The 143,075-nt window shown below is 45.6% G+C and overlaps 2 protein-coding genes across 3 annotated transcripts; one reads left to right on the top strand and one right to left on the bottom strand.

Annotated features, from left to right (window-relative positions):
- The first annotated feature begins 4,694 nt into the window (after positions 1–4,694).
- CCDC85C (coiled-coil domain containing 85C) lies at positions 4,695–116,839 on the top strand. The gene is made up of 6 exons (XM_059819873.1): positions 4,695–5,406; positions 73,305–73,381; positions 90,067–90,171; positions 105,933–106,028; positions 115,007–115,105; positions 116,750–116,839. Exons 1-6 carry the CDS (start codon positions 4,695–4,697, stop codon positions 116,837–116,839), a joined length of 1,179 nt encoding a protein of 392 aa, XP_059675856.1.
- Positions 116,840–120,558: 3,719 nt separating this feature from the next.
- On the bottom strand, positions 120,559–138,400 carry CCNK (cyclin K). 2 transcript variants are annotated; one of them, XM_059819728.1, is made up of 11 exons: positions 138,343–138,400; positions 136,382–136,646; positions 135,233–135,314; positions 134,497–134,628; positions 133,556–133,661; positions 133,357–133,414; positions 131,121–131,290; positions 129,174–129,463; positions 125,256–125,289; positions 124,079–124,153; positions 120,559–121,887 (listed from the first exon to the last, which is right to left on the bottom strand). In XM_059819728.1, the coding sequence occupies exons 2-11, from the start codon at positions 136,576–136,578 to the stop codon at positions 121,265–121,267; spliced, it is 1,767 nt and encodes a 588-aa protein (XP_059675711.1). In that variant the 5' UTR covers positions 136,579–136,646; positions 138,343–138,400; the 3' UTR covers positions 120,559–121,264. The 2 variants fall into 2 exon arrangements, with proteins under 2 accessions (XP_059675711.1, XP_059675710.1); XM_059819727.1 differs by having other exon boundaries at positions 138,315–138,400.
- Between the last annotated feature and the right edge of the window lie 4,675 nt (positions 138,401–143,075).

The raw sequence follows: 143,075 nt of genomic DNA on the forward strand, positions 1-143,075 counted from the left end.
AATGATTCATGGAGTACATGTTTTACGAGATGTATTCTCAGCGCATGTAAACTGGAGCACGGCCTTGATGCGTATGCAGCAGCGTGTACTTCCTAGGCTGCCTTGGAAACGCAATGTCCTGGGAGAGTCCCACTGGGATTCCTCCTGCCCCTCCGTCCACTCCCACACCTGATGCGTGGGCTTTGGGAGAGTCACCCCTCTCGGCGGGGGAGGGAAGCAGCAGCCCGGACCTGGGCTGTGACGGTGCCTTCTGTAATACTCACGCAGCCCTGTAGAGGGAATGCTTTGGTAAGACTTCAATGAGGCTAAGTGTCGCTGCGTTATGTCAGGGACCGAATTCATTCTTTGTGTCACCCGCTGAGTTCAGGAGTTAATATCAAGAGCAATTTTACCCAGTAGGTTGTTTGGTTTTTTCCTAAAATTCTTATCATCCTGTAATTCGTTTTCAGATTTCATCCCTGACTGAAGAGGGTGGAAGTGTCCATTTGATTCAATACAAGGGAGAGGCTGTGATGCTGTCTTACATGGGCATCAAAAGCTTAAGATGACATGCATATTAAAAGTGCTTTTCAGCGGCAGTTTGCAGAAGGCCCCATGGCTGGATGTAACAAAAGGGAATCCGTAGCGTGTTGTTTACTGACTTCTCCTACGCTTTATCTTAAATTGGCACAGGGAAATCGTAATGCCTTCTGAACAACACTAGGAAAAAAGTATTTTTCACTAAACCTAAAAAGCACAAACCCATCAAAAATACTCTGACATTATGCATTATTTGTGTTGAATAAAAATCTGCTTACAACACCGGGTTTGCTATTGATCATTAAACTGTGCACTAACCTAGTCCTTTCCCTCCAAGGTATCAAAGCACTTTAAAAACCTACCTCATCCCAGCCCTCGGATCCACTGCGCCCATAGATCATCTGGGCCACAGACGCTTTCTGATACCACCAAGCTTCACCCCTCTGCTCTAGCACTGCTGCCTTGCCTTTCCAAGCTAAAGGGATTTTCCTCTCCTGCAACGCAACGTCCGCCTTGAAGGGAAGACGAGGGAGCACAACAGGCGACAACGCACGTATCCATCCAATTCAGGTCTTGCTCACTCAGACATGCTGATCCCATCCTTCTCTCTTCGTTGCTAATGGAGGAGTGTTTCACTGGGTGTTCATCAGGACCAGACACCATCTGGGTACCCAGCAGCTTCAATGCCACCTCCAGAGCATACAGGACTCCGGCTGCCCAAGCACAGCAGGTCACCATGCTTCAATGGGCACCTGGGCACCAGAATGACAGCAAAACCCTTGTTAGATGGCGGCAGGGTGGATCTGTGCTGCTAACTTTTCCAAAAGCACTGACATACCCACTGAGTACTGAAAGCAAGTCTTAATCATCACACTGACTTCCTCTGTGGATATTAATAATCTCCTCGCTTCCTCTGAGGAGCCCCCCTGTCTGCTGGGCTCAGTCTCTGCAGAGGCATCAATAAAGCTCAAACTTTGCAAGGTTTCATCTAGAAAAAAACAGCCTTTCTTGGAAAAAAAGTGAAGCAAACATTAGTGAGGCCCAGTAATACACTGCCTGGGCTGGGCACCGCCACAGCGTAGCTGCACCTGTGTTTGTGGTGCAGCTGCTGGAGACTTCTCCTCCCCTGTTGACTTTGGCCAGTGAGGAACAATTTCTCTGCAGGGTCCCCCTGCTCTGCTCCTCCTTCCCCCAGCCACCGGCTGTGGATCTGCTAGTCAGATCACTGCTTGGGAGGGTCTGGGAGAAGCACTTTCCGCTTCCTGTGGGGAAGGATGTGATTAAAGCCTTGTAAATAAAAGGCTTGGCTTGGAAAATGCCTGGGTGCCTTCAAGACACAATGTAGCCACGAGCAGTGGCAGCGTGTCCCATTACAGAGGGTGCTACCTTCTGGTGACCTGGCTCAGAGTGGTGAGAAGCAGGAGATGAGGCACAGTCTGATCACGCACTGCGCTGGCCATGCCCCATCTGGGACCTGTCAGAGGGGTCCCAGCACCCAGGATGGTTTCCATGTCCTAAGGGCTGACTCAGGAGGGGCTGACCGGTGCGGGGGGGGGGGGGGGGGGCACAGCCTGGCCACAGCCAGTACCGTGCCTTCTGGAGAGCTGCCACCAAGGTGGGCACCCAGGTCAGAGCACAGCTGGTCCCAGGTGGCCTCTTCTACCTGCTCGGAGAGATTCCCCCTGAAGGGAGCAAACAGGCATCACTGCTGGCTTGCACAACGTGATTCCCTCCTCTCTAGGGAACTACCCTGGTGTGGGTACGAGCTAGGGGAGAATTGTCCTCTTCACATCTTCATGTCTGTGCGGCATGTTACCAAGGATCCATCACCTGCGTATCCCACATGAAGTGAACTAGTGTCCGTGCTCTATCCAAAGCTCCTCTTACCTTTTTAATAATAAAGAGATGAAAGTTACTTTGGGAGAAGAGAAGGGCCAACAACACCCATGGAGGGGATGAACTCCAGGGAGCAGGGAAGTCCTGCTGTTCTGCTTCAGTAGGGAACAGGCATTTGTCTTACTTTGCTAAGGGTATATCCCAGCTCAGAAACCAAGGAGCACAGACTTGTGCAGAAAAACATCCAAGAAACTGCAGCTTTACTGACTGAGTCTTAGGAAGACAACACCAAAAGGCAGAAGTTGCAATCCTCCATCCCTCTCTGTTCTGATGTTCCCTCCATGCACAGGCCATCTGCTCTGTATCCCATGCTCTGGCATCGGATTTGATGTTTTTTTATAGCTACAGGGTGTCTTGACCGGCTTTCCAGTGTGGTCAGAAATCTGAGGTTGCACTGGGTTAACCCTAGAGCCAAACCATTTACCGAGGTTCCTCAGGAACACAAAGCTGGCGATTCCCTGGGGCTTTTTAAGGATACCCATGTGGGAAATAGCTGGCAGCACTGCTCTGTCCTGGTGCATCTTCCGTTTTTACAATGCGGTACCGGCCAACAGCAGCCTACAGAGAGATAGCGTAGCCCAAGGAAAAGTGCATTAGACTAAAAGGCAGGGGATATGATGCAAGGATATAGGAAATCTGCCTACATGCTCCACTTCAGGAACTTTCTGTACCCTTTACCGGGTTCCGTCTGACATGCACAGAAGTGATGGTGGCATGCGTGCTCCTGACAGTAAGGACCATCAGGACCTGGGCAGATTTTACCGAGGAATAAGCGGTACCCGCGTCTTCAGGGCAGTTTCCTCCCACATCACTGCGCGGGGCCGAGGTCTGACGGATCCGCCGGCCCAGGAGCACTGAGGCGGCAGGGACGCTGGAGCCGGCTCCTTCAACCTGCGGGCTCTGGCCGAGGCAGGAGGGACCCGGGGACAAAGGCGGCCGCCCCCGGGGGAAGGCGGGCAGCCGGGCAGAGCGGAGCGGGGCCGGGCCCCGGTGACAAAGCCCGTGGCGGGAGGGGGGCGGCAGCGGAGATGCCCCACGAAACCGCGCTCCACTCCCGGCCCGAGCCGGCCGCCCACGGCTCCGAGTCCCTCCCCGCGCTTGGCGGAGCGGGGCCGGGGCCGCTCCGGCGCCGCTTCCCCGGCGGGCGCGTTTTCCTGCCTGTCCAACCCCACCCTTCCCCGGGCTGGTGCTCCCTCCGGTAGTTTTTCTTCAAAATAAAAGAGAAAAAAACCCCACAAAAAAAGGGCAATAAGGGGGTGGAAGACCCGGGGGGGGGGCAGCGGTGAGCCGGCCGCGGCGGGCAGGGCAGGGCAGGGCGGGCAGGGGGAGGGAGCGGCCCCGTCCCTTTGTACCTGCCGTTTGAAGGCGCCAGGCGGCCCCGCATTGGCTGCGGCGGCCGCGGCTCCGGTAACACGAGCCGGCGGCGGGGCGCGGCGCACCGGAGCCCGGCCAGCGCCCAGCCCGGCAGCCAAGGGGGCCGTGGGGGAGGGCGGGGCTCGGCTCGGCTCGGCTCGGCTCGGCTCGGCTCGGCTCGGCCGCCAGCAGCCGGCTCTCCTTCTACGCCGCTCGGCTCGGCTGGGGCAGGGCCGCGCCTCCCTGCCCGGCAGGAGGTGGGACCAGCCCCAGCGCTGCCGCCTGCCTCCTCCCTCCCTCTCTCCCTCCCGAGGGCTGAGCATTCCGGGAAGGCGCCGGCTCCCCCACCGCTCCTCGGCAGCGCCGCACCGGCATCGGCCGCCACCGCGCCGGGCTCGGCCCCACGTCGCCGCGGGGCTGCGAGCGAGCTGCGGCGGAGCGGGCAGCGGCCGCGGCGGCGGGTGCGCGGTGCCCGGTCTCCCGTGGCGGGGAGCGGCGGGCGGCGGGGGGGCGGGAGGACAAGTGGACGGAGCGCCCGGGAACGGGGCGGGGGGGGGCGGCCGCCGCGTAGTTGTTTTGCCCGGGGTAAGTTGGCCGATCCCCTGCGGAGGCTTCGGTTGGAGGGGGGGCAGCGCTTGGCTCCCGGCTCCCTGCCGCCCCCAGCCCCCTTTCGGGGGGGCGCCTTTTTTTTCCTCCCCCTCCCCCCCGGGTTGGTGGGGTTTTTTATTATTATGGGGTCTGTGGGGGAGCAGATCTTCCAGTCCGGCGTTGCTCTTCTTCCTTGTCCAACGCTCTGCGGAGAACTATAATATTTCTTCCCCGAGATGCTGCAGTGAATTTTAGTCCCAGAAAATCAGGAGAACAAAATAATCCGAATACCCCGAACCGTTTGTTACCGTGTGAGAGCAAACGCTGTCTAGGCACAGATGATGGCAAAAAATTCCCTGGAAGGGTCTAAAGAAGACCTGAGCAAAATTTCGGAAGAGGAGATGCTGAGGTGGAGCAAGGAAGAGCTGGTGAAAAGACTGAGGAAAGTGGAGAATGAAAAGATGAACTTAATGGTGGAACACGGCAACTTAATGAAGGACGTGAACCGGCGGCTGCAGCTCCACCTGCACGAGATCCGTGGGCTGAAGGAGGTGAACCAGAAGTTGCAGGACGACAACCAAGAGCTGAGGGAGCTCTGCTGCTTCTTGGATGACGACCGGCAGAAAGGCAAGAAGCTGTCGAGGGAATGGCAGCGCTTCGGGAGGCACACGGCCAGCGTGATGTGGAAGGAGGTGGGCATGTACCAGCAGAAGCTGAAGGACCTGGAGGCAAGGCAGGAGACCCTCCTGCGGGAGAACGTGGAGCTGAAGGAGATGGTGCTCATGCTGGACGAGGAGCGGAGCGGGGCCGGCTCGCGGAGCTCCATCGACAGCCAGGCCAGCCTGACCAACCTCAACGGCGGCTCGGCCACCAGGGACGTGGGGGACGGCAGCAGCACCTCCAGCACGGGTAGCGCGGGCAGCCCCGACCACCATCACCACCACCTCCACCACCACAAGGCTGGCGACAGCAAGGCCGGGGCCATGCGGAGGTCTATGGACGACCTCTCCGCGCCCCTTCACCACCGGAGCATCCCCAACGGCCTCAATGGTGAGCCTCTCCCCCCTCCTAGCCTCGCTGGCAGCAGGTGCCGCCGGCCTTGCCCTGCACCACCCCCCCATGGCAGGTCCGGCCCCCCTTGGCCATGGGGTGAGGGATGCCAGGGGAGGGGAGTCCTTGCCATCCCCACCCCAGCCCATCCTTGCTGATCTCTTCGGAAGAGCAGCCCCGGGGGCCGGGGAGGGGCTCCCGTGTGCAGGGGGGGGTGGGATGGTGGTGCTCCTTGGCTGTGTTATCGATGTCTGGGGCTGAGGGTTGGAGCCTTCTTTATCTGGAGGGCTGGTGTTGTGTTTTGTTTGTTTGTTTTGGTTTTTTTTGACAAAAACCAGCCTTAGTTTTCAGGGTTAAATAAACACTGGTTTTTCCATCTCTTCCTCCTCCTCTCTCTCTCTCTCTCTCTCTCTCTCCCCCTTTAAATATTTTGGTTTATGTTTGGCTTGCTTGTTGGCTAGTTTGATAAGATTGTTAAAGAGCCTGGATGAGATTTTGGAAGTATCTGATGAAAGGTGCAGGTCTGCCCCACAGAGCATCACCTGTTAGCTCCGTGGGTTCTCAGGGCAGGCTGACTCTGGCACGCTCAGTCGTTTTGGAGAGGTGCAACTCGGCTTCCCCCCCACTCCTGTTCCCCTGCTGCCCTTCAGAAACGGGAGTTTTGTTTGTAAAGAAGAGATTGCTCTCGAAGGGACGCCGTACTCGCAATTTTGATCAGCCTAGTCATTAAAGTTAGAAACAAGCTCCACTGTGAAATCGTGCCAAGTCTCCTCTGACAGTTTGTATTCAAACAACGTTTCTCCTGATGTCTAATAGTGATCAGGCATTAAAATAGTAATACCGGAATGTCTTTAAAATGGAGATTTTTTTTCTCTTTTGAAACCAACAAGACCACATACTTGACTTCTAGAAGGAGTAGTTTGGCCAAGAGGGTTCAATAGGAACCAAAGCAGGCACCAATTAGTTGTTGTATATAAGACTCCTTTTCAAGTTCTTAATCCTCTTTTCCAACCAGAGAGGGCTATTTTTCTGGTTGGGGTACCCTTTCCCCTCCTCCAAGCACAGACATGGGGCTGGACCCCCAGAGGCTGGCTCCGACTGGTGTCAGCAGTGGATGTGTTTACCAGATAACCGTGCTTTCAGCTCCAAGAGCTTTTGGTGGTCCTGGTGGGACCAGGGAGTGCTGGTCCTTTTCTTTAGTGATTTATGGCAAGTCCTTATGACCCAAGAGGTCTGAGGGCACGCAGAACCGATCAGCCCTGTTCTCAAGGTCATGAATTTGCCATGCATGGTCCTGTTGTCACAGCTGTGTGTCTCCACTCACAGCTGGAGGTGTTCCGGCCACCTCACCCAGCACACAGGGATTGTTGGTTTCAAGGGTGATCCAGTCACCAGGTGTTGCAGGGTACAGCAAGCATCTTTAAATGTTTGTTGTTTTTTCTCTCTCTTTCTCTTAGTGTTGTGTAAATTAGAAGTATCTGGTTTGTAAATCTGCAGATAGCTTCTGTTCCTGATGTGACTTGACTTTATTTTCTTAAAGCATTGATTGCTCTGCACAGGGGCCTGGAGAGCACTTGGCAGGTATTGAATGTACCGTTTCTGTTTTGGGACAGAAGGGCTTTGCAGTGCTGGTTTGTGAACCTTAGACCACTTCCCTTTCAGGTATTGACAGCTGACGAGGACAAAGCCAGTTGAATTCATTCTTGTTAACCCAGGGCTCTTGTGCATATGGGACACCACCACGGCCTCAGAGCTGTCCCTTAAACCCAGTGTTTAAGGGAGGCACTGTAGAATTCTTCGCATGGGATTCAAGTCATCCCCGTCTGCATGAAGAGGAAAGTCTCTTCTTGCAGAGCTCTGTCCTCATTGCCCTCCTCAAACGCTGTGTGTGGGACGGTGCCCAGCAGCATCATTCGGAGGGGACTGAGAGCTGAGTCTCTTGTCTTGTCCTATGTAGGGTAAGTGTAGGGAGGAGTGGTAGAGCATCTGCACGTGCATATGTTTCCATGCGCGCCTCTGCACCCTTTCTCCTGCTCCTGAATAGAAAGGAGGAGTATGGGCTCAAGCATTTCAGTCGTCACCTTAGGTTTTAGTGACTTCTGGTTTTGGGGTGTCTGTGGAAGACGGTCTCTGCGGGAAGCACTGAAGCTAGCTCTTTGCTGCTAACCTGTGCAGCTTCATTTCTGAGGGTGGGACAGATATGATCAGCACTTTTAAAGCTAATAATCCTTGTAAAGATGCAAACAAGCCTGATCTCTCCACGTAGGTAGTGAAGCTGTAAAATGACTTGAATAGTTGTCATTCTCAGATAGCATCGGTATTCTGCAAGGCCATTTCCCTGACTGTGCCTTTGGAAATGCCTCTCAATACATATGCAAATGCAAAGCTTATCGGGCCCCTTTTTTGACTGACAGCAAGAAGTCTGGGAAGGGGGGGCTTGCCTGGGACCAAGCGGGAATTCTGTTAAGCCTGTGATGATGTGGAAGAGCAGGGCAGGTGAATGTGAAAAACAAACCCAGGAGTCAAGTGGGTAGTGGAGCTGTCACGGAGCAGCCCTGGCAGCGAGCATCCTTCCACGTCTCCTGGTGCCGTCTCTGCCTTCCGTGCATGTGGCTTAGATCTCAGCCTTTTTATACTATTTTCCTGATGATTTCCCCCCCCCCCCCCCCCGGGATGAAATGGAAGGGAGGAAGAGGATAAAGTGTGGCCTTTCATTTTTAGGTTGCAAACTTCAGTCTGGTTTGCTGTTGTCTCATGTCTTTAAAACACTGCATAACTAACCGGTGGATAAAGCAGAAACTGCCCGGTCAGCTCAACTAATAGGGCAATGAACAGCCCTCGTATACTTTCATACAGAGGGTGGAGGGGGATCTCAAATGGATGCAGGGCAGAATTTAGCATCTGTAGTAAGAACACAGCAGAAGCCTTGGACAACTGCTGGGGGCAAGGCATGATGAGCTGTTTGCTAGAGCACTTTTGCATATGGAAAAGCTGGAAGGTCCTGAAATGTGCCGCCCTTGCTAGAGGTATCAGTGGGGCTTCGTGTGGTGCTCTGCTTTTCTAGGTATGTATTAAGCAGGACTGCTTCACTTGTTTAGTGCTTTTGTAAAGGAGTCAAGAGTATGGTGGCTGTTAAACGCTCCTAGGGAGGTAGCTTTTTAATGAAGTCTTAGCAAGCAAAGGTGAATTAAATATTTCTTATTTTCTCTCTAGCAATCCTTTGGAAGTGAATTGGTAAACCAGGCCTTGATTTATTGGCCCCAGTGACCCACCCCAATGTGAGGTGAACTCTAGTTTTGTAACATGAATTCAGTATAAATGGTAGAAATTTAAAAAAAACCAAAAAACTAAACCAACCTGTGATCCACCTTCCCTTCACTCTTCTGAAGTCTGCTTTTATAAACTGGGTTTTTGGAAGCTGATACCTGGAACCTGAAGATTAATTATCCACTCATGGAAGATAAGGTAGTAAGTGTAACTGATAGTGTGAAAATGGCTAATATTTGATCACACATGTAATCTGATGCAGCTCTGGATATTCTGCTGAGAGCCGAGAGGAAGTATGCTTGGTCTGAAAGTAAATGGTGTTTCCATTCTCCATGTATGAGCTGGTACCTGAGCTGCGGGACAGGGGCATTTCCAAGCTACGTGATGGGAACTGGCCAGTGTCTGGCATCCGTGTTGAGTGATATGCCACAGTTCCTGTAAATCTACCCACAGATCCAAGACAAAAATCGAGGCACAGTCGCTGTGTTATGCTTGTGAGTGCTTTGGCTTTCCTTTGTATGCACAGCGGGAGTCTCTGTGTGCATACGTAGTCTTTCTGCCTGTCCAGCTTCAGGCAGCCCTGTTGGAGTGATGGCCATTGCTACTGCCTGGTTCCTGCCAGACTAAAGTTTCCAAAAAAAGCCTGAATAAAAAAAAAAAGACAGCCACATTGTGTGATATTAACAGGACCTGGGGGAAAGAAAAAGCCTTCAGGTACCATAGGATATGTCCCTGTACTGTGAGGTATGTGGGAACATTGGAAGGAGTGACTCAAAGCTCCCTGAGGCCAGGGCAACGGCTTCCACTGGTTTTAGCCTTATCTAGATCTGACTGGGACAACTGTTTATCCATCTGCAAGCCTGGAGGCATACAGCCTCACTAGCTGGTGATGTGCCTGGGACAAAATCCTGTGCATGCAGGCAAAGCTTTCAGGCTTTAATTTCTTTTCCCCCCATCAACTGAATGTTGTTATCACAACTTCTCCTTCACCTTCCACTGAAGCTCTTTGCTCTGGGTTCCCAAAATGGGCATTTGCTTTATTTCAGTTGGGTAAAATCTTAATGCATTTCTTTATCAATGCGAACAGTTTTGGTTTTGTTTGGGTTTTTTTGGTTTTTTTGTTTTTTTTTTTTAATTATTAAAAACATCAACACTTAAAAAGTGGTCAGAGAGGTCCAGAAGAAAGCTGTGGATATAGGAGATAGCCTGTAGTAGCAGAGATATTAATCTATGGCCTCTTGCTGTTGTCTGCTCCAACAGAAGAAGAATGGTCTCTCTGGGTGAGGGGGTGGGAAGATCTTTGCTTCTATTGATTCCCACTTGTAAATGTCCACATGTTTATCTAGAGGGTATGATATATTACAGTTAAAATGGTGGCAAAGAGAAATGGCTGTTCCCTGTGGATTGGTATTGATCGGACATGCAGCTACCCTGTACTTATTTCTCCTCTCTTTACACACCCTTTAGGCCAAAGTCCTTTGTTTTTATTAGCGTATTTATAATCAATATACATATTATTTACTATGACATATTAATGAGGCCTTCGAGATGAGAAGATGCAGGGGCAGAAGCAAAGGGTGAAGTTCATCCCATTTAATTTGAGATAACTCCAATATATACTTTAACATCTGCATCCCCTTGGGCTTCCTTTATGGGCCATGTGGAGAAAGGCACTTTGGTGTCATGATTTATGTCAACTATGTCTGCTTTAGTGGGAGAAGAGTTGTACTCCAATCATGCTTTTTCTCTCTGCTGATGGGAAGGCAGCCTGGAGGGCTAGTTCATATGCAACCATCTAAAGTCAGGTGAGATCAGTCCTGTTCCAGGTGTTGTGGTGACCATTGTCCGCTCTTCCAGTGCAGCTGTGCTAGCCTTGGTGAAAGAGAGGAAATCGCCTTTCTCAGGAGCAGTCAGATGTCACCCCTTGCAGTCCCTACACCGCCTGGGCACAGCAGCCTGTCTCAGAGAAAGCCCTGTTCTCTGCGATGGAGACCTCTCAGAGCTCAGTGGCCCCTGCCACGCTTAAGCAGAGGTTTGGCTGCTTGACCAGTTAATACCTTTCTTATATCAAGAGCACTTCTCATCCTCTGAACGTTGCTTTAACTTTTTTTTTTTTTGATACTGCCGTATTTAACCTGTCAGTGTTTTTGGTGATGTAGGCTGCTATGTACAGGTTCGTTGTGATTAAGCCAGGATATCTGCCCTGGGCTGGTTCACTAGATGTAAGATCTTTATAGAAACACCTGTTTCCATCTTTTCTGTAAGTTCAATGAGTTCTGCTAATAGGCTTGTCAGTGCTGAGGTCTCGGGCACTAAGGGTACAGCTTGAGCCTCTTGCAGCCAGTAGTTGTTGGCCACTCGTCCGAGGGGCTTCAGTGGCGTGCTCCACCTGAGGGATCTTTGTCGCTGCCCGCTCCTGCCTTCCTGCTGGGGCTCTGCCTGTGTGCCAGCCTGCTAGGCTCCCAGACTTCAGGGTCGCTGGTGTCCCTGAAACCAAGGCTCAAGACACTTAAACTAGGTACTAAAATTGGGCCATATCTGGAAACATATTCTCCATAGTAATGCATTCAAATTTGTTTTCCTCTTTCAATTTTCTATAGACATATCTTGTTCTCAGCTGTCCTGTTGAAGGAAAAAACTTGTATTGATTAAAAGGCAATTTTCTATGGGCCTTTGATGGAATTATCCACTTACACTTGTCAAAAGCAATCAAAATAAGGGGAATAAACTGTGTTGGTTACATGTAAATGATTTGGTCCTCTGGAGGCATTTCATCAAATAAAGCTGAGGATCGAATTAAATGGTGATCTAATTAAGTGGCAGGCATGGGAACCCAAAATGCAGCCTTGGCAGGTGTTACACACGGTGTGTGTGTGGAGATGAGGGCCATGAACACTAACAGAAGCGTTGCATCTGAAAGCTCGAGGGTTAATGCTTTTGTGGGGACAAGGCTGACCACATCCATGCAACCTGGGTGATACTGGAGGCCCACCCTGCGAGGCACTGGGCTTTTTATCTGCCCCAGCATGGCTGTGGCCTTGCTTGCATCTCTCAGTCATATCCATGGCAGGGCCTGCTGATGTTGTCCCCTTAGGCTGGCTCTGCGGCATCCTTCTGTATTGAGGCTGCCCTTTGGATATGCTCTGGGAGCAGAAAGATGGACAATGGCTGATCTCACTGGTAGGTGAGGTCAAGCTGAGGTGCCTAAACTGGCAAAAATGTCTGGTATATGTCAGAAGGTGTCGAGTGAGGCAAATGAAAAAATGTGTAAGTCCATTTAACATACACTTAGAACACTTGGCCCCAGGAAGGCTAAAGTCCTTTCCGTGGTTGCAGTCAGGCCTTAATGCATCCTGCTGCAAAACACACGACGTTGCTCGCGTGGAAGAGGGAAGGTTTGGGGGCTGCACATCCAGTTTTCCTGCGAATTAGCAGCGACTGGATGGGTTTGCTTCTGCATTCTGTGTTTTTAACCTGACTTTTTGTCTGCCAGCCAGAATTCATCCTGCCCTGTCGCCAAATGTCATCATCCCCTTGTGGTTAACTTGCTGCAATTCATGAAACACTTGGCTGCCATAAATAGTTATGTGCAGAGGTTCCTCCGCACACAGAGCAGGCAGAAATTCGCAGGCAGCGCTGCTAGGCACTCGCACACTAACATGTCCACCAAGAGAAAGTTGACCCACTTCTGCAAATAGATAACTCCTGGCAGAAAAAGTAGCACTGTCTCAGAGAATCTGTCTTTCCCATGCCTACTGAATTGTGAAGCAAAAAGCAAGCCAGCTCCATCTTCTGAATTAACAGCGATGTGAGCACAGTACTCCCCATTGAACCGAGAGTGTGTAAATTAGCCCTTGATCTGAGGAGGGCTTAAAATGGCCACAATTCGTTTGTAATTTTTTTTTTTAATATAATGAGCGCTTTTGTTAGTGAATGAGGTGTATGGAGTTCAGGACTCAGCTGCTCTTAGGCATTAGGAAGCGTTTGTCACCATGGCAATTGAAAGCTGCTGTACAGGTTATTTTGAACACTTTTCTAGTGACTCATGTCTGGGCCAAGACCATTTATGCCAGGTTACTTTGGTCTCTGTGCATACAGGTATGTGTATACTCTTCCCTCTCTTAATTTGCTTCTTGCCTTGCTATTTGCCCCTCTCAGGAAGCTCATTGCTTGTACTGACTTCTTACATCTCTGAGCAGTGGTGGTGCCAAACGTTCACCTTGCTCAGGGACTCTACTCAAAGGGTCTTTGTGAAAGATTGTCCTTGTGAAGTAGATTACAGGTTATTTATCAGTTGGATTTGACACTGGGGCACTCTAAAGCACTATGTTAAGTGCTGTCAGTATTGCGACTGTGTTGCCTGGTTTAGCAAGTGGCTGTAGACCCTCCACTTCCAGGGATCTTGTGGTGAGATTGAAGCAATCCTAGATTTGATGTGAATTATCTCATCATCTGCATGGGCTTCTCCTACAGGCTTGTAGGATGGGATGTCTCCTGTTTGCCTAGGGTGGCTGTGGAGGGAGAGGGCTGTGCTGTCTGTAGCAGAGGGAGCACTGGCGGCGAGCGCTGGGCTTATGGCATCAGGGCTTTGGCCAGCTGTAAGCTGCAGTCGCAGGGGTGACACGCTAGCTGTCTTGTGCGGTTGTGTCAACCTCGGCTTGCTGGCAGAATTAGTTCAATCAAAGCTGGCGTGCTTTGAAAAGCCCTTCAGAGGTTGCTCCATCCCCCAGCTCCGTGCAGTGACACTCAAGACTGCATGCTGCTGCCTTTGCCCCATTTCATCCCCAAACTCCTCTGCTGCTGAGGTTTCATTCGCATGCAGGGGGGGTCAGCGGCATTTGGATATTTGTGGGAGATGGAGGATGTAGTGTGTAGAGCAAATAGATGGAACAGGGCTCAGGCTGGGATGCAAAAGGAGATACTTTACCGCTCTTTCAAACCGCCTCCAGGGCAGTAGGATGCTCCAGGGCTGCCTGTGCCTGGGGGTTTGGCATCTCTGACCACCCCTGCCTTCCCGGGACAACCGAACACGGCCATGTGGTGCGGAGACCCCCGCTGCGGTGCAGTGGGGAGAGCTGCGCAGCGGGTGCTGCTCTGTCACCTCGCTGCAGAAGACCCATGGAGAGGAAAGGAGCAGGCAAAGGGACCACCCAAAGTGGAGCAGTAAAACAAAACCATTATTTCAGAAGAGAAGAAAAAGTAAGCCTTACAGCATTTCCAGTCCCCAAAGCTTAATATTTCTATGGAAACCAATGCAGCAGGAGACTTGCTGTCAGTCTCTGATCTAGTGGGGTTGAGTAGATTTAAAAAATGTTTGTCCTTCCCTACATCTTCGGTCCTGGATCATCTGAAGACAGGTTGCTATGTATCACAAATGCAAGGTTAAAACCTGCATTCCTGGTTTCCGACTCTCCATTAAGTGCTAAGCAGTCTCTGGAGGGTTGGCATCCATCTTTCAGCTGCAGTTTTTTACTTGCTAAAGTACATTTCATTCACTCTATGACACTTATTGGTAATGTCTTGGCCTATAAATGCCACTCCTGTGACACCCTGCTCCTTGAAGGGTGGCTGTGACTTTGTATCAGGCCATGGACTCATTAGTATTGTGGTACATCTCAGTGCCCAGTGAAGTTATGGCAGGGACACCGTTTGACTTGAATGGAGTTAAGAGTTGGCCTCTTTACATTTGCTTTGGTCTTTTATGCGAAGGAGATTCATAATGTCTTGAATCTCTACAAAAGGACATAATCTGGCCTATTTACGTAACAGTCTGCTTATTTTTTGTGTAGCCAGAGGACTACCGCTGGTTATATATGTGCAGCTTTTTACCATTTTCATGTTGATGTTTTCACTGGTTTCCCCCCATTTTTGTTTTCAGTAGGTTCTACTAGAAATGGCTTCAGGACAACCTACATAAAAGTCCACTGTTTTATGCTGGAGTAGCATCGTCAGATGCTAGCAGAGTATCAATAATAAAAAATAACTCATTTTGGTTGATGCTGAATCTTTTTCAGCTCCTAACAAAGGTGTTAAGAAAATCTTTCTTTTATGTACAGTCTTAAAGGACTTTTGTGATGCACAGTATTCTTTTGTCTTCCTGCTTTCCTGTTCTAATATCCCTTACTGGGGTTTGCAGTCTCATATTTATATATTTCCCAGCAGCTGAATATAACTTTGATCTATGCTTTGGATCTGCAGAGCTTTTAATCCCTTTCCACCGAGTGAAAAGCTTGTTTGCTGTTGAATGTGATATGTGGTTAAAGGTTATATGATCTTCAACAGCAGCTCGTGCATTGCACAAAGATGGCATATTGTGAAAAACTCTGATAAAATGTCCCCTTGTTCATTTTCCTGATTGCAACTCAAACCCAGCATGGGAGTGAGTCAGTGGTTTGCTCCTGTGCAGACTGCTGATACACCTGTCCTTTGCTGTTACGTATACCTATGTATTTGCTTGCTTTATTTCAGTTATTCATTCATTTCTTTGTGATGTTTATTTTTGAGGCTACAAACCAGATGAGTATTTCAGCCAGTGCAGCAGGATTTCTGTCTTCCAATTCTGATAACATTTGCGGTGTTTTCCCTTTTTATTCTCTTAACTGCTTGTTACAACTCTTAAAAGATGGGTTTCAGTTTTTAAAGCCTGCGTGTTTATTCCTCTTTGATGTCCTGAAACATGATTATGTATGCCTTGTTTGTGGAGATCTTCTTTTCTGGAGTGGCTGCAGGTTCCACCTCAGGAAAAATAATGATTTCTGCAGCTCTCAGTCCTCCAGGCCACGTTGATGTAGTTGCATGTGTGTGACTGTATTCAACCATCTTCTGAAAGTTGTTCTTTTTGAGGTTTTGGTGTAGCAATTTGTTTTCTGGATTCTGAGCAATTTATTTGGAAGTGTCCCATGCTTGTCTCCTGGCCTCGTGTAAAAATATGGTCCTCTTTTTACGAGGTCAGTTAAGACTGTATTGTTTTAGGTTTAAGCTTTAAAATAACGGAAGAAGGATGGATGGTTTTGCGACTTAAAGCACTGGATCGGGATGCAGATTTGGTGCACTTTCTCAGCATGACTTTCTGATGTAGTCTTAGGTAAATTATGTGATCTGTGGTTCTCCTTTTATACAACCAGGATAATACATTTTCTTTGTTTTCTCCAAGTTCCTTGTGGTTCATTGGGTCATTTATAACCTGCTCATACAGTGCTCAGCAGAATGAGACCCTTACCTCAGATGGGGCCTCTAACCATTGCTATGATACCAGAGATAACAAACAACATAGGTTTTGAGTTATAATGAGCTAGCAAGGAAGGAGCAGCTTTTATAGTAACTGCAGACATTTCTAATTCCCAGTTTTGGAGTTGCTTCAAATCCTGTTACAACTTTACTGGGAGGTACACTTTATATGTACACAACACATTCTGTGTTGGGGTGCTTCTTTCTGTATTGTATATACTTCTTGGGATGATGACGTATGGACAGTGTCCAGCCAACTGTCAAAAATAGAGATTTGTCAAATAATAATTCTTCTCCCAAACGAGAAGACAAGGAGCAAAATAAGATAAAGAGCAGTGTTTGCCTCTCCACAGCCAGAGACAAGTGCAAAAGGATGCTGCTGCTGTCACAGCAACAGGTTACCTCGATATCTTTCAGGCAGTGGGGACAGCATTTGTTGTTATTTCAGCTCGTCATCCCATCTGCGTTGCCCAGTTGAGTATCGTATTATATATGTGTCTTTAAAACGCTGTTTATGTGGCAGCCTAGTGCAGTTTCGGCTGAGGTGAAGAACCGCAGCTGTGAAGCAGGCGGGTCCTTGTCATGTTGCTCCCCATGTCACTGCAAAGCAGCGGTGTCTTTGCCGTAATTGCTGAAGGCACCTTTCCTCTTTCCAATTAAATTCTTACCTGATCCCTTGATTACTGTATTTCTGATGCTGATAATTTTGTAACTTCTAACAAGCCCTGACTGAAAAGTCATCAGAGTCACTCTTGGGTGTGAACCCAATGTTTCTTAACCACCTTCGGCTTTTATTCCCATTTGCGGAGTAGAATTTGTAGGGAGGAACTATTTGTCAGCGTATCACCAAATCATTGGGAGGGTGACAAGACCGTAGTAACTCTTCCTAGGCAATTATGTATGAAAGGTTGTCAGTATGAGTAGTAAGGGAAGTTAAAAGCCTTAATTTTCATTTGGAATTGAAACCCTAATGACTTTCCACTCCCACAGCTCATAAAGACCTTGTTTCAGGCTCAAGTTGACCAAGAAAAAGGGGGGAGCTCTTTTATTGCAGACATTTTTGTGCAGGATTTTTATGAAAAAGCAGATTTATGAGTCACTGTTCTTTTATATAAAAGATAATTACTGGAGTATGAACCTCAGAAAAGTGACATTTTATGGCTTTGCCGCTAGCCACGCAGTGCGGAGCTTTTGCTTTCTCTCTTTTCAATTAGTTAAGTTAAACAACATCTTGGTTCAAAAGGACTAATTATATTCCTGTTTGTTGTTTGCCTTGTACACTAAATGTTTTCTATATGTGAAGCTAAGCAGCGGGGAGGGGAAGAGAAAGGATCGCCCCAAATGAATGCTGTTTAATTATTTAAAATGATGGGTCTAGATCCTGTGGGGTTAAGTGGATTGTTGTATTCAGTCACATCCATCGCTCGCATCTAGTAAGGAAGAGAAACTGGATCACGCAAATCCTTTTGTTAACCCTAGGAGCATAATTAAGTTCCTCTGGAAATTTATTCTTTAAAAGAACATTCCTCTAAACAGCAATGTTGTTTAATCTGTGCTTAGATGTGAAGCTATGTTTTTATCCACTTCTGTATGTTTTATTGTTTGGGGTTTTTTTAAGTAAAGGAAGTATTTTGTAACACAATGGCATCTGCTGCCCCATGCAAGTGAGAGCTGAGGTGGGTGTGTATGTAGAGGTGGCACGGGCAGGTCACAGTCCTGCTTTGGCCCTGCAGTGGCAGTTCAAGGGTTTGCACAACGGCAAGTGATCTGGAGCGTCTCCGTTTTTGGGGATCCACCTGGGATATCTGAAGGGCATCTTCTGTTCGAAGGACAGGTGCTCAGCATTTTCAGAGTATTATATACGCTGGACAAGGTTCAAACTTTGCTCTTGGAAGTATCTGAGGTGAATAACTAATTTTCTTAGCCATGGGGCTGCGTACTTGGGAAAGCGTCGCTGCAAAGCTGTCAATGCCCTCCGTCCGTGACAGCGTAGGTCCAACGGGCTTTCTGATCCCACAGCTGTGCAGACAAGTCTGCTTGGAGTCCTGCAAGATGAGCAACGGATCACATAAACAGCAGCTGATGCAGTTATTGGAGAGGCCTCTATTTTTCCATTCAGCCCGTTACAGCATCTTGGCCAGGTTGGACGGGGAAGGTTTCCGATGGAAAATCTGCTGTCCTGTCCTTTCATTCTGCCTTATTTGGATAAAAATGAGAGGGCTGTCTTTTTTTAATTTTTTTATTTGGCAGTTCAAAGTGAAGCAAATGCAATATTTTTGGGAAAGGCTTGGAACTACCCCTGTAAAAGGATTGTTATCTAAAGGGTAAAGCTCCCTGACTGTGTTACGCTTTGAGGATGGTGGTATTTGAATTTGACCTTTTCTTTTTAAATGAGAGATTTCATGTCTGGATTTAAACCACAACCGTATCAAACACAAAGGGACAGGGTTGTTCTGTTGAAAACAACATCTGTAGAGCTGGACGAAAGGGCTGGGCAATATGGAGTGCATGGCCTGGCTTAGGGAGCCGTGGAGGTGCCGACATCCTGGACCTGCTGCAGGAGGGTAGAGAGCAAGAGGGCAGTTGAGGGGCGAACTTCTGTCAAGCTGGGATGAAGGTCTCAAGCAGCCCTTGTGCTGAGCTGGGGGGGAGACGTCCTCACGGTGAGTGAGGAGCAGCAGCAAGAGTTGCCTGCCTAGCTCAAGATGGAGTTAGAGACCGCTGCAAAGCGGTGCGACAGCAGCCCAAAGGAAGAGGTGGAGTAAATGAGTCCAGAGATGTGGTTTGAGAGCTAGCTGGTATTTTTAACAGCCTATTTCATTGAACTGGATTGAACTCCCTCCAGCACAGCATTGATGATGGTGCCTGGAGCTATAAAGATTGTATTTTGATCAGCAAGTCAAAAGCAAGTCTACCGCTAGTTATGAATACATTTTCAGAATTGCAGGCAACGGAGATCCCAGAATAATAATGGGCAGAAAAAGTTGCCTGAAGGGACCAGTTTCCTTGATAAATGCTGGAAGAGGTGTAGACCTGAACTTTGCACTCCTTCCCATCTCAGCTTTTTTAAAATGTGCAAACAGATCTAGTACCTGTTCTGAACCTGTTGAAATCCTGAATAGACATAATGCAAGATGGCAGGAAAACCAATAATGATGGAGTTTTGAAAATATAAATGGTTCAGTTGAAGATGCGTGGGATAAATGAGGAAAAAAAGTGCCTGTGTGTCCTGTGCTGTACATTGTTGACCCAGTTGGTTATTCAATGCTGAAGTCTGATCTGTATGTTTGAAATGACAGATCTGGGTTCTGAAGTGCTTATGATTAGATTAAGACTGTGTAGTAAACCTTAATGGTGCATGAAAAGCTACTGCTGGATTTGCAGTATTACGTACTTTTCTGCCTTAGAACAGCATGAATAATACTTTATGGTTGTATAACTCCTTCCAGACAAGGAGTCTAGGAGGGCTTTGTAAACGCTAACGAGTTTGGCCTCATAGCATATTTATAAGCCTGAGAAGTAGCATTATTCCTCCCCTTTTTTATTGTTTGGATGTTGACTAGCCTAAGTATGCAAAGAGCAGGCAACAGAGCCTTCATCTTCCGACCCTCAGTCCTGGGCCTTATCTGCAGGACTCGGTAGGCTTTCTAAGCCTGTCTGAGGCATGCTCAGAAATATACTGCGGATTCAATCCAGCAAAAGGGTTGTTTTTTGCAAACCTCTGGGTATTCATTGTAAAGCAAAAAGGGTTGTAATTATTTGACGGTAATTTCTTGCTCGCCTTTTCCTTCTACAACAACAGAGATTGAAGCTAATCCTCTATTGGAATGAAATCAGTTTGGGCATTATGAATATCGTTTCCTTGCCCAGAACAAAGAGGCTAAGCTAATGTGAATGAAAACTCCTGTTATCTTTACATGGGAGTTGCAGGTGGGTAAGGAATGTGAGGTCAGCCGGGACTGGGAGCAGATAATTGCCTGTGTCAAAGGGCAGTGAGAGTGATGCTTGTGAAAAGCGCCCTGCAAAGTAGGTGGGATCAGGCACTGCAATGGGCACACACAGATTTTCCTCTGTTCATCCCAGAATGTCTTCACTATTTGTACAGATTTACGTAGCGGGATGTTCTGCAATGTGAGCATAGTGTGGATTGTAGATAAATTTTATAAATATTTTGCGTGTGAATTCAGTGTTTGGTGACAATTGCCAGAAAGACGGTTCTAGAGGGAGAAGTCCCTTTTTAGCTGTAGGATGAGCATACACAAGCAGGCATTTCACATACTGCTTTGGCATTCCTAACCTGAAAAGCTGCTTCCAGGTCTCAGTGCTTTCTCAAGGACTGGACACCAGTGAGGATCTCAACTGTAAAGCTCTAGCTGTCGAGGTGGTGATCTTCATGATGTGAATATACTTCTACTAGCAGAGTTGGTTGTTAGGATGAGCAGCATTTGTGGTCTCAGATATTCCCTCTTTGCCCAGGGTGGTCAAGCCAGGAGACTGAGGGGCTCCTGAAGCTGTTTTCGAGCTCCAAGTTGGGAGGGATGATGACCGTAGTGGAAGTTCGGTGGTGAGGATTGGAAACAGGAGAACATACCTGTATTTTCTACAGTAGTTTTATTAGAAAATATTTGGGGAGTTTCCTAGGAAGATTTGCATGTGGTTGATTATTATTTTGTTGGCACAATGGAAACTGCAATAATAAGCTAGTTGGCACTTGAAAAAAGGTACAGATTTTCTTTTTTTCAGAGGCAACTCCTTTGTTTACTCTCTGTCTTTACACATGTAGATCAAGCTCGTCTCAGATTTTGAGATGTTGCTGCACTGAAGAAGGCCATTTTTTGAGGCTTTTCCCATCCAGTTAGCTGAGTTATACCATGGGTGAATTTGGCTTGCGGTCTTGTGCTATGCAGGTTATGACCATGTGAACATGAAGAGGGTTGTTTAATTTCTGTCAAATTGATACTAAGCATATGAATGGCATCTGGGGTCATAAGCAGAAGGAAGGAAAGATCTGAAGTGTATGATAATGTACATTACCCGAATGATTTCGGGAAGACAATCTCTGGGATATCAGTATTCCCTTTTACTGTGACATCCACAGACCCAGAGGTATGAGAGATGTACTATACACCGTGTGTTCTGGCGCTGAGATTGTGTTCAGTGTATGGCTGCACTTCAGACGTGTGTCTCACTGAATTAAATGGCATTAAAGCTGTTGGCTGCTCCATGTGACTGGCCCATGTTTTTAGTCTGATTCTGGTCTCTTAAATGTTATATCGGCATGTGTCCTTTTTACTTATTTGGCTACTTCCGGAATGCAACCTAGCCTTAGCTCTTCAGCACAGAACAAAAGCTTTTCTGAAACACTGTTTGCTCATGACTACAAATAACAAACTTCAGGTGATTAGCAAGAGGTTTTGGCAAGTCATGCAGATACACAGGATATTTCAGTATGTGACGTGGCATTCTTGCAGAGCTGGGAGCTGGAGCATCCTATAGAGAGGCTCTTAGTTGACTCTGCAGGGCTTAAGCTTTCGAATATAGCCCATAATGTGTAGTGAAAGATCTAGATAATGCAAGAAAACAGTTATTTATCTGGGATTAGCCTACATAAAACGTGTATATTGAGCAGAAACTAGGCCAGAATACCATTCTTTTGTAAATGGTGATGATGAATTGCGACCTAATCCAAAGTCTTTTGAAATCAAAAGAGCCTTTGTAGTTCCTTCAGTGAGTGGACTTTGGACCCTAGACTTTGGCTTAGTGGACCCTTTGGACCCCTGGACTTTGACTTACTACTACAGTCTATGTCTACCAGTGTTCTTGTTGCAAAGAGGGAAGTCTTAGCTTAAAAAAGAAAAAAAAATCAACCCGAGCTCCCCCAAGCTCCCAACCGAGCATACCAAATAAGCAGAGTGCAATTAATATCATATTTGTAACAAACTCTCAGGTTGGCTAGTTATCAATGCCTCCTTATGAAAAATAGCCTGCCCGCTTTTCCAAATCCCTGCTCTGCTAGCGGTGCACAAGGCACTTTCCTGATGATTTATTATGGTAGGAGCTACAGAGTAATCCTTGGTAAATACATTTATACATGTGACATGCTACTAAATGGGAGATTTATACTTGGCTATTCCATTGCTGCTTATTACCATAGGATGTTTCATTGAATGTAATTATATGTCTGCCTCTACTCTTTAAAGGCTAGAAAGGTTTCACACTCTTACTATCTTCTGCTCAGCAGAGCCTCGCAAAGAGGCAATTTCCAACACGATGGATGGGGTTTGCAGGTGGCTTTGTCCCTGGTAGGCCTGGTTGTATGAAGGAAGCTGCGTTTTGGCTGTTAGCAAGACTCTTAGTACTGTTATGCTGAAGGTGGTATAGAAGTTGAGCTTAGCTTTGCCAGCTGCCTGAGCTCTCACAGAGTTTTGCACTGCAGAACTGACCTGGTCTCATAGGCTGTTAATTGGGAAGATCCTCGTAACTCTTATAGGTCTTATAGGACATGTAGGTCTTTCCTGTTGATGAATTTAGTTTAAAGTATTCATTACACCAGCTGAAGATCAGAACAGAGTGTTTTCTCTGACAGTAGGAGACTGACTTAGATTTTTATTAGCTGGTATTTTTCGCCTAGTTTCTTTGGCGCAATTCCTACTACTTACTGCTGCTATCTGCTACATTTTTAATCAGAAAACATTCTCCTTAAACTAAAATTATTTCTTTCCCCCTGTGGAAATCAATACAATGTAAAATCTTTTCAAAACAGTGGCATAAAGCAGTGGGATCTGCTAGGTATTTTACTTAGTATAAATATTTTGGGAGACACCCTGGCTGTGCTGAGGTCTGTGGCAAAACTTCACTTGACTTTGGAAGGACTAGGATTTCACTTCTTATTTCCAGTTTGCCCGTAACTTTGCGTTCCTGGCTAGTGCGTATTGCATCTTTAATGATTTCATTTCGATGTGGCTTTTAGAAACCGTGACCTTTTTTGTCCATGGTCAAGCCCTGTGTTGCTGCACCCTTGTACTCTGAGACCTCATTCATAAACATCTCTCCAAACGCGGTTCTTTATCCCGTGTCCAGGGATGCGAGAGAATCCCAAACAATAGCGAGGCTGAGACAAAAGCAGCCATTGTGGAGGGGGCACTGGGGCGGGAGCGTGGAGGGGCCCGGGAGCCTCAGCGGGCTGGGACCATTGTGCCCATAATTGGATTTCTGCTGGCGGTGGCCAGCCGGTGGGAGCGGGAGTGGGACCTGCCGGGGCAGGCATGCCCGCCGCAATAAACCTGGCAGTGATTGGAGGAAGCAGATGACCTTTAAAGCCCATGTTGTTGAGCAAGACCTAATACGGTACAAATGCACCAGGTTGCAACTTTATCAGTGATTAGACACAGATAAGCCTCAGCACATTGCCTAATCTGCAGAGCCTAATTCCAGGCACTGAAGCCAGGGATGCTGATGCAGACCGAGCGCCCATTCAAAGTGAGCTGGAGCGACTGCAGACAATATGATAGGGAGTTTCTGGATAACTTGGGTCTAGGGCAGATTCTGATGAGCCTCTGCTGTGGGCATGCTGCGGCAGGGAGGCAGGCACTGAAAGTGTGGAACTGGAGAGAGAGTCATACAATTGTTGTCTTCAAACCCAGCTTAACTTCTGTGATGGCTGATCAGAAGAGTATTCACAGTGAGCAAGGATTGGTCCTTCCTGACAAAAATAAGGTGAAGGCTACAGCCCGAAGCAGCTTATCAAGTGGAGTCTTTAAGGGGGAAACAAACTTCCATATTTCCATTTTTCCATCTGAGGCTGTTCCTGGGTGCTCTGGAGCTATTCTGAGTTCTTCTCATCTTCTTCTGGACAGGGTTCCCTTTCCTGCGGCCCAGGGTAAAAGCTTAGATGGGTTTGCCCCATAGTGATTGATCCATGCTGGATGGTTTAGGCTGTGGCTGAATCCTACTAATGTGTCTGTGTGAATGGTGGTGGAAAGTGTTAGAGATTGCAAGTAAAGATTAATTGCCGTAGGCCAAAGGTTAAGATTCTTCTTGACAGCACAGCAAGTATGATGCTGTGGTATGCTCTGTTACTGGATTTCCTCCAAGGATTGCTCTTTGAGGAGCTTTGGCCGCATGGCATGCTGCAGAGACCTGCTGCTTGGTGCCATCCTTTAAACATAATGTGGGAGCCTTCAGTTGGATTGTGTACAGATCTTGGTCTGTGTTACAAATATATGCAGTGAAATGTTTGGCAGATTAACTCTGCAAATCCAGACAAGCCCATGCAACCCTACCTTTTAAATCCATGGCTTGGAAATCTGCCTCTGAGAGCCACTGCAAACTTCCTTATCCTGGACTCTCTTGGGTGGCATCTACCTTGTCTTCAGACCCACCTAGACAACCACACAAATATGATCTAAGAAGCCAGCTTGCTAATAGCCATACCCTCTTAACTTTGTCAATGAGAGTTGCTCTTTTTAACTACCAGTGTGCCTCTGTAGTGACAGGGTGACCTTTTTTTTTTTTTTGAATCTTGTAAAATGATGTTGTTAAAGTTACTGCATCTCACTGCCTTTGCCCCTTGCCTCCAGGCAAAACCCATTTGGGATTCCTGCTTCTCTAGTTTTCTCTTAGCCCTTTGTAACTGTTGTGACTTGTATTTTGGAACACCTGGCAGTGTATTTGGGGGTGAAAAGGGGTGAGAAGTTTTATTTGGTGGAAGAGAAGAAGTATCACTAGGGTAACATTTACCCCCAAGAGGTGGCAGGCCACAGAAATTTCCTAGGAGAAACAAAAACCTTGTTCTTGTGATGTTAAATTCTCCAGTTTGTTAAGAGCTAATTTGGAGATGTTAAATTCTCCAGTGGTCTGTTCAGAACTGGGGAGTGACCTGGCCGAGCCCGAGCTGTAGGTGAGACCTTGGTAAGTCCCAGGTCAGGGCCCCTGTCCCTGGGAGAGCACCTCGTTGGGCTAATGTATCAACTTCCCTGCGGCTTTGCATTGTTTTCCCTTTTATCACCCAGCCAGGGCTTGTTGTCTGTCTCTCTTTTGCCTCCAGAGTTTTGGAGAGGAGCCACTGACTTCCCTTTCTGTTCAAGGAAGCTCTGCATTAACTAGTCCCCTCCTCTGGCTAAAAACGTGTGAATCTGAAGAGGAAGTTTCTGTTGCTTTGAGCAAATCTGGGACTGGGCCCGAGTTGTTGAGGTCAAAATCCGTGGACAGCAAACAACGATACAAACTGCATGTCTGGTGCCAGGTGACATGTCCAAGGCCATTGAGACATCTCCCCTGCAGGTGTAAAATGTGTACTATTCCACCAACCTTCTGTTTCATGCATCACCTTCCCTCAGGGTAGGATTAAACTTGGTTCTGGGGGTGCTTGGAGGAGGTGAAGCAGGAGTTGAAGTGCGGAGAGGTCGTTCAGCCCGCACCTCCATTGCTTGTCTGCAGTGGGTGGTACATGTAAAGGTTTCCTGGACTGATGCAAATTTTGGCTTTGCACATTTGCTGGTTTTGTTTTACGTTTGCATCTGATGCAGCCGGAGCGCACTTTGCTCCAGAGCAATGTTACTGCTGCAGTAGACACCTCCTGTGCCATACACTTCTGCTGGAGCTGGATAGAGTAGGGTTGGACCTAAAGCCTTAAGAGAAGCCTAAAGCCTTCTACAGCAGAAGAGGGGAACTCCCTGTTTGCTCTGTTGTCTTGGAAGGTGGTGGTGTGACTTCTTCCCACCCACTTCCTTGGCGGTAAGGACAGCACAAGCAACAGATACTTGAGGTAACTTGTATTCGCCTTGTGACAGAGCGTATGTGTCTTGGGAGGAGGCTTACTGAGCAGCATGCTCTTCACTGCCTGCTGGCATCTCCTTTCTCCTTCCGGCAACGCTGCCGTCCTCTGCTGCGCGGCCCCTTTCCCACCCGCGGCGATGGGGGCTCCTGGGGCGCGCCGCGGGGCCAGGGGAATACTGTGTTCACTAATCTCCAGAGAGCGTGGCCTTAGTTAAATAAATCCATGCCTATAGGCAGCTTTCTGGGGCTCATTATAATACTAATTCAGTTGAATTCCTAATTAGAGACCAGTGGTTTTGCGTGGGTATTGGGAGTCAGTGTAACTTTCTCAGGGTGGAGGAATCATCCATTGAAAGCTGCTTTGGGGACAGAGGCTGAAATGAGATCAGAATCTAGAAAAAGATGTCTGTAAAATAAAACAACTATTTTAAATGTGTTATAAGGCTGGTATATTGCTTCAGATTAGCCAGGGTTGACTTTTAGTCAACTTTTAGTTGATGTTTTGTGCAACATCAGCAAGAGAACTGTGTAAACACATCCATAGATGACGAGATATCTCTGCCTTGAAATACTAGGGAGGACAGTTTTCAAGCCCAAGTCCAGTGTTAATGATTTGTGTTAGGTGAGAGGGCTGCTTCAGATAATTTGAATTAAGATTAAATAAAGACAGCTTTCGAGAGAGAGAGAGAATCCAAAGCAAGCCCTGCCTGACCCCTGTGAAGAAATCCCAGCAATATCCCTCTTTGACCTTTCAAGGTTAGATATATCCAGAACAAGCAGATCTATGATTACAGCCCATGTATTTTAATTTTGTAAATTGGAAGAAGTAATCTGTCCACACTCTGCACTGTGTTCTGGCTTAGGCTGATGATCTCTTCTATTTATATTGCCTCTTCCATGCAAAGGGGCTACGTTGCAAGGCTTTAGTTCAGGGAGTGTTTGTGCATGTGTTTTTGTGTTGGTGTTGCACTCTATCATTGCTCTAATGGACCTCTGGAGGAATGTGATACAATAGTTAATGCCAGCTATGCTGTTAAATAATAGCTCTTTCATGAAGAAAGTGAAGAATAATTTATGTACAGGAAAACAGGGTAGGTATACAGAGAACAATAAAAATAGATAAGCTGTGATTTGACTGGTTGAGCCAGTTCCTATAGCAAAAAGTTGCTTGGGCTCTCTGATGCCTGCTGGTGCCCTCCTGTGTGCTGGCAGCATTGACAGCTCCGTGAGGATGGATGGCCGGGGCTCCAGGAGCTTGGGCAGTCAGGAGGACACGATGGGAAGCCGGTCAGAGCCCGGGGGTTGTTTGGTCAGTGCTGGGCACTGGCAAATCCACGCATCCAGCAGCCCAAATGCAATGTCCTTGCAGATGCACTGCAAAAATCCTGCACTTGTCAGACTTCCACGAGGGAGAGGGTGTTATCCCCTAAGTACAATTTTGGTGTGAGGGACACTGCTGGAGGTTGTTTAGACGGGGAATGGACTATAAACTGTGACCTGCCTTTTGATTGTACCAATACACTCGTTCTTGTCTAAATAGATTTGTGCATTAGTGTACTTAATTATCTGCTGGAGACTCTCAACTTTTGTTTGGATAGCCTTCCTTTTGTATTTAAATGTAAATAAATACTGATGGAGTAGATCGTGCTCCATCTGGGTTATAGGGCTGAACAGGAGGCTGTGCCTGGCTGTGCTCCTGTGAGCTCCTCAAATAAACAGAGACCTTCTCAAGGGCTACCGGGAGAACTCCCCCACCGCTGATTTTAAAAGTATCCTATAAATCAAAGCCTATCTCTCGCTTTCCTCCCTTTGGCATTCCACTTTTGAAGGAGGTTTACTTTTGCCGCGCACAGCTGCAATGTCAGCTTTTGATTACTCCTTGCCTTTAGTCATAGAGATGTATTATTTAAGTGTAAATACATTCACATCAGAAGTGGTATCCTGTGTCTAAGCTGTTAGGAAGTGATTGATCGCTGTTTATCTTGTCAAAGAAACTTCTTGCCCCTTCTGCAGGCTTCACCTGAAACCCCCTCTGAGCTCCAGCCCCTCTCTCTGCATTTCACGGGTGCAGTGGGACCCCCCCAAAGCCTCTCAAGCAGGGCAGACATGAAAGCAAAGAAATCCCAGCCGCATTCTTGTAAAGAATCAGACCACCTACGTGATGGGGCACCTGGGCACATAGGTCAGCAGTATATTTTGAGAAGGTGGATTACCTGTGATGGGGCCGCAGTTTACATTCCCGTACGGCATGGGACCAGGTAATGCTATATCTGGTACCTCTGGCTGCGGCACCGCTATCACTTTTCTACTAAAGTTCAGATGGTAATTTAAAACCATGGGAAAACATTTTTTCTCTTTGAAGAGCATTGTTAGTCACTTGAGGTCTCCTCCCTTGTTCCTTTGCTGAGTGCATCAGCCCTCGATCAGATTGCGGGGAGCCCACAATTCCGCAGGTGGCATGGGAGGGGGTTGCCCGCTACGGGGATGGATGCGCAGGGCCAAGGGGGCTGGCATCGTTTTTCTTCTGGGTTTGACTCATGTGGGCATGCTGGTCTGTGTTTGTGGGGGCAGGAATGCGACAGACGCATTTGAATTAATCTTGGATCAAATTAATCAACATTTTAGAAGAGGATTTTTGCAAATTCAAATTACAGTTATGTCAAGAAAATACTAATTGCCTGCAATTTTGCCTCTACCCCTTCTCACTTCCCAGTCTATCTGTGTTCCCTCACTGAATAATATTCCACATCTCTGGAAATGTAGTCAAATGCCTGCATGTATTTCAATGGAAATGTCATTACAGTGAAAATGCTTAGTTTCTTATGTACTGCCAGGTGTTACTGGCACAGAGGGGAAATCTGCACTTTAACAGATCCTTGGCTTAATAAAGAAGTGAAAATGATGCCTGGTATCTTAGGGTTGGTTCTTTTAAACGTTATTCCTGCTCTCCTAGGAACAATGCAAATTCACTCTCAAGTACGTGCATTTCAATAGCATTGTCTTTTTTTTTTCTCAAAATACTGGGATGAGGGAGATCTGATAATGCAGTCCAGGGTGGAAAAACCTTGGTAACGTGAGCTGTTAATATAAAACGAAGAACAACACATACTGTGTTGCATTAAAAGATAAGGCTACAAAGGTGTGGTGCTTTTTTTTGTGGGTTTTTCTTTCCTCGAGGCAAGAGTGTGTTTGGTCAGGACAAAGTCAGGGTGGAGGGGGGCCAAATTCATTGCTGGTTGAATTGCACCTGTGATGAATGCATGCTACCTGGCCACAGAACCTTTTATAGAAGTTATAAATATAAGGGCTCACCTAGAAGGTGATGAGTGATGGTAGGAAGCCACTCTTGAGATTAATGTAATATATTTTTGAAGCTTTCTGCCTTTTTTCTGAGTGCCTGGAAACTGTTTCTACCAAACCCCTTTCCAGTCCCAGGGAGGGTAAGGAAATCCCCGCCAGCAGCCTGGTGCGTGGCAGGCGTGCTGCTTGACCTTACGTTAAAAACAAACCCCCAAAACTCCAACAAAACTAGAGCTTGTCCTGCTTCAAACGAAAGGCAGGGCTGCAGGGAAGAGTATGCCGAGAATCTGACCCCGGGAGCGCAAAGCCAAAAGGGCAGCAGCGGGAGCAGGATTATGGCCATCCCGGCGCAGCAGCTTCCGAGCTGTTTATTCAGTTGTCATTTAATTAAAAGCTGGGGCGATTGCAGGCACATCATTATTTATTTATTTGTGCCAGTAGAAGCTCTTTTCTTTAGGACAGTTTATGTTTCTGAAAGAGATGTGGCTTGAGTGTTGGAGAAGCATGGTTGCCTTTCTGAAGAATAACTTGTGGCGTTGCTTGCTCTCCGAGGGCCTCAGTCCCATCTTCTTTGGTAGGCTCACTCCAGTAATAATCTTGCAGCTACAAAACCAAAAGTAATGTTGTTAAACTGGAATTAGTTATCGTAGAATCATAGAGTCATTCAGGTTGGAAAAGACCCTTAAGATCATCGAGTCCAACTGTAAATCTAACACTGCCAAGTCCACCACTAAACTATGTCCCCAAGAGCCACATCTACACGTCTTTTAAATACCTTCAGGGATGGTGACTCAACCACTTCCCTGGGCAGCCTGTTCCAGTGCTTGACAATCCTTTCAGTGAAGAAATTTTTCCTAAATACCCAATCTAAACCTCCCCTGGCGCAACTTGAGGCCATTTCCTCTTGTCCTAATTATGAGCATCTCCTTCTAATGGAAAATAGATACCCAGAAAATGCTCTTGCCTGGTGAGGGAATATTGGTTCATTTAGTTTGCTTTCCCTGGTACAGACCCCAGGTTGAAGCACACCCTCTGCCATTTGTGCCCCAGCCATATTACCACTGTTTCTGCTCCGGGCAGACCAAAGGACCAATCCAGATATCTGTGTGATCCAGTTAGATCTGGGTTTAAATGCACAGGCATTCCTGAAAATGTGATAAGCTGATAGATTTTTTTTGAAGGGGTAGAGTGCTGTCGATCCATTGATAACAGAGGATTTGTAGATATATTTTGCTTCTGCGCACCAAGCCCCACTATCTTGATGACATCCAGGACTTGATATTTCCGTGAGGTTTTCAGCAAGAATATTGAATTAAAATTCTGTGGCATTCTGCTGTCATTAATGATACCCAGGTGGAAAGTACAGGCAGGTAATTACACATAATTTTCACGTTTTTTTTCTAAGACAGACAACAATCTTCATATATATTAGGATGAACAGCACAGAACAATCTTGCATCGAGTGTGCCTTAATTAATACAAATGTTAACTTACAAATAAGTCACGTTTAAATGTCAAACACTTGTTATTCATTGCCTGTGAGTAATTTTTCTTGCTTGCATATGTGTGAATTAAGCGTATGTTTTGAAGTTGTGAAGCATCCAAGGTCATAACTAAAAATAGTGAGTGTGCATTGTTTGTTTGCCATCAAGAGTTAGAAGAAATTCTTCATCGCAGACAATTTCTTGCTGCGTGATGTTCAAAAGAGAGAGAAGAAGTACTCTGAAGCATTTGCGTGGTGCCACGGGACCTTCCTGAGTGCTGGAGTTTGTAGGTTAGGTTCCTTGTTTGTACAGTCTGCAGGGAAACCATCGCTGCATGGGTGTCCTTCCCAGGTGAAGAGCGGTGAATCCAGATATGTCACTTCAAAAAGGGTGGGAGACAAAGCAGGGTCCTTCTGTTTGCTTTCCCTTTGTATTCACCAGTGTATTTATCAGCAAAGAAAGGGTTACCAGCCTTTGCATTTAAATAACCCTTATATGGAAATAAGTGGCAGCAGTTTGCACCCTGCCAGGGCTGTGTTGGCTTGAACTTCTGTTTCCCCTGTAGCAGCACCAGTGTCACTGCAGCCAGGGGAGCCTGCCCTGCTGCAGGCTGACAGGGGCTTTCAGCTGTCAGGTTGCTGGATCTTGCAAAGGGCAGAGCAGGCAGAGCAGGTTGCCTGGTGGCCCAGACCGCTCCAGACCCTTGCTGCCGGTGGGGATGCTCAGAAAAGTCCTCGGTGGGGATGCTGGGCAAAGTCCTTGGTGAGGATGCTTGGAAAAGCCCTCGTGTAGCCAATCCTTGAAGCTATATCTGGAATGGGTGTTGTGGGCTTTTTTCTCATTCAGGAATACCTCAGTCACAGCTTTTGCTATTCTAGGAGGTAGAAAGTGAGGTTTTCCTGCGGTGAAGGAGGTGGAGAGGGAAGCTTTTCTACGAAGCCACAAGGCAACTGCCAAGATGCTGCTTTCCACTTGTGCTTTAAGGCTCCGTGCAGCTACTGCCGATGAGATGACTGGTTCATGAAAATGCTCCTGGAGCTATAATTCTCTCAGAGCAGCCATCTCATAAGCTTGCTCATGGGACTGTGCAATCACCCGAAGGAAAAGCAAGCTTGCTCTGCTACAGAGCCCATCCAGCACAGAAAGGTTGATTTGTAGAGCAAGCCAGGGAGTCCGATCTGCAGCGGTTGGACCTACAAAACCCCACATTGCTGCAAGCTGAGCTGAGTTGACTCTTGTCTGAGCTGGGTTTCCATGTCCTCCGTGGCCAGGCCATTGACGCTGTGCTGGATGAGATGGAGGTGCAGGGACTGAACACTGTCAGAGTTGGAAGCTGGAAATGATGTTCTGCATCCAGGCGTGCTACAGGGAAAAAGTATCCAAATTTTGGCCTCTCCTTCAAAACTTTTCATATCCATTTACACCTCTTTACTGTAGTGGAGTCCTTTCTGATTTTATTCTCCTTGTGGAAGAGACTGGGATGGGGCGAGGGAGAGCAGGTGAGGAATAGCAGCATGTGGAAGACTTTACTTGAGGTTTAAAGTATGCCCAGCTCACTCCCTACTCAACAAACGAAGCTATCACCCTCTTTGTGGCGTTGGAGGAAGGCTGCCAGAAACAAGGGGACCGGGGCCCTTGTTTTGGAGCAGAACTGCTCCCCAAAACCAGCCTGGTTTGGGGGGACACTGCCTGGCGAACCTCCTGCCCCACACCTCACCCCCGCCAGCCCTCTGCCTCCTCTGATGCTTGGTGCTGGGACCTGGGAAGAGGCCTCTGATTATTTTATTGCTGGGTTTAGGGCTGCTTCTGGAGCTGTCTTAAGCAATGTGGCTTTGGAGAGAGTTAGCCTGTGCTTTGATTAGGCAATCTCAGCTTTGAGCAATAAAGAGCCTTAATGCTGCTGCACCGAGGGTCTTGCAAGGCAGACATCAGAGCTGGAAAAACAGATATTTGAGTCAAAGGATTTGTCCTGGGCTGCTCAATTCCTCGGTGCTAGGTAGGAAAGAAGAATTTCAACTGGTGTTTCTAATCCCTTCCCATAGCATGGTCCTAGGTGACAACAGAAGAAAAAATGTTCAATACGTTTCTCCCCTGTAATGAAAGAAATGAAGAGTGACCCCCCCCAGACTGTCCGTAACCTCCAAGCTTGTCAGTGATGCTCTGGCAGATTCCCCTGCCAGCCTGGGTTCCTGCTTTGAAATGCCTCTGACTTTTATCTAATCTCTGCTAAAGCATCCTGAGTGATAAGGGATGTTTTTATTTTCTCCATTCCTCCTCATGCTTTCCGGGAGGCCGTAAGTATTTTATAAAAGCACAAAGCCGACGTTTTAGGCAGCAGTATGATTGTTAGCTACTTGAGTTGGGCGCCCTGTCTTCCTCCAGGTTTTGTGCAGGACTGATCCCGCTGGCAGCAATAAGTAACAGCAGTTCCCCATTGTGCAGATGGAGGCGTTTAAATGGTCCTTGCTTGGAGGTAGCGAGTTGGCCCAGGGGGTTACCCGCAGTTGGGTTTCCAATGGCTGCATTGAAATCTTTAGTGATATAGTTTGCATCATGTGGAGGTCGATGTATATCAGGGGTGGCCGTCAAGCTCTGAATTTCCATCCCATGAGGTGGGATCGTAAGCTGATCACCCTGCAGAGCTGCCAAAATGTGCCCGTGACCTGCTCCGGGATGGGTGGATGGATGGACTTTAGCACCTGCTGGGCTCTGAAGTTGTGCTTGCAGGGCCGGACTGGAGCTGCGCCCGTGGCCTGAGCCTTCCCCCGGAGCCAAGCCAGCGAAACGGGTTCAAACAGGCTGGTGCTGCTAATCTGCTCGATGTCTCTACACGCAATAACGCATCATCTGCTGCTGCTGGTGGGAAATGGGGCTGTTATCAGCGCTGGTTTCACGAGCCTGGTCATGGTGCTGAAATGGGTACAATTTAAGTCACAGAGCTGACCCTGGTCATTAAAAATTAGGTGCATTTATTTAGTTTTGGAGATGCTTTTGTTAAAAATAAGCCATTATTCCCTCAAAAGGGTTGAGCTGAACGGCCCCCCCCCCCAATCCACAGCCTTTAGCTTTGATGGCTTTGGCTTTCTTCTTGTGGCGTGTCCCTGCAGCTCGTTATAAGGGCTCCTCTCTGAAAGGAGAGCCAGGAGTGAGTACAACGCTGGGAAGGAGGAGGATCGCATGGAGCTAAACCTGCTCTGTTCTCACATGCTTGTCAGGGCTGGGAGGTGGAGAAAGGGGAGCCTCCCAAGGTGTGTCCGGGTGTGCTGCTGCAGCGGTACGTACCCGGCTGTGTGGGTTTGGTGCCTGCCTCTTGTGTTTGTTTGCCGTAACCTGTGTAGTTACTCCTGTCTCAGGCGTAGTTTTAGCTGCAGGAACATGCCGTGCGTCACTGTGGCTTGTTCTCGGTGGGAAGAGAGTGGTGGTGGTGGTGGACGCACGTGTATGCTGGCGTGATGGCATCAGAGCAGGGAGGGAAGAGGCTGTTCCTTCCTCGGCTGCACCAGTGGTATGGTGATGCAATTTACGTGTGTTCAGACAAGGCTTTGGGCAGAAAAGTGGCATTTTTGGAACTGGCTGGCCCGGTGGAAGAAGTTGCTGTTCTTGACAGTGTGGCACCAGCCCTTGCTGGTTAGCGGCTCCACTGATCTGCCAATGGAGCAGGTCCCTCATCAAGCAGAATCGGTCGGTCATGCTCACAGATTGCTTGGATGAACTCTTCGCCTAACTTGACTGGAGCCAAGCAATCAAACTGCTGGGGCAAGTGTCTGTATTTTGGTGTAAAGGGAGGAATGGGTATATTGTGATTGTGCTTGTTTAAATACCTGTGTTTGAAGTGAAAATCAATGCATGGCAAAGGCATGGTCAGACGTAGTTCCCCTTGAGCGCAGGGTGTGCGGGCCCTCTCTCGCAGGCAGCCCTGCCTGAGGATGCACTGCGGGATCCGTCTGCCTTGGAGGGAGCGGATGGTCTCCCAGATCAGGGTCTGGCCTCGTAACTCCCCTTGCATCAACAGGGATTTTGTCTGAGAAAGGACCGCTTGCTGAGTACTAAAAAAGAGAGCAGCAATATAGCTGCCATCTCTTCGGTGAAAGAGTAGAGACTTCAGTGGATTTTTTTTTTTTTTGGCCTGTGTTTGAACAAAAGGGGACACAAGCTTTTCCGAAGCTTCATGGTCTTTTCAAAGCCTACGGAAGATTTCTTTTTGCATGTTCCACCTATTTGAAAAGATGCGGGAAGGTAGGGAGTGATTCGCAGCACTCATCAATATGTACGTGAGCTCCTTATACAATAGCTAACGAGATGGCTCTCAAAACATAGTCAGTGATTTATTTGAGGGAGGCAGTTAGCATCAGGCTTATGGATTGCTCTGGGAATTGAATAAAGTTTATGTTTTTTAGGAAACGGCTCTCCAAGCCTTACTAAACAGTATTTCATTGTCAAAACAGAAGAATGTCCAACTCCCTCTTCCGAGGGCAGCATTTCAGCGTATCGCATCCTTATCTGTCTGTGACGTTCTGCTTCAATGCCTCTGTCTTGCCATGGGGTGAGAAGCTCCAGTATGAAAGCCCCAGGGCCTTAAAAAAGAAATCTCTTGTAATAAAACTATATTGCTTTCACGGAAATGTGGAACCTAAAGTAAACTTTTCCTTCTTAACAGCCATTTAGAACAAGATTTAATTTGATCTGGGAATAATTTTTTTTCTTTTTTTCTCCCCCCCCCTTTTTTTTTCCTTCTTTCTTTTTTCTTTTCTTTTTTTTTAAGAAATTATTTTATTTTTGCTTCAGCAGAAACCAACCTCTCTTTCTCAGCTGTGTGGGGTGAATTGTTGGCCGCTGTGCTCAGGCTGAGTTAAAGGTTTGCTGGGCCCACCCGAGGCTTTGGAGACCACCACGGTGAATGTATGCAGTCCCACCTGTCTCTGTGGGTGGGAACAGACCTTGGGCTCACTGCTTTTACAGTGCCTGAGGTAATGGGGCTGTAAACCCTTTAGGAGTCCTTAGGCGCTTCCAGAGGAGAAATAACAATTAGGTGTTATGCACAAATCCAGGAGAATATAGGCAGATCCCTGGTGTGTGTACGTGGGGAAGGTGGGATGGTTAATCACAGCCTGAGATGAGGATGATCTACCACGGTGGGTACCAGTGCAGGATCAGATGCACTTGGCGCAATTATCTTTGAGCAGAAATGGGGAGGCAGCCCTTGCAAGGCTCCTGCAGTTCCTTGTGTGTCCCTGCTTTAGCTGTGATGTCTCCAGTCAGTTGGGGATGAAAAACTTACATTTATTTTTGTGTCTGAACAACAGATCAGACAAGGCTTGTTGTCTGTGACTGGGCTTATAATGCAAATAACAACTACATAATAACAATATTTAAGCAAAAGGTTGGTAGCAGGATTAGGATTGTAGTCTGTTTTTTTTTTTATATTTTCTGGAGTTTTGTTGTTAAGTAAGTGCTCATCGGCTCTACCTGACTGCTTGTCATGCAGCATTTACAGAGAGAGATTCTTGTGCATTAGTAACATGTTTTTATAGAGGTTCATGAGATGAAACCATGCAGCTGTTTCACTTCAGAAATGCTCTGTTCAGTACTTCTGAGGGTTTTGTTTCCCACCGTTGTTCTGTCCCTGTAAGACTATAAGACTGGCATTTAATGTGATTTGGGCCAAAAGCTGGTCCTTGTTTATGACCATGCAGGTGGTTTTCTACACTTTGGGGGAGAAAGACGGAGTTTGAACCTTTTAAATTCAACAGATTTATTTATTTTGCTGAAGTCAGACTACCTGCCTCCCTGTAGAAGCAAGGTGCCAGATATGGAACTGGATTTGGGCAGGGGGCTAGGAAGCAGCCTAAGGTCCAGGCAGTGTTCCCAGCCCCTGGCCGTGTCCCCCAGCAGCAGGCGGTGGGTCCCTGTGGTACAAGGCTCTCTTCTTTCACCTGCTTCTGTTGCCGAAGAGGGTGGCCAGCGGGGAGCTGGCGCTAGTGATTTGGTCCAGGACAGGCAGAGGTGAGTGTCCCCTGCTCGGGGAGAGGAGTGGGGAAGCTGGTGGCTTGTGTTGATGCAGTTTTAGTCCCTTTGAGAGAAGGGGAAAAGCAGCGGTTGCCTGACTCTGGTTGTGTCCCTTGCTTTAGCCGCAATGGCCCTTTGCCCTGCTGCTTTCTGATGTTCTCTTACCCCCTCTTGTGCGAATGTAGAAATAACCCGGTTTTGGGAGAGTAGGTCTGTAGCTCAAATTCTCAGCAATGTCCAAGTGCCTTATACCCATTGAAGGAAAATTGAGTTGTGTACCTAAATGCTCTTTGAGAATGAGGTCCATTGCTTTGGTGTTTTGGGGAGTTACTTGCTATATTAGTTGAGCAATGTCCAGAGTTTCAGACATAAAGCAGGGACTGACCGTTGTGGCAGGAAAAACATTGTGCCTGCTCCAGAGCATTTAGAGATGAGAGACAACCGGCACCTACGGGGACACATTGTTACTACATGTTGTATCTCCTGGCCCTTACCAGTGTTTCTGTAATACCACTTTTGGGAGCGTAACCAGTAATTTTGCACTTGCATTGGGGTTTTTTGTGATCAGTTTCCCCCTAGCAATTCTCTGAAGTAAGGGATGCAGGAAACTGCATATCTGGCAATCCCAATCTTGGATCCTCTTGACCCTTTCAAAAATGGAACAAACATTGTCTGACGCTTTAACGCCTTCCCCCCGCAGGGCACTGTGGATGGGAAGCTGAGCGTGTTTAGTTCTTGCAGAGCTGAGCTCTTAAATTGATAGTGCCTGTAGTTATATGTAGCTCTTGTGAAGGAAAATAAGAGAAACATCTTAAATCTTTAAACCTCTCAAGGCCATCCTTTCTCTGCCATGCTGTGAGAAGTGTGTAACTCTATAATATCAGAAGAAATCCTACATGAATGTGGCCATGCCAAGATGTGCTTACAGATAAGAAGCCCTCTCGTACTGGGCATGAACCAGTGCCTGCCACGGTCACTCGTCGGGTCTTTCAAGGCTACTGTAAGCTGCTGTTAATGTACCTGGCTTTTGAAAGCATTGCATGTGTTTCAGAAAGCCACAGAGTGATGCTGTAGTTGCTCCCTTCACACCATGTACATATCGAGGATTATTAGCTTTTGTGCTGAAACAGTTTTCCTAAAATAACAGTGGATGGCATGTATGTCTGACCAGATCTGCTTTGAGTTCTGGAATGACTGTGGGTTGTGCTTTCATTTTATTTAGATTTGGTTTAACTAATGAGAAGCACAAGTAAATGTTCTTTGTTGCCTAAAGGGAGATCTTGAATGTGGATCATTAAGAAATGGGGTCAGATGAAGAAGAGAAAATATCCCTGTCCACAAACTGGAACTTGCAAACCCATGCATGGTGCAACGCCCCACGCAGCTGGAAATCTTCTGTCAGTGCTCATATGATTGCAATGGTCTGCAGTGCTGATAGCAGTGCCTGGCTTCAGGGTCTCTACTATCCCTACATGTCGCAACCACTGTGTTTCAGAAGGCTGGATTGCATTTCCTCCTGGAGAGTTTATCTGATTGCTCACAGCACATAACGATTTGAAAATGAGTTTGTTTTTAGTAATAAACCTATATGGCTCTTGCAAAGTGGGTGTCTCCAGACTGGCTGGGGCAGAGGAACATCTCCAGCTGACCTCTGGTTTGGGAAGACTGCCAGTCCACGTGGAGATAAGATGAGGTTGTCAGGACAAGGGGAAATAAAAGGTTTTTCTCCCACTTATTCTGAAAACCCACAGCTTGGCAAAATATACATTTCTTCAAAATTCTGAAAAAATATTGAATTAATGTAGCTGTAAGTTATGTGAAATGAAATCCAAAGGCATTAATTAGAATTCCGAACCATATGGTCATGCGAATCCGGAGACCCACACAACTGCATTTTCATATCTGATGTTGACACATTAAAATTCATCAGTCTGCAGCCAGAGTTGTCTTAGTTAATTTAACTAATACCATAATATTCCTGAGATGCATCATTACACCTCATCATGTAAATGTAAACCAGGATGATTAGGGGAGAACCACTTACTTCAAATAATTAATATAGCTGAAAAACTGCTTACAATTTAGAAGAATTAAAATAAGATGCTAAATATGTCTCCTTATGCCCCCTTGTTAAAGCCAGACCTTTATTAGTTTACACAGTACCTGATTTCTGAGGGCATATTTTAGCCAATGGCTTGTTTACACTTGTTTCTGTGTCACCGCGATGGTCGTGTGTTTGGGGCTGTGACGCAGGTTCTGAATGGGAGCTTGAAGGAGGAGGTTGTTCAGCTCGGTGGGCTGAATTGGCACCTTAGTTGCAGAAATGTCTATTCTCCAATATGAGCTGGCCCTTGCCATGCCTTGGAAGGAAGAAGTGATACCCTCAGGAAGAGGGATCTGGAAGGGAAGCCAACGTTTCAGCTGAAATGCTGACCTGACTGGGGGCACACCTGCGCTGTGGTGGGAAGCGAAGCCTGGCCCACCTCTATTGTCTTTCACTGGGAGCCTGGTTGGACCTTCTGTGTTTGTGTCTGATCTTTGGCATGGGGAGGTGGAAGAGGCTTGAGCCTCTTCTTGTGCATCAGTTTAACTGGAAACTGTCTGCTCTGAGGTGAATCTAAGGCAGATGCATGTCGCAAGAGAATTGGGTTCAAAAGGCTGATACATTCTTGATGTCTGCTTCGACACTGGGTTTTTTTCTCCCGATGGTTAACTGTCATGTTTTGTGTCTTAGTTATCTGTGCAGTGTATGCATGTACAAGGAGACAGAATACACCCCTTGTGATTACAACAGTCAGCTTCCAGACTTAGGTGGCTGGCAACAAAAATTTTTTCCTTCATTTGTGTGTAGAAGGTTGGGGCTGCATTGGTGACAAGCTGACTGGAGGGACACCAGTTCAGGAGAGCAATGGCTGCACTCCAGAGTTTTGCGTGATTCTCTGCCAGCTCCGCCTTAATTTGGAAATCTTGTCCTTGTGAGCAAGACCAGCTGCTCTGGACCTCCTCTGCTACATGGAAGCCAACATGCAAAGCAGATATGCTCTTGTGGTTGCCTGTTTTGTTGGTAGGAATTTGGGACCTACAGAGCAGTAGTCCCAGGTTGGACTCGATGATCTTACAGGTCTTTTCCAACCGTACTGATTCTGTGATTCTGTGATTCTGTGATTCTGTGACTGGGCTTAGCATGAAATTGTGGACGTCAAGAACGGGCCTCAAAGCAACCAATTGATTTGAAAATTGTGATATTGACTTGCGAACCACTGTTACTAATTGAGTAAGCGGCAATAGGACATGAAAGAGTCTTCCGGGGGTCATCTAGCCCAGCTTTCTGCCCGAAGGCAAGACCAGCTCGTATCTAAATAGCTATTTCTATAGGCTGGTCTTGAAAACCTCTGCAGATGGCAGTTCCATAAACTCACCAGGCAATGACTTCAAGTGTGGCACTGTCATTCCCAACTGGAAGGCTTTTCCTAACCTCTAACCTGAATCTTCATCATTGCAATTTAGGTTTGGTTTCGCCTTGTCCGATCTGCCATGGGAAAGGCGAACAGTTTATTCACTTCTTTTCAGCTACTTGTCATGTATTGTAGAGATAGTTATCATGTCTATCCTCAGTCTTCACTAGACTAAACAACCTAGTTCCTTCAGTCATTCTTTGTAGGTCATGTTTTCTAGGCTGCAGAGAAGTCTTGTTCCCCAGTGGACTGTCAAATCAATCTGCTTCGTTTTTTTGAAGTGTTATGCCCCAAACCAGCTGGCTGTGCGAGAGCGGTGCTAAGCAGAGAGGGAGGAGTTGGTACAGGCTGTCTGCTGGTCACCAGGAGCTCCGTGTGTCGGTCTTTATGGGGAATAACAAGCTCCTTGAGCGAGGCATCATAACTGGCACACATGCTTCATGGCCTGGCCTCAGAGAGGGAGAAACCTTCTTTGCTCAGGGGCCGGTGCCTCTGAGGTTACCATGTGTCTGAGTGGGTTGTTGGAGCTCCCGTGAAGTTTGCAGCCTGGGTGAGTTTGTTGGCAGGGCTACGGGGTCCCTGAAGTATCTATGAGCAGGTCCTTGCTTTTGTAGTCCTGACTTCCATTTTTATTGTTGCTATCTTTTCTATCAAGCAGAAATACATGAAAAAGAGGAGGCTGAGGGAAGGGAGCGGAGTACTTAATTTCTCCCCTTGGCTTGTGCAGCGAGTTACCTGAGTTTCCAGAGAGCCTCTCAAGCTTTGCCTCTTCAAAAACTTGGCGGGTTGCCATCACTTTAGAAATTAATTTTTTTTCTTTACTCCTAGTGTTTCAGCTGATTTCATAAGAAACTGTTGGAGTGTGGTGTGTGCAATGAAACCAAACCAGGGGACCATCCCTATTGTCTTAGTGTGACACAGGTTGAGGAACCTCCTCTGCCTTGAAATCACAGTTTATGCTTGGGCTCACAATAAACCTCACAGAAAGCGGTTGCATGGGGGGGGGCAGCTACCCAGCATGTTTTCTTCAGCGGCAAAACTGGTTGCTCACCAGCCTCTCCTTCCTTGCCACCAATATGCCGTAAGTTACCTTGTCCTCCTCTGCAATGACCAGGAATTCCAGCCTCGAAGTCAAGCCACATATGGTGTCACACGTATGGTAAAGGCACCTTAGCAAAGCAAGCTCCCAAAACATGGCCAACAGGTACCTCTCAGCCAAGCCGCTTGCCCAAAGCCGGGCATCAAGCCCATGTCCCAGCTGGCATTACCTGTGGCAAAGGAATGACTAAAGGAGCCCTCCAGCCTTTTTCCCAGAGCTCAGAATCACACCCCTGTGCATTTTTCTGTCTGCTCGTTGATGGATGCTGCTTCCATGCTTTCCCCTCCCCGAACACGTGGGCCATGTGCCAGCCCCTGGAGTTGTGCAAGTGCTCAGCCTTGCGAGGCTGTCAGGCACGGGGATGTCGCAAGAGAACTCAGGGCTGTTCTTGCAGCATTTTGAGGTGATAATCCTAATTTCCCATTTCTTCAGTACTGGCAACAGTTTTAAAGGATGGAATATAATTACCCTGTGAAATTGATTTGATTTCCTACCAGGTCTTTTGTCTCTGCCAGGTAGTCTTAAAACTTGAGGGTTTTCATAACACATGACTGATCATTCAACAGTTCACATGTGGATTTGACCTTGCAGTGTTTGTACAGACTTGGTGGAGCTGTTGAATACAAATGTTTTTTTTTTCTTCCTTGGTATTTGCTAAACATTTGAGGCTCGAACATCTGCTGACTTGCCTTTTCGAGCTGCACACGCCGACAAGCAAACTCTGCCGTTTGCACTGCTCGCTTCCCCCTGCCACACCGTGGGTTAAACAATAACCGAGTAGGGACATTCATTACTTGGGTGAAGCTTCTCTTGGAGCTTGAAACCAGGGCTCTGCTCCAATACACGGCAAGATTTATGGCCTGGCAGATAAATTGGATTTAGCAGAGCTGAAGCTATAATAAAATGATTGTATCGGATTGCAGCGTGTGTATGGGGGTGTGGATGCGGGGGTCAGGTGGGGCTCAGATACCTCCTGAAAATGTTGACTTTTCTTTTCCATCCTCCCTCTCCTTTAAAACCTTGCTAAAGCAGTGTGGAAAAACAAAGAAGATAGGTTTGGAAAGGATCACTTCTGGCTGGCTGACTTCAGAAGGATGGGTAATTTTAAAACAACAGCATTACTTCTTTGAGGTTGAACTGACTCAGACATTTCTTCTCCCCCTTCTTCCACCCCAACGGATGGATTTTATTTTATTGCAAGTACAGGTCCAGCCTGAGAAAAAAAAAAGTTTTTCTTTATTAAATGTTTTGGGGGGAATCCTCATGGAGAATTCAGCCTGTGTAATAATAAAATCTTTGAGAAATGGACGGTACCTTAGCAGCATCATTCTTTCTCTGCTCTTTCACTGTCCTGCCTTGAAACACCTGGTACCTAAACCAGGGAAAAAGCAGTGAGAGAATGCTGGCAATAGAAGGAAAGGAGGATGGAAGATCAACATGACCTGTCTACTGTATCCAACGCCCCACCGGGATTAATGCTTTGGCCTATGATTGTTTGTTGATTTTGGACAGAGGACGGACAGGATGTTGTTGATGAAGTGCTGGATGGAGGCGGACCAAAGCTGTGGAGCACGCCAGTGTAGGCACAGCCATTGATGCATCGGGAAAGGACAGGCCTGTACTTGGCTTCAAAACTTGCATTCAGGTTGTTGCTAGCCCTATCCGAGTAGGCTAGGATGGCTTTTGATAGGTATTTTGGGTTTAACCACCCATTATTAGTGTGCTGTCCCTGGCCGAGAAGGGTAGGCCAGCACCAAGTCTGTATAATGGTGGGAAGCTGGTCCTGTTTATTCCTGGGTCTCCTCAACACAGAAGAGATGTAGAAGGCTTCTTGGACATGGTTGTACGCTCCAGAGCTCCCTGGGAGGGGATGAGAGCCAGACATGTGCTGTAACATCCTTGGGATTAAGTGATCTCTTCCTGGAAAAAAAGGAAGGAGGGAGAGGAACGTATCAGGGCATCACAGAGAGGAGAGGTGACTTTTCCCGTCGGGAGCAAAGCAGCTCTCCTTCGCCATGCTTCAGAGCTCCACGTTGCCTCCAGGAGCCTCCAGCCATGCAGACTAACATGAATTACATTAATGTAGTCAATCCAAAGCTTAATTTTACGAAGGCTACAAAGTGAACTGGATTGGGGAGGCGGGTCAACTTTCTCCCTACAACTAGTTTTCATTAAAATGATTTGTAGGGTGTGCCGGTACCTTGTCATGGAGCGCAACGCAGGGACGGACAGATGCCTGTGGGAATATGAAGGCTGTAGCAGTGGATCCGGGTGTAACGTAACCTCCTCCGGGGAAAGTTGTGCGTCAGGACTTGTTCACTTGGCCGCAAAGCTATCCTGCTCTACTCGCTTGAGATCTGCCCGGCATTGCTTTTGGTTCTCCCTGCCACACCTTCTGCAGGGAGCAGATAAGCACTTTTGGGGGATGATGTAAGGTTTTCCATGTTCAAATGCTACAATGCTGATTTAAGGGCAACAAAGTGAAATTACATCTTACCTAATAATAAAGAGTGCTGCTCAGGTAGATTTGACCACTTAGTTTCAGATCTTGTGCAATCTGGAGAAACAGTTGATGTTCATGGAAAACAGGCGATCACAGAGCAATAGCAATACTGAGTGAGAGTGGTTGTCAGTTAGGGTGCACAGGAGATTTATTTGCATTTTATATATATGTATATATTTACAGAGGAAATAATACTAGCAAACCAAGTAATAGCAATAGTGGTTGCAGTCTGAGAGAAGTGTGTCTGGACATTTTGTGGATGCAGACATTTTTTGGCATTGAGGACTATAGTCAGTAGAAAGCCTGCTCATTCCATTAAAAATAATGTTCATAATTGGTCAGTTCAAAATTCACCAGTACAGATCATTGCTTTCCAGAAGCAGCATTTTATGCTTTTCATTGGACATTGCTTACAGCATCAGTGGACAGTGCAAGGAGAAAATGTGCTCATTAGATATGAACTTAATTGAGAGTGACATGGCTGGGTATTAATATTAGTCTTGCCGCAGGCTTTTCCTTTCCTTTTTTGCGTTTATAGTCATGCTAGTAGATACTGAGCATGTTATCCATTTACCAAATTTCACAACAGCACCGTCAATAAGAGGAATAGATTTCCCAGTGTCTTTCTAAATGGAGATGCAGCATTAGAGGTGCATCTCCTACAGATGTGGGAGCAAGAACAGCAAGTGCAGGAGGGCAGGGCTTTGCCTGGCTCCGAGCACCAGGTCACCCTTGCTACTGATGTGACCTTTTTTTGATGGCATTTCTGTTTGCAGGAATCTGCATTTATGGTGGCTACCGTGGCTTATGGAATTTCACTTGGCATTTGTTTTTCTGGGGAACCAGTTTGGTGACAAGAAGCTGATGCAGATTTCTTTGGGGTCCTGTCCCTGGGCACTCCTACCTCTTTCCCCTCCTCCCAAAATGTGCTTGGGAGTAGAAATAAATTAATCAGATGAAATGGAGGGGTCCGTTTTCACTGGCAACAAGAGAAGCATGCTGGGAAATGCGGGTGAGCGTGGGGCTCTGATTGGCGCGGGGGGAGGTGGTGGTTTGTATAAACAGTGGGATGCGCTCCTTTGTGCTTGAGAGGTTTCCCGTGTAAGGCAGAGCAAAGATGCTGGATTTGTTGCTGTCGTGACTAATTCAACTCTTTTTGGTACATAAGCTTTTTTTTTAGGGCACGCTTCTTTTCTTTCCAGCCTTTCCTCGCCCCTGCGCACTCTGTACGTAGACCTTCGAGGCAGGGGAAGGTGCAGATGCCCGTTGCAGGGTGGTTTGCGGCTGCATGGTCCCTGGCTCCATGCGCTCTCCTCCTGCTCACGGCCAGGACGAACAATTATCCAGAGCGGTTTGTCTCACAAGTCAGTGCCATCTGTGCAGGGCGCCTTGTTTGCAGAACAAAAGGATTTGGAGGGGCTGAGGGGCTATGGCTTTAAAAACCCCCAGTTGAATGGAAGAAAGGATGCTGTGACCTGCTTCTAACTGCACGCGGGAGCATTGTTCTCTCCCAAAACGTTCAGCATCACTTTTATTACCTGCAGCTGTGCCAGCACTTGGCAGCGCGGCATTTATTTGGGGACAGGGTAATAGATTCAGTCATTCTGCATGCTACTGATATGTTTTGTTTTGTTTATATATATTCTACAGGGTTCAGTCTGACAGTTTTGTCTCCTGGGTAATTAAGCTGAATTATTGAAGGCTCTGAGATTAACACTGTCATTTTTAATAATTAAAATAAATCTCAGCCTGTTTCATGAGTTGGGTTACTTCCTCTTCCTGATTTTGAAGGTGCATGTGAACTTGTTTGGAAGAATGTGAGCACTCAAGTAGCTTGGTTTTAAAATTTTGTTTAACAAAAATATGGGGGAAAACCCTAGGTCTCCTGTAAGGTCTCTAAAAACATCCAAGCCTTAAAAGAAAACAGAGTGGTAGATGGGACAAGTCAGTGTGTGGTAGGCATTGCTGGTAGGAGTCTTTCCTGCCCACTGCTCTAGGCAAAGACTAGAGAATAAGACTGTGTTGGAGAGTATCCTAGAGCAGGGAAGGAGTTTTACAGATACATTGTTTTCTTTTTTTTCCTTGAAGTTGTAACACTGCCCTCAAAATTTTAACTGGTTTGATTATATCATGTGTTTTAAAATTTTTTTTTCAAACATTTGAATTTCATTTTTCAAGTCAATATTGGGATTTCCTACTTGCTGTGGATTTGGGAATATTCCTCATTTGCTGTTTGGAAATTGTAGGATGGTGGATTTCAGGAAGTGTGGTTTAGTTAACTCCAGTGTTAAGACTGAGGTTCTGGTCTTTGTTCCCTAACTTGGGCCAGTTGCACCCAGCTCCATGTCTATGAATGACTCAGGCTTATTTCTCTTGACAAGGGTTTACAAGATCTGGCTCTTACCTTTCTATACCAGGTTTTATCATTTCTTGTGGAGTCAAGAGCGGTAAGCGTGGGTAGTGACATCCACGTGTGTGTGGAGCTGCAGTAAGGGAAGGGGGTGCTCCCCATAGGGGTGGTCAAATGGGGACTGAGATACTCAAGTCCCACCAGTGCTGCTGCCTGCCAAGGGTGAGCATTTTGTGGCAGTGAAGGAGGAACAGGAGTCAGAGCAATGGCCAGGAATGGTCAGAGGGCAGTTCAGGCTGGAAAGGACCTCAGGAAGTCTCTATTACAACTTGCTACTCAAAGTAGGGTTGGCCATGAGATCAGAGGAGGTTCCTCAGGGTGCTCTTCTGTTGGGTCTGGGAAACCTCGAAGGCTGGAGACCATGCAATCTCTCCAGGCAGCCTGTTGCAATGCTGGACTGAAGGAACAAGGAGGCTCCGCAGGCTAATAAGCCTTTCTGTGTCTGCTTGTGTCTATAGTAATGTCTAAAGCTGCAGAGAAGGTCACAGGTGGGTTAGGAGATCTGGAGAAGAGGAGGAATGGCTCCAGCCCCAGTCTATTTAACTGGTTTGTCTGTGCACACCCAACACTTTTTATTGATAAATATGTTGTTGTGTTTCCTTGGCGACACAGTCTGTTATGACAGCAGCTGGCTCCGAGTTTGCAGCCTGCAGGTGAGGGAGAGGAGGTGATGGAGAGCTCGGCGTTGGCGAGGGCAGGGGCTGGGGCTGAGGGGCTGGTTTTTCTAGGGGTGGAAATATGGGCCACAAGCTCCAGTCGCTGCATGAGACTTCACCGCTGCTCTCAAAGTTACTGACTGCTTGCCAAAGAAGGGCTCGAGGATGTGGCTTTGCCTTGCGAAACATCAGCAGCTCTTAAGCTTCAGACTGGTCACCACATGAAAGAGAGGAGCTGGTGTGTGGTTAAGGCACTGAATTGGGCCTCGTGGGACTGGGATTGGCCACAGACTTCTTGTGTGACCTTAGGCAAGTCACTTACCTTCTCTGTATCTCGGTTCCCATTGGTGAAATGGGGATAGCAAGGCTTCTTCAATTTGCCGTGTCCAACTGAACCATAAGCAATTTGGGCAGTGGTGGCTTTTCCTGGGCATTGCAAAATGGGGCTTCAGACTGTGCTGTGGGTTGTCCGGGTGCTGGTGTCACACCCAGCTCCAAGGCCAACATGCCTAGGTAGACCACTGCTTTAAAAATAAGGAAGATTGCCTTAGGAGCCAGGAGGACACCTTTCCTAAAGCTTGCCACGCACTGGTGAGTTTGAGTGGGCTGAGGTGCCGAGTGTCTGGTCCCCTGCGCTTGGCATGGTACAGAGGACGTCTCTCCTTCCCTGGTCCTGCGGAAGGAGACCCTGTTCACTTACCTCTCTGCAGCTTTGCTGTTTGCATTTTGGGTTGCAGAGCTTCTTTCCCCCCTGCAGAAGCAGAAACACCTGCTTATCCCATTGAGAGTCCTGCATGGCAATGGGTGGCTCAGACCTGCCTGGAGAGGGTTTCAGCGTCTTGCTTGGAGGACCTCTTTGGGCTGAGTTTGCTGAGCTCAGGGGAAAAGAAGCTGGTAGGAGGCACTGGAGGTGGCTGCATCATGGTCCCCATCTCCGAGGGGTTTGCAGCCTTCTGTGTTCTTGCTCCATCTTGCAACTGTTTATCGCTGCTGGGCATTTGCAGGAAAATAAGAGGCATTCTCAAATAATGCTGTTGTTAAAGCACATATTAAAGATTTTTAACTTTGTCTACGTTCCCTCTCATTCCCTTGCAGAGGAACGGGTGAAGTGTGAGGGGATCGCTCGTACTGTGTATGTTCCTGGGGAATATTCACCAGAGCATCTCCCAAATCACTTGCAAAGAAACATTTCAGCATTCAGATGTTGAGCTGGTACTTCAGAAAGCTCCTTCAGATGAAATACTTGGCAAATCCATATTCACATCTCTGAAACTGTGGGAAGATTTTTTTAATCGGAAAATCTGGTTTGGTCCCTTCCTAATTTTCAGGAAAGACTGATGGAAGGATTATGACCAACCCTCATTTTGCAAATGAGGTAAGGAAGCAAAGCCAGTATAATAAAACCACAGGGTAATGTGTCATCTTGTGCCCTTTCTTCACTCACCAGGCACATACAGTTTAGTTGTAATGATGTGTGAACTTTTCTCCAAGTAAATCTTCTGGAATATGTTTTGCCAAAGGAAAGAAATCTCAGTAATACCAGATCTCATGATATCTCCCTGCTGTTTGGGGCATGCAAATTATGGGTGAGTTTCTAATGTGTTAAGTTCCCACAAGCCTAAACCAAATCCTTAAGGAGAAGCCAGTGGGAAAGACATTTCCCAAGACAGCAGGACTTTTTTTTTTTTTTCCTCTTAGCCTTGCAAAGAGCTTTTTTGGTTTTTTGTGGGTTTTTTTTTTTAATGAGCATCAATATTAGCTAAGATTCCTCCTCTTAGGAACAGAAAGCATGAACTTTCCCATTGCTGCATGGGCATGTTGCCTGAGCAAGGACTAGTGGATTCATCCTGTTGGGGCTTGGTGCTTCCAGCATTTTCATATCGATGTCTTTGAACTGACTTCTTGATGCCGAGCATATGAAAGCCTGGGTGACCACACAGGAGGGTGTGAGGAGCTGCCCCGGGGGCGAGCAGAGGGCAGCAGGGCTGGGAAGTGCCGGGCAGGGTGCTGATGTGCAGACGGGTGCTGCAAGAGCAGGTTTGGTGTCTCTCAGGGGCTGCGATGGCAGGGCAGAAACCTTGCTGTGGGATCACACCTACCAGCCATGGAAAAGCCTGACTGGCTCGTCCTGCCTATCTCCCCAGCGCTCATGTCGAATTGGCTCTCTAATGTGTGCAGTCTTCCCAGGCGGCTGCTTTTCCAAACTGGTGATCCCCGGCTCTGGCTGATACCTGCCACTGTTGTTGTTTTCTTGGTTTCCAAGTGCGGCATTGCATTGCGGTCTGGGAACCAGGCACGAAGCATTTGCCCCATACCTTTTTCCCAGGTAAACATTGCTTGAGATGCTGCAGCTGGATTACACAATGCAGATAGATGGGGATGGTCTTTTTTCTGCCGGTAGTAGAAAGGGGAAGTTGTTTTGCTAGGATAAAAGTGGGATTTTCTCCAACAGCTTGGTGCACAATATAACATCCCTTTCTCAGCTGTGTTATCATTGGCAACTGGGGACGGCTGGAGCTCTGCTCTTAGGGGAAGACGCAGTGGGTGAACCAGGCAAGGTTTTGGGAGTGCATAATTTTTGACCAGGGTTTTGAACAGTTCCCTGTTCTCCAGGGGAAGGAAAGGGGAGGGGTGGGCTCTGCATGCACCTGGGGTGGCACGTGGGGATGACCTGGGTGCGGGCTGTGCCTGCCCCCTCCAGCTGCAAGCCTGCCTGTGCTTCTGGGCCAGCGTTGCTCTCCTCTTGCCATTGCTCTCCATGTGCCTGTCAGCTGAGATGCAGCTCCCGGCTGTGTCCTCATGCTGTTGCCCTCCGTGGATCTCACCAGGGGTTTGCTGTTGCTGTTGTTGGGGCTCTGCCACTGGCTGCTGGCTGCCTGTGTCTGCATGGCAGACGTCTTCCCCAGATGCTAGCAAGGCTGTTAGGGCTAGAATTAGAGCGGTGGGTTGTGGGTCCCCAAACACCGATGGCGGCACGTGCATCGCCGTGGGGCTGCCTGCTCCCCGCTGCGGCGATGCTGCAGGGAGGGCTGCCTGCAGCCTGGGAGAGCTGCTCTGCAGGCAGAACACAGCCAGGCAGCTGCCTCACCCCACGCCCCTGGCTCTGCTGCCTTGGTGGCACCCGGCACACCGATGGTCTGGACAAAATAAACCAGTTTGTGCTCTTGTGCAACAGACTGACCAGCAATTTGGGGGCCAAAAGGGAAGAGGACAAAAAGTTACGTTTCATGTTTTTATATCTGTGCTTTCTTGCCCTTGATGGTGTCCTTTATGGGCAAAACCACAGACAAGTGTAATATCTGTGCATCATTTTAATATCATTAATTATAATTTACAAAATGTTTTAAAAAGTCAAGGATGACCCAGTAGCTGTGGTAAACTCCCTATGATAAGCTTTCCAAGGGCTTTGTGTAATGAAGGCCCCATGGCTCTTCTGGTGATTGCAAATCCATTGGCTAAGCATATAGTACCTTAACAAGCTGCCAGTTGTCACATGGAAAAATGAGAATATTTGTAAAATATTTTGTTATGGTGTTTTTTAAGTTATTGTCACTGAACCTATGGTTCTGGCATATTTAAGAACCTCTTAAAAAATGAAGACAAGGCCAGTAAAAGCAAAAAAACCCAAAGAGTGAATCTTTACCCTTTGTCCACTGTCTAAATTAAAAGTAATTACCAAGAACGAAAGTATTTGCACTTCATTATATGGGGACTGACTTTTCCAGTTGAGGGATTGTGAGATTGTGAAGAAAATTCAGTTCAAGGATGAGCCCAACTTGGCATCTGTTAAGTAGTGTCTGTTATCTTCCCGTCTTCAGTCAAGCTGTATTAATCTGTCTGAAAGCTCACATTCCCAAGGGCCACCCAGCACTTGCTATACTGTGGCAGTGACCTGAAGGAAAGTGTGTTACTTGTGTTATTTTGTAGAAAAGCTGAAACTTAATTTTTTAACCTAACCAAAAACAGCAGTGAAACCAGCAGTTAATGTGCTAGAGGATCCTATGCCAAGAGGCACTTTTGTCCATTGCTTCCATCCTGGACATGCCCATCTCTGCATGTGATCGTGTTTGTCCAAAAGACCCATTACCCATTTGTAGGCGCACTGCTCATCTGGTAGTAATGAGACATGGGTATTTGAGTTGGCCAAATTCATCCCTGAGGTGATTTTAGTGACTTCAGTAGAATTAAACCAGGACTGAATTTGGTCCTGAATCTTTATGTTTGCAAATTAATTTGGGTGGAGTCTACTTTTAATTATGCCTTACCTAGTTATACCAGATTTACTATCACAAGGGAGGAATGCTCTAATATCCAAAACAAACACAGTGAATACAGCCATCCCCTTAGATTAATGTTACATTGATGCTGTGTGTGACATATGGTGATGGTGTGTGTGTGTGTATATATGTATCTCTGCAAAATGCATCAGTATTAAAGGACGTATGTGATCAGAAGGGATCTTTGGGGTTGGTGAAAACAGTCTTGTGCCATAATGAGCACTCCCACTTGATGCTGCCTGCCTTCTGAAATTTTTGCCCCTACTGCTTATATTGCAAGGCTGTTCCTGAATCTCATACCTCCTTTTCCTAATTTCTAGCTTAAATATCTTCAGATCGAGTCTATGTTCATATTTTCATCCCTTTCAGCTGCTGAAAGTTTTGCTTTCTCTGCCATCTTGTTGCCCAAGGCATATGCTGCTGAGTCCTGAAGGAACACCAATCTGTTGGTGTGAATCCTGAGTTCTGGTATCATTATGTCCCCTTCATCCTAATAACAGTATCTAACCTCATGATATATGCTACCAATATCATATGCAGCCCTGCAAAATGATTCTTAACCCTTCAGCTCCCACTTGAGAACCTGTGCTAGTGCAGTACACTGGAAGAAGACCTATAGGAGTATAGCCAAGGGCACCTTAAAATTCCCAGTTGGTTGTTACATTTACAGAGAAACGTATTTGAGGCAGTCTTGGCTCACAAAAAGGGTAGTGTAACTCCTCTAGCATGCATGGTGCTGCCTTGCCTCGCAGGTCTCTGCTCAGCATTTTTACCTGGGCTGTCTTACCCGGGCTGCCCTGCCTGGGCTGTTTTGAGCGAAGATGGACATCAGAGCTGAGGAGCACCTGAGGTCTTGCCGGGGATGTGCAGCACTGTGTGTCCTCCACCTCGCCTGTGCTACTGAGCAGGACATGTCCCTGCCCCGTTGGCTGTGCCAGGCATGTGGGGAATGGGGGGGAGAAGACAACCTGCTGCCTGAAGTGCAGGGCTTGGGGGTAGGCGAGGAAGACTCTGCTCACGGCTGTGCTGAAGGCTTGTGACGCACAGCTCTGATCCAGCAAAGCATATGGATGTATGACTGACTCTAGCCGCTGGCTTTTTATCATTCCTCAGGTTACTGAGCTGTTCAGCCGGGGTGTAACACTTCCTTACCTTTGCTTCGCTTAGCTTTATTGATACGTAGTTTATTCACATTTTTCCTCTTGGCAGGGAGACCCAGGGCAGAGCTTGTGGGGCGGGTGGTTGTATGGCACCACTGGAGCCCAGCAGTGCCAGCCTGGTACCCAGAACTTCATCAGGTTGTGTGGGAAGTGCTGTAAGTACTAAGTAGCGTATTGGCAGTACCAGATTTGTTGGCAGTACCAGATTTGTTAATGCTGCAGAGATACCAGGTTTGCTCCCCAGCATGGTTGGGGTGCTACCTCAACTGAACTACTGCTGTATAACAACATGTTGTGCTTTTCATTTGGCTTAGCTGAATATCCTGCGCTACGGAGAGGAAAAAACAGTGGGGAGCTATTAGCTCCGGTTCGGAGATGAAGCGCTAGGCATGTGCTTTTGTGAGCGGCTTTGACTGACCTCGTGTTGGGCGGCTGCCAAGGGCTGGTGCCGGCTCCCCATGCCCAGCTGCACGTCCCCTCCCGCCTCGTGCCGGCCCCAGCCGGGGATGCTGTGCATCACCAGGTCATTGCGGGATGCCATGGGGTAGCATTGCCCCTTCAGGCAGCTGCCTGCAGTCGGATGGGCACAAAACCCTAAGTCTTACCCATCGTTAGTGGCAAGCTTTTGAGTATAATGCAGACTTTCCAGCTCCCAGGCTTTGGCTCCCTGCCTCCCCCATACTCCAGTCCTTGCCCTCCTGCCATGCCTTTTGCAGGATTTCCCAGATCCGGGATCCCTAGCCAGCTCTGGTATCTTCTGTGGCACTTTTATGCATTGAGGGCCTAAATAGAAATGAGAAACCCTTTTATTTTTGTGGTACCTCTTTAATGCGTTTTGCTTGAGGAAGCATTTGTGAAAAGGGTCGAATACGGTTGGAGAAGATAAATTTCAGCCTCTGGGCGTGCTGTAGCTTGATGGGCACGAACCTCTTTCTGTATCTGCCTCTGTCAGAGACTTGCAGAGCCGTCATATCAAATGCTGGCACCGGCTACCACAGCACCATCAGCACTCGCTTTTCTCCTCCTTCTGGCAAGAAATTTGCTGTGAAACCATTTGTGTTATTTAACTAATGATGACTTAATAGTTGAGAGTGGATATCTGTGCAATGTAGGATTGTGCTTGTCTGAGGTCTCAGCACTTACCCTCTGTTTTCTGTGCCCAAGAACACAGCCTTCCCTAGAAAGATAAAAATGAAAAATATTTTGCAGGAATGCTTTTCATTCCCCCTTTTTGGGAGTGGATCATCCTAAAAATGAGTTCTCTAAAAATGCCCATCTCAGCGTTTGTTGAGGCAGAACTGGGTGATAGGTAGTTTTCGGGGAGAAACAGAGATGCTCCGGAGGGCCTCCTCTCTTCTGGGATGTGCAGTCTTGTGCACTTGTGGGAGGTTTCTGTCCCAGCACTGGGTGACAGCCAGATCTCCAGCATCTTCCTCTCCGCACCTTCCTCATTCCTTCCCTTGTGCGTGGAGGCAGGAGGGTTACCCTCTGTCCCCACACATGGGGTCTGGCACAGCGACAAGGGACACATATTTCCATGATTTTGGGCCTGCCAAAGGCCGGTCTTGGCTCCTGGTGCCAGCCAAGGGTGGCTGGAGGATCCCTGGGCTCTGATGGTGAAAGGCAGCTGGACTTTTGCAGATGTACCCCTGTGCAGTCCTGTTCTGGTTGCTGCAAGGGGAGCAGCAACCCATAGCGCGGATGCCCTGCACTGGGCATAGTCCATATAGCTCCTTGGAGGGTCCTGGGCAGCTCTGTATGACGAAGCAGCCTGACAGAGCACCCCAAAATAGTATTCATCCACTCTGCAGCATGTGCAGCTGGTTGGGCTGGGCTCACCAGGAATGAAGCTTTTGCCTTGTGTGTGCCATTTTCAAGCATCACGTTATGACTTGCATATTGCTCTGCTTTGGCCTTGGCCTGAGTGTCCTGCTGCTGGGTACCCACGAAGCCTCCAATGTCTGAGAGGTCTCTGTTTACTTTAATACTATTTTAAATTTTTTTTTGTAAACTGATTTTACCCAGTTGCAATCTTACTCTTTTCTCCCCATTGCCTCTCAGGGCAGTGCCTGCTTACTTCCAAAAGAACCTATTAGCTTGCATGCTCCAAACCAAAATGTTAGCTCAGCTCTAACAGATGGATGGATATGGGTGTGATGTGGCAACTTAATGAATAATATCTATCACCTAATTTCCCAAAAGTTGGCATGTAATGAGGCTGGTGCCAGGGTTATTACCTCTGTAAATCATGACTTTAAGATGATGACAATCCCTCCTGCCCCAAGGATACAGGACAGCCAGACAATGATGTACATTTAATTGCTGTGTGAGAGAGGCAATGTGTTCGGGAGCATGCCATTGCCTCTAAATTATCTTCTGTAGCACAGACACTAGAGGAGATTAGTGCAGATTGGAGGGGAGGGAGGGCCCTGCCATGCCGCGAGGTGCTGTATGTATGTGTGTATTCACTTGAGCCAGCCTGTGGTGGTGGTGTGAGCTGGCCGGGGTGGGATGGAGGTTTGACTCTCACGTTTGCCTTCTCAGTCTCTTCCCAGGACTGAAGAAGCAGGGGATGGAGAAGGGATTGCTCACAACTGCATAGAGATGCCTCCTTTGTTTTTCTGATGAGTGTTGGTGGTGAATACTTCTGTGGACAGAGGACTGTGACCTCCCAAACGGTGGGCTTGGCTTGGGGGGTGAAAGCTGCCAAACCTCTGCCCAAACCTTCTCCCGCAATAGGAAATGTCTGTCCTTGTTTTCTCCCTACCACAAACCACGGCTGGCCATAAAGCAGAGCCGATGCCCACATTGTGGGCTCTCAGCTTGCTTGTGCAGCTGCTGGGCAAGCCCTGCTTGCAGGGCACTCCCAGACCATCTCGCTCTTCACTGATTGATTGAATAATCACTCCTAGTAAAATTATTAATCTGCTGGGCTTTTTAGGTGTCTTTCATTATGTGCTGTGCTATGGCAGTTGACAAGGATGTGGCTGGACTGTGGATGAATCAGATATTGCAGCTGACCCTTGGAAAGCACCTACTGCCAGCCTGCCTGCACTGCTCTTTTTTGCCATGTTGCCCGCCTTGCTTGAGTACTTCTTCGTGTTTGTTTAATTTTTCTTTTCCTTTTAATTCTGCCCCCATCTCCCTGGTGTGCTGGTCAGCATGGTTACAAGCTGCCTGGATGTGGGGCAGAGCAATGGACACACTACTACTCTGGTCTTCTTCTCCACTTCAGTGCTTCTGAGCCATGTGATGAGCACAGGTGACAATAGCCTTAAAACTGTGACAGAGTCTGCTTTGGGTTGGACCGAAGATCCCCCCTGCCTGATGTCCTGTCTCCAGCAGTGCCCAGGGGGATTAAAACTAGGGCAATATGATGATCACATACGATAACGTGTTTCCCTACAATACTTGCCCAACCACCAGCGATTTGCAGCTCGAGGATTTCCCAAGCCAGGAGTGTTAGGTTTGATGGCCCCGGTGCAGCCACCATTTGCAGCATCATGGCTGCTTCCAATTCCTGAAGCTCAGCCCCCAAACCCAGAAGCTTACCTGTTTTGCGGGCAGATGGCTGTAAATCCAGCAATACTGTGACTGCTGGGATGATGTGAGCTATAGGCCACTTGCAAAGTCACCCAGTGCTCTGGACCATGTGGGATGGGACTGCTCAGCTGTGTGCTGGTGGCCACGTGTTGCAGGGGAGCCGCCGAGGTGCTGGAACAGGAGACCCACGATGCCGGTGCACCCCTGTGCGTGCAGGGGGGCAGCGTGTCTGAATTAGCCTCTCGTCCCTCTCACGTGTTGGCTCGCACAGCGGTGACCAGTGTCACCCTGCTCTGTCCCTGGCCTGCAGGGAGCGTGGGCAGGTTCTGCAGAAGGAAGGTGAGGGTGCGAGCAGCCTGCACGAGCACAGAGCTGGAGGGGGCATGTGCAAATACCTCCATAAGATCTTTCCGGGGCTCTGCGAGCAGCTGCCCTCGGGAACACCCTTGGGTTTGCTGTTCCCTGAGGGCATTTGCAGCCAAAAGGTAGCCTGGAGCATTTCTTTGCTTTCCTTCCCCGAAGTAAGCAAACACCATCCTGCCAATGCTTTGCAGTCAGAATATGTTCTCATACCTGCTGGAAAGATGCTATCTGCTAAAGCAGTGGTGGCCATGCTGATTGATTTCCCAAAGTTACATCAATTTCTTCTCTTTAATTCTCTGCGGTGAATTGGCTGCCGTTGGTCTGAGCCTGTGTTGAGCCTTTTTGTCACTAAAGACATCGTAGTGCTTATGGCATTAGCGGTTACATAAGCTGTCTGTCTCCGAGGGGGCTTTGCCCTAGTGTGATGCTCCTTTAGGGTTAGGTAAGAGCCAGCCGCAGTGCCAGGGGATGTGAAGAAGATACACGTCTGTAGTCGCGAGACTTATTTGAACTTGACACACACCCCCCGCAGGAAAACCTGCATTTCGGCGTTTTCACATATTCTCTCTGGCTCCGCAGATTAGAAGGGGACCGTGGGAAAGCTGCCAGGGCTTGGAGATCAATCCAGCCTTTGTAAATCCTTTCATCTGACTGGCGGCTTCATACAATTGAGTATTACCCAGTTTATTATTGTTAGTTGATTAAATTCCTGTTGGTCAACACAAATAGTGCTGCGCAGGCTGTGCGTTCGTGGGATGGAAATTGGCATTGTACTTCCTAGAGCAAGGCTGGGAGGACCTGTCATTTAAAACTGCAATCAGGGGACTTTTGGGGAGCGAAAGGACAAATCCCTCCTTGCAAGCGACTTCCCGGGCATTTCTCACATGCCTGTGGAGTCTGAGCCTCTGCCGAGCAAGTGTGAGGACCAGGTCCCCACTTTTCTGGCAGCAAAGGCAAGCAGCCTCAGTGGGGATGTGCTCACCAAGGCCCCGTGGCAGCAGGGTCAGGGAGGCGTGGTGTGGGGTGGACCCAGCGTGTATAACCAGGATTAATGGGATGAAATTAGGCGAAGGAGAAAGTTGTCAGGAAATGTTTCCTCAAGGTGAAAGCTATGAGGCTGCGGCACAGTTTCTGGAGGGAAGCGACGGATGCTTACTTACCCTGGTTGTGTTAAAATGAGAACATGGAAAAAAGCTGGCTTTGGGGAGGAGATAGGTGATATCAGTGGCTTTAAGGGCTCCAGGGGGTCATGTCCCCCCCCCCCAGAACAGTTCATTTCTGGAAGGGACAGAGGGGGCTGTGAGTGGAACTTTTGTTCTCTACAGGGCAGGGTCTTCAGCTGAGGTTTGAACTCAGGGGAGCTGGGGGCTGCTGTCTACCAAAGCAAGACGTTACCAGTAAGCCGGCAGCAGGGGCTTGTCCTGGTGTGAGGCAGGGGGGGGTCTTAGGTCCTGAAACAGCACTCCCCAAATTTGTTGGTGTTTCAGAATACTCTTTCTAAATACTGCCTGGCTTGTAAGAAGGAGGACACAGGGCATGTCTCTCAAGAGTGGGAGTAACTGGCAAACAAAATATTTTGGGAACCTCTGTGCTAGATGACCTGAAACATCTTCATGCTTTTATGAATGGTGTTACTTTAAACATCCATGTATTTTCCTTCCCCATCCTTGTGCCTGAACCAAAGCAACCCCCTTTATCTTTGGGTGTAATGATTTGTTTCCCATCTCCGTGCAATGTGCACCCCTAGAAAATGAGCCCACGTGGTTATTTGGGGAGGAGATGGGGGATATCAGCAGCTTTAGGGGGTCTGTGCTTAGTAGTCTTTTTTTCTTTTATGCGTGTAATGAAGAGCTATCCTGTGGAAATAAGATCATCTTCTCTTCCTCTACTAGTTCTCAGATTGTCCTGAGATGCGGATGTAGAGGAGCCCCAGGTGACCCCCTGCAGTGAGCAGACAGGAGATGCCTGGAGCAAGACGTGGTTGGGAAGGAAGAGGTTCATGTCAGGGTCCCTTTCCGGATCCCTTCCCTTTGCCCCAGCTCTGCAATGATGTGTGTAACCAGAACTGACTCACAAATGTGACACTACGGAGCAAACAGGGGTCCGTGCTGCTGAGAGCCCACTCTTCAAGGCCAAAATGCAGAATATGCATTTGAAGGCCAACGTGCAGAGGTGGATCCTGCGGGCGCTTGTGTGCCGCTGGAGCAGCGGGGCTGACAGCGAGCCGTGGAAGCCGCTTTGGAGACCCAGAGAAGCACAGGTTAACCGGCCTTGCGGGGAGCGGTGAGCCGCTAGTCCAAAGGGCTTGAGTGAGAGGTAATAAACCTGTTAATAAATAACAGGGAAAGCTGACTGCGTTGCATACTCTTAATTTCTGAATTTAACCTCAGGGAAACGTGATAAAGGTTTGCACAGTCCTTTTGCAAAGCCATAGCCAGCGCTCATTTGGTTTGTGGGATCAAAAAGTCTCCTCCGATCGCCTGCTCTCTGAATCATTGTGGGCTTGAATCTATTATCCCCACTAGCCAAATGCCTGGGCTCTCCTTGGCTGCCCCAGGCAAGGTGACAAGGTGACGGTGCAGTTCCCTGCTTTGCTCTAATCCCCAGGGGACTTGTCCTGCGGGATGCTCCCAGCCACCTTCCCTCGCAGCAGGGGTTGCTCAGCATCCCCTCGAAAGGGTCAGTGCCAGAAAGGACTGCCTTCGTAAAGTGCTTCCCAAAACTCCTGGCTGAGGGTGGTAGCATAGACAAGAGTGAGTCACAGTTATCAGGGAGATTTACCTGAGGATTGACTTGCTATTTCTAAATGATTTCTCCTATTTTTATTGCAGTAACGTTGTACTATTAACTTATTTAAAAACAGATTTTGTTTCTTATTGTCTCATTATTTCAATCCAGCCCAGTGATACATTGTAATCTGCTCTTCCATCTGGTTTCTACTCCCTTTAGACATTGTGCAGTTACGAAATGCTTAGGTATTGCTTAACCTTTCTTTCCAGGCATTAATTATATGTTTACTGTATTCAGATTCTTAAGCCATACCACGTGTCACTCGCTGTAGGTATTTGGAGTCTCTATTCTGCTCAGTTTTGGGTTATACCATATTTTTGGCTGGCCTACCACTGTTCCCAGCTGGCCCTGACAAAGCACGTGCCGGTTCGACATAGCCAACACATTGCACTTGACAGCCCTTCTCCTGTTTAATTTGCTTTCGCTAACTTCTGCGGCCGGGCCGCAGGTGCAGGCAGGAGAGGGCTGCAGGTAGGAGGTGGGGCATCGCTGCTTTCCAAAACAAGGATTTCTCTCCACCCTCATGTAAGAACATAGGCAACAATCGGCTCTGTTTGTGTCATTTAATGGCATGAAGGGGCTCCTCTGTGACCCCTTTTTTTTTTTGTGGGGTTGAATTTTATCTCAGGTGAAAGCTGGCAGGGATTGGATTCATGCCATCTTCCAGCTTGACACTGAAGTACAGTGAATTAGCTGTACATACTTTACTGTTTTTATGCGTGGCTGTTTTTCCTATCTGTACTAAGTCCTTAAAGGTGTTTGAGAAGAAACACAACTTCCTCCCATGGTCACACTGCCATTGGAATGTATTTATCACAAGTGAGTTAAATTACTAGGCAATTGCGGCGTATAATGTTTAACTATGGTCTGCAGTAGGAGAGCACAAGGCCGAGTGGTTTTCTGCTGCTGGGTGGAAGGGAGGAATCGGGCACAGGGAAGAGAGAAGAACTAACCCAGAAGATACCCAAATCAGAGGGGACTGGGTGGAGGGGAACTGGGTCCCCTCGGTGCTCTGCACTGCAACAGAGCTTTGCTTCCCGAAACACTGGCTCGCTGGGAGAGACCAGCACATTAAACCAGCTAGTTGCAAAATACACATAGATCCAAAACTGAACTGTGGGTGAACACCGGGACCTGTGCAGGGGCCTGTCCTAGCTGGTAGGAGCCACTGGCTCTCCAGCAGCAGGGATGTGGGGCAAACAGGACTGGGTGCAGGGTTTCTGCCTGCAATGTAGCCAGGCTCTGTATCCTCGGCCATAGAAATTTGTATGTCTTTGACACAGGCGCACACAATCCCCAACTCCAGAAGAGCTTAGCATGCAAGGATTTAGACGTTCCCTGGCGATTGCCTTAAACCATGGGCTCATGGCTATTTTAGGCTTTCTCCCTTTCTCTCTCTGAGGGTCTGACCAGAAATTTCATCCTGAGCTAAAAATTGCATGAAATTGGATGTGCCTGTGTTAAAAATGCTGTCTTGATAAATCAGCGTTTTCTATGAAAAACTGCTTTACCTAAAAATTCCCAACCAGCCCTCATCCCAAGTAGCAGGGCAAGAGCGGGTGACACCATGAAATCATGCATCTTTCTTGTCACTTGGGCAAGAGCCCTCCCCTGCCAGCCCCAGGTGTGGGAATGAGGTTTGTTACCATCCTGCCCAGTACATTAACGCCAACCATATCTGGATAAATCCTGTTCGCTGGAAAAAGGCCTGCAATTTTTAACACCTTTGCTACCTCGCACTTTTTTAGGTTCAGAGGGAGAGATGGGGGCAGCCAGTGCTGGGGCTAAGGCTGGGGTGTGGGGCAGCCTGGACCGGGGCGGGGGGGATAATGAATTCCTGGGCACACGGAGGCCATTCAGCAGGCATTGGGCTCCAGCGGGGCCCCTGCGTGGAAGGACTTTGATCTGACTCCAGCCTTTTCCCACCGTGGCATCGCTTTTGAATGCGTTCCTGCTCTCAGACTTGCCATGCATGGCAGACAAAAGGCGAGGGGAGTGGGGAAGGAGGAGGGGGCTGTTTACCCTCATCAGGAATGGTTGAGTGGCCTGAGTCAATAGAACCTATTTTTCATTAACCTAATCATTAGTTTTTTCTTGCTGCCAATTAAATTTTTCCTGTTGGTACTCAGAAGGGCATCGTTTGCATCTATGAGATTTTTTTTTTAATAGGGGCTTCCTGAACATGGTGGGGGTATTTGAGGAGTGGAAATTAAAGTTTAATTTCTCTCTGGACATGGCAGAAGAGGATTTTTGAGTTTTAATTATCACACAGCTTGGATTCCTGACAGTTGAGGACCACATTGGAAAGGCTGGTTTCCATTGTGCGGAGTGGATAATTATGCAGCCCTCTCCCGGGCTCGCTGCATTTATTGTCCAGAAGAATCTTCCCAAGCAAAAAGGAGGAGCGGATTTACAACCCAAAATGCATTTTCAGAGCCTGCAAAAGTTTCAACTTGACGTTTGCAAAGAAAGACTTCTGCAAATATTTCAGATCGTCTTATTTACCCTTTAAACAAAAAACCCCCCATCAATTTATCCGGTAATATGCCCTTCCCCCCGCAGGTTGCTTGGGAAGCAGTTTTGTAAACTCAAGAGAGCTGTTCTGCAGCTGGACCGCTTTGTGCTATCAGTTTCTAAGCAGGATTCCTTCAAAGGCAGTGGGAATTTCTGCATAAAACCTACTGGCCCATTTGTATGTACAATGTCGAATATAAGATTTATGCCATCTGAAACTTGGCAGTGCTTCTTACCTAGGAGGTAATGTTAATCTATCCAGGGGAAAATGTTGAAGGATTCAAACAAACCTAAAATTTCAAAGCAAAACTCACTCACAACTGTTCTGTTTCACAAGGCTTTGGATTAACCTGATGTCTTTCCCACAGGCTTTTGAGCTGTTGATGGTTAGAAGTTTGCCGTAAAAATGGAAAAACTTCAGCAGAGGTCTTGTGAAATATGGTGAAGCTTTTGCAACTGCAACAACCCACCCAAATCTTTCAAGGGTGGGATCAAATCTGCATGTGTTTGAGTGGGTTCAGATCTGGGGGCAAATGTCTTGCACAGCTTTGGTCAGTGTGATGAGTTCGAAGAGAAAAATACCAGTTGTGGGTGCTCACTGTTTCTCCTTGCTGAGAGGTGTAGCAGCAGTAGTGCAAAATGGAAACCAGGGAGCAGATTCTGGGATACACTTGCACTCATTTCAGTGGATTTGCAAGAAGTAATTAGCAGGGCAGCTGGGCATGCAAATGTTTCAGAACAGCCTGTTTTCCAGAGCTTTCGGGCTGTGACAGAGTGACAAAGGGCTCTGAATTGACTTTGATTTGTAACTTTTTGGTTTCACTAGTGCAAACTCAAAAGTCTTTGGGCTTCTGATAGCTACCTTCCTATCTTGAAAGACCATGTGGTTGTTTTGGGGAAGGTAGCAGCTTATTATGGGGGTTTCTGGACTACTAAAATAGCTTAGGACAACCTGGCCTCCATTCCCGACATACTCAGTTTTGAAATTAGCACCTTTGTACTTTCTCTTGTGCTGCCCTAAGAGTCGTAGACGTGGACACGGTTGTCTCCGTAGCCTTCTCCAGCCCCTTCCTCTGTCACGGTGCCTATGGACCTTGACCACAGTTGGACTCTCAGTGCTGCTGAGGCTGTTTCCTAACCCACATGGTTTCCTGGCATTCCCCAGCTTGTCTGCATTCACTGAGCTCCTCTTTTTTAAGCTCTTTTGGCTAGAGACCATATGTTGCTACTATAGTCATACTGAGCCTCGTGCATGTTGGCCTTCTGTGATTTAGGACTCTGAATTTCTATGAAAAAGCTGGAAACAATAACTTTTAAAGATAAAAACTCTCTTTTTTTGGGGTTACTAACTTTTGAAATCCCTGGCTGTTTTTTAAAACAACCAACTGTTTCCAATATAACCTTTTTATTGCCAACATCCCATTAGTATCAAAGGGCCCTACCCCAGCACTTGTTCTTCTCCACACACTCTTGCCAGCTCTGCTTTCTTCTTTGCCAGCCACCGTGCAGTTAGGTGAGACTTTCTACAGATGATGGAAAACGAAAATGCATGGATGGTTTCAGATTACTGAATGTGACATGCCAATCAAAAGCTGTTTAGTAATTTCATTTTTGCCTTCAAATAATTGTGGTGCTTGCTTTCTGCAATTGAAGTGAAATAGCCACAGATTTTCTCATGTGATATTTGGATGGGCATGGAAAACAGAACTGAAGGGCTCTCGGGGTCACCTCATCCATCCCTTTGCCCCAAGGCAGCCTCAGCTCTGCCTAAACTACTCCTGACAGATGTTTGTCTAACCTGCTTGTGAAAGCCATCATCAATGGCAATTCCACCACCTCCCAAGGCGATCTCTTCTAGCCCTTAAATATCCCTGTTATTAGAAAGCTTGCTCTTCCTGGGTGGATAATGGAGAACAATTTATTCACTTCATCTTTTTTTGACAATCATTTACATATTTGAATCCATTACTACATCTATGTTTGTTCTTTTCTTCTCCAGGCTAAACAATCTGGGTTCCTTCAAGCTCTCCTGCTAGATTATGCTTTCCACACTCTGATCCTCCTTATTTCTCTCCTGAATTCCTTCCAACTAGTCCGCATGAGTCTTGAAGCGTGATGCCTAAAACTGGACACAGATCCCTATTCAAGATCTTTAACAGCACCGATGAAGGAGGATTATTTCCCCTGTTTATATACAGGGCTCTTGTTTCTGCATCACGGTACGATCCCACATACTGCTTTTGCCCCAGCGTGACAGTGATTCATGCCCAGTTTACGAACTGCAATAGCCCCCAAGATCCTTTTTCACGGAACTGCTGTATATGAGGAATCAGAGGATGCTGCCACAAAAGTTTAGGTTGACCTTGGCAGAGGCTTTGAGTGTAGCATGCTGGCAATGGCACGGGCTGAGCCGTTGGTTGCTGTTGTAGAGACAGGGACAGTGGCTACCGCAGCAGTAGTCAAAGTCAGGTGGGAAGGGTTGGGTTTTGGAGGTGGGAGGGAAGAATTAGGTAACTGGATTGATACAAGTGGAAATTAGTACAGCCTGTCCCCTTGGTTTCAGGCCTTTTCCCCTGGGACTGTACCCTCTTGGTGACTTCTAGAGGCTGCAGTGTTTGTCGAGGTGCCCCTAGAAGCAGGGTGTGGAGCAAAGCGGGCTACTTTTTCTGAAGCATCCATACCATCCCAAATGCTTTGAGTCATTTGTAGCTGGTGGAAAGCCCCTAATCGGCTTCGGGGCTTTTTTTGACTGCATCACGTGACCGTACTACCAAGATTAAAGCAGCACGAGGAAGGAAAAGAGGCTTAAACAGCTGAGGGTGCCTGGCAGGTCATTTTAACCTTTTCATAATCATTAAAGCTGCAGAATCCCATTAGCAGTGAGTGACTTGCAGCTCCGCTCCCGAACGAGCGCTGGTGACACAACTTTCTGTTTACCTCTGCCTTCCCCCGAGGGAGAGCCCGGCACAACTGGCTGGTAGGGCCCAAACTTCAAGCAGAGAGTCTGACTGTTCCTTCCTGTGCATCCAGGAGTCCATTGCACCAATGAGAAGCAATCCACAGGTCTATCAAAAGCCGAGGATTTATCTCTCTGTATCTAAAATTAGACTCTCATGGAAGGTCCTGCTTAGGCCATACTGTGGTAGATCAGCCCTTGCCCATCTGTGGCAATAGTAGAGAGGTACAGGATAAGGAAGATTAGGATGATCTCCTAATTCACTGCTTTGGCACTGGTCAACAGGCTAGGGCTTTACTTTGCTGGGGCTGGTGATGGGAAGATCCTGCACTGCTGCAGTGCAGCTCTGACATGGGAAGCAAAGCTTTTTGGATGGAGCTACATCGACTAAGGCACGAGGCAGTCAAAGACCCTCCAGTTTATTGGCGTTACTCATCTTTTCCTCTCTTGCAAGTTTTCATGAGTGCAGCATCACATCCAGTAGTCAGTCTGATCTTCCTTTGTCCATCCTCCAGGTTCTGCATCTTTTGTTGTCTCCCTTCATATCAACTAGTAATCACTGACAGAGAAATGCTGATACCACAGTGTTTGGAAGGGAGGATCACTCTGATCCACCTGCAATTTGAATGTTGTCCTCTTTCTCTAGAATTGTCCTTTCTGCATTCAGGCAATTCTTCATTGAGTGCATCTATGTGGTTGCACAGCAAATGGCTTCTTAAAGAGGCCAAGGAAAACCGGAATTCTGCCTGGTGTTACTGAGCTGTGATGGGTGTTGCAGGTATTGCAGCACCTGGAATTGATCCAGAGAGCACCTGCTCCCTTGGACAGTGCAGGCTTCCGTGTGCAGGGAGCAAGAGCGCTGCAGCGGATGTAAATCAGCTTTCCTCTGTTACATGTACACCAGTCAAGACTGTCTGGCTGTGTGTGTCTTGGACATTAATATTTCTATCACTGTATTTGCTTATTGCATCTAATTACCGTCTGTCCACTCTTGCTTGAATGCTCAGTCCGAGGCTGAACCTTAGAAAACTCCCATTGATTGTTCTCGGAGCGATGCCCACAGTCAGGCGTTGAAACACAACTTGTAAAACAAGTTTTCCTGGGTTGTGTACCTTCAAAATCTCTGGGGGATAGAAGGAAAGATTTCCTCAGGAAACCTGGACAAACAGTAGTGACTAATAATCAGGGCTGAGCCGGTCTGTCATGCAGGCAGCACATCACATGGGGAGCTCATCTGAGCAACCTGGTGAAGGTGCCATCTTCTGCAAGCAGGCTTACAAGGAGAGCTGTGGAAAGCCCTGGAGAGCCGCAGCAGCACTGTCTGTCCTTGCCCACTCCCATCAGCAGAAGACCAGCTAACAATTGTCCCTCTCAAGAGAGGGGAAGCATGGTGTCAGACTACAAGATTGGGAGGTGTTTTACTACCTTCCCGTTAAGCAGGTTTTACGGGTTGAGTGGGTTAGACATCCTCAGATGCAAGTGATCTCCAATGGTTCCTGCTGTGCTATGCTGCGATAGAAGCACGGCCCCCGCGATTGTAATCTGAGGTCACCCAAGCAAGCAAGGAGGAACCAGTGGCCACTTTCCGATGGGACGAGACAGCTCTCTCTCGGCTGCGCTGCAGTACACGGGCACACACATGCACACGCTCCTTCCTATCGCCACCTCCTAATGAAATCCCGATAAGATATCAGGAGCCCTTGAGCTCCTGTTGACAGTTGTCGTGGGCAGATGTTTTGCTGTGCGAGATGATGTCACGGCTGGAAGTCATAGTAGTGAGCTGTAAAAGCCGAAGTTGGGAGAGACCTTATCAGGCTGTTACAGACCGACTTAAGGCCGCTAAGCTCCCAGACAGGCCTAATGAACTGGAACGGAGTCGGGAACATGCGGTCTTGAAAAACTTCAGAGCTCGTAGTTATAGGCTTGCTATGAAATGTTAATTAAATAGCTGCAGTGGCATATGTCCCATCCTGCTGGAGCAGCACTTTGGAGCAGCACAGCCGTGTTGCCAGTGCGTAACCACCGGCTTGTGAGAGTTAAAAAAAATGCGTATTAGTCTGGGACCAGATTTCTTTGTTATTTGTGATTGGACTGACAATGTACTTCGCTGTCGTTTTGACTAGTGTTTGAATACCTATTCTATACCTGAGCTATCACCTGCACCTTGAAAATAAGGCCTGATCCTACCAGTCTGATCCAGACAGGTGTCATCATGGGTGGCTTTGGATGCTACATATAGGCCTTTTATTTATTTATCGTAGTCTAAGGCAGTGTCTATTCAGTAAAACTGTGCTGCAGCACCTCAGCTATGGAAATAATCAAGATTTGGCCTTATTCTGTTTCTGTAAGTGCCCTCCTGCCACCTCTTTAATGCTGCTTTGACAGGGTGCAGAGGAAACTGCTCCCTACACAACCCACGGTGAATGAGGTAGTGGGGCAACAGGTAGAGCAGGTTGGTATGGTTCGCTTGCAGAGTATCTTGCAAAGCTACAAAAGGCTGGAAGCTTCTGTCTGCCATAGACCTTGTCATTGCATATTCTCTTATCACATCCCAAGGGAGACCCTAAATTGCACACAAGCTCCTACTGGAGAGGCATGGGGACTGGGGTTAGCAGAGCATGGTATTTTGGACCTAAGAGAAGAGAAGGAGGGTTTAGGTCAGTGAGCTTCTTCACCTCACTGCTGGAATACTTCATTTGGCTTTTACCTGCCTTTTGTCTGCAGGCCTGCTCTCCCATCCACTCACATGCTTTCCCAGCTGCATTTAGTGATATTTTCAGTGGGGACTAGCTGGGTTGGAGCCTGGGTGCCACTTCTGCTCAGGCTGGAGAGCTGCCTTTGTTCAGTGAGGACAAGGGCTAATGTGGGGACAGAGTCCAAGTCCTTTGGATACTGGCAGCATTCTCCAGGTGCTGGAAGAAGCAGCTGAAAGCCCTGATGGTGCTGTAGTTCGGGGCAGCACCTGCAAAAGCCAAGTAACTCAGCGGTGGCTTTGTGCTGTCCCTGCTCACATTTGAGCCATCCACTGAGTTAAGCCTGACCTGAAAACTCACCCCACACACCCGTCTGAAACAGGGCATTGGGAATGGGGTTTGCTGGTAAGAGCAGAAAGCTGAGGGCTGCCTAGGAAAAAGCAAGCATTGTGGGTTTGTCCACTTCTCTCAAAAATTTTCTTTAATGACAATATATAAAGAGGTGTGAGTTTCATCTGCTTCCCAGCTGCTCTGAAAGAGCCCTGTTGTGTTAATAAATCAACTTCTTTACAAGATGTAACCGCTGGCCCATTTTTCAGCCTGCTTGTCTGTGTCAAGAAGCAAAACCAGCAGAGCAATATGAATCTGAAATATGGTGCTGAAGAGCAGAGGTGTGATTAAGAAACTGCCGACAAACAGCAAAATGTTTTATTGAGCACAGGTGAAGGTCTTTTTATGAGACTATCTTTGATGGAAGGGGAGGAAGCAAAAATGTCAGCATCCCGTCACATGAAGGAGAAGGCAGCAGCTGGCCGCAAGGTGCAAACCTGGCAGAGCATCACTCCTTCCTGCGTCTTTCCTCCTTGGGTTTGAATTTGGGAGAATCCCTTTAGGGTCACTGCTTTTTATGAGGGGAGGAAGAGCCTTGTTTGCAGGACATCATTGACAAAATATAGCTGCGCTTCACTGTCTTAAATCATGCTTAGCAAAAGTAGCTCCAGGAGACAAAATGCAGTGGGAGGCAGCGGGGTGTCCAGCCTCACTGCTGGGGGTGTGGGACACCTCCGTGGTGCACGCAGGGACAGTGCTGGAGCAGGGCACCACGGTCCTGACCTGCCAGCCAGCATCTCAGCCAGACACTGCGTAACCCCTTCTTTGTAGCAGACATCGAAAAGACAAATCTAACCCCAGTGGGATGCCGCGGAAGAGGACTAAGGCACCTCTGTTGGCTCAAGTCGGCTTGTGTCGGGTTGTCCTGTATTGCCCAGGCTGGGTATAGGGACCGTCCCACTGTGAGTGAGTCCCGTCGGAGGGCTCTCCACAGCTTCCTCGCCTCACAGACACCTGCATTAACTTTTTCTCGCATCTCTGCTGTGAACTGCCCTAAGTAAAGGGATTGCATTTTTTTCTTATATTCATTTAAGTGTTAAGGCCTCGTTAGGAAAAGGTCTTAAATAAAAGTGTCTCGATCCCAACCATGTAGCTACCACGCAAACCTCTGCTCTGCGTACTCATGGTTTGGAGAAATGGCATACAAGGAAATAAAAACATTTCTTTTGCTACTGTCAAAATAAATGTATAATTCATTGTATTTACCCCTCTGACAGATTCCTCTGAAATCTCAGATGAGGATTGGAAAGGCTCCAATGTCTCCAAGTGTCTTTTAAAATCACACTGTTATGTGCTCTTCAGGCTGAAAGATTGTTTTGGTTGTTAAAACAGTTTCTAATCTATGTTTTAAAAAAGCTTCAGGAGCTAGGCTGTTCCCTGCTCTCTCAGAGGCCATTACGTTAAAACAAGGTAGAGTGATTTGTCTTGCCTCAATTTAGCTGTAATGAGTATTAAGTGGTTTATCTATGTGGAGAAAAGTTACTCAGCTAGATTACATCCAAGTTGAATTACACCCTGTTCCAGATGGAGTGTATTTTTTAAGACGGTAAATCTTGAGGAGGGTGGATAATAACAGTAATGCTCCTTCCTGGGCTGGAATGTGACTCTTCTGCCTTTCGTGGAAATAATGTGTGGAGCTACTTCCAATTAGTTTTTCAAAGGCTATGTAAGAAACTGGACTTCAGGTTTTACAGCTCTGCGAACAATTTAGCTTGAAGCATTTACATTGTACAAGCGAGCGATGGCTGATGGTGATTATGGTTTTCATCCCTTTTGCTGTTGCGGGTAGCAGTCTGGCAGGGCACAACGCTGTCTCTCTTGCCGTCCTCCTCTTCTGCACCGTGTGATGGCTGTGACAGGGAGGGTGTTGGGTGGGAGGTGAGATGTTTTGATGGGAAATTCCTTCCTTCTGGTGTCATCTCATCCACTAAGGCACACATTGCTCATGCAGTTGGTGCTTGTGGCCCCGAGGAGTAACTGGAGGAGGACATTGGCCCTGCTGGCATCCCAAGCGGCACTGAGTGCCAGAGCATTCTCCCAAAAAGCTTATCCTTGGCCACGTGTCCTTGACCATGTGGCCTTGATCACCATTCTTGTCTGCTTCCCTGATACTGTACCTCCCCTTCACTGTGCCACACTTCTACAGAGCCAACTGGCATGGTTGACTGGCCAGGGTCGGATGAGGTCACTGGTGAGGCACCAGCAGGCATGGGTGGACTTGAAGTCAGTGCCACGAGGTGGTGGCCCAGGCAGGTGTATCGGTGGTATGCCCCAGCACCCAGGTCTGGGAGCCACTGGTTCCACCGAGGAGAGGGCATTTGGGCTGGTGAAGATGGAGCATTTCTCACAGCTGGTGGCAGGCTTTGGCAAGGCTATGAGGACCGTTCGTTTAATTTCTAATGAAGGGGATGAGGGGGTCCAAGCTGTCAGTGATCCAGCTCTACCGCCTCTCCTGGGTGGGTCAGCGAGGCCGTCCTCATCCCATGGCTCTGGGGGAGGCAGGGGAGGAGGGAAGCTCACTGATAAGAGGAAGGTCAGAGGCAGAAAAATGTTGGGAATGTGTTTCTTGATCTAACGTGGGAGAGACCCAGCCTGGGGTTTTGCTGCTCGGTCCGGCAGTGTTACTGCCTGCTGTCATGAGAGTTATGGGATTTTTTAAACCTGAGATCAAGATGCAAATGTCTCATCTGGCACCTATCTCAACACAGGCAGGTCCAGAAGATGGAGGCGGTTCATCTCTGAGGGCACAGTGAGCATGGTGATGGCTCTGAGCACTGTTTCTCAGCCTTTGCCTGAGGTGGAGGATCTTCTGCTCACAAAACAGCTCATTTGCTTTTTTCTTCTTTTCTCCATATATTTTATGTTGCTGTGGGGTGTTTTCTGGCTGAGGTCAGATGTCAGACATGGTTTGGATTTGTGAGAATGTGTTTGAAGAATTCTAGGAAATCTCAGAACAGGCTTTCAAGGCTGGAGGTAGCTGTGGTGTGTATTGACTTCTGTAGATGTAGGGATTGCCTTCCCAAGGAGTGCCCTTGGGAACCCACCACAAATACATGTTGAAGATGTTGCTCATGAGGTTCAGGCTGTTCACCTCCACCTTGGGTAACTTCCTATTGTGCTTGTACACAGAGCTGCTGGAGAGGACCTCCTGCAGTTTCTTTGACCTTCATGGGGCCAGGACTGGGAAAAAGGGCTTGTCTGCATCAGAAATAGTTCCCATAAGCTTTTTTTTTTGGTTGCTGTTCTTTGCACATGATGTGGTGTGGTGGTCAACAATATAAACACTTAGTAGTTATAAGAGAGTACAAAGGTGAGGGGGAGCAGTGCATATAGCAGGCTCCCTGCCGCTTGGGAGACGGGCTTGGACTGCTAACTGCTAATGGGCAACAGGGTTAGTCAATAACTGTGGTTCTTGTGGAGCCTGTGTCTGTTACCAGCATCACATCGAGATCTTCTTTAGCATTATCTAGCATTTTTACACTTGTTTACGCAAGCGTTGCTGCCTGTGCAATTTATGCACGCAGAGGCTGTGCTTGGTCCAGAGGCATATCTCTGATTCCCAGGCAGGCATGGATTGAACCTCTCCTTTGACACCGCTTTGAATCCTTCCTTGAAGCTGCTTTGAATGCCCCATACTATGAGATAAAAATCAGGACCTGCTGTATCAGGATCTCTGCATTGATTGTGTAGAGGCACTCAGCTCTGTTGTTGCCCTGGCAGCATGCAGGTACCAGTGAAGCCGGAGGGCAGGCAGGGAAGGACACCTTATCTGACCAGATCTACCGATGGAGGCTGTTGTATCCAGCACAGGAGTGGAAACGGTGGAGTCTCTGGTTGTCTTTAGACAGAGCTGGAGGCTGTTCTGAGAACTGTTTAGCCAAATGGGTATTTCTCAACTGAATTTAGGGGTAAGTTAACGAAGTGTGGTGGCCTGGGGCAGAGGGGAGGTCAGACCTGTGGTCCTCCTGGCTTTGTATTTAAGAATCTCAAACTCCCCTCTCACCCTGCTGGAGGACAAGTTCATGACTAATTCAGCAAGTTGTTCAAGCTGATGCTGAATTCTTGCTGACTTAGGCACTGATCTTCTGCAACTCGCCACCTTTTCACAAAAAGGACTAAATTCACACTACTTTCAGCATGAGGCCTTCGGGGGGGGGGGAGGGGGAAGTGCTGTGGATTGATCCTATAACCTACTTGGTTTGCCCCCTTCTCTGACCTAGAGACTCCTCCCACTTGGGGTTGTTGTTGGGCAGAGGTTCTGATCTCTGTAGCTGAATGTGATATTGCTGTGAACCTTACCACCACTTAAACTGTTCACTGAACTTCCATAGCTTCCTATGGTGTCTTCTTAACCTTTTTCATGAGGACTTGTTTGGATTTCCTGGGTTTGGACAAAGCACAATCCAAACAAAAAAGTGAGCATGTTTCCTCTGAGAGTGTTTGTGCTTTAGATGGGCACTCGACTCTGATCCGTCCTGCTGTTCCTTTATGTGCGGTTTGGCACTTGTCTATGGCAGCACTTTTTCAAGCATATTCCAATTTTTCTCTTGAATGGTCAAAGCACTCTCAGTGATTAGCTGTAGCTTGCATGCTAGCTCTTCTGCAAAACTGCCCCCAGAGTGGCCAAGAAACGGCATTCGGGCTTGTGCCAAGCACGTTTGGCAGCTACTGGCAAAGGCAAAGATAAGCTGTTTAGTGCGGAGCCAGCCTAAACCTTTCACATGTGCATGGGTGTGTGTTTGTGTGCACAGAGGTGCAGCCAGTGGTGCCTGCTAACCATGGTGGGGCTGGTCCTGAAAGGTGCTGGCAATCAGCAACGCGCACCGGCATCAGCACGGTTGCGTGAATGCCTGGTTCCTCACCAAGTCACGCTCGGTGAGAAGCCCTGTGGTTGAATAGTGGCTTTTGCAGTCATGCTGTAATAACCAAAATGATGTAAACTATAATTCCATTTTGCATTTGTGCGGAAAGTGTTTGAGTTTTTTCATACGCTTAATCTACAATACTCTCTCCCTCTTTTCCCCCTGCTGTAACAACTCACAGCCTCTGCTACCAAAATTACAAGTGGAGGAGAAATTTTGCAAACATCCAGATGGATGGAAGGAACTATTGCAAATTGCTAAGCTATAATGAAAATGGAGAAAAGGTTTTCCCAGGTGCCTTCATTTTCTTCCCTGTGAAATTTGCAAATGTGTTGCTTCAAAGCATGTTTCAAAACAAAACCCAGATGTTTTGGAGAGCAGTAAGCCACCCACAGAGCTCTCCAGCAAGTTATCTTCTACGCTAGGTCACCCTATCTGGTGTTACTCTCTTTCTTACTGCAATGGTAAACTGGCTATTACATTCCTTCAGGTTGAATATTACCATTTTATGTGAGGTTTTTCTGTATTTTATTGTCCTGGTATTTTTTCTGCTTAGTGTGTGCTTCCACTAGAAAAAACAGATGTCCTGGGTAGGCACGTGCTATGTATGTCGGGCTGTGTGCATGCTGCAGCTCTGTGGCCTTGCTCTGCACACTTCTTCCCCTTTTAGAGCACTGGCAGTTGTGGCAGTGACCTCCTTGTAGAGCTGTGCCAGCAGCTTATTTTTGTGAGTTTTTCAGTTGTTTTTGAAAGAGAAAGTCATGTGTGTGGAGGGGTTGTTTATTCAAACCTAAGAGGACACATCTTGTTCTGTTGTTGAGTATTTTGGTCCATTTTGGATGAATGGGAATGGCTTTCAAAGCTAGGAAATTACTTTTTAAAGATTATGAAACACAATATTTCAACTTCACTTTCCTTCTGTACCTCCCACCCCCCCAACCTGGTGATACTGATACGGATTCACAGAAGATACTGCTGTTGCTGAATCTCAGTTTTTTAGTGAAAAAAGCTTTTGGCAGAATCCCCTCCTCACCTTATACACTTGGGGTTTTATTCATTAGGTTTTTTCCAAACTTGCCTTCCGCAGCAGGGAAAAACATTTGCTGTCTGACAGTACTTGCCCATAACACAAGAAGCTTAAACATATTTTTTCTCTTTTCCTAAAGATTCGTCTTCCAACTATATCAGGCAACTTGAAACAAAAGTGAAACTGCTGGAGGATGACAACAAGCTTCTTTCCCAGGTAGGTATTTTTATTGCCTAATAGATATTAATGTGGCTTGGTTCCTCTGTTTGCGTATAGTTCTGTCTGACTGCCCACTTGAATGCCCAAGGGCTTTCGGTGGATGTCCTACCAGGGGAAGAGCATAATGGTCTTTTCATATCAACCCCCCACTGATAGAATTGGGTGTACTTTTGTTAAAAAAAACACAAAAAAAGAGAAGAAAAAAGAGTATACCATCTGTTAGTGTCCATGTGTGTTTCGGAGATGCATTAACGCCTGCCTGCAGAACACCTTGATCCACCGCTGCTCTCAGGGATGCTGCAAAGGTCTGGTGCTGCCGGTGCCCTTGCTGTAGGATTTTGTCTTGCTTGCCCATTTACATTGACTTTTATCTTGTTGAAAGAGGAGGCTATAGTCAAAGGACAGCCTTGGGAATAGTTTTGTGCAGTGATGGCTCCCAGCTTTTATTTGAGATCTTGCTTAAAAGCGAACAGACCTGTCTAAACTGGCACTTTTTGCTTGCATCTGCCCTTCAAAGTCTACTCCACGTGCCACTGGGCTTTTGATCACTCCTGGTGCTTACCTATCTGTATATAGCAATGTCAAGCGGTGGGAAGAAAACAGCCATTCTGTCTGGTATGTCCCCTGGATCTCCCGTAAAACACAGCACTTGGTGTAAACACGGGCAGCTTTGCTGAATTCAGTGAAACACTGTCTGTTTAAACCATCGGAAGAGTTACCCTTTTTTTCTTATTCTTTGCATCCTTTCACTGTTGTATGTTGTACCTCCCTGGCATTTTAAAGGTTTTTTTTCTGTACTTTGCTTCTTACTTCGACCACTGAGTTTCACAGTCATTTTGTTCCAGATTCCTTCCAATTATAAGGACTGGAAATAAAAAAACCCTCCTAATTATGATTTTTCTTTTAAATACCTTTTTGCCAGTTTGTGTTGTGCTGTTCTTTGCATTTCACCAAGTCTGAAAATAGACTGCTCCAGGATCACGTTTCTAAAATATTCCTGTTTAAAAAAAGAAAAAAAAAGAAAAGGCTCTATGCTTACTGGAATTTTAATAAAATAATTTTGTCAAACCTCGTTTTTACTGAAATACACATTTTTACCTGACTGTGACCTTTTTTTAAAGATTACCCCAAATTTCCAGTGTACTCATTGGCATTGCTATCCATGAAACAAAACTCACAGGGCACCGAAGGGTTAAAACCCCAAAAGGATGCTCAACTCAACAGCTACCCAGTGGCTTCATGTATTAATCAATTGCTAATTTAATTTTAACTCCCCCTGTCTTTCTCCCAACCCGTGAGTGAGCTGGTGGCTGGTGGCGGTCGAAACCCCCAGACTATTTAATTGGAGCTATTGATAAGCAGATGGGCTGTGCATGGGCATTTGAGATGCACATGGACTCAGGGGACTGGCTTGATGTATATGCCCTTGGCCCAGCTTTGTCCTGCCACAGCCGAGCAGATTACTCCGTTGGAGCTGCCTTAAGAGGTCAAAAAAAAATGGTTGGTGATTAATGAGTGGTAAATTAATAGGGGCGGACTAGCTGCCTGGGCTTATTGCATCGGGAGGATGAAGCTCAGTTAGTCTTGGGGTGCGTGAGCCTGAAGCTACCCCATGCATCAGCCCTTCACCTTCGTGCTGTCCTGGGTGGGAAGTCTGTGCCTTTTCCTCCATGCACACAACTGTCCTCAGGTGTCCTCACCTTTCAGGCTGTGTCACTACAAACGTTTGGATCCAGGAGGGAAGGAAATGTTCTTAAAATAGCTCTGTGCTCTGGAGAGGGCCAGCCGCCTTCCCGGCAGCAGCAGGCACTGATGCCAGCCTGGCTGTGACGTTCTGTGCAGCCCCTGTGTGATGTCTTAATGGCCCTCTCAAGAAGACCAGGATCCAGCCTATTTTAGATCACGCTCAGGAAATACCTCTTTTTGTCGTAAGCAGGGAGACAGCTCTCCTTAGGGCAACAGGAGAGGTGTTGAAGCTGCCATGGTCTGGGTGAGCACCCTGGGAATACTGAGCTGCATCACCTCCAAATCTGTCAAGCTACAAACCTAGATTTGGATTTTTTCTCTTTCAGTGAGAAAGATGAGGGAAATCTGTATAGGCAGAAACTCACATGCATATGTACACATTGCTCCCAGCACTTTCCCAGAAAGTATAATCCACTTACTGTATTCTTACTTGCTTCATCTGATTGGAAAGTGTTTAGCTGTTACCATGCGGATCTCGGGATAAGACTCTAGACAAAAAGGATCCTAGCAAACTTTCTCCTGTTTTTAAAGTTGCCAGGTGATCCTGGCTGTTTGCACTCTGCAATGCCAAACTGGCTTGTCAACACCAAAGTCACATTTTAACTCGGCTTGGCTTTCTCCCTGGGAGTATTGACATTGCAATAATATTTGCAGTCTGGTGTCAAGAAGTTCTATCACCAGCGTGCTGAGGAGTGATGAAACCTGACGTCCTAAGTAACAGACAGTGCCTCTGCATTAAGGGATTAACAAATCAGTGGTAGTTATGGAAGTCTTCCTGGCATCTCTCCAAGTGCTAAACATAGAGCTGAAATAGCGCTTCATCCAGAGAAACCCGAAAAGGCCGGTGCTGCAAATGATATTGCAAATTTTAGGGAAGGGTTTGTATTACAGTAGCCGGTGACACAATGCCCCTTTGCTAGCTGGTGCATCCTGAGCGAGATTTGTTGCTTTATCTTCTTCGGGATCTGGGGTGTGAAGCTATGCTGAGAGGTGGTGTCTTTGTACCACCTTCAGGCATGGAATTAAGTTGGTGCAGGGGTCCCCAGCCTGCACTTTTTGTCCTGCTTACTGACATCTCCTTTCTCTGTAAGCACTTCAGAAGAAAATCTCAGTGGGAGAGGCCGGCGTGCTGAGGCGGCCGCTCTGCGCTGTACGTGTTACCTGCAGCACAGGCACGCTGGGATTCACGCTTCTCTTTTACTGGTGACTCATTTGAACAGATTAATGGGGGGAGCTTTTCCTCTCCTTGGGAGATCAAGAAGTACCACCTCACTTTGTAGTGGGAGGAAAGTAAATAGAGAAGTGGATGTTATTTATGATAGCCATACATGGATTTTTTTTTGGTTTTGACTTCTTTTGCTTTCTGGGGAAGGAGATGTGTATTTCCAGTTGGGAAATAAGCTTCTTCTGACATTGCTAACCCATCAGTAATCATCGCTCTTCCCATTCTCCTTTCTCTGAGGAGAAACTGCTTCAGTTTTATACCTTTCTTTGACTCAGGTTTACACTGTAATGTTTTGCTGGCGTGGCGTGTTAACTAGAAAGTCATGCTCTTGGATGGCATCCCTGTGCTGGCAAAATCCCTGGCAGCAATTCTGACAACACACAGCTTTTGTTGCCCTGGTTTGTATTGGTTGGGGAGATGCTGTAGCGAATGCTACTACCGGGAAAGGCCCCTTGATGCCTGCTCACTGTTGCTGGTAGGCGTCTGTGGTGTAACCACAGTGGCAAAGACCCCACAGAGCAGGTGGGGACCTCAGTGTCCTGGGGTTGACGGTGTCAGCCTTTCTCATAAGTGTATCATAGAATCATAGAATGGTTTGGGTTGGAAGGGACCTTAAAGATCATATAGTCCAGTAGCTAAAAGTGTAGCTCGTTTCTGGAAGTTTTAGTCAAGGTGTAAAGAAGATGAACGTAAGCTCTGAGGAATGTTGGGTGTTGGCTTTGGACAGCTTCACAGGCATCGCTTTTATAGTCTCAAATTCTCTGGGGAAGAAGTGCACTAAATTCTGCTGTGTTATGCAACTAATCTGTGCAACATCATGTGGGAGAAGTCCTGTTTTTCCTCTGTGTCATTGTGGGGAGCGCCCAGGAGAGCTGGTGTTAACCTCTCTTTCGCAGTGTCTGGTTGACTAGATGAGGGTGCCTTCCGTGTTACCAAGATATAACCCCTGAGATGGGATACCATACTTGCTTTCCGTTCCTCTGAGCTGAAAGTGTCCAAGCAGAAAATAGTCCCCTTAAGGCACCTCACACTGCCCCTTAAATTAAAAATGAATTTGTAATTACACCCTTTCCCCTCAAGATTAGAGAAACTGTGTTTATGAGCTTCAGGAGCTCAGAAGGTCAATTCTGGTTAGTTTTATAACTAATGCATACATTTTAGAGATAATAACAGTGACAAGCTTCTGGCCATTCTTTCACATTATTTTGCATTTTCAGCTCATTCTGTACAATGGCAAGGATTGGGCACTTTTAAGTAAAACTGAAGTTTATAGGCTTTGTGGACTCATCAGCCTGTTCTCTCTCCTCGTAACTAAGTGCTGTGCACCATGGGCTGGCTGTTGGGACTTCTTTTGGTTTATAGTCTCTGCTGAGCTGTGTCTGGCTTTTCCCTTCAGAACAGGAATGCCAGGGGCACTTTCCTGCTCAGAGATGCCCCATGCACATTGCACACCTTTGTTTCAAAAAGCCCAGCTTTGAACAGAGCAGATGTATTGGGCAGGTGAGACTCTGAGTAACTGGAAGTTTGACAATGAGGTCCTGGTGCATCTTTCAGCGAAAACTTCAGGTCCCCTGGTGCAGAGCAGAAATACAAAATATTATTCTCTAGGGAGTGGACAACCCTTGGGATTTATGAGGAACATCAGAGTATATAATTAAAAACGCCAAGTAGACTTCAGTATTACCAGCACTTCACAGCTTTTCAGTATCTGCCTGCTAGCTGACTGGGATTTGGAGTATCCTTGGAAGATCTTTAGAGCATCCCTGGAAGGTCTTGAAAACTGTGCTTAGTGTTATTTTTAAGAAACTGCATGCTTAGCCTGAATTAAAAGAAGGCTGCAGCTGTACAGATAGTAAAATGATAGTAAACAATGCCTGTAAACACTGCTATTAAAACAGAGCTGAGGTTTTTGAGCTAGGATCTTCCATGGTAAGGGCACCTACAGGCTGCCTCAATTCTTCTTAAGCAAATGTGAACTTGGCACAAACATGCACTCAGCAGGCAGTTTCTAGCATATTGTTCTGAAAATGAGGGGGAAAAACTGGACCCTAGGATTGAAGAGAGCCTGAGAATTGTTAGTGCTGCAAAAAAAAAAGATGTAAATGCCGTTCAGCGGAGAGCTTGATCTCTTCCTGAAGAGCAGAGGACAGAGGAGAAATCAAAATTGCCCACAGTGTGCTGGCTGGCTCCAGGAGAGTGGGAGTGCAATTTCCTCTGTTGTTTTATCAGTTGCTTTTGTGCCAAGTTTGCCATTAACAGTTCCTGCTTGCGGAGTTGCCTCTCGGCTCTCAGAGTTGCTATAGGGTCTTAACGTTCGGGCCCCTCCTTGAATTGTGGCTCTGGAGTTTTGTTGTGAGGCCATGGCTTGTACCGGGAGTGTTGCACATGCTTACCACGAGCGGAACAAAATTACAAATCTGTCTTATTTCCCCAAAGTCTATCTACTATTTGTGTGTGAGGAGGATAAGTATAATTGCTTTAATTTAAGGTCTCACATGGCAAATTGGATTTTTTTGTAATAGCAAGCAACTCAGACATGAAAGCTTTCCAGTGCATTTGGTCTCCATTTAAATTCAAAATACTGAAGAGGACATGCCCTAGGTTACTATAAAACTGGTTTTATGCACTGTTTAAATGTTTAGCTGCATATTAATTTTAACTAATCAAAAGGGAGATGTGTATCTGGGGCCTCATCCAACTATTCCTTTCAAGTCAATGGTGAAACTTTCTACAGGACTCCACGCGTTTTGGAGTACAGTTCACGCAGAATCAGATTTTCATGAGACCTTCTCTCATGAGACTTTCTCTCGTGAGACCTTTCATGAGACCGCTCTCCAAACTTGGATTTAGGCCTCTAATTGCCTTGCATTGCTTACATGCGTAAATGCAGAAAATGTTAACAGAATCCCCCAAATGTGGCTTCCTTAGCTGTGGCAGCAGAAGCTTCAACAAAACCTAGCATGCAAAACCAATCTATGTACAAGTGTGTTTCATTTCACCTCCTTCTTTTATGAATTAAAATGACAAGGCTCATCTGGCCAATTTCCTGTCAAATAAGTGGACTTGAGATTTAAGTAAACAATATGTATTTATTGAATAAAATGTGGGGCTTTTCCCCAAATAAGAGATGTACAGTTCTATAAGAGCAGTTCAAAGATGTCTCAGACGTGCATCCAAAATACTTTCAAGCCTTTTAAGACAATGGAGTTCCTTCTGTTGCCTTTGCACATAAGGGTCTTAGGCTGCTACCTACCAAGGTAAATATTCTCTTGGTATTCAACTCCCATTCATGGGTAGGAGCATGTCTAAAAAGCAGGATCAATGACAGAAATGAGCTTTTGCAGCTTCTAATGAAAGCTGGATGATATACTGTGTGTTCTGGAGGTTGTCACCTGCGGAATCAAGGGATTTTACGAGAATGTCACCTGACACATAAAAATAGAGGTCCCCAAAAACCTAGGAAATATAATTCAAGAAGTTCTGAATCCAGAAGTAACAGATGCATGGAAACATACAGTATTTATTGAATCTTAGGAATTTGAGACAATCATATAATTTCTTGCAACTTAAAATTTTCAAAGGACTGGAGCTGAATTTCTGAGAGAGATGCACACACACGAAGCTCTGCCATGCCCCATTTGTTTCTGTTGTGGGTACGCAAGAACATTGGGTTTAATGAGGCTCAGTTTAACCTCCAGCTGTGAAATGGGGGAGTAGTCATATCCTATGCTTAACCAGCTTTGTAGTAATTTCACTAGATTCCACTTTTTTCTGTCTATGAGGACAGAGTCAGGGAAAAAGCTCTTAACTGCAGTTAGATCAGGCTATGAAGAAGCAGCATTTTGTGTCTTTGTAACATGTAGAGAGGTTCAAAGTACACAAATTCTCAGTGATTGGTCTGTCTGAGAAGGACTGAAAAATGTTTTGAGAGGAAACTAAGCAAGAGCTGCAGAGGCTTAAAACCAGATTTTTGCAATAAGTTCAATGCCAAATTCAAGACCAGCTCAAGAAAAATTCAGTGTCTGATATCAGAAAACAAGTTGGGGAAGTATGGGAAGGACGTTAATCATTCATTGCTTTGAAAAAAAAAAAAGGCTTTACCCAAAACTATAAGTTTGTGACAAAATTTTCAGTTTTGTTTTGCTTTTCATTAAGCCAAAAATGCAAAACTAAATCTTTATAGGAGACTTTTAAAGAATATTCAAACTATCTTATAAAAATTAAGACCGACTGTAACTGATTCTTCCCGACTATTCAAGTCCTGGTTCAGCAGAGAGCTTTGAACATCTGAGAGGTCCTGCAGAAGAGACGGGCTTGAGTGTCCATCCTGCCCTGAGAGCTGTTCAAAAGAAGAGAGGGAAGGCCAGCAGAGCCCTCGGCCAGCTTGCTCCCAGCATTAGTTAAAGCCTGCAAGGGACCTTTGCTGATTTATGAGAAGGAGGTTCAGGTCTTTTGCTTTCCTCCGTCCCAGCTCCCTCATTTTATGGGATGTGGGGAGTGCCTTGAAGGCAGCCCCAGAGGCGTTGCTGTGGCTGAGCTTTTGGGAGGAGGTGCGGTGGTTCCCTTTGGTCTTGTTGCCTGGAGTGCAGTTGTCAGAAGAAAATAAAAGGTGACTTCAGGGGATGGTCCAGTGAGTTTAGTCCTGTGCTTAATACTACATCCACATCTACATCTACTTACCTGGTGAAACTGGGGCAGCATTCCTTAGCTTCTCCATTGACACCCCTAATGAAGAGACTAATGAGCCACAGATGGGCTCCATTAGTCTGAGACTCCTGAACTCATTGCATACAAGCCACAGACCAGACATGGGCTATACCAAATGTCAATGGTTATAGCTCCATTTGGCTTCGTTAACTATTACTATTTGCATTACTATTACTATGCATTACTATTTGGGTTATAGGCTGCGATGCTTGTATCTCAGCCTTGCCAGCCCATATTCTCTCTTGAGCAAAGCCTGCCAGTTTTGTGATTATAATTATATACTGCACTTTGGTTTGAGCTGATTATCTGAGTCTCCCATGAGTTACAGGGTTGATCTTTCTCTGCTGATCTAAAACAAGAGGAAAAAAATACCGACACTCTTGAATATTAACAGTGTACTAAAGTTCTCTACCTCAGTTGCTACAGAGAGTGGAGAGGTTTGAAACTTGCACTGCTTTTATTGCCCGTACCCCACTGAGATACTAATAAAAATATTTTTCCAAGAGTGGTTTTACATGGCAATATCTGCTAAGCCTCTTACTGACTGTCTCCTGCTATTTATTAAGCCTTTCCCAAAGTGTTAGCTCCCCTGACAATAGAGAATTCCAGTTGTCACTATTGCAACCAGATGAAAACTGCTGCTTTGCCCCTCCAGCTTGTATGAATGCAGCTCATGGTTTGAGGGGAAAGTCAGAGCATAGGCAGAAGTGGAGGTGCTTGTTCCTGTGTTGTGTTTGCAAATGGCAGAGATCCAGCCATGGCACAACGTCCAAATGCATCCTTACAGCTCCCTGTGCTGCTGCTGTACAAGGGCTGTGCATCTCATTCTCAGGGTCATACCATTTCCGATTCCACATGAACAACTGATAATGACTGTACTGGTGAAACTGGCTGAGGTTGTGCACGTGACCTGTTGGCTGAATACTGGAGGGGGAATTGGGAGAGTAGGTGTCTTGGCAGACCATCATCCTCTAAAGCCTTTGTCACTAGTCTAAGGAATGATCCTTGGATGCGCTGCATGTACAACAGGGATATGAACCAGTGTAAAGGAATTTAATCTCTCCTGTTACAGAAAGCTTATATTATTACATGACATGGAAGATGTTAAATAGTTTTAATCTCATCCCTTAATTTTTTTTCTTATTTGCAGAGTTCTTTCAAAATCAAATACGTTGATTTTTTTATTGCACTCTCGTGTGTAATTTCCAGCTTGCCTGATAAATGCTGTTGAAGCTAATGGGACTCTTCACATATACTTAAAGTCAGATATGTGCTTTGCTGAGCTTATTTTTGCTTGAATGCGTCTTGTAGTGATAACTGCAATTGCTGAACCTTAATTCAATTATTTGCTAGCTTCACACAGTGAAATTGCCCACCCCTCAACTTCCTGGTGCATGAGACCCTAAAACATGGATTCATGAGATAAGAAGGAAATCTTTGTGCAAGGTCGTGTGGTAGGGGATGTTCACCGGGGCACAAGGCCGCCTGAAAAGGCCACTTACATGTGGTGCTGAGGTCATGAGAAACCAGGGCCGTTGCCCTGGTGCCCGTGTGAGAGCTGCGCAAGGCAGGCGCTTTTCAGCATCTCCTTCACGTTATTTGAGATGTGTTTCTGCTTTGCTTTATGTCAGCAAAACACCGCTGCTGTGCTGGACTTACTAAGGATACATTGGGCCAGGTCGCCCTTACGGAGTGGCGTGTTCTGATAGTGCCATTGAACTCTGTGGGTATGGTAAAATATCTGTAGTTCTGAAGACGAGTAAGGTGATCAGGATTAATCAACTGTTTGTGGGGTCACCATGCTCTAAGTCGTGATAGTAAGATGTTAATGTTTGTGCAGATAATAATGGGTTCTGCAAGACTTGATTCATTAACATGGGAAAAAGGGTTGAAGTTCAAATAATAATATATCATAATTATCTTGTCAAGTGCTGCATGTAAGACCAGCTTATTTTGGTCATCTGTGGTAAAGATAGAGTTTTTTCCAAGATGATAAAATAACTTTTTTATGTTAAGTTTCCAAATGCATGATGTTCTTCTGTTCCCTTCTAGCTGGCTGACTGCAACAGCTTGCCACGAAATTTCAGTAAGGTAGAGAGAGCTAATGCATCCGCAAACAGCTTCTTGGATCTGGGGGGGCTACCTTTTAACATTGCTGCTGGTTGTTTGGGGCTCTGATTGCTCGTTCTTTCACATGCTAATGTTGGCGATTTCCATTTTTTAATCATCTGAATGTGTTAAATATGCCCCTAATTACTTTTTATTTCCCACCTGTACTTCTGCAAAAGACATTGGTTAGTAACAATCTGAGTTTTGACCAACTTCAAATCAAAGCCATGTACCTACCTGAAGAGAAGTTGGTATGTTTAGCTAAATTGCTGCAGGAAATAACAGGAAAAGATTTTGAACTAAACCTTCCATTTAATTACCCAGTTGCACACAATGGTGTCAAAATTGAGTGTCAAAATTGAGGCAGTTTCAATTACTGGAACAATTATGGTTTAGAAAATTGTTGCTGGTAGGTTTAAGAATTTATATTACAATGACAGACAAGTAATTCAGGTACTGGGCAGTACAAGAGTCCACGAAGATGAAGGCAGCCTGACCCAATGGACTGAAATAAAACCTTCTTCCTTTTTCTCTTCACAAATATATGGAATCAAAAGCCAAGGTCTCAGCAGAGTTTTTCATCTAACATCCAAGATTTATGGGATTAAACTAGAATATGAAGTAAGAATGACATTTTTTTCATATAGACCTTTTTTTCATATAGACCTTTTTTTCATATAGAGAATTACCCAAATCATAAGCCAAAATCCTTATGGGCTTACATGGTCAGGATGGGATGCCCTTGCCCTGTTGCTGAGGGCCAGGTGCACGCTAATATTTAAATGACGGCTAAAGGAAATCCTGTGCTTTGTAAAAGGGTAAGGTAGCCACTAAAAAATGGAAATTGCTTGTCTGTCTGAGGGCTGGGTGATGGTGTGGCATATCATTTGTCCAAAGAAAGTCTTCTGAACTGGTGTCAATAAGGGTATCTTCTATTGCCAATATTGAGTTCTTCACAGTATTTCTTTCCATCTAGTTGCATTTCATGTTAAGATACTTAATTTCTTCTAATGTTATGTTGAATAGCAGATATAATATTAATAAATTTAAGTGGTGCGGTGTGTAATCTGCTGTCTCTTGAGCTTAGTGCCAGTGGGTCTGTGTTATAGGAAAACGAAGCTGATTATTATAAAGCCTCTGAAATGACAGTCCCCTGGGAAGTCTGCTGTCGGTGACTCACATATGCTTGATTCTCTGTGATTCTCTGTGATATCTGTGATTCTCCTCTTCATTCTGGACACATTTTTCCATCCATTTGTAAAGGGACCCCCCAGAGGTAAAGAAAAAGCGGCTTTGTAGGACTCCTGGCCTTTGAATTGGTGCTTGCTTTTTTTTTTTAAACGGCATGCGGACCAGGAGAGGTAGCTTTCACAATGCAGGAGGCTACAAATGAGTTATGAAGAAGTGATGAGAGCAGCGTCTCAGGTGCTCAGACGTAGTCCTCAGGTGCCACCAGGGCTGTCCCTCCTGGCTCCTGCCATGCACCAGAAGGATGTGGGTCTCTAGCAGCTCTTCATCACATCTGCCGCGGGTGCCTTGGATACACTCAGGCACGGGATACCCATGTGTAGACACAAATTGCTCCAAGGTGACCCCACAGCCCATGGGGAGAAGCGAAGCTGTGACTCTTGGTAAAGGCTTTAATATTTCTGCAGGGCACAGGGTCAAACTGATCATTTATGATTAATTTTTTTTTTTTAACCTCTGTTCAGCCTTCAGCTGTGACAACTTATGCGAAAGGAGAAAATAGTGTTTTCAATTAAAGGCTACTTACGTAACAACCCTGTTTTGAATGCTAATTCATGAATTACTGGAAGCTGACAGTGTTGCTTTTTAATTTTCCTTGGTCACTTCAGCACATAATTCTAATTGAAATAATTCTGGTTTTTTTGCTAATCTCTTTCATAAATGCTGAGAAATATCTGTCAAGTAAATTTCTGTCTTTCTGTATTTAATTTCTGTTAAGAATAGTCCATTTTGTTACATCAAAGTGCCTTGGAATTAAATTCTTGTCTTCTTTTTTCTCCCTTCCAGCAGAAGTAACACTGAAGGGTAACAGAAAAGATAATTTGTCTAACTTGTCTATAAGTTTTCAACACTTTATCTTCACAGTTGGCTCAACATGGCCACTGCACCGATCTGACTTTAGTGGACAGAAGCGGAAAGGAAAAGAAGTGTTTCTGCTTAGTACTTTGACCTTAAAATACCACAAACACCATCCATCTTCTTGTGTTATTTGTGTTATTTTCAAATTGAATCACTCAGCACATCAGGTCAAAAAGTCAGAGGCCACCATTTCTTCTCCCTGCTAGCAGGATAGAAAGCTTTGATAGGAACAAGTGTTTGCTGATTTTTTTAAAAATGTAATTTTAGGCTTTGGTAGGCACCAAGACTTTAATTTCTATCTCAAGTATTTAAAACAGTACATTATTTTTTATGGAAAATACTTAGCACTTTCCACCCATGTTAATAAGCAAATTACTTCGGTTTTCTAGACAGAGAAAAAGCTGGGTTTGCAGTCCATTTTTACTAAAAAACTGATTTGTTGGTCTTATTCTTTTCTCACTGATAGGAGTAGGCAAAACCCTCTTCCCTGCCAGGAGGGGCATGTCTAGGTCCATTTCTTTCATAACAGGGCTGACAAAGATCTCAGGCTTTGGTCCAAGAGCAGTATCTTTCAGGGTCACTTCAAGTTCTGCCTAGTTGAAAAATTTAGCAATATATGTCATATCATTATTTCCATATAATGAAGAGTTATTGTGTCTGAGGGACCACTGTGGAGCTGTCAGCATTGGCAGTGTGTAGCACAGGTTTGCGCTGAAGGCGAAGGTGTTGGGTCTGCAGGCTCGTCCCCGTGCTCATCAGTCAGTAAAGGGAGGCAACACCATGTAAAGCAATGCTGAGTTAGACCTAGGGGAGGTCTTGCACTTCCGTACCACTGTGCAAGTCAGGAGATGCTTTCTTTTTTCTATTATTTCCTTTCCTTTTCCTTTTTTTTTTAACATTTGGATGAAACTAGTGTTTGAAAAAAATTCACAGTAAAAGAGCAAGAGCTGCTCCAAAGTAGTCAATGGCCAGTGGTTGGCATTTGCTGGGGACAAGTGTATTTCAGGTTATGCAAGTTGTAAATTTGATCAGGTTAAGTAAAGACTGACTATGAGTCTCCTCAGCTCTCTCTTGGTCTCCTTTTCTCTGTCCCTCCCTCTCTCTCTCTGCTCCTCACCTTAGAAAACACTCCCAATAAAAGTTCAATCGAAACAGCACCCTCCCATGGTGTTCTAGTTCAGAGGAAACTGATTTTGCTGATGAATTCCTTGAAACTCCAAAAAACGTGAAGTGATTTTACCTGAAGGGTAATTTATTATAGACATGTTGCCCATTAATTGAGATAATCTCCAACAATGATGATGAACAGAGATGATCAGGTATTGTACTTTTAAAATGCCGTTCTGACTAGAAATGCAATTTGGGATCCACTTACATCTCAGTAATGAAAATTGGGTAAGGTAATAAGAGATTTCATTTTGTGAGTGAATTGACAGTGCAAATACCAGGATTTTTAATTTAGGTTTAAGTGGAGTAATGGCTACCCATTCTGATGCATCATTAGTCATATTGCTTTTTAATGAGGGATTCGCTTTCTTTTCCTGGCTAGCTCTAACACTGATAGCAAAGCCCAATGAATGCATAAATGTTTAGGGATTTCTGATGAGTACGTGTCAGTGCACAATTTTAATTTTAAAAAGGAAGGAAAAGCAGTTTTCCTTCTATAGTGAAGGACTACACATTTGTTTTTAGTGCAAGGAAAACAAATAGTGCAGAGCTGTGATTGGTGGCCTATTGTAAAAAATGACTAGAGTAAGATACATTTTGAAAGAAATTCTAGAAAATATAGAATTTGTGAAAGGGACTGGCTTTACGGCTGACAGTGGTAGGAAAAACTGGTTCTTTGGCCATCTCTAACATGGATGCGTTATAAATAATGGCAGATGAAGATTCTTCTTGCCCTACCAAACCCACCCCATGCCCCAAACACCTCATTCCTCTTCTGGATAGATCTTTGTTCAGTATTTTTATTTCTTAGATGTCTTTTCTTTTCTTTTTCTTTTCCTTTTATTTTTTTCCTTTTTCCTTTCTTCTCTTTAATTAAGAGCTTGTTTTGATGTTCATTGAACTCAGTGGGCATCTTTCCATCAAATTGAATGCATTAGGTCAGATTCATAATCAGCAGTCACTGAAACAACTGAACAATAGTTTTGTCACACACAAGCACACTGTCTTAAATGGGATTTGCTTAAAAAAAAGCAATAGAACTAATCCATTATAAACACTTGTTAGAGCAGAGTTTTGACAGTATCTGTATATTTACCAACACAATTTCAACCAATTTAAGCCAAATTGAAATTAATGCAGACTCTTGTTCCAAGCAGGAGCATAGGACAGTTAAATTAAATCAATTTAAACTAGCGTATTTTTAGCCACAGCAGTATGATATTGTGTGTTGACTAGACTTAGGTCTGGTTGCCTTACTTCTTTTGGTGGGCGAGGCGCTTTGACTTTCTATGAGGACAAGCTGTAGTGTGATGAAACACATGCTGCATCTAATGTAGACCAACCCATTCAGATTTGGGGGCAAAAGAACAAATTTCTGGGAGACAAACAAATGTCCACCAAATCTTTCTCATGCTGTTTCTACGCTCCTGGTGCCCCATAATCATGTGGCATCTTGCAAGTCTCAGTGCAGTTTGCAAAAGTCTGTGCAATCCAGGGTCTCTAAACACTGGCGAGGCAGTGCCCATCCTTCTGGAGCAGAGTCTTTGAGGAGATCTGTGACCTCTGGGGTCTCCAGCACAAAGCTACAACCTCACGTTTTTGCTCTGCTGTTTTATTCGGCTTTTCCCTTGCCCGTGCAAGTGCCCATTCATCGCAGATGTCAGGGAAGGGTGCATGAGCTTCTGAGCTGACAAACCAGAGGAGTGGGTAGCAGAGTGTCGGGACCTCTCCAGGAGGTTGCTGTCCCCCTGTGCACATACACAGTGAAGAAGTTGCACACAGCAGGGCAGTGGAAGCGTAACCAGCCAGGGTAAAATCCTTTCAGTATAACCACCAAGAGTCCCCGACACATCACATGCCTGGGACAATGCCGGTAAACTAAGAGTCTTCTCATCATCTTACTTTGTGACCTGCTAACCTTCCTTTGAAAGTATATACCTCCCAGGCATGGTGGAGGAAACTCATTTTTGCAGCAGTCATTTTTTAGCTTCAGAAGGAGTTATTCCCTTCAGATCTTCCTGTCTCTGACTCTCTGTTGTGAAACGCAAAAGAAATACAGGCCATGATCTTCTCTGATGCCACCTTGTAAATTCAAGGGAATCTCAGACATCCAATGTGCTGAAGTTATTCCATATCACTTGACTCCATGTGAGGCACAACAGTTCCCAGCAGATTGGATGATACAGGACTAGCATCCATTTCTCATGATGGCTTTCTTGAAAACTGCCCTTCTCTTCACAGCTTGTAAAAGGAAAGTTGATAGGGTGAGTGCACCCGTATCGTTGTGAAAGCACTGGGTCACACTAGATGTTTTAACCTAAGAAACAACATTTCAAAACCAAACCAAAGCTGAACATGTCCTAAAACAGGCCACGTAGCTACAAGAAAATGTTTCTGACACTGATAGAAAATGATGTATCCACTCTGAATGCACCAATTCTTCTCTTCTAAATGGAAGCAAGAAATGGAAATGAACTTTCGTATTTCCATATTGCACGGCCACAATCCTCAAAGTCTCAGTTATGGTCAGGCCTTTGGGGTTACTGAGGGATTTTTATATACAGTTGAGCTGATTTATGAGACTTCCTGTTAAATTTTATTGCACCAGTGGATTTTATTTGGTTCTTTTGAAGTAGAAAACATAATTTCTGCAGCAAATGCAAGTCAAAAGTCTTAATGGAGCATAATAATCTAAAAGGTCATGATTTTATAGCTTTAAAATAGAGGACAGTGCACTGCTTGATACTCTTAAAAATATGAAAAGTTAATGAGGATGTTTATCAGTAATAAAAAGATATAATCTTCTCCCAGAGCTTTGCTTTTGGCTACTTGTGTATTGGCTTTTTAGGGGTGTGCTTTTATAAATGAGAAACTTTTCTTGTTCTAGGACTGTCCATTTTCAGAATCACAGAGAGAGAGAACTAGTAACATGAAGTAGAAACTTTGTCCCAGGGAGATTATTCAGTACTCCACACCCACTGCTGCTTCTGCCTTTGAGTGCAGACTACTGATAGCATTTATCTGGTTTCTAGGGTCATACAGACTACCTTTATTTATCTGACTTTGTTTAAGACCTGTGGGTGTATGCAAATTTATAACTGAATAAGAAACTGTTCCTGTCACTCACATTTTGCAAGTTTAGGTGAATCGCAGTAGCACTGTTCACAAACTCTCATTGCTTTCCAGATGCAGGTATTCCAGATTGGAATAGCCTATGCTGTTTTAAAAAAAAAAATCTAGAAAATATCTCCTGGTGGATTTCTTTTGCTGATTTTGATTTAATCTGAAGTCTTAAAAATCCTTTTTCATTTGCATCTTAACAAATGTTTTTAATGAATATGTAGGAACTTATGTAAAATAAAAATGCCTTCTTGCTGTATCACTTAATGGAGTAGCCCTTGAACAGTTTACCTCCAGCTGCTTGCAAATGTTTTCTCCAGGTGTGGGAATGGAAAAAGCATTTTATTCCAATGTTCACTGTCACTGCTGTTGCAGGGAGAAGTAATGGGAGCAGGTCACGGGACAGAAGCAGTCATGGGAAAAGCCAATACAGCAGGAGGGGCACAGCTTTCCTTCTTCTCGTTAATACGGACTGTCCTGTTTTCTGTCGTTGTCTTTGCAGCAGTCCAGCACGGGGGACCTGAGGACTCTGAGGAAAGGGCTGTCCCCGTACCACTCTGAGTCACAGCTCTCGTCACTGCCGCAGTATCAAGACGCCCTGCAAAACGTAAGAAATGTTTCCTTACCTATACAGAGCAAGCCGTGGGTTTCCCTGAAAGTGGGCATGGCTGGAGGGGGGCACATGAGGTTTACGGGGGAGCTCTCCCAGCTGACAATTCACCCTGAAACCGGTGGTGCAAATGTGCAGCTGAAACCTGCAGCTGTTGAGAGGGTGGGGAGCCCCTGGAAACACTGAGTATGGATCATCAACTTCCCAGCACAGGTTTTTCAGTTAAATGACGGTCACTGTTGTGCATCTTTTAAAGCAAGGGTGAGTCTTGTTATACCTGCAGCTCCTGCTTTGTAAATGCTCTGTATGCTTGCTGTCAAAAAACCGGTCGTGGATGAGGCGAAAGATGGTTTGTCAAGTGTCTGGCAGTGTGTGTTGGGCTTGCTTTAGCGATCAAGTTCTTAGGAATTCCATTGCATGACGTTTATGTTTCCTAAGATTTGCCTGCGTTGCTTCTTCTCAAACAAGAGAAGAATCTTGATTAAAGCCTCTTGCTAAAGATGGATACCGTGCTGCTGTGCCAGGGCTCCTTCTGCACTGGTGTGCCAGGCATGGCTGAGGAGGCCGAGCCCTGCCAGATGATTGTCTTCAAGATGCTTGCCTGACTGCCTGAGACACTACATTTGCTTGGTGACATCGTTTTCCAGATTGCAGGAAAAGCGTAGATGCAGTCAGGCAGTTCTGCTGTGAGTGGGCTGTGAGAATTGTGAACATGAGCAAAAGCCTGATGGCAGCACAGCCGGGGGACCCCCCTGGCTCCCCACGTCTTCTGCTCCGTGTCCAGGGCACTGGTCAGCGGAACTGCGGGTGCTGTAGGACCAGTTGTACGTTGGCTGCCTGTTTGGGTAAAAGTCATTCTGTAGATTTAGTGTGCCTCTTAGAGCTGAAAAAAAGGGTGTAATAATAATTCAAGAAAGTTGGCATAAATAAAACTCGAGTGAAAGCAAAGCCCCTTTCTATCCCCGCTGAACTGCAGCATGGATGGAGACACTCCAGCCCAAAAAAGGGATGAAACTGTGCAAATGAAATGGAAGGCTGTGCCTGAACATCCACTTGTCTAACTTTGTGTCCCATATATAAAGTCAGGAGAATTTATAAGGAGGGCAGAGAGATATGAGCCTGGAGATGTTTGTCTGGCTGTGCTGGGGCCTTACGGTTTTGGGGATTTTGCTTCGCTTCCCTCGTGCTCAGGCTTTTGATCCCCAGCTTGGTTCCAGGTGGAGGATGCTCAGTCGACCTGTGCTGGTTGCCCCAAGGAACGTTGCTACACAAAATTTTATGTTTATCTCGTGGGTCAGGCTGGGATACAGCCAGCTGCTTTCTGCAGAGGAGCTGTGCCTGGGCTGGGAACTGGCAGGAGACTTCTCTGCCTGAGCATCAGCCCCCGCAGCTCACCGGGGCTGCACGAGGGCTGGCGACAGACCGTACTGCCTGCGGGAGCCCTTCCTGGCCACTTGTCCCTGCTTTCCCTCCTTCCTCAAGGAAGGGGTGGCACCTGGCGTTTATAGAGAGGCCTGGGTGCTGTGTGACACTCACCTTCATCTGTCACCCTGGTTGTGTTCTGCCTTCTTTGCGGGAAGGTGATAGAGAAAAACCAAAACCAGCTCTGGATCCAAATCCACATCGTCTGGGATACTTACATAGCCATTAATTTACTTATTCCTACCAAAATCCCTTTGGTTTGTGGCTTGACATGTTACACTGTTTTTGTGACAAAGGATAACGATCACAAATTCATGCGGATGTCTTTGAATGTCTCAGGCACCTCCCAGAAAGTGGACAGTTAGGCATACCTGACTTTCTCTGCAGCCTTTTTTTTTTTTTTGACAGCAGGCATGAGTTTGTGAGAAATCGTTCCTCTCTGTGCCTGCACAGGCTTCACGCAGGTAAGCGAAGGACAATTGGTGTCGGCTCCAAAGCTGTCACATCTGTCCAGGGTTTCATCATTGTCACTGCCTGTGCAACTCTTCAGGCAAGTTCCTCAGCACATCCCTCACTGTCCCACAGTTTGCACGTAGGCATCAGCTCCTCATGGCCGTGACGTACCTCAGTTAATGAAACAGTTTGGTGTTTCTAATGGGTCCTGGATCATGGACGTCAGTGCACACTCAAGACGCAGAATCAAAAGACACTCATAATTTCAATCCGTGTACTTTTAGTCAGTGGTGCATCATGCAGATGGTGACTGTGGTCTGCAGCAGTTACCAAATATCCAGGAAAAACAGTCCTAGGGGGTTAGTTCTAACCTACAAGCCCCTGGCCATTGCAAGGGAAGGTGTGACATGTATCTTATCCTGAACTGAAAGGAGGCTGGTCAAACTCCCCAGCCCTGGGAACTGCAAACCAGAGCCATCTCATGGTATACCAGAGGCTCCCCGTGTCCTTTGGGAGGTGAGGGTGATTCCCTTGGGCTCGGACTCTTGAGTGAGGCATGAGAGGAGGTGGCAACAAGCAGCTCCCCATGGGACCTGCCATTCCTCTGGGATGAGAGGGGCAGGCTCCAGGGCAAGCTATTTGGGCTGGCTTTATCTTTTCCATCGCCGGCAGCCTCCAGACCTGCTCAGCCTTGAGTCAGATGGTGTCCCAGGCATGGGAGCTGGCTTTGAGGTACGTGTAAGCAGTGCACTGCTGAGGACCCAGTGGCCAGCCTGGTGTCTGGGTGTCAGTGATGGAGATGATCCCAAAGCATCCTTGGAGGGCTTGTGCTTGCATTTGCTAGCCCGGGCTGTTGCTGTGTATTCAGTACTTTAGTACGCCGTGGTAACTAGAACAGATTTTTTCACCCATGTTGCATTCATGTCTTACCTGCACTGCATGTGTTCCCTTTGTGGCTCCTCCATGTGGATGCTGCAGCACTTGGGATGAGTTATTGCACTCAGATTAGCAGCCCTCTGATTTACCGCAGGAAGCTGCTGGAGGAGTAACTTTGGGGAGTGTCAGATATGCAGCTGGAATGCACAGAGAAGGTGATGCTCAGTCTGTTCTGGCAACTCTTCCAGCTCAGACATTTTCTGGAGTTTAACAGTACCAGGTGGGAGTTACCGACTTTCGATTGTGTTTGTTGGTGTTGTCCAAGGAGTCTGGATTGCCCAGTCATACGATCTCACCTCTGGTTAGTGAGGTGGAAATTACATTTCAGTAACGCCGAGAGTTTTAGGAAAATAACGGCGGTTTTCGATAATTGCCATTGCAGGGGGAGGAGGAGCCCTGCTGGCACAGTGCTGTGAATCAGGACTGGGAACCATGCCTGCCACCATGGAGGGACTCTTCTCCCACAAACATATGTACCTTCTTTTCACCTCTCCGTGCCTCAATATTTCCCTTGAAGGAGTTGGGTGGGAAATGACCCATTCCATAGCATGGGTTTCAGGCAGTTCTTTATCACTAAGCTAAACAGCACTAGGTGCTCCAGGATCCTCCAGAGGTGCACACTAAAAGGCGGTGTTTAATTTTTGGAACAATATAGCATTGCTGGAGAGTTCTTTCTTCTCTCATGGGCTTTCTCCAGCATTAATTGAATGATGAGTGAAGACTGGGAGGTGGAGTTGTCCATACTTGGTGTCAGCTCTCAGGTCTCTCGCTCTCCGCAAAGCCACTCTAATGATTGCTGAGTTACGTTTCTGACAGGGGGAGAATGTATGGTGGAAAAGGAAATTCCCCATCCACATTGGTAAGGCTCTTATTTTGTTACTAATGGTCATGTTTCACCAATTAATTTTCTAAGAGGTGGAATCTCAGCTGCTGACTTCTGGAACATTCGAGGCCCCTGTAGCATAGCCGAGGATGAATGCAGTGGCTGAGACACGGCCCAGAGCTTGCATCTCTGTCTCTTCTCTGCTCCCTTTGGCCTCTTGGGTGCTCTGGCTGCCCATGTGGCCACACAGCCCCTGCAGACCTTCACGTTCCTGCCCGCTGCCCTGCGGGTGTGCCCCAGGCACGTCTCAGTGCCCAGGCCTGGGAAGGTGCCCTGGGGGCTGCTCATGTTCCTGTGGTTGGAGGCATCTTCACCTTGAGAAGCTCATAAGCCAGCTGCCTGGAGGAGCCATTTATCCACATTGGCATAAAACACCATTAAATGTGAACCAGCCTGTTACTAGCAGTCAGAGCTAGCCTGGCTGGCTTAGACTTAAAATTTACTAGCAGTGTTCATGTGATTTATAGCAGGAATCCTGCCTTTGGTGGAAGTAACTGTAGGGGTTTGTAATGGAAATATTAAGGTTAGTGTGGATGGAGTGTGAATGGAAAAGTGTGTGTGAAAACACCAGCAGGAACTCGAGAGCAAGGGATGCAGGGATGGCCGGTGCTGATGAGCAAAGACACAACTGACAGCAAACAAATGGATAAACACTGCGGGATGTGTGGTTTGCGTCAGGACCAGGAGGTCTGTGCTGTGATAAGGCCGCAGCACAGATGGCTCATCGCTAGAGGACCTGTTCCCTGATAGCAGGAGCAAGGTTGCACTGTGATGTGCCATTGCCTTCCTGTGGCTCCAAGAGGAAGGCTTAGATAAGGCGCCCAAAATGAAGGAAAGGAGACAACAGGCAGCAGCTGTCCTAGGGTTTATGGGGGGTGAGTAAGCAAGATGCTGAGATAAAGATCAGCCTGTAATAACCATGAAGCATGTGCAAAATGTTTCCAAAACCCGGTTCTTTTCTGTCAACGAGGAGGGATGCCAGAGCTGTTGTTAGGACTTGATAGCGGGTGACCCTTGTCCTCTGTGTCACACACAGTGACCCAGACCATGCCACATGGACATCTACCTTTTGGTGAATACATGACTGTGGTTTGTAGGTGTGTGGGTGTGAGTGACACGTTAGAGAAATCAGTTTTAGGTTAAAGTAGGTATCACCCTCCCCTTCCTTAAGTTTTTGTACTGAGTTTGCACTGCGGTAGTTTTCTGCGTGACCCCTTGCTGAGGAGCAGGAGCTCCCAGCAGTGCCCCAGCCGGGTGCAGGAGGACATGTCTGCAGGTGCTGTAGGTGGTGGCTGGAGGAAGGGCCCTGTGCTCATCCGGGGTCTGGAGCTGGGAGTCTCCGGGGAAAGCGCCTGCAGATACGCTCTGTGAGGGCTGAGCAAAGCTTCCTCTTTTGAGAAGACAGTGATGACAGTGCCGTTGCCCAGCCTTTATATACATCCCTAGGGACTACAATAAGTATCTCTAGAAAAAAGTGAGATTTCCCTTAGGGTATTCAAAGCTGCGTCTCTCAGGAGTGTGGTTAAGACTACAAGCCAGGCTGGGAAGAGACAAGTCCATTTTCCTCCCTAAATCTACTCCAAAACCAGCGAGGTCCATAGGAAAACGCAAAGAAGCAGGACAAGTGTGGTTATGTAGGAGAGAGCACCTGACTGAGAGGACCACCAAGTCCCTGGCTTCCCAGCACTGCCTCTCATTGCATTTTTCTCCAGTGCCTGTTTCGTGCAAAACCTGGGAGATGGGTCTGGCTACCCAGCTGCAGCAGCGGCTTCTTGAGCTCCATCCCTTGATTCCCACTGCACTGTCACAACCAGCTGCGTTCGTAGCTCTGCCTTGTGGAGATACTTGTGAGAAGCGTATTTCATTTTGCCAGATGGCATGCACGCTATTGTAAAAACAAACCCAAATGTTTGTAGTCTGTAGGTGTAAAGAGAAGCCGTTAGATGGGGTGGGAAGGGCTGATAAGAGATTCCTTGGCTGACGCACTGGATGTCTCCTGAGCCTGCAAGAGTGATGGCAAGGGGAGGTGATATGAGGGCACGTGGTAGCTAAATGTGAGCCCCAGTGACAGTCCCATCTCTTCCTTCTGGCTGGAAAGACGGTGGTCTCCATCCTTTTCGATACAAGGGCTAAGGCAGAAGAAAAGCAAGAAGGTGATTCGGTGTCTCTCCCTCAGCTCCCTGCAGAGGAAAGACCAAGCTGGCCCCTGTGCCAGCCTGGCGTAGGCAGGGAGACATGCCTGTGGCCCAAGCCTGGTCTCGGGTCTCACTGGGGGACCCAGAGCAAGCCTGCTAGTCCCTTCCTCAGCCTGTGTGGGAGTCAATCTGTTCCTCTCAGGGAGGAGAACTGGATTGGCTTCTCAAAGCCAACCTGACTTTTAAAATCAGGTTGGAAATGGCCAGAGACCACTGTTTCCATCGTGGTGCCCAGGAGACGCACCCAGAAGAGCCAGGGGAGCTTTCTGGGCATTGATGCCCCTGCAGAGTCACCCAGAGCATTGGGGACCTTAGCATGGCCCTGAGGTGTCTCTGCACAGCACAGAGACCCTGCCACCGCCAGCATGGAGCCCCCAGCCCCGCGCTGTGCTGCACAAAGCCCCTGGGCACGGGGATCCCTGGGCTGCCCGGTGCCTCTGGCATCCCCAGGACTGCTCTTTGCAGCTTCAGCATCGCCTCATGGCCTCTCAAAATGCCTTCAGCCCCTTCAGTTGCTCCACCAAGCCCATCCTGTGCAGCACCCCTGTGGTCCCCCACCTTGTCCCATCCCCGCGCCTGTCAGTTGAGCTGAGCGCTGCCAACGTGTGTTGGAGGACGACCCCAGGCCTGTTTCTCGCCTTCCCGGGCAGCGGTGATGGCCACTGTCCCTTTTTAGGCAGGGAGAAACAGTGATCGAGGAGCATGGCAGAAGGCAGCTCCTTCCCACCGGCAGCACCGATACCACCGGGATGCTATTGAGCAGACAAAGAGAGAAATTCAAGGCAGCCGTTTTGCTGCTGCGGCAACAGCGGCTGCAGAAGGGAAAGTAAAATGAAAGGTTTGTTGGGATTTGCAGCCTGGGGAGCACTATTGTGAAGCTTCAGAGTATATTACCAGCAGCTGAGAACAAGATGATCCATTTTTGAAGGCAGCTGCCCTTCATCAGCAGTTATTGCAGCGGCTCTTAGCGGCGGGTGGCTTTTTTCCCCACGGCAGCCAACTGGCACAAAGTTTGGCAATGACAAAGTTTGGGGATTTGATGAGCAAAAGAGACAGTGGCAGGCCATATCCATAATCTGCCCTTACAGGTAACCGCAGGAGGCAAGAAAAATTAATCTGCTTTTAGGCTCTGCTGTAGGTTCTCATGCTCACTTGTTGTGTGCGTTTGTGTGGGGCTGGCAATGGGTTGGGGGAGAGATAGGGGCACAACAGACCCTTGCTCTTGCCTGGGAGGAGGCTGCTTTGCCAGCCGCAGAAATGGAGACCTGGAGAGGCAATACAGATGTGCACAGGTATCTTCCCACATCTGCGTGCATCCTCCACCCAGAGGTTTTCACCTGAGCCATCCCCAAATCAGATTTGCTTGAAAATCAGGAAAGTCTTAAAAATACCCATTGTTTCCTTCTGAAATCAAATGTGCTTGACGTTCCTTTATTAAAAGAACTAGCATCTCTCAAAATACTTACGCTGATAGTGCCCCTATGAGTCAGTCGGAGTTAGTGCACTTTGTCTGTGGGTACAGCATGGGCTCTCTCGTCCGTAGCAGTGAGACTTCTTGTTTGCTTGTATCAGGTAGTTACGGGCTGAAACTGCTCCGAATATGTCATGTTGGTAATAATTTCACAGTCCGAGGGGGCAGTTGAAGCTGTCAGTGGGGCTTTTTTAACAGCATGCACGCGTTCCAGCTCTGCAGTGCTGTTACCAGCCTGAATAGCAACCGCTCTCCTCTCCCCTTCCGCTGCTGGAGGAAGCTGGCTCACCGGCTTTGCATGCACCCAGGAGTTTCCCAGGGCTGGAGCTGCGATCCACCGTTAGCGCGGTGCTGAGAAAAGACACCCTTCCTGTTTGTAGATGAGATCCAGTTGCAAACAATGTCCTGACTTTGTTTATTCTGTCTGGGGCAGTCCCTGAAATCCTCCCTTCCCTTTGGTGCCCCAGCACAGCCCATACAGCCAGTGCTGTGTCATGCCTGCCGGGGAGAAGAGCTATTCTTTTGTCCGATGTCCTTGATGTTTATGGTCAGAAAGCAATGAAACAGTTAAATGGTTTCTTTATAAATCAAAAGGGCCATGTAAGCCCTTTTTGTTACTTAAGTAGATCTCTGTGACTGCAGTGGGGGCTGTGAAGATGCAGGAGGTGGTGGCTGAGCTGTACAGACGGGCTCTGCCTGGCTCCTGTGTGGACCCAGCGGTTAATTCATGGATTTGAATGTTTACATTACCAGCTGCTCTCTATGATTAAAGGCAGCAAATTTAAGTAATGCCAAAGGAGATTAGCATCTGCAATGAAGTCCCTTGATTTGATAGGGAAGATGCTAATACAGAGTACTGATGGCTCCTGCACTCGCCCCTGCCGGTGACGGGCACCCACGTGGTGATGGGGAGTCAGTGTCCGTCTGCGGGATCTTCCACGTGTTCCTTCTCCTGTGCCTGGTGGCAGGGTGTCAAGCGCTCGCAGCTGCGAGGCAGCCCGCTGTGACTTTGGGAGCGTAGGGCTGTGCAGCCATTTAAGTGCACAAGGCGGGAGCGGGTGGTTTGTTTTGAGCTGGATGCTGGCAGGATTTCTGCACAGTAGGCATGGAGTAACAATAACCAAGTGTCATTATCATTTTGGATCATCTGCCAGGCAGACTGGACACATAAGGGACCTGGGTGCTCCCTGGGTCTGGTGAGGGTGTCCCGTGCTCAGGCATGAGAGGTCTGGCATCGCCCGCAGCAGGGTGACGAAAAGGCTGTGCTTTGCACACGTGGTTTGCAGAGGAGCAGGCACTGGTCGCTTCTTTGTGCCTCCGGGAAATCTCCTTCTTGCAGCCAGTGAGCAGCCCTGGGGCCGCTGCCAGGGTGCCTTCAGGTAGCCTTGTCCCTGCGGGGCCGTGAGAGGAGCCGGGCCCCTTCAGGAGCACCATCCGTGGTGGCAATGGCAGAGCTGCTACGGACATGAGAAGGTGAAGCAGGGAGGGAAGAGACTTCGAAGGAAGGGAGGGCGAAATGTCAGCCCGGAGTCATGTCACGCTTCAGCGCTGCGCAGCACCATCGCTTTGTTTCAGCCATTAACCCCCCTGCAGCTGCAAGGCAGCGGAGGGTGGGAAACATGGCCCCGGCTGCAAAACGATGAGGGGCGATGAGGGGCTCTGATCGGCCTTTGTGGGACCCAGGGAATTTCCCAGGCTGGTGGTAACGGGAGATATTTTTTTTGGTGTGATCTCCTGAGGATGCCGCTTATCTCTGTGTGAAGGGAGATTTCTCTTTCTGAATGGACCGACTGTCTGCCTGAGCCCCGTGCTTGCCCTCGGTGCTGCCCTCGGTGCTGCCTATGCTACATTTCTGACGGGGACACCCTGCTTCGGGGCTTCGGCGTGTTCCCTGCGAGGGTCCGGGGATGCTTCTCCCATGCCAGACTGTCCCTGTGCTCTCAGTCCTTGGTTTTGCTGCTGGTTTTCCCATCTGCCCCCCAGCACTGTCTCTGGCTGGAGCTGCTCCAGGCACTTTCTAAACTTTGTACCCGCAAGCGCCATTCATAAAACCAAAATATGCTGGGCCCCCCGTCCTGCCAGCACGCCGGGGCTGGGGTTTGCAGTCAGACATGGCACCTTTCCATGTTACTGCCCGGGTCTGCCACTCACTTTCACCATGGCTGTGGGCATGTTACTGCCTCCTGCTTGTCCCTTAACAGTTCCTAATTTACAGAGCGGTGTCGGCACCTTTATTTATGTAAAACACCTGGATGGTGACGGGTGCTAAGGAAGGGCCCAAGTATAATTCAAACCTGACTAAGCAGGCTGCGAACAAAACCACTACAAGATAAATAGATGTGCCTGGGAATTTTATTGTGAGCTGTCTGGCAGTGCCTGCCTATAATGTAATTTTCCTTGTTCTGTCTCGGCAATAAAAACTTCACAGTGTCTGATATGACTCCATTTAGATTTAATGTTGTCTGAGGTATGCCACTAGAAAAGTGTGGTTTATTTAATTGGGTTTGAATCCTAAATGTCTGCTTGTTTTTTGAAATGGTAGACAAAAATTAATAGAAGGCAAGGAGAAGATGTGACGTTCAGAAGTATTAACGCTTGCTCACATGCTCCACGTTGGTCTGAAGCATCCTCAGTGCCTGGGCTGTGACTGTTAGGTGAAGTAAAATCAGCATGATGTTCTCCTCTGGGTTTTGAAACTTAGTCTTTTGCAGTCTTTCTGCAGATCAGGAATAGCTCTCGGAGCTGAGGTAGGAAAGGATGTCATTAAAAGACAGAATATAATCGAGCAGAAAGAGATTGAAAACTGATGGCAGGACCAAGGTCTCATGTCTTTTCAGATCCCTGGAGGAATCAAGGAGAAATTGTTTATTGCAATTTCTTTGTTCCTTTTTGAGATTTCCAACCCAAAACCTCTAAAAGAGCAGACACCTGTCATCCCTAGTTAGGCTCTTTTCTTCTTGGGTTCCAAAGCACTCCCACTGTTATTAAGAAACGTTCATATTTTAAGCCTTGTTTTGCCTCTGTGGAGGTGTGTCATTACCAGGAGTTCCTAGCGTGCCCTATTACAGAGACTCCTATTAATTTTGTTCCTCCAAACACACAGGAATGGAATATCGACAGCGGTGCTTGTCAGCATCTGTGCTGGACCACATCTCATGCAACCAGATAGAGCCAGCGAGGACCTTGGTCTTAGGCACTGGCAGTGCCATTGTGGCTTGATACAGAGCAGCAGATGTTCTCCAGCAGCTGCAAGCTGAGGCCCCTGCTCTTCATTTTTTGGTGTCAGATTAAAAAGGATCATTGGCAGTATTTGTGGTCTTTGGATTTTCTTTGCTGATTGTCTTTGGGTGCTGGGCTGGGGCAGTGAATGGGGCGAGTTTGATTTGGTTTGTTTTCTGCTTTGGATTTGAGGCTGTCACTGGGTCAAGTGTCATTCTTAGCAATAGAAAACTGGTGGATTTATCCCCTGTGCATAGCATATTGCTTCAAGGATGCTCTGACATGAGAGACTGCAGAGCTCCTCTCTCTTTTCTTAGACTATTAATGATACAGCTGGACTGTGACTCCCCATACAGACTTGGAGATTGAACCACAAGCCCTGCAGGCTCCACTGAGAGGTTTCTGTCAGGGTCTCAAACAAAATTGGGTTTCTTTGGTGGATTTGTGATTTAGGCATGCATGATGTGGGGCTCGCAGGATGGAGAGGGGGCTGATGCTACGTGGAAACAGTAAGCTCTGAGAAGTGCATTGGTCCCATCACAGACACCAGCAAATATCCAGCGCTGATCGGCTTGGAATGGAGGAGCAGGCGAGGGCTGAGAGGGAAATACGTTCAGTGGTGCTTCAGTACTGCTGTCTGCGCAGAGGTGGCAGAGGGATAGCTCTTGTCATGGTTTTCTCACTGGGGGAGAGGTTGGATACTTGGGTACTTGGCACTTGCCTCCCATGAGGGATGCAGAAGAGCCTCACCGGGAGCCTCTCAGGACACTGCAGTCCCAGAGCCATCCAGCAGCAGAGACAGGGCTGTTCCTTCCAGGGCTGATCTCATCGGAGATCCATGCTGCCGCAGTTTCGAATGCTCTGAACTGCAGAACAGCAAAAGCACCAACTTACCTAGAAAGCATCAGATGGGTCACACACGGCTCCACAGCCTTTGATTCCCTGAGACTTTTGCTTCTTAAAGACATATCTTGGAGAAGGGTCTCTGGGTCTCAGAGGTGCAGTGGTCAACAAACCCCGTGCGTAGGGAAGATGAGGTGCTTCCTCCAAGCACTCAGGAACTCCGGTGCATCAGATACGTAACTTTGAGCCCCCCAATCTTAATTAGGCTGGTAATCTCACCGCTGGGCAGCTCTTTCTTTTGGCAGTGTAACTGTGGATGAAACAGAAATGGTGTGCGATGTAATTGTATCCAGGTGAACATTTGATGCCACAACACAGATGTACAGTTGTTTTCTTTTTGAATTACAAATTCCTTGTATAAGTGATGAGTTAAACGAGATAACTTCCAGTTTTGTCTCTGCTGCTGTAAACCTGGAGCAACTCCAAAGCTAGTTGGGGCCAAAGAGAATAAGAAACTTTTCATTTTTGAAATGACTCAGCTTCCTCATTCTGCTGAGGTTCAGCCTCAGCAGAAGTAAAGTAGAAAAATTATCAAGATGGTATTTCTCAACAGCTTTATTATAATGGCATCCTTTTTGGTGACTTCTTTTAGTCACCAATGGTGACTAAAATGGTCTTTTAGCACCATTCATATATATAATTATGTGATACCTCAGCCACATGTCTGAGCATGAAGACTGAACCATCACTGATGTACCAAACACTATGAAAACCTAGCGAGTGAAAAAGCCAGACATCCATCTAATACAGAGAGTGTGTGTTTGACAAAACCAGACAGGGACAGGAAATTGAGAGTGATGCATGCCCCAAAACACCCCGGATTGTTTTTTGCCTATATGGACAATTTCTGCTTCTTAGGATGTAACCAGATTAACCTTGCTATTATTGTCCATCAGTGTGCTGAGTCAGTCGTGTTCCCATGGCTGTGAAAATGCCAGCTATAGGGAATGGGAAGGGCATGGGTTTCTGCAGTGACGGAGGTCCTCAGAGTTGCTGAGTTAGATTGCTGAGGTGCAGCTGTGGTAGTTCTTACCCACAGTTTCCAAACACATCTATTTTAGGCATGAGGAATCTCCTCCATCTGTGTGATTTCAGCTACTACCTTAACGCTGACTTCCTGAGATTTCCCCCTCCGTCCTGCCCTCCTGCTCTTCTTACAGTCTCCTATCTCCGATCTCTGGTTCCCCCTCCCCTGCATTTCATCTCAGCTGGTTTCCTGCTGGGTAAAATGCACATCCTCCTCTTTCTTCCCATTCCCTCCCTTCTCTCGCACTGTTGGCAGTTTTCCAGTCCAGCAACCTTGACCTTATCTCCAGTTCCTTTCATTTCCTCCCCTTCAGCTGACACTATCGGTGAACTCTGCCCATTTTCCTCTCCTCCATCCTCCAAAGGCTGGCCATGCATCCTGCTGGATATGTTGTAATTTCTTTCCTTGCTGACTACAGTCCCCTCTTTTCTGGCTTCTTTCATGTATGCCTCTGTGCAGGAAGCTGATAGGAGTTTGGCTGAAGCTTTTTTTTTGTGAACCACGCTGAAAACAGTGGGAATGAAGCACCTACCCCCCTTTATACAACTCTGACCCTTTGTGTGTCTGGAAGGAGCCTTTTCTAAGGGTAAAACTGCACAAAAGCACTAAGTGCAATGATAAATATTAAGCCACCCTTAGTAGTGTGACTATTTTTACTTATTGCGTTCTACAGTTGCAAAGAGCGGGGATGTTGGTGAGATCCTTGCTTGCTCCCCCACTTTCTTTACGTGCATGTTTGACCTTTCGTAGTAACAGTCTCACATGGTGGGGAGGTCTCTGTGGCTTGGGGCATAACGGGCCTGCGGCGTGGTCGTTTGGTGCACTCCCTGTTGCTGACAATTGCACTCAGCAATTTGGACATCTGTTTCAGTTGCCTGGGGGTTTTGGCTTCTAAGCTAAGGATCAAGGATCATGCCTAATTTAGAGATGAAGTCATCTTTACTGACACTCTGATAGCAAGTTTTGGGTCTACCTCCTTGGTTGCATCCCTCATTATTTAACATTATTTTTCTCTTCTTGAGTCAAATTCTCTGCCTATGTTCAGGTCGAACTCAGTTGATTGCCCTTGCCAAATTTCAGCCACTTGTCCGAGAAGGAAAGTGACCCTTTGAGTGTTTTTTGTGTGATACGATATATCCAGTGCATCACTGTGCTTGCAAGATTACTTTTATCTTGTCAGTATGGTGATCAGTTAAGTATGATCAAGCTCCTTAGAAAACATATCTCTCTAATCATTCTGGTTTCATTTGTATTCTGTAATAATTTTGAGAGTGATTACGATCATGGAAATGCTTTGTAGCTCATTAGTGACTTCAGTTGTGTGAGAAGAAGCTGCTGCTGCCTGTCATACAGGAAATCTCGTGATCTACTTCAGTTTGGTCAGAAAACTGTATTTAAAATGTTGCAGCAGCAGGGTCCAGCAGAATTCCTTCTACTTTGTCAGATTACTCTCAACTCAGAGGAAATATTGAATCTTAGACCTTTGCTTGGTATTTCCTGTGTTACTTCTAAAGAGGGCCGTGGGGGAAGATCCATATCAAGTACGGTTCGTGGCCACAAACTCCTGAATATTCTGCTTTCAGTTGTCATGATCTCGGTCATTTATGGAAAGAAGGCAGCTTTCATGCCGAAGCCAGAGGAATTATGCATGTGCTGGTGTCTTTGACCTCTGTGGGAGCCTGATTCTGGAAGGAGTCTGTTGCATTTACCAGCCCGCTGAGAAATTTGTAACCCATTTTGCAGTCTTAAGTCGGAGCTGCAGACTGGCTGGACCCAGTCAGTCCCTGGTGCTCCCTCCCCAGCCTCTGCCTGAAGACATGTCCCCAGCTCCAGCGAGCTGTAACCCTCTGCCAGCAGGTGCAGAACCACGCCGAACCTGTGAGTGGCTCTGTGCTTCGGCAGTCTGTTAAATATTATGGAGTTATTAAGTCTTAATTTTCCTTTTTCTGAGATGCCTGCCTCTCAGAAGGAAGTTTTCGTATCACCAGCATCTCAGTTTGTGAGGGTCGCTATTATGGGTAAATGGCTGTTGGTCATGACATGGGTTAAGCACAGACCAGGGGCCTAGGGATGAAAGGCTCCATGCTTTCATGCTAATTTTGTCTGTAGCCTAATGGATTGGCCTGTCTTTATTGTCTGCAGATGAACACTTTTATTTGTAAAAAGCCCCCCACAACTTAAAACATTTGGAAGAGCAAGAGGTGGTGAAGTGCCCCTACGTTAGTCCTCCTTTCTGGCACAACTAGCTTTTTGGCCTTGGCTTAGAAGGCAAAGCAATGAGATGAAGCATAAAACATGCTGTGTTTTTAAATGTGGAAAAGATGAGAATGGAGTGCCTCGTGTGTTTTATGTGAAAGCATTCCTGCGATGGTGCTACATGCCGCTCTGCCATCCTAATTTGCTTTCAGAGGCCCCCAGTATGATCATTCTTTGTGTTTCCTAAAGGATGTGAAGACTAAATACGAGTTTGGTCAATGGTTTCATTGTTGATTTCTCCCACTGCTACAAAGCAATGCACAAGTATTACGGACAGGCAGGGTGCATCCCACTGAATAAAGATATTGTGTCTCTCGTAATCCAAGTCGGATGCCTTTAAAAAAGGAAAGCCCTATGAAAAGTGCTTACAAGGCTGTCTGGACAGTAGAAATCTTTTGTAAAGTGTAATTTCGGCATCTTTCCCAATGGGATCCTTCGTGCAGGAGAACTGGCCAGCATTTTGGAAACAAACCCAGCCAACATTAGGTTTGGACATCTGCTTGTTTTAAGGTTGCCTTCACAATTTTCTCTGTAGCTGAAGATTGGTACATGATGTCTATGTGAAAATGTTGCCAGAAAAGCAATGAAGTTACGCCAACTGTTTCTTTCATGAATACAGCTTCTTAGAAATGACCGCTTTATGCTAGAATATCATCTTGTTTGCATTGCTCCCTTGGCTAGAAGGATGCGAACCGTTTGATCTTGTCCTTGTACAAAGTTATCCTAAGTGAACCAGAAATATTTCTTGAATCAATTTAGCTTTAAACCAGGGTGATCTCCTGCCTGAGTACGTCTAGACTGAGTGATGGTAGGCTTAAATGGCATTAAATTGAGTAACTTGTGAGGAAGGGGTAGTGGTGTCTCTTGTCTTTGCAGGTAGCTGTAGGGGATTGAATTTGAGAGAAGCTAGTGCTCAAATTATCTGGATATTTTCTTCCTCCCTGCTTAAATCACCCAAAGGGAGTTAAAGCATATCTTCTTTTACTTCAACAGGGACCAGCTCGCATGACATCTGATCTTGCATCTTCTCCTGCAGCAGGATATGTCCCTGTTGGTCAGAAACCAGAGGCTGTTGTGCATGCTATGAAGGTAAGGATGCCGCACACGGCCGTGCAGCGTGATGCAGTACAGCGTGATGTGGTGCAACAAACACCAAAGTGGTGGAACTGGACGTTTGCTTTTCTCATGGAAACACAACAACTAGAAAGTTAGTACTCAGGCAGATTATTGGTAACCAGCACCGGTATCATGATGAATAATCATTGCTTCAACTAGTTGAGGAGTTAAGCAAGATCATGCATGACTATATTTTTGGGTGGGAAACCTCCAACAAAAGCTGCTGATGCCGAAGGTGTTGGTTACCCTTTCTGTTCATCAGTCCTGTGTAAACTGGGTCTCTGGGGTGACAGCGGTGACCGAAATGCTGTTTTTAAAAGGGACACAAAAACTGCAGTTCCTACATCTGTTTTGTTATTGAAAATCCAGCAGTGGTCTTCAAAGGAGAAAGACACTATTTTATGTAAATACACAGCAAAGCATGTCATCATATCCATGTAGATACGTGCATCATCAGTGGGGATTAAGGTCAGGACTGTTGGCAATAAACACCATGGGACACTGCTAGCTGAGTTAAAGGAGAAAACTTGCACCGTGATTTCACAGCAGTTCTCAAGTCCTAGTGACCGTCCATTAGCAGGAAAAATGTAATACCCTGGTGTTACATGTTTAACAAGTTAAGCAAGTTACTTCTGAGTATCTAAGGGACACAGCAACAGAAATCCTTTCCAAGATGCTATAGGGATGGCTGGAAATTCTCTTAATTAAATTAGGCTCTGGTTGGAATATACCAATTTATAGATTTGGATTTGTTAAAGCTGAAAAATTTTGTACGGGGTTAAAAAGCTTTCATCAAATCAAAGGAGGATTCCTGGATGGCTACTCTGGAGCTCAGATCCCCATGGTCATAGCTGGATAAAAGGTACAGCAGTGGCATCAACACTAGCTTCGACTGTACTAGACCTGGAGACTGGTGTTTACAAAGCTCTTTGCTTTGTACATTTCCACATCTGACAACTAAATAAATGGCACAGATGTTGCTCATAGCTTTGATCTACAAGTTCCCTAAGTTTTCTAGTTCTTAGTGTTTTCAGCTTACTTTTTTGTGCCTGTCCAGGGTCTCTTGGCTCCAGGACAGATGTGGCAGGTGGTGGTGGTAAAACCAACAAGTGTCAGGAGAAGCAGTAGTGCAGCTCCAAGGATGTTGGTTCCACTGGGCAGCTGCAAGATCCCAGGAGGATACTGACCGTCACTATTTCTCAAGTAGTTAATCTTCTATGTATTTATGGTGCGTGAGGAATTATGAAAGGAAAGACAAGTTTGATTTGATTTGGATCAAGTTTGAATTTAAATTATAGAAGATCCTTCCAGCTGAAAATCTTGATTTTTCAGCTTACGTGAGGCTTTATACACCCAGATCATATAACTGATTGGATCTTAATAGCAGGATGTCCAGCACCATCAAGGATTAAAAAATACCTTTAGTACCATTTTTGCTAGTTCCCAAAGGAGCCCTGACCACACGAGTGGCAGTTCACTTGCCTACATATATTTGTCCTGTGTTTTCCAGACAAGTTTCTTCCTTGCATGTTGTGAATGGTTCTGTGCTATCAGAAAGTTGTTGTGCTCCATCCTGTACTATGCTGCATTGTGCTTGTGGGTGACATTTCTCCTGTACATATATGCATGTGGATCTGCTAAACTGATGCCTTGCAGAGCGTTGCAGACTCATGTGATAACTTTGTTTTCCTGACACTTTGTACTAACCCAGTTTTGTTTGCATTTAATCATCCGAGGCCTCATGCTGTCCAGACTACTGCTGTTGGCTTTTTCTTCCCAAATTGTGGGTTTCACACCTTTCTGCTCCTGCTCTTCATTGCATTTGGTGAGGTGGTGGTGAGGGATAGTATTAAACAGGCTTGATAATGTTTCTAAGTTACCAGATCAAATAGTTATAAATTGGTTATGAACACATTCTGGGGGAAAATTAGGTTCCTATTTGCTTTAGGGGTTACGGGACTGAATTTCTTAGTAAGGGCAAGAAACATAAATGTTTTTAGGATGCAGTTTGATAAGCTTATGGAAAGGATTGGAAAATTAATGAAGATCCTTGGAAACTGGAAATTAAGTTTGTGAGGTCTGGCTCAATGATGCGTATAAAGGAGTTGAAAGGAAGTTGTATGACTGGTTGTTTGCACATATCATCGTCATCACCATTGTTGTTGTTGTTGTTATTATTATTATTCCTCTATGTCAGAGCTTTGTTGATCTCTAGGAAGGACTGGAAGAAATTCTCCTCTGCAATTTAATAATTTGGCTGGTGGGGTACGTTTTTCTGTCTTCAAAACCCTGGAGAGTGCCATAGCTGGGGTCAGGAAGCAGGTGGCATAGCAGTCACATCTGACGGGGCATAAATGATCTCACATGATGTGTCCTGCTCACACACTTAGCATTAAAAATATTCTCACATTGGAAGCGAGGAAGAAATTCTCCTGTAGGTCAGCATGGCAGGTAGGGATGAGAAGGTGTTTATTTTTCCATCCTGTGGCCCATTTCCAAGGATCAGCTGGAAATTGAAAAGACTGAGGAAACTGGTCATGGTTGCAATCTCTCCTCTTCCCTTCTTATGGCACAGTGAAATTGTGGCTGTTGGTCTCCAGCCACGGATCTTAAACTGGGTAGAAGATAAGGTTTCTTGGCCATGGCATGCTGTAGCATATGGAGTAGGTCTTATTTGCACCCTGCAGGACTGGGCAGCTTTTCCAGTGGGAGCCCCTGCATGTGGGAAACTGGATACAGCTACCAGCTGAGACCATCACTGCCTGTGATACAGCTCATGACTTTCCCTTGAGGAGGACAAGAGAGTAGCCTACAAACATAGACTTTGTGCTTTGGCTGTACCACAACAGATATTAGAAAAAGCCCTCCTTGGTTGTTTAAAGAAGTCCTTATGGCTGTAGCAGGCTAGCTCCTTACCACGGGGAGAGGCAAGGACAGTTGCAAGTTGGCTTTGCTTGTCTTGTGGGCTGCTTGAATGCAAGTCTGTCCAGAAGCGGTGTGGCTGCAAGGATGTGGCTCTGTGCCCAAACGAAGGTCACTGAGGGGCTGTGCACTCTGCACAGTTCTGCAGGGCTTCTGAATTGCCTCCGTCTGCACCCATCTATGTAACGTCCCCTAGGCTTTTTCCCTGGCTTTTTCTGGCAGCTGAATGTGGCTCAGACGTTGCCTGCCATTTAGTGTAAGTTCTTCCTTGAGCACATTTAGAGATTTTCTTTATTTTTGCTTCTGAAATAGTTTTTGTTTATTTGCGCCTACTAAATAAGGAGCAATATGACAGGTTGGCACTCCTAACAGCTGTTTTTGCTAACGAGAATAAAAGGTACATATGCTACAGCTCAGTATCTCGCTGAACATCAAAGCACTTTTCTTAGGAGTTGAGCAAACCTGCTAAAGATGCGGGGGGGGGGTGGGGGTGGGGGAGAGGTGGTGAGGAGGAGACAAATGTACGAGAACGACATTTAGCCTATAACCCAACTCTCCCTGCAGCAGCAGCCTGGACCTCTCCCATGTGCGCAGAGCCATTGAGCAGGTGGTCAGTCACTCCCACTGATGTTGGGTAAGGCAGGATTTGGCCCTGCCAAAACTAGGGAGAAGTCCTAGCAGGGCATATAGATTGTTCCCTTGCCACAGGATGCCGTGTTCCCCAGTGCTTTTTCCAGTTGACTTATAAATCAATAAAATCAGTGAGGCTTGCACCCTTCAGAAAGTATCCCTCAATCTCAGAGTGCTTCCTGGTACAGAAACGTTTGCCTCAACTTTCAACTCCCCTTCCAAAGCTTTACTGCAATCATCCTGACTCTTTGGTGGGGTCCTTTTTGTTTGTTTTTTAAATATGCATTGCATGGTCATGCGGGGCCAGTGCAGCAAGTCAGCAGGGAGGTGGATGTGGTGGATCGGGTGACTCTGAGCTGACACTGCCTTGGTCACAGGCATCAGTGCAGTCAGGAGGAAGAACTAAATATACCCGAGGTGTTCCTCACAGTTTATATATTGGCAGAGAGAAAGCCAGATGAGCCAGGGTGCTCATCGAGAGCGAGGTGCAGGTTGTCTTCAGAAGATGGCATCCCCAGGCAGAAGAGCAGCGTTACCTGGTCCAGCCCTATTCCCCTGCATGGGGAATTGCCCCGTGCCCGAGCGGAGCAGGCTGCCCTCACTGGCTGGCGCTTTACTCAGGGAGATCACATAGCGCTGGTGTGTCTGCAAAGGGCCAAGTGCTGTCAGTGCTGCTTGATGAAGAGCAAAAAGGAAGGGATGGCACGAGCCACTTCAAGCCTGGGGTACACTTGTGTCTTTTCTGTAGGCTCCTAGGTTGGGATGTGGCAGAAATCACAGGAGGCTATATCCCAGTTTCTTAGATCCACACTGAATCCACAGTCCTTGAACTTCACAGAATCACAGAATCACTAAGGTTGGAAAAGACCTGTAAGATCATCAAGTCCAACCATCAACCCAATACCACCATGCCCACTAAACCATGTCCCGCAATGCCAAGTCTACACGTGACTCCACCACCTCCCTGGGCAGCCTGATCCAATGCTTCACCACTCTCTCAGTACAGAAATTTTTCCTAATATCCAGTCTGAACCTCTCCTGGTGCAACTTGAGGCCATTTCCTCCTGTCCTATCACTTACCACTTGGGAGAAGCGTATAAACTCAGAGTGCTATTATCACAGAATCACAGAATCACTACGGTTGGAAAAGACCTGTAAGATCATCAAGTCCAACCTGGAAAAAAAAAAAAAAACAAAAAACCCACCACACAACAACAACAAGCCACAACCCACCCAACACCACACAGCACCATGTCCATCAAGCTACATGCCACAATGCCACATCCACACGCTCCTTGAATATCTCCAGGGAGGGTGACTCTACCACCTCCCTGGGCAGCCTATTCCAATGTTTCACTACTCTCTCAGTAAAGAAATTTTTCCTAATATCCAGCCTGAACCTCCCCTGGCACAACTTGAGGCCATTTCCTCTTGTCCTATCACTAGTCACTTGGGAGAAGAGACCAACACCCACCTCTCTGCAACCCCCGTTCAGGCAATTGTAGAGAGCGATAAGGTCTCCCCTCAGCCTCCTCTTCTCCAGACTGAACAACCCCAGCTCCCTCAGCCGCTCCTCATAAGAGTTGTGCTCCAGACCCCTCACCAGCTTTGTCGCCCTTCTCTGGACACTCTCCAGCACCTCAATGTCCTTCTTGTAGTGAGGGGCCCAAAACTGAACACAGGATTCGAGGTGCGGCCTCACCAGCACCGAGTACAGGGGCGCGATCACTTCCCTGGTCCTGCTGTCCACACTGTTTCTGATGCAGGCCAGGATGCTGTTGGCCTTCTTGGCCACCTGGGCACACTGCTGGCTCATATTCAGCCGGCTGAACTTCAGTTCACTGCCGGCTCAACTTCAGCTGAGCCATAGACAATTTATATGAAGGCACGTCCATATTCCCCAGCGGTGTGATTGGAAGAACATCAGCCTGGTCCTTCTAAACAGCTGAGGCAGCGCCTGGCAGGATCTGAGAATGGCTGGGGCTGGGTCAGCACTAAGAGAGCTTCCTGTCTTTCTTCAGGAGGTTATTTCACTCTTCAGACTGTATTTTTTTCCAGCATGCCTTTCCAGGGTAGGCTGTTGAGTTTTATCCCCCAGCATCCCTTTTTTCCATACCCATGATGCTAACACACCTTTATGAAGTGCCTACCCAGACGTGGGGTGGGCCTGGGGAGCAGGATGGTTTCCAGGGTAAATGAGTCCCAAGTCATTCAGAAATTAAATACAACCATAACTTCTGTCTGATCAGCTTTCAGCTCCAGCTCTGCCTTGTTTACATCATTAAAAGACATTTCCACTGAAAGAAATGGGCTGTACTACCCTTCCACACCTCCTGAACTAGGGAATGTGGTTTTAGTTTAAGTGCAAGTTGTAGTAAAACAGTTTATTTATGTCCACTGAGACCCTTGTGCCTGCAAGATTGATGGCTGGTGGAAGCAGAAGCTGGAGTTGATGCGATCTTTAACTAATCTAAACCATGGTTGTCCTTGACACTTGCCCTGTGGACACAGCTGGTGCTTAGCTGCCAGCCAGGCAGCCCTGGCGCTGCGCACGGGGATGTGATCCTGCAGGCTGCTGCCTTTGCCACTGAGCATTGGAGGCACAATGACTCCAGATGAGCGAGTTCGATGTGCGAGTCCAGCTGGATCAATAATTAATTCCCTCCTCTTTAGCAAAAAATAGATGCTGTCTTTGTCAGCACATACATGCTTTTTGCATCCCTCTCGCCCTTCCTCTCCTCTTAGAAAGGATGCAGATAATTCTTATTTGTGCAAAGATTGGTCCCAGCTACATTGGTTAAACTAGCTGGTGCATTTTAGAAATAGGTTAAGGGCCCTAGGAGAATGACCTATTTTTGTCCGTAATGCAGTTCAAGTACAGTAGGATTGCTGTGCCGAGGCAGACCAGGGGATAATCTACCCTGGTATCCCGTTCGTGCAGCAGCCAGTGCTGTATTCAGCATTCAGTATTCCTTGCTGCACTGCATCTAGCTCTGTACTTCCCTAGGAGGTGTAGAAATATTTAAGCACACAAATACACCTGCTGTACAGCTTTATATGCGTCTGGATGTATGACGGCAAATAAGACCACATGCTACTTGATGGCGTTGGCTGATTCCAGGAGCTTTGACCCCGCACACTGAGCTGACCACCTTGCTCATCAGGGGCAAAGCCCTGGGTGAGGTATGTAGGTCAGCACAGACGCAGCAGTAAAATCTCGAGGTGGTCCTGCGCTGTGATATGCCCGACTCATGCAACATGCCCATCCGGAGGAGCTATCTGAATGCATGTGGGTGCGTTGGAGGGAGTATTCTGTGGGTGAGTGTGTTTCCAGCAGGAAGCAAAGGCTGTCTTCAGCCCCCGGCAGCCTCATCTCTGTGACCGAGAGACCACCTGGCCGCAGCCGGGCACTGCCTCCCTGGAGTGCTCTGCCGGGGTGGCTGGCACGGTGCGTGCCCCAGGTGGGACGTGGGGGGCCTGGGCTGGCTCCCAGCTGCTACAGATGTGCGGGGTGTGGGCAGCATGTGGTGGGACACAGCAACCATGTAGATGTGCTGAGTTTTACCAGCCATGTGTGGCCTGGGGATCAGCGCGTGAGGAACGTGTCCCCAAGTGCTATTTAAAAGAAAGAAGTTAAAAATCAGGCTTTTTCCATTTTCAAACATTGTCAGTCTGAAATCTAAGAAAATAAGTCACAGGCAGCATGTTTCCACTATTTTTTGCAGGGTCCTGAGCTGCTTTCACAGCGCATTTACTTGCCTTCCCAAGGCAAATCTGCAAATGTGGCCCAGCCACCAGGCTGAGTGGCATCCAGGGTCCCCATGAACACGAGCACTGGATGTGTCAGGTCTGGGGTGTCAGTGCTGGAGCTGTAACCTCTCTGTCTCTGCAAGGAAACATGTTTCTTCCCAGATCCAGGAGCACCTGCTGGAGATGCCCTCCGAGCTGCAGAGCAGAGCCTCCTTGGAGAGTCTCCAATTTTTCCCCCCTCCCTTTCAGGCTATTCCTACGCTTTTGCAGCTACATCTCCATTTTTTGCCGTGCTTTCCTCCCACTAATATCATGGGAAAAGCCCTGTAGTCATGAGCAGGAGGGAAAGGAAAGGCGATGCCTCACTCCTTCAGAGGCTCTGTGAGGCAGGGTGCTGCAGGCACGTACCTGGGCCCGCTGCCTGCAGCCAAGCGTGAGAGGAAAGACAGCAAAACGGAGCTTCTTGTGGAGGACCAGACAGGTCTGGCGGCAGCACTTTGTGGATACGGCCTGTATTCATCAGTGTTTGTACCAGCTGAAGTCATTGAGCAGCTGGTAAATGTTACCCTGTAGCCGTGGCTGCAGTCCTGGGTGTGGGAATGTGTGCAGGGGATGCGCGTGTGTGCCAGCCCTGGCCAAGGGCCACCTATTCCCTTACCTTTACGGGCCATGCACTGTGCCTGGAAGCGGTACTGATGGAGATTAAAGTAAAGGTCGGGGAATCGAGGTGATTATCTCCATCTTCAGAGGGTGTCTGTGGCACAAGGAAAGGGTGACCCAGATTCACCACAGCACTCAGCACTCGGTGGGGACGGTGCCTTCAGAGGACTGCAGTCAGCATGCAGGGTCCTGGGAGGCAATACTGGTCTTTTCTCTGCCCCGTTCCCATCCCCTTCGCAGCCTGGCTGCATCCAGCTCAAAGAGGGGGTGGGTAAGAGCCGGGAATCTCTGAGTCCCAGGGGGCTGTGCTAACAGCCCGTCTCTTGCTCGCTGTCATCGTGGGCCTCTGAGGGGTTCCCTTGAGAAACTAAATGGGTTAAAAACAATTTTCAGCCAAAAGGTGAGTGAAATTGGCCATGGCTGTTTAAGAGCTGAAAGTTCATGGCTGATTGGAGACTACAGTCTTAAGCTGCACAGTGGGTAATACTCTGCTTTTCAGCGGTACAAACCTCTGTTTTCCTCTTTCCCTGATGGCTAAAACCCTGTTAGACCTAAAAGCTGCTGGCCTGGGCTGACCACAGTTGCCCCATGACTCGGATTAGTAGAAGGGAGTGGAGAATCTCCGCTCTGCAAAAGAGGGGAATGGAGGGAGCACGAGTTGCTGTGGGGGGAGCTGCCTGGAAGGTGGGGTCACCAGCAGCCTTCCTGAAAGAGATGTGTTTGTGGGTGCAGGCAACTCGCTGCCAATTATCACATGGTCCCCCAGGACTGTGGTGGCAGCCACACCATGCAGGTGGTGGGACAGGGGCATGCCATCACCAGGGAAGGGAGAGGATGGAGGTGCCCAACTTGGTGTCATGCTCATCATTGCAGTGCTCTGACTCTCAAGGCTTTGGGAATCCTGCCAATTTAAATACTGGTTAATGAGGTTGTTAGGAACACTTAATTATTTGAGGAGCATAATGCTTTTGTAATATTGTTTTTTGTAGGTCCTTGAGGTCCATGAAAATTTGGACAGGCAAATGCAAGACAACTACGAAGAAGACCTGAGTGAAAAGGAGAAGGCGATTGTTCGCGAAATGTGCAATGTAATAATTCCTCTTGGCAGCTCTAGGGGTTTCTTTTATGGTCTTTTGTTAGAAGTACGGAGGAGCAGTGCTGTGCTGCGTAAAAGCCCTGTTTGATGTACGAGATCCACAGGCACAAGGGAAGAGTGGAGGCTTTGCTGACCGCTGCTTTGGGTATCAGTAACCTGAGTACCTTGTTCACTGCATGGAGCAGCCTTTGCTCAGCAGATACTTCACGCTCTGCTGCATCAAGGGTGCAGAGTAGCTAGTCTAGCTGACCGAGAGCTGTGCAAAGGACTCTCCCTAGCTTGGAGAGTCCTGTTAGCAGTTGACCCCAGCTGTGTCCTTTGGGACTCTGGGCTGGGCAGAAACTGCTATCTTTAAAGCTGTACAGCTTGAATGGGTTTGAGCCTAAACCATAAAATAACATCAGAGAGAGAATATAATGTCTGAAGCTGTTGAACAGCATCATGTTGTGTGGGGTGCTTTTAGCACTGCCAATACGTTGGGCAACCACACTGTTAACTGAGCTTGCCACATCCTGTACGGTGAGCATTCGTACCAGCCCTCTGCTCTGCGGTGTCTGCTGATGTGGCACTGCCTCCAGCTTCAAAGCACCTTGGCTACGCTTTGGCCTTGAACAAAGAGTTGGGGATTTCTGCTAGAACATGGCTCAAGCTGAATGTCACCTGCAGTTGGGGATGTGCTGTTTGACAGTACCAGCAGTGCCCACAGCAGGGAGGAGGATGCTTATGGAGCCTTCTCTTTTAGAAGTCCACCTTGGAGGTCAACCTAAGTGGCATCGTTTGGTGCCTCACAGCAGCAGAGAGGAGCCTAACCCACTGTTTAAATTCTGAAAACCACCTCAACCCTAAAAAGAGGGTGTAAAGAACACAAGTGCATCTTGCAGAGCTAAATGACTGCAAGCATCCTTGGCAAGAGCTGAAGCATTTTGCTTTGGTGGCTGGATCCCTATAAGCAAAGCTAAGACCACAGTAAATGAGGGCCTGCTTTTTAGGATATTTTCTCTGCAATGCCACATTCCCTTGTAGCCATGCAGGGGAAAGGGTAAAATGCCGTAACTCCATCCTCCCAACTGGACTCATTTCTGTTTGTGTATCATCAGCTGTTTTTTCTTTAAATATTCATTTTATGTAGACTCAAGGCAGCTATGAAGTGCTTTGCAGTTTCTTATTTTTTAAAAAATAGCCTCCCTTACGCCAGTGGCCCTAAAGTGATAAAATGTATGTTTTTAGAAAGTCTCATATATATATATATATATATATATATATATGAAATTTTAATCATTATCTTTTTCATTATCTTTTCTGTTCATGGTAACATCATTTCTGTAAGCATGGCAGGGTTGACCTACCGTTGAACTTAACTTCTGAACCTAGTGTATTTGTTTTGTACTATTACCCCAGGCAAAAATGGTTCTAATTTCAAGAGAGACTAATTAGAAAAATGCATCAATGGTTTTTTCCTTGGAAACTGGTGCACAGATGCCATCCAGTGGCTCTGCTGAGAATTACAGACCAGCTCTGGGAAACAGATTTTTTTGACTTTCAGGCTGCAATTATGAAAATACTGCAACTCATCAGAGGCTTTGGGTTTTTTAATTCCCGTCTTCTCCCCCCCACCCCCCTTTATTTTTTCTTACAGGTTGTCTGGCGAAAGCTGGGTGATGCTGCAAGCTCCAAACCCTCCATCAGGCAACATCTTTCAGGAAACCAGTTCAAGGGTCCCTTGTAGGAACACTGTCCTGGAGGCTGGAAGTGATTGATTCTGTGAAGACTAAAGAGGCAGAGCTCAGCATTTCTGGCTGCCTGTTCTTTGGGAGTTGAGGTTGAGTTTTTTTCAGGGTTTCCTTTTTTCTTTCAGCTTTTTTTTGTAACAATAGTGTAAATATGGCAGCTAAAGGCCTGATTTCCAGGCTGTGGTGCTCTGGAACTACTGTTCAATGGGTAACCATCCAATAATGCCAGACTTGCATAATTTGTATTGTAGTTCAAACCTGCTTTGTTGTAATGGTCTGTTTGTAGAATTAACTGTCTCAAGAGAATTTCTAAGAGGAACAAGAAGAACCCTTACCCTGCGGAGAAGTCACAGTTTATATTGCTCCGGTCCACCCACTTGTCAATGATTCATAGCTGGGTTAGTGGCTCCAGGCAGCACTTTCCAAGGAAAGAACAGTTTGAATTCCTTGGCTTACTGCCTGCCACGCTCCTGAGCTGCTAACACTTCTTTGGAGGTCCTTATTTTGAAGAATGACATGCAACAGTTTTCACAAGGCGCTGTGTACAATAATGAGTGGCGAGCTGAAAACACTGGTACCACTCTGTACACTGTACAGTGGTACTCATCACACAAGTGTACAGAAAGGCTTGAGACTCCGTATCAGCTGTTAATGAACTATTTTTCATGAACAAATGACACAAGATTTCTGCAGTCGTAATGTGAATGAACTGAAGTCACTTAGCTACACACCAGTATTCCCTATAAATATGGCAACACTTTTACGGTAAAGCTTTTACTACAAAATAATTCAGCAGAAACTGCCGTCCAAACAGTGCTTATGGCTTTCACAGGATCTTCGAGAGCAGCTCATCTTTCACATAAGGAAGATTTGGGTATTTTTTTTTCAATGTTCTTGCTGGATCCCTCACCTATACTGGTTCCTGTGTAAGGTAACCCAATAACAACCTTGCAGAGCTGAATAAAAACTCCATAAACACAGGCTGTCGGGTGAGACTACTTCCTGCCATTCAAGCTTTATTTTTGTTAATGAACCAAAACAAGTTTTTCCTTCTTCTAATGGTTGTATATAAAACAATGGGACTTATATTTTACTATTGTGGAGTAGCTGCTTGTATAGTTGTAAGAATTTGACCCCCCCCTTCTTTTCCAAGTTGTCACAGCAGCTGCCCCTGTATTTTATTAGATGTTCTTTCCCAATAGTCCAAGGAAGCGGGGCTTGGTTATTAAAATAATTGGTGTAAAATTATTTTAAAAACAGGCATGTGAAAAGATCAAAGCCTCCTCTTCAAAAGTTGCATTGATTTTAGTGTTTAGTTCAAAGATTTAATGACCTCAAACACCATCACTTTCTTTTTATTCTCCGTAAGCATCAGTCCCAGCTACAGACAGCTGAATTAGCTGGACAGGTTCTTCCTCTTAAATGAATTTGTTCTACCAGTTGAGTTCTTGACTTGTGGTATTGTATTAACATGGAGCACCGATACATTATCAAGGAGCCCATGCTGGAAGTTATGAAAGGTAACTCATCCCATGGTATACAATAATCCAGCTGCCTGGGTAAAGAATTTAGCGTGTCAGAGCTGAGATAGGTAACCAGTAAAAAACCAGAGAAGAAATGCAACCAAAATACATAGTAACCAGTAAGCACCACTTCGTAATTAATTGCAGAAATAAAAATGTCACAGTCAAGATAAGTAGGTTGTTTGAAAAAAAACCAAGAACCACCCCATACTCTCACTCACAGACCCACCAGTAGTTTATTTCTTACTACTTTTGCTCAGTCAGCGAAGGCTGAGCTAGCTAACTCTAATAATAGTTACATCCAGTATGTCTGGAAAAATCCATTCCAGAGTCTGACTGTCTCCTTTAAAATACAGCATCGTTAGAGGATTCTGTATTTCCTCTTCTTTGCTTTTTGTTTTGACCTCCAGTTTCTAGTCATCATTTATTACTTGTCTTCCTCCTGTACAGTTTATACCTTGAGATTTTCGTACCAGAAAAGGTGATGCAAAGCAGAGGCATCATTCTTCCTCGACATTGAGAACAGAGGGTTACTTTAATCTATCTATCTGCTTGAAAGCCCATTCTAATTTTGGTGGCATCTAATCGCTGGATTAAGCAGAGAATTTAAGCATATTTGGAACAAGGTTAATTTACATCAGTGAATTTTAACTAAAGCAATGCAAATGCTGCCAGCGCTTGTAGAGAGTTAATGGTGTTGATGACGTGCTTGCTATTTTAGGACTATATTAGAATAGCAGGTCCTCTCAACAAGACAAGAGCTATCTATAATAATGAGATTACTCGTCTCGCCAGCTATGTAGTTCTCGTACAAATATTCCCTGCTATCAAATCTCTCTCAAAATCTATTCAATGACTTAAAGCAAAGCTTGTTTTGTTCCACCTGCAGATCTCACCTACAAGGGAAATAGTGGTGCAATTGAGGTCCATTAGTGCTGCAAATCCTGAAGAGCCAGTTTACAGGGTAGCCAGTAGTTCAGCTGAACCGGATTCTACTTGGCAGCATGAATCTTCAATGTAAGATGTGCAGCATCGATTTTGCAGAAGAACATGACAATGCTGTACCTTGGGGTGTTATTTTTTGGGGGGTTTTAGGCTTGCTACTCTTCATACTTAGCTCCATTTGAGCTATAAAGTGTCTTCCTGGGTTAAAATGATGCTCAGTAACTTTACAGGATGACTTGGGTGCTGAATTTTCCATTGTCTAAAAAGATGTTTTATACACATATTTAAATTCACTTACCTATATATGTGCTAAGTCTTCAGTGAAAACTAGCTGAGGAGCTTTGTACATTAAGTTGGAGGGGAGCATCCCTTGAAATAGTGGCCATTAAATTGATATATTTGAGGCAATAGTCCAAGTTAATTTCCTCAAGATTGAAGCCCTGGGTTTTACAATCCTCTGGCAAAGAAAGCATCCACTGTTTACAAATGGACTTTGCTTGCTTAAGGAAAGTAACATCACATCCTTGACTTTTGTTGGAGTGACTGAAGTGAACAGCATTTCCATAAAAGTTTCTGAAATGCTACAGTGTACCAGCTTCAGTTGGCTCTTTGCACCTTGATAAGACTGCTGAGCACAACCTTGTTTGAGAATGGCACATTTTTATCCAAATATTAGATATTAAAAGAAATCAGTGTTAAAGTGACCTTTTATCTTTTTAGAAACTGTGGGGGAAGAGTACTACTGATCTTTTTCAAAGTGCATGACTGTAAAGTGATAAAATTGTATATTTTTCATAATGTGGGGAAGGTCTATTTGTGCTGCTTTAGAAATCAGTTTAAAGTTTGATTTCTGTTAAACCTGTGATCTTACAGCCCTGCTATATTTTCTGTATATGATTTACAAAGAACTGGAAAAGTTAGCACCTGCTGTTGTGTATATAGCAAAAATCTTTAGACCTTAGCACGCGTTTTTACCTATTATTGAACCACTCTGGCTTTTTTGGGAGGGAAAGTAATAGTACAGATTTTTTTGATAATGTGTGTAAAACATTCATTTGAAATATTTTAGTAAAAATGAAGTAAGAGATTGATTGTGATAGTGTATACTTCTAGTTGAATAAAATAAAACACATTCTTTTTAAATAATCTGATGAATAAGATTTGGGAGACCACTGCTGAAATATCTTGCATTAAGTACCACAGTTATGAATTCTGAACTAATATGAAAAACCTGGAAATACACTAAATCCAGAACCAATTTTATTTGCGTAGATGTGAACAAAGTAGTCCCATTTATAACCAGGATGTACATCACAGCAGGTTGTTACATTCAGACTTTCACACTTAGAAAATATATATATTATGTACAGGAATTTGCAAATAGGTGTAAACATACAATACTTTAAGATACCAGTACATTCCAAAAAAAAAAAAAAGATCAACAAGGCAAACACCTCAAAATGATTCCAGTCAGCTAGCATTCAGAATCTCTCTTAAATAAAGTAGCTTTTATGCTTGACATCGTGTTGTTTTAATTATCACTAAAAATGAAGTTTCTTACTATAGATCAAATTTCATTGTATCTGGCTATTTTGATACTCAAAAATAGGCACTGATTTCTAGAAGGAAATTTTCTTCTTACTGATATAGTTGAGCCAATATGGCTGGTTTTGCTAGTACAAAGTAATCCAGTGCTGGAATAACTCAAGACAATTCAAACTTAAGTCAAATGTATAAGGTTAGAATAGATACTGCAAAGCTGATTAAAATCTAGAAGCCTATATAACTCACCATAAACAATACTGCAAACAGATCAGCTAAATTTTCATTTCACTGCCTCATTTCTTCATCTAAATTACACAAATTACCCTCCTCTTCATCTTTACAAAGTAGGTTTTGGCTAGCTACTCCTGCCTAGTCAACATAAAGGGATATCGTGCAAATTACCTCATGCTATCTCATCCATGTAGCACGTCCAAGTCCTGCTACAGGTGGCATACCAGGTGGTGGAATTGGAGGTGGTACAGGTGGCTGTCCACCTGGGGGAACAGTAGGCGGGGGGTAACTAGCTGGTGGCATTCCCAGCCCTGGAGGTGGATGAGGTGGTACTGCATGAGTTGGAGGAAGTCTTGGAGGTGGGAAATTGGGGTTGTATGTAGGTGGAGGAGGATATCCAGGAGTAGGAGGTGGAATATTGGGTGGGGGGAATGAAGTCGGGGGTGGAGGTGGAACTGGTGGTGGCGGATTGGGAGGATAGACATGAGGATGATATGGTAGATGAGTTGGTGGTCCATAGGCCGGTGGTAAAGCTCCGTAAGTTGGTCCTTCTGTTTTCATCATTGACTGAAGACTTTGATAACCCTCCCCTGACATATAAGAATTTGTAGTAGACATCCCTGTAATATAACTGGTGGGGGGTGGGGGTGGGGGACGATGCGGCAGAGGTGGAGGTTGATGTACTGGGGCAGGATGAGCAGGGGGAGGAATCTGGACCTTTGGCATATCTACTGAGTCCACAGTAGTAGATTGCTCTGCTTCTCCCATTGAAACTGCAGTTGTCAAAGGAGGCTTGCGCTCTGGAAAAGAAAATTTCACTTATTTTTTTGAAGGATAGTGGCAATAACAGCTTCTGAATACTTTATTTTTTTCTTCCAGTTAACATCTCAAAAGAGGACTCAATTCTCTAAGTCTCTGAATGACATATAGTATCCAGTCAGACCTTCTTTTATCACTAGAAAATAACTAAGCTGCATAACAAAGCTCCAAGTTCAGCTTTTCCCATTCTAAAAGTTAAATACATCTTCCATTCTTATAATTTATATATTGTTCTACAATCAGCAGAAATGAGCAGACTGGATGGACCAAATCACAACCAGCAGATTTAAAAAGTCATGGGTCCCAAGATACCAAAAATCTTTTGATCAGTGCTTCAATCTTCTTTAGTCCAGGCCTCCCTTCTACCTCTTTTATACTCCAGGAGGTGGCCTGGGATTACCCTCTGCACTTCACTTGCCTCCCATGTTGGGAAATATTATTTGAGAATACAGGTCGAAGTCTCAAGTCTTTAACACTCAGTTCTAAACCTGTTTACCAAATGAAAGAAAAAAGAAAACCGGAGGGTAAGAAAGAAAGTGCGACAGATTGCCTGGGACGTGAAATCTGATGAGCTTTGTTTTACTGTTTAGTTTCAAGGAACTCAGTACCTGGCAGTCTGGGCAAGTTCATAAAAAGGTCAGAATTTTACACCATTTCTGGGAATAACACGCTTTAAACTGTCTTCTTTTTAAATAAGAATCTTCCTTTTTTTTTTTTTTCTTCTTCTTAATGCAGACATTATAAAGTAAGGAACACCACAATACGAAGACTGACCTAATGGCAACAACTCTGTATGGTCATACAGTCAGTATTAAAATAGCCAACAAAAAAAGAGTTTGGGGCATCTTAACATCCATCTTGCTTGTATATATAAACATCCAAAACATTGTTCAGCAAGGAAAGTTACTTAAAAGCAGATATAGGGCAGTCATTTCCAGTGGCATCCAACAACGAAACTGACAATGCTAAACAGAATTTGAGATAAAAATCCACCTTCTAGTACTTCTGTTCATTTGGTCAATAAACATTCTTAGTTTTCCCCGACTTTTCCTCAGAGCCCCAGAAGACAAAAGCTGGCCTCTAAAGATGGTTTAAAATGTTTCAGTGCTTATACAATGATTTGCTTGTATAAACAAATTCTAAAAGGAAAATTTTGTTTGATAACAAGGGAAACAAATTCTTTACCTGTCTAAATAGGATTTACCTTATCTAAGCAGTCGTAATTTTAAACAGCAAAATGGTCCCCTAGGACATCTACATAATTAGATCATGCAAGGTGGGTATGCTAGCTGTGGTACCTATGATTCCATTGACTTCTAGCTCCTGAATTATAGCAGACAATAATTTCCCCATTTGCTCATTTTCAGAATCATTCTGGACACAAGACGTGCATTCAGGATTTAACAGCTGAAGGAATAATGAACATATTTAGAAGAACCCCTTCATTCTTAATTAGATTTTAACAAACAGGAAAAAATGGTCCTACTACATTTCACAGCACTGTTTTTCTCTCTTGTAATTCCCTGTTAGAAGCTGTCATCTTACAGTTACATTATGGACCATGATCTATAAAATATTTATGTCATATTTACGGGTCACTGGAAGGACAGCTAATGCATCAAGGCACTGGAAGCACATTTTTACAACAGTAGTTTATTTTGCAAACATAAGGCATGTGTGCAGTGTTAAAGTTCTCTGGCAGATGAAAATCCTCTTTTAGGACACCGCAAAGAAAGTATGCCCCTTACTGTTTAGAAGTTACACACCTGCAGAATTTCTATGCTAAAGATGTAACATGGAGGACTTCTACAGGTTAGTTGGAAGCTACTCTAGTAATACAATATGGCATCTGCTATCCTTTTGAGAACTTAAGTCCCTTTTTACCTGCCAGTGACAATTAGTTTTAGTCTTCCAGTCCTTTAAGTCACAGCTTTGTTTTGCCTTTGTCCACCCAGTATAGTCTTGTTTCCATCATAACTTTTTTGCTTCTGTCTCGAAAAACCTGTGCTACTAAGATGAAATCCCTTTTGGAGCTTATCTACCTAATGCTGTTACTTGCCAAACTGATTAATCAAGGCAACGACCCCTTCCCCCACACTGCTACCACCATCTGAATGAAAAGCAAAGCAATTAACTGCAAGAGTAAATGTGTTTTAGAAAATAAAAGCTTACCTGGAGGTGGATGTGCAGGAGGTATTGGTGGATGTGAAGTTTCAATTTTAGGAATTTTAGATGGTGGTGGTGGTTCTAAAAAACATTTGGAAGTTCCTAATTGGCTATTGCTCTGCAGTATTTTCCAAAGTCCATCTCTAGTCTCACACTAGTGATTATCATATCATACTACACTACTATGCAAAAGTACAGTGGAAATACTATGTACTATGTATGTTTAGCAAAGAAAATTAAAATCAAGACCTTTGTATAAAGTGGCATCAAGTATCACACATCTCTTCCAAAAGAACACATGCCTACAAATTCAAGCTATGTATTGTATAACTAGAGACAAATTGTCCCAATAACACTATGAACATGCAGATAAACACACGTACATTTTCTATCAGAAAACTGTAACTTGTAAATAGTTAAAACAAATCTCAGGAGAAGCTGAACTATGCTCTGCAAGGGGAACATGTGTCTAGAAAACAAACAAAATGGGAGAGGAGAGAGAATAGACAGCTCTCTGGATTCTATCTGCAGAGCCAGAGAGGGAGAAATGCCAAACTTACTTAGGAAAAGATGACAGAATCACATCCTGGCTATCCTAAAATACACTGTTCCAAATCAGCAGAATGAAGACAAAAACGAAAACACAAAAACCAAAACACAACCAACCCCAAACCAACGAAAAGAACTAGATGTGATCACTGCAGTAAAGCATTTCTTAAGCTAGACTATATATATTGATACAAAATGCGTTTTACTGGCAGCCGTGCCAACAACCGATCGCAAATCTCACTGATTACCAACAGACTTACTATTAGTGCAACTATTTAAAGACATGGTGCCTTCAGTCACTTCAAGGTCCCACAGCTTGCTGAAGAACTACTCCAAACGATGCATTGAGTTCTAAGTTGAGAGTTGAGTAGTTTAGCAAGACTTCTACTGAATAGATTGTATTAAGGGACTCTTGGGCCACAGTTTTTCATGTTTTTGCAGTTAGGAATATTTTAAAAATAGTTAAAGTATATATTTAAAGGCATATTATTAGGATCAGAATAGTTCAGAACTGCCGAGCCTGTAAGCAAACAAACTAAGCCCATGTCAGCAAATGACTTGTTCTGGTTAAAACTTACTCTGGTTTATTTTTCTGGTAAAATGAAAGCAATATGAATTGAATATTAACATTTACCTGATGGCTTTGTTTCTTCTTTTGGAGATACAGCCTGTTTAAAATAAAAAAAGGATGGAAGTAAGACCACTGCAAAATACAAAGCATTTTAAAACAGTAACAAGCGAGCAAAATAGGAAATAACTTACAACCTGCTGAAGAGCTTTCATATAGATCTGACTAAACCAGAACCAGTTTCCAACTCAGAACCAGTTTCCTCCTCCCTTCCCTAAAAGAAGGTAGGACAAACCCTTTATTTGTTCCTATACTTTTATTAAGAGGTTAATAATGTTCAATCTCTTTAGATAGATGCAATACAAACACTGAACAAAGTCAAATCACATCGGGAAAGCCCGGCTAACTGGCAGAATGAAAAGACTGAAAAAATAGCAGCTATTTTACATACAGCGTTTCCCGCTGTTCTCACTGTTGAGTATTACATCCCGTTTAATTTATTTATCATCCACTGCACATACGTCACGGTCTCGTACACTGCTCACTAAGCTGAAAGCAAGAAACTTGGCCTCTGTTCGTGATTCTGCTTTGACCTGTCATTCAACCTTTGCCAAAATCACTTCAGGCCTTTATGCTTTATTTACTGGGACAGGAGGGCAGTGAAAGCATTGCTCAGTGTAAAACATTTCAGAAGCCTTCAGATGGAAAGCATTGTATAAAAGTCAGATGTTACGACAGAAAAAAATTTATGCACCCTGAGCAAAATCCACAAAACCTCACATCATCCTTCCAATCCCAAGTTTTTGGGTTTTTTTGTTTTGTTGTGTTTTTTTTTTTTTTTTTTTAAAGAATCACAGGCAAGGGAGTAAGAAAAATCTTTCCAGCTTACTTAGTCCAACTGACATGGCTAGTTGATGATCTTTGAGAAAAACAGAATATTTAGCGCTAGTGGCTTTACCTTCACCAACTGTTGCTCGGTTCCCATCACTTTACTTTCTGCAGCAGGAGTAGACTCGCATTTCACTCCAATCTGAACAATGAATTCTCCTTAATTCTGATGGGTATTCTCAAGGTTTCTCCTGTCTAATACAAAGGTAGCCAAGGCCTGCTTGAGGCTACCTCATTCTTAGATTCCTTTGATAAACATTTGAATTCATCTTCAGCCACCTTCTGCTGCTTTCTTACCTTTTAAGGACAATCTTTATCCTCCCATTCCAAGCATATATACTTTTCTTTGTGACTCTCACAGACTCATCTATTGCCTCCATTTTACTTGGGCAGTCTTTTCTCGATTTTCTAGCACTAAATTCCTCGTCTGTAAAACTGAATGTAAACATCAGATCTCCCTGAGCTTTCAAACAGAAGCAAGTCTCCACTACTCGCAACATTTTCAAAAATGACTCATTCTGTGAACTCAGTTGATCACTTCAAGTAGCAAGCAATTTGGTTATTGTGCATTTGTCAACATGGAGCAACGTTCAGAAAATAATGTCATTGAGGTATACCATTAGAACAGAAGAAGCAACTAGAGCCAAATAGCTCGTGTGACAGAAAATCAAACATCAGTATAAACTGTATTTATGCTAAAGAAAAAAAAAAAAAATCAAGAAGCAACAAAACCAGAGCCTGTAAGAATTTAAACCACTTCTCTAATAATGGCAGCTGCTAAAATACAGATGAGCTTTTTTTAAGTCCTTCTGCACTGTCATTTGTATTGCCCCAGTCATGACATCCCACAGCCAACATTACCAATTTATTAGCATGCTGATTGTTATTTAATACTTTCACAATAAGCTCAATCCATAGCACAATGGAACTGTTCTTTTAGTGCTGTTTCTATGTGCATTAAAATTGCTGCCACTAATAATTTTTAGTTTAATCAGACTAAATACACTATTTACATCTAATGATTCACCAGTATATTTTTAGTGAAGTCAACTGAACATTTAAGTGCTCTTCACCACCAGAGATGCAAAGGACGTGCAGATGCTTTAGACATCTGGTATGGGTCTAAGTCATGGGCCAATGCCTCAGCTGCTTGAAAGTATCTTGGCTCAGTAGAAAGTAATGGAGTTAAAAGAGTTCATGTAAATGGAAAATCTGTCCTCCAGGAACAAAGTGTATTTATGTTCTGTACAAACCAAGGGAGAAGTCATGCAAAGCCCTATTTATAGAAGGAGGCAAACATTTTAAGTAAGGTTTATGGCACATCTCACTGAAGAACATTTTAGAAGCGCCAAGTAAATCTTTCAAACACTACACATCTTGTTCTCCTAGACTGCTTTCTGGAGCAAGAATGATTTCAGATCATCACATTTACTTTTTTCAGATTCATGCTGTTTGTGCTGTTCTCCTACAAAACAACTCCTGTGAGTCACCCTTTGCTTTACATTTGTTCTGGATGCCTACAGTGTACTAGGAGTTACCTTTTTATCTGTACTATTCACTTCCTTAATTAGTAGGGGGTGGACCTCAAACTCTTTAATTTCAAGAGAAGGTAAGTTGATCCAAGGGCTTGACCAGAGGTGATTGTTAAAGAACAACAGATACTATTCATGCAAAAGGCACCACTTTTTTCCATGAGGTAGTTCATTAACACATGGGATGGGGTGAAATCTGTAGTACTGTAAAGGTAGAGCCTTTCAATGAATGAACAAACATTCATAACAACTTACAATCAGACGGACACACGCAGAAAAATCCAAATTGTTATTTACAGTTTCTGGTGTGCCAAGCTGTCCCAGGCATTTTTGTTGAAGAAAAATAAAAAAAGAGTACCAAGCTGACAATCCAAGCTGAGTTCGTGCTGATGGTAGAAAAAGTATGAGAAGAAATACATGCTACCTATAAAGAGCTCTCACAATTTTCAAGCTAATTAACACATTTTATCAGCTTTCTATCCTGAAGGTCTCTAAAATTCAGTGCAAGAACTATAAATTTCAGCACAGATTTTTTTCCTCTAGGAGTAGGCCATATCTTGTAATTACAAGACCAAGGTTTTAGAGAGTTGCCGCCTTCTCTTTCTTGGGAGGCTGCTATCACGAAGATGTTGCACTCTTCCATTTGTTGCTTCTTCCTGGGTTTTTGGTTTTGTCTGGGCTTTTTTTTTTGCCCTTGATGTCTGTTCTCTAGTTTGGTCATACATTAATTACAATTTAGAGCAAAAGCTATAAAAGCTGTACAAAATCTACTTCCTAAATGGACTTGTTCCAAAGACTTTACTTCTGAAAACAGTCGTCTTACTAAGTACATGCAAGATTTGGGTAACGCTTTAGCACTTTTTTTTTTTAGTATATAACTTAGAAGTGAAAAAACCCACAAGAAGTATAGACTAAGGTCTAAAAGCTTCATTTGGACTTGATGACTGAAGAAAAGCAGAGTACTTGTAATATTATCCAACTGCCAATGTACTTTCTTATTTTCAACGATGAGGTGATAATACAAGGTGAGACACAAAGCAAGACTTTAATGAATGATGCATTTATAGGTTTCTACTGTTAGTAGATTACCTTGAAAGACGACTTCTAAGAATTTTGACATACTTTGAGAAGCTACCATTCTCTTAAATTTGTAATCAAAGACCAGAAAGTCAAATAATGCCTCATCAGCATTGTGCACATGTCTACATTCAGGTATGGCACAAGAGATCTTCCCTAAATCAAGCCCGCTTAATAGTGAAAACAACAAAATTTGACAGCACAGAATCACAAAGAGAGATAGAACCTTAATAGCTCATGCTGATTTAAAAGTCTCTCCACAGTTTTTGCCTCTAGTGGAATGAGAATGGGGTATGCCAAAACTGTAAAGGCTGTTCTACACTAACATACTTGCCATGTAACTGACAGAAGACTACCATACAGAATTAATCATCAGGCTCATTCTTGAAGAAAACACAAGTCTGCTGCACATTGAAGCCTTTAAATCAAAGGGACATCAGATCACCCTGAAAATAAAATGCAAGTTAAAGTTCAAAGTTAAACTTACTGCTGGTCTTTTAATCTGTCTAGGAGGACTTGACTGGGGAGAGGGCTTTTTAGATTGCTGTGCTTGTGTTTGCTGCTGCTGCTGCTGCTGCTGTTGTTGTGCTGACTGTTGCGACTCTTTTTGCTGCTGAGTCTGTGATTGCTCTGAACCCTGGGACTGCTGTGCTTGCTGTACCGTGGGTGCTTGGGGTGTAGATTGAAGAGATGGTGGCTGCTGCAACTGGTGAGGAGTATGATGAGGCATTTGCTGTTTTCCCTGTGAGTATAGATCCAGGATCTGATGACAGATGTCTTTAAAAAAAAAAATTATCCAAAAGATTATACACCCGTAATGTACAAGTGTACATTTCATACACAATAATCAACTAAGCTTTTTACTGGGCACTAACTTCAGAAAAAGTAATTGTAAACATTACTCATTGTTATAATGACCACAGATTTGATTTTTTAAAAACTAACTTTTTCAATTTATACTTGCATTTCTGAGTTTCTTTTGCCTATGCTAAACAATATGCAGACGTATATGCACACCTACCAGAAGAAGAACAAAGCGTCTTGGTATTAGTATACTGTATGTTATTATTGTGTGCTTGGAGAGCCAGGTAACAGTGTAACAACGGAATAGTAATATAGTAAGAAAGTGAGTGAAGGAAGGTTATATGTTAAAACATATACATCTAGTTAAGCCAGTCAAAAAAGTATCAGGAAATTAAGTGAAGGACTAGTACTAAATTCTTCTTCCAACATGTTAGGAGCTAAAGGTCTGTCAGAAAACATATAGGACCAACTGATAACCAGGTGCAAGAGCAGTACTCAAGGAAAAGGAAACCTTTCTAGAAAAGCTAAATGAGTTCTTTCAATGAGCATTCACTGAGGCAGTAGCAGAAACTGGAGAGACTCCCATTCTGATACCCTCTTTGGCAGGGATTCAGCAGAGATCTGAAACTGAAGCAACTCTGAAAAAAGCCATGACACAAACAGGGCAAGTAACCATTTAAGAAATTGCCAGAACTTAGAAATTTCTAAGAGCAATGAAGGCTAAACCACCTGAACAGTAACATATACTGTTTCATTTAAAAATTCCTTAGAACCAAACGCCAGATTGTAACAAGCATTGATTTTTAAAGAAGGTTTCTAAAGCAATTTATGGAACTAGAAGTATGCCTAGTCTGACATTTGTACTAGGTAAGTTAGTAAAAACTTTTATTAAAGACAAATTAGTGGCGACATAACCACAACTTACTTAACAAGAGTCAAGAGAGGTCCTGCTTTAGTTTATGAACTTCCTGGGGTTCTCTCAAGAGGACAAACAGCAGGTAAATGTGAACAATATATACACACAAAGGGAATTGTATTAACATATCTGTATTGATGAAAAAGATCCATAACTCATCCCCTATCAGAATTCACCCCCACACACATCAGAATTCATCCCCCATAGTATGTTCCTCAGTCATGGTACACCATAAAATGTGATTGCAACCCTACCATGATTTGGTTAAAGAGGTCAACCACCAATGAGAAAACCACTGAAAACCAGGCTCCATCAGTTCCAGTGTTTGTAGAGATGCTTATGTAAAACGGGGGGAAGGGAATCATTAAAAAAAAACAAAAAGAAAACACACACCATGACAACTTAGCAGCTAATTAGCTGTGTTATGGACTTGATGATCTTACAAGTCTTTTCCAACCTTAGTGATTCTGTGATTCTGTAAAGCAAATATTGACCAGAAGAGTAATCATGATAACTAAAGATGCTTCCAGACTAAGCCAGTCTTATCAGTTTAATTAAAAAGCTGGTTAAGGCATAGCACATATGTCCTGAGTTACATACTCTGCATGATTATTTTGACTAAAACCCAGACAGAAAGCAATTTGCATTTATCAATGACCTAGATCACACAGTTAAAGGAAATACTCCTCTGTTTGCAGCAAATGTTTTTCATACCTTCCAGAACATCAACGGGAACATCTTGGACAAATTGCTCCCACCATCGTCTGTACATTGGTTTTGATGTCCATTCCTGTATTTCAAACTTACACAAACGGCCTGCTAAGTACATAACTGCAACTGCTATGATCTCGGGTTCCCACTGCAGCGACAGTGTTGTGCAGAGACTGGAATATAAAAAAATGAAACCAAAACACAACCCTGAAGATAATTCTGATTGTCAAAGTACAACACTTTAATGTACAACTGCTGTAATTAACAGGGTATAAAATCCCACCACACTTCAACATCTCAGACAATTCTAATTAAGAGCTTTGTTAAACAAAAGAGTTTACAAAACTAAACTGTTTCTGCACTACTGCTATCATGAAACAAGGTAATTTTACACAGGTAATACAGAGGGCATACACCTACAGAAGCAATATACCACGTAGGAACATCAAGTTTGGAGTTTAAAAATAGAAAACCTAACACTATATGGATGTGGGAGAAGAGGGAAAAGACAGCATTAAATTCCAAGTATGGGCAGCTACATTCCACTCTTGTCTCACCTGTAGTGTTAATCAAATATAGCGTTCATGTTCTTTGCTACACCAAGTGTGCTGTCACTGCATTATACTGGTTCAGGAATGATGCCCACATTTGGATTTTAGAGTTTCCAAATGTTTTTCAATTAAATCTAAGCAAGTACTAAAACAAACCTCAAAGAACAGCCACCATGAACTTGTAGAACAACTTGTCAAGCATGATACAAGTTTTAGATCAAGCTGTAAAAACTGTAAAAGGTTATCTCTTCAATAGCCTTTGTTAAAGCTAATGCTAAAATAACTGTTATTATTGGTATTACTGATATTAACTGAGTAAGTTCCTGCCATAATCAAAGTTACTGTTTCCTGATATTAATTTTAAATTAGAAAATTTGGGTTTCTCTTTTTTTCTTTTCCCTATTTTCTTTTTCCTCCATGGATTCTGTAACATAGGATCTGCTTAAAGAATTTTAGATCCAGCTAGCCAGCTAAGTTTCTGCGAATTCACTGATGAATTCATTATTATGTCCTAAAACACATCAAAACAGTAGCCTAGACAGTGGTTTAAATCTGTTTTCTCTCCAGTGGGCTACATGTAACTAGAGGCCAATGGGATACTTAAACGCTGGCAGAATCAGGTCAGCGGTAAACAGTAAAAAAGACACAAAAACTAGCTCTTAAAACACTGATTTCTTATTATTACTTTCATGACATTTATTTGGGGGGTGTATTGCAGCTGCATGAGAACAGAACCCCCTATTCTAAAGGCCTGTAGTGCAACGTACAGAATTACTTTCCCAGAATCCTAGAAAACAAGTACAATTCTAATATGGTGCCTATTAACTAAGCACAAGACAGCCTCTCCAGAGCAGAGATATGTATTATTTGAAACAATCACTCCAACTTCATACTAATGCTTTCCTGAAGTGCATTTTCTTTAATTATTACATCTCTTGAATTATTAAACACCATCTAATTCCAAGTACAGTAGTGTCCAAAGTTTGATGGATACAGAAGTTTTCCCTGACAAATTTAACAGTGACAGTCAAGCTGTATTTTTGTTCCACCTGTAAGATCATCACCTGCAAAATGGACAGCAACTGAAGTAAACATCTCTTGACAGCTAAATACACTAAGCAACCTTTTGATCAAATTAATTTGGAGACTTTAGTGCTTCTACACACGCTCCTGTTAATTGATGTGATCATTGTACTGCAAATCAATTATTCAAGAAATTGTAAATCTAGCGCTAAAAACTGTATTCCTTGCTGAATTTAATGGCTAGTTTACTATCAGCAAAATATAGCTTTTAAAAAAAAAATTGACCAACATGACGGAATTGGGAAGTGACTTCTTTTCTCAGAATGGGCCACGTATCTCAGATTAGGCAAGAAGCCAGCTTTTATCCTGGAGATCTATGATTTGGTTTGGCCCTTTCAAACAGTAACTTTTTTTTAATGCAGCACTAAATCATTACCATAAAATTGCAAAGGTCTTAATGGTCTACTTCTATACTCATCCTAGATTCACTGCTCAATGGTACTATCATGGTAATGATGGAAAGAAAAACTCATGAAGATGATCAGGAAAACATATAACAAGCAGAAAACATGTAACAAACCTTTGTTAAAGAAATATCTAATCCCAGAATAAAATAAGCAACAGTAACCATTTCAGTTTAAAAAGATCTCCTAGAAGTATCTTACCTGTCATTGACAAATGTCCATGCCATTTGAACCAGTTTTTGAATTTTATTTTTGTCTCCTGAAAAACAATCAGAAAACTTGTAAGAAATAAAATTAGGAAGTACAAAAAGTTTGGAATAGAATATTCTTGCACTGCTAATGTAAATTAAGCTCTGAAAATGAATAACAGGCATTACTTGCTCACCCTGTAATATTTTACCTTTGAGTTGTTTGGCATACTTGAGAAGAAATTGGTATGGATGTTCCACTTGCAAATCAAACTTTATTGTTTGTAGTAAGATTCTTTCAAGGACCATGACTTCTTCCTAGAGAATGTTACAAGGTAACCACAATATTAGTCCTTCTTTTACTCACAAATATTTTATGCTGGTATCAAGCATGACTACACAGCATCTCCAGGCAAACATGTTTGTCTGTTTTTGCTTGGTTAGGGTTTGTCTCCAAGGAGACCAGAAATCTCTCCAGCTTAAAACATTATTTTAAACGCAGATACTTTTTCTTCACATTTATTTGAGTCAGGAAAGGGGACGTGGTGTTTAAAATTCCTTTTCCTCCATGGAGGAAAGAACTGAACCAGACACAGCATGAAAGTGCCAAATATATAAAATCACAACAAAAAGGTAAGCCCTCACCACACTTCTCTCCCAAGTTTCAGATCCTTCTGCTATTTATAACAAGCAAATTTTGAGAGAAGCATAGTTTTACTAATTCAAATATTCTTAACAGGAAACTTCTCAATACCTTTGAGATGTACTTCTCTTACTTGACTTAAGATTTGCTATTAATTGCTTCCTAAAATGACATCAAGACTGTCAAATACGATTTATGTCTTGATGACATTTCTAGCTTTAAAGTAAATTGGAGTAATTCCGGTTAATTTGCAAAATAACATCAGAATTTACATGAAATCAAATGTAAACTTTTTATACAAACAATTATCCCAGTAAGCTCCAAAGGCTACTTGTATTAGCAACAGTTATTTTCATAGTTACCTGTCACATTACCCAAAAGAGCCATAAACGCATGCTGAACATATAATTTAATTTAGAACAACTGAAAATCAGCCAGTGCTCTAATGAACGTATGTCACTTTGCTGGAGTACAGTAGGATGAAATCAATTTCAACATGAGTATTTTTACCTTTGGGTCATCTCCAAACTGTCCAAACTGTACATCATTTAGCAGGCTACGAGCAGTTTTAATTATATCTTTACATTTCTTAGGTGTTTCTTCAACTTTTCCTGCTAGGAAGAGACAGCAGGCTCCTGTCACCTAAAAAAGAAAGTGCTTTCAGAAAGTTGTCTGCATGTAGACTGGCAATACAGTATAGCATTGTAAAAGCATTGTCAGTTTCCATTAACAGTTCTGTAGAAGTTTCCCAGGAAAGACTTAATAAGCATATTAATTTCTAATTTTATTACAGTGTTAATTTAAACTTCTACTTTTTCAAAAGAAAAATGCAGAATTTGGAGGACTGTCCATTTTATACAACTTTATTTCAAGATCAGAAACCCAAAGCAGAATTTGTCCTGGTTCAGCACTGTCTGTCAAACAGTTTTAAAATGGTATTACACTTCTTTTTTTTTCTTTTAGCCAAAACAGGAGTGCCAGAACTATAGCTGTTACTCTTTCTAAAGAACAGTATCAGCAAGACATAACTGCAGTATCAATATAAATATATTTCTAAGCATAAATAGAAATGTGTAAACAAGCAAGAACACTTTATTTTAAGCTGTAATGATTGAAAGATAAAATGCTTGGTTTTCATCATTTAGAGTGGTGGCCAACATTAGTACCCAAGTGACTCATCACCATTTCAAATAGTCCATGCCTAGTGCAATTACTGTATTAAGTCATCAATATTGTAAATACTTACATATCTTGGGAATTGTTTGAAGGAATGAAACATATAAAACCGATGGAAGTAAATTATTCCAGTTGCTAGAGTATCATAATGTCTGTGATGCAGAATAAGGACTTTCAAACAGGGCATAAAATGAATTTAAAACCATACGTGCATAAAGGAAAAGATACATTCTGCTGTATCAAGTACCTCAAGTAATTGTCCATTCAGTGACAGTTAAAAAACACTGCAAGTAAAACAGGAACTTTAGAAAAAAAAGCCACAAAACCCCTTAAGGCTGTGTAAATGCTATGATTCTGCCCAGATGCAGTTGATACCTAAAGGATTTATCAGAAGCGTGCAAAGTCCTGATCATGTTTATAGGAGGATCCACGCAAGGTCATCCTCGTGTTAAACCATATCCACTTCAGAGAAGTGCAAAACCAGCAGTAGGTACCTAAGGAACAGAACAATTATCACTTCACATTAAAGTGTTGGTGTGGAGGAAAGTTACTAACTATTCACACGTACAAATGCAAATAAAATCTGAACATGCTCCCTAGTCTTCCCTTTAAGGAGAAGGGTAAAATTTCATCTTCACCAGGTTTTATTAAACAAAGAACTGAGGAGATTAAAAGAAGCATAGGAATATAGGAAGCAAAAAGTTTAAGTGGCAGCCTATGAGAGAATGGGACAGTAAGGAGAACTTACTAATACATACAAAGTTGTAAACGCCAACCTAAACCAAAAAAACCCCAAAAAAACCCAAAAAAAACCCCAACCCCAAGAGTGGGGAGACAGAGGTTAGAAGCTTTAGAGGCAAAATACATAGAAAAATGAATGCAAAATTCAAAATGTGAAAAGTTATGTAGATTCACGTAGTAAGAGACTGAGTTTCGTAACGGCCAAAAGTTATCCTCAATTCCTTAATTGGCAAGTATGTATCACCTCACTTCTCTACTGCCAAAATGGTTCAGTTGAAACCTTTTTATCCAATGAATGGATAAAAACGATGTAGAAACACATTACATCAAAAGGCAAGTAAACTCAAAAAGATTTTTGATTCCTAACCAAGAAACATTTGAACAGCTAACTAAGCACATAACGCCATTTCTTGCACATTTTATTCTGAAAATCCCCATTCATAAAGACATTTCATACCAACATGAGTTGAAAGGATACAGCCCTAAACGTGTTCCCACATCGAATATGAATCTGGCCCCCTCCCTGCGGTATCGTGCCTCAGTAGCTGGATCAAGCCCTTCTAGCTGCGACGGTGTATGTGCCAAGTCTTTCTTATCCCAGTACCAACATGGCTTTGTATGGTCCAGGTTTGCCAAGTTTACAGAAGGGCTGGAATTTTCTTTATTCTCCTTCATTTATTAAAACAGAATTGTTCTTGCTTTTTAAGTTTTCAAAAAGGAAGTCTTCAGAGTCGCTTCAGAACCTTTAAGAAAAGAAAAAGATTTCTTTAAAAATAGAGGGGACTTTCCCCCCTTGCTCAAAGATGAGTAAAGAGGAATAGTGTTTAACCTTGCCTGTTGGAAGGGGCTTTTTCTACACTCAAAGACAAGTAATATTTAACCTTGCCCTTATCCTTCCCATACACTGCAAATTCAATTGAAAGAAATAGACATAGGTTATCTTTGCTATTACCTGTTTAATAAAGAAACTTCAAGAATGCATTATCAACAATATCTGCTACTTCTTAGCAGAATAACTTCCACCAACTTTGTCCACAAAATAAGGAAAAACAATTCAGTGATGGCAGCAGCAAGATTTGAAAAGCTGAGGAGAGGGGATACAGATACAGATCAAGACAACCGATGTGAGTCTGCAGGGTAAGGTGGTGTCTAAAATTGTCCCCAAAACAAGGCAGCTGATTACACTCAAAGAGTGTGCTACTTTCCTGCGTTTACCAGCACTTCTCGTATGTATATTTACATCACAAAGCTCTGCAAGCAACTTTCTGGTGTTTGAGTTATGAGGCATGGCTGAACATCAGTCAATTTAAAGACAGAATGAAGACTGTCTTGCTGCCTTTACTTCTTTCAGGCACAAACCCACTCTTACTGTAATTCAATAAACTACAGATACTATGCACAAATTACTGCAGTCACATGCAAAGGTTCACAAAACAAAGAGCGATTAACATATGATACGTTATATTTACTCTAAACAAAACAGTCAGAGAAAGACCCAAACTTAAAACTCTAAATTAAACTGTTGATTTTCCAAATGTTTCCCTTCTGAAAACAGAAGAAAGATCACATGAACCTCCAGAAAGACGATGCCTACAATCAGCTTCTCGCTCAACTTCAGAAAGTTTCTTTTTTTCAAAATAAAGGAAACCGTCTTTGTTCCATGTTGGTTTTGGAAAAACCTTCACAACTAATGGTACCGGCCACAGACCAATCCAAACTCTGTCACACATAAGTAAACGGCTACTTAAAACTACTTCCAGAACCAACAAAAGAGCGCCGTGCCACGACCGCACATTCCCATCATATTTACCAAGGAAGCGTTATTTTTTACAACTGTTACGGTTCTTCTCCTTTACAAGTTATTTTGCTTCCTAACGCTCCGAACAGTTTAAAACCCAATTAACACTAAAATCGCCCGAAGCGACGAGACCTGTTTCTACAAGTAGCGAAAGCATTTGCGAATACAAAATCAGGAATAAAACCCATCAACCCGAAAACATCCCAAACGAACCACCACCTCAAGCACCCCAATCCGAACCGTGAAGAGCGAAAGGAATAATGAAAGTTTTTCTTCTGCCTTTTTACACACCCCATTAACACACAGAAGATTTCAGGACCTCGACCCCGGCTTTTTTACGTCCTACCTTACACGAACCAGCCGAGCGAGAGCCCAACTCCGTCCCCTACAGCCCCCAAACCAGCGGGGGGTGTTCAGCTCCTCCCAGACCCGGCCCACCCGCCCACCGCAGACGAGGCTCCCAGTGCCCGGGGAGGCGCTCGCTCCCCGTCCCGGCCTCCCCGTTCCCTTCGCCTCTGCCCCAGGCCCCGGCTCTGGCCAGCGGGCGGCCCGAGAGGGCGGGCGGCCCCGGCCGCCGGCACCCCGCGGCCCCACGCAGGCGCGGCGCACTCACAGGCCACGCGCGGGAGAGGAAACCCCACCGGAGCGCGGAGCCTCTAACGACAGCGCAGCCTCCGCACCCTGCGCGCCGCCATCTTGGCAACCAGGCCAGGCTGCTCACTGCATCGTCACGTTGGCGTCACAAGGGCATAGCGCGCGAGGACGGAGCCCCTGCTGCCTAGCGGCCAATGAGAAGCGGCAGCCCCCACACCCCAGCCAATCCCGTCTCCTTCAGCAGCTGCTAAGCGCGAGAAGCCGGCGGGCGACGTGCTCCCGTAGTCTTGGAGCAGACCAATCAGAAAGCCGGAGGGAGAAGATTGCAAGCCGTAGAAGCCAGTAGGAAGCTGAAAGCATGGGTTAAATCTCAGCCAATGGGGGAGCGGCCATGCCCTTTTTTAAGACCAGTGGCGGAGGCGAAGGGGTAGTCGCTGGGGATTGGCCGCCACAGGTCCCGGAGGGGGCGGGGCCTTCCGGCTGGACGCGTTTGGGCCAATGGTGGGGCGAGGGGCGGGGCCGGGCCGGGAGTGTGGGGCTGGGGCGAGCTCGGCCGCCGCCTCCCCACCCGTGGGCAGCGGCGTCCGGCGTGAGGGGCTCGGGCTCCGCGCCGCTCCTAGCAGGCGAGGCAGGAGCTGCCGCCGCGTGGGAGGTAAGGCGAGGCCTTGCCCGAGGCCCCCTCTCCCGCCTGAGCCGGTTGCCCCTCGGCCAGGCCCCTCAGCCCCGGCGGGGCCCGGGCCCTTCCCCTCAGCCCTCCCGGGGGCCTCGCCCCGCCGCGGCTGGCCCCGCCGCCTCCCTTCGCGCGGGAGGCGCTACTCTTTCCGGGCACCCCCTCCCCCACCACCCCGCGGCGCGCTCTGCGGGGCCAGGCCTCGCCGCCCCCTCCTTCCCCCCCGTGGCGTCGGCCCCGGCCTCCTCCCCCGTCTGGCGGCCGCGGCGGACCGGGCGACCGTTACCCCACGCGCGCGGTGCCCACGCGCCACGCCCCTCCGCGTGCGGGGCGCCGTCCGCCCTCCCCCCCCCGCCTCTCGCCCCCGGAGAGCTGCAGCCTCCGTCCCGCTGGCGGGGGGGGCTGGAGGCCGGAGCTCCGGCCGCCACTCGCCGCGGCGTTTCTCTCTCGCATCGACTCGCCGGGGGCGGTTGGCGTGCACTCCGCGGCCCACCGCCGGCTCCGTCGTGGGTGGGTCGGTCTCGTTTCAACCCGCTCTGCGCGGGTTTAAAGTGCGCGAGGTGGTGACATTCGCGTCTTCACGCTCGTTTCCCTTGTCCCATCCCCCCTGAGAGGCTGATCAGAAACCAGAGTAAAACAAATAGCTTAAAACTGCTTGCCCCGTGATGTAATTCCTTTTTTTATACGTGACACATTTTGAATACACCCTACTCCTGCTTCTTCAGCTTTCCAGAGAGCCTCCCGTACCTCCAGCTCTCGGGGTCAGGCTCAGGAGCATTTCTGTTCGTATGTGGCTCCTTCAGGGTCGTCCTCTGGCAGGAAAAGAGTGCTCTGGTTTCTTTCCTTTTCTCACCCGCTCTGCAACCTGCTTTAGTAAAAAGCTTAAAGCTTTGGAGGAAAAAAGGTGGGTTTTAAAATCGGACTAAATCGTTTAAACTGTTTATCTACAGGGGTGTTACTCCTGAAACAGCCTAGGTGTTTCAGCCTCCCCCTGTTACTACAGCAGCTGTGGAGACGGAACTTCTCACAAACCCTTCCTCATCTTCCTTCTTACCCAGCAACACTTGCTTAGAGTTGCTTAAGCTGAGGCTATGTTTTGCGTTTGTCCTCAATTCTTGGCAACTTCCTAAATTTTGAATTTAAGTGCCATTTGGGTTTTTACCCAAAGGCAATATTTAGCTGTCAGGACAAGCTCTGTTCTTCATTTTGGAAGTTGTCTCTCACAGCTTAGTTCAAGGTTGGTCTTCTCCCAAGCTTGGTATCTGCTCTTTTGGATGGACTTGTCCTTGGAACCTAAGCTTGCTCATGAGATACAAAGTTGAAAGCAAATAGCCTTTCCCCCTCCTAAGAGAATGTAACGTAAGCACCTGTCTCTTCAGGTGACAGCTTTGTTCTGGGAATATTGGTACTAATGTTAGCTTAATGTCTCGCAAGTGTTTTCTGCTTTCAGTTGTTGTAAGCTTGTAACTATGAAGTGAAACGTGGTATTTTGTAGGTGAGTAAACAGCTGTAGCATTCTGCATGTCCGGTGTCTGGTTCCTGGCATAAAATAGTAAGCTGGCGTATGAGTTGTTGGAGTGAATGGTGTGATGGGCACAAAGGCGGGGTTGTTTCCAGATATTTTTGTTCAGTTAAGTAATTTAATATGGTAGAGGTTCAAGCATGCCAGCTTGCGCTTTAATAGAGCTTTCAGTTATGTTTAGCAAGCTGGATTAAAGTATATGTTGAAGTACAGATGAAAATACTTTCATGGCATGGTGTGCCTAGAAATAGACTTAGGATCTTGGGGGAAAGAAATGCTGCAAACCCTGAAATCATTTGTAATCTGTGTGTTACTGTTCCCAGTTAGAGATGGCCTGATCTGTACACTGAAGTCAGATCTGAGTCTTGAAATAAACTTCTAATTTCAATATTGTGCATAATTTAAAATAAATCACATAATGTCTCTCTGCATAGAAAGGTGTACATCTTAATGATATTTTTACTGTAATAAATATGATTAACTTAGGTATATCTACTGTATCTAAAGTATTACAGACTTTATCATAGTGGTGCTGATTGTACAGTTAAACCGGCACATTGGGTAGTTTTCAGCAAATGAGTGTTTTAGTGGTTGCTCTTTGAAAGAAAGTGGCAGATTGAGGGTGTTGGAGATCTTGGGGGTTCTGCATCTTTGCTACCAGAATGTCATAGTGTTCAGTGCTTGTTAAAGGACATGTCACGATGCCCGTGGTTTAAGCATCAAGGGGATTTGTAGGCCTGCACTGTTGTGCTAGCTCTGTGCTGATGACTGAAATCAATCAGTGTGACTTGCTTCATTCTCAATTAGGAGTTATATTTTATAAAGTGAGGTTAATGTTTTCTAAAGGAAGAACATATTTAGAAACATGCAAATAAAAACAGTACATTAGGTTTTTTCATTCTACTCGAGAGGAATTTGGGGAAAAAATGTCCGTGGGAGTCTTCAGGAGGAGCTAAAAACTCAAGCAAAGAAATGAAATGACAAAAGTAAGTTGGCAAAGTGGTAGAGTTTAACAGTCCATTTATTGTTTCTTTTCTGCAAAGAGAAAATATTTCTTCTTTCTGGCCAAATATTTGTCTGAGGAGCTGGTTCAAAAGAGAGGCAAGGGGATTATTAATCATTAAGACAGACTTGTCTCCTATGGGGGGGCAGCTAGTAAGCTATCTTCCCTAGAAGATCAGTGAGGTGTTTATAGTAAGAAGCACTTCTGCTTGAGAAAGTTTTAATGGAAGGTGGGGGGATGAGGGGACAATCCTATAGTTATTAATATAATAGTTCAGAATTAGCAAGCTGATAAAAGTGATAGTAATTATGAAATACATACTTTTCTTTGGGATATTGTCTTGGATATAGCCATTTTTCTTGGTCCTTTTTGTGTTACCTTCAAACGAATAATTTCTTACCAGAAGTTTATATTTAATTTATGAGGCAGTCTTGTATTTAGTATTCAACTAGATTCAACTACAATGGGGGGGAGGAGGTGTGAGAATAAATGTCAAACTGAAATACTTACTTTTTTTCAGTAGATCTAGGAGTATCTTGAGCATCCCAAGTCAGAATATTGTCAAGACATATTCTCTTTGATTCTAATTATAAGACTAATGTCTTTGGAAGTTGCTTGCCAACAATTAGCTAGATTTGTTGGAGTTGGTGTTTTTTGTAAGTGCATCAAATAAACATTTAACTGATTTTAGTATCATCTTTTGATATTATTCTGCAGAGCGGCTTCTTCCCAGTATCACAGTAATATTTACGTACCATCATTCTTTCCTTAACCTAAAACCAAAATGGGATTAATAAAGTTTGTTATCTGCAGGGCAGATGCATGCAGTATATACAGCAGTGGTTCAATCTTCCCTCTTGTCCAGATGCTTTAGCCTTGTGTTAATATTGGCAAACTGGTGATAATACAGCTTTTTATAGCACATAGGGGATTATTAATTTAATTCTGACCATCCTTTGCCAGCTAACTGATTAGAGACACTTCAGCTTCCTAGGCCTTGTTTTGGATGTTTAATAATGTTTTAACTAAGACTACTAAGTGTAAGATATGAGAAAGGACCTCTCAAATGTAAAAAAGTACACTAGGAATTCTTCATCATATCATAAAAATGCCCCATTAGTGTTGTCTGGCTTTAGTTTTCTGTATTCGGAGCTAGACTTTGAAGAGGCTTGTGTTGTAGTAATTGCAAGGCAAGTTCAGTGCCCGAGAGTGTTTTAACATTGCCTTGTGTTCTTGCTCTTGCCCCTCCTCTGCTGTAACCCTCTTTGCTCCCTTTTTCTGTTTTTAGCTACTCTGCTCTACATTGGCTCTTGCCTGCAGCTCTTCCACCGAATGATTATTCCAGTTGCTCCATCTATCCCTGTCTGTCCTTTACCACTTCCCATACTGTTCAGCAAGTCTGCTAATGCTTTATCTTTCTTTGAAGTAAGGAATAATTAGCACTGAAGTCTTGCATTTCAATTCTGGGATCTGTTACCAGGCTAGAGCAGCAGACCTGTCAGCAGCAGAGAGGATTCCACCTGTCTTGCTATCCTGGGCTGAAGCATGTAGAGATGTGAATGACTGTGCTTGAGACCAGTTTTAT

Source organism: Gavia stellata, chromosome 7, assembly GCF_030936135.1.
Source record: "Gavia stellata isolate bGavSte3 chromosome 7, bGavSte3.hap2, whole genome shotgun sequence".
NCBI lineage: Eukaryota > Metazoa > Chordata > Aves > Gaviiformes > Gaviidae > Gavia > Gavia stellata.

Coding starts and splice junctions, on each gene's coding strand:
- CCDC85C (XM_059819873.1), top strand. CDS start 4,695: ATGATGGCAAAAAATTCCCTGGAAGGGTCTAAAGAAGACCTGAGCAAA. Junction 73,382..90,066: donor ACAACAAGCTTCTTTCCCAG/GTAGGTATTTTT, acceptor TTGTCTTTGCAG/CAGTCCAGCACGGGGGACCT. Junction 90,172..105,932: donor ATCAAGACGCCCTGCAAAAC/GTAAGAAATGTT, acceptor TTACTTCAACAG/GGACCAGCTCGCATGACATC.
- CCNK (XM_059819728.1), bottom strand. CDS start 136,578: ATGAAGGAGAATAAAGAAAATTCCAGCCCTTCTGTAAACTTGGCAAAC. Junction 129,464..131,120: donor TCCCGTTGATGTTCTGGAAG/GTATGAAAAACA, acceptor TTTTTTTTAAAG/ACATCTGTCATCAGATCCTG. Junction 121,888..124,078: donor TCCTGCACATCCACCTCCAG/GTAAGCTTTTAT, acceptor TTTCTTTTCCAG/AGCGCAAGCCTCCTTTGACA.